Source organism: Schistocerca cancellata, chromosome 9 (genome assembly GCF_023864275.1).
Source record: "Schistocerca cancellata isolate TAMUIC-IGC-003103 chromosome 9, iqSchCanc2.1, whole genome shotgun sequence".
NCBI lineage: Eukaryota > Metazoa > Arthropoda > Insecta > Orthoptera > Acrididae > Schistocerca > Schistocerca cancellata.
The window spans coordinates 319,675,961-319,820,139 of record NC_064634.1 but is presented as its reverse complement, the minus strand read 5'-3'; positions in this window follow the sequence as shown (position 1 = coordinate 319,820,139).

Genomic DNA, 144,179 nt, shown 5'->3' with positions numbered 1-144,179 from the left:
GCGTTCTATTTAGCGACGAAGTGATATTCAACAACAGCGGTAACGTAATCCGGCATAATATCCACTATTGGGCAACGGAAAATACACGATGGCTGCGACAAGTGGAACATCAGCAATCTTGGCGGGTTAATGTATGGTGCGGCATTATGGGAGGAAGGATAATTGGCCAAGCCGGCCGGAGTGGCCGTGCGATTCTAGGCGCTACAGTCTGGAGCCGAGCGATCGCTCCGGTCGCAGGTTCGAATCCTGCCTCGGGCATGGATGTGTGTGATGTCCTTAGGTTAGTTAGGTTTAATTAATTCTAAGTCCTCGGCGACTGATGACCCCGGAAGTTAAGTCGCATAGTACTCAGAGCCATTTGAACCATTTTTTTGATAATTGGCCCCCATTTTTAGCATTTATTGCATTAATGTGGTATTTACAGGTAATCACGCTGTAACAGCATGCGTTCTCAGAAATGATAAGTTCACAAAGGTACATGTATCACATTGGAACAACCGAAATACAATGTTCAAACGTACCTACGTTCTGTATTTTAATTTAAAAAAACCTACTTGTTACCAACTGTTCGTCTAAAATTGTGAGCCATATGTTTGTGACTATTACAGCGCCATCTATCACAAAGCGAAAAAAGTGGTCCAACTAAAACATTCATATTTCTTTACGTACTACACGAATATGTAATAAAAAATGGGGGTTCCTATTTTAAAAAAACGCAGTTGATATCCGTTTGACCTATGGCAGCGTCATCTAGCGGGCGAACCATAGCGCCATCTGGTTTCCCCCTTCAAGCTAGAGAAGTTTCGTTCTTTGCAGTTTTTTTGTTTGACGCTTATTTCGTGAGATATTTGGCCCGGTCACGATCAATTGACCACCCTGTGTATATACGGTCTTTACTTTTATCCATTGAGCCAGGTGGCACAGTGATTAAGACGCTGAACTTCTACTTAAATTATCACTTAACTAATGTCCGGTGCGTTGCTATCCGGTAATACAAATAATTTCATTTTTTTAGATTTTCTGATATAAATGGTGCTACAGGTACTACGTTTGTATTAGACTAGTGACGTTTGGACCTCACAAGTACAACGTCTGTGCACACTCTACAGACACGACCTGCAGAAGAGACTAGCACGGTGTCGTGCCTTCCTCCAACGCCACTTGAATCTCCGAATCGAATGGTGTGATAATTTGATATTTCACGGGAATCCACAGAGAAACCAAGCCACCATCTTTGGTCGCACCATGTTTCCGTCGTCCAGATTCCCGTCTCTCCACCTACATCCAACTCGTCCCTCAGACTGACTCAGTATAGTATGTATGACTAAACCTCGACAAAAAAGTAATACGGAAAGCACATCTCCTTATCGTCCAACACAAAGCCCAAAACCGACTAAAACGACTACATCGTTCTATCATTATACTCACCTACAAACCCCTCATCCACCTCATTCTCACCTATGCGAACGTTTCCTGGACCTCCGCCTCCCCTGTATTTTACAAATCCCTTGAAATCCTGAAAAGACACGCTCTCTGCCTCGTCTTCCGCTTCCGCCTACCTTCCCCAACTCGCACCCTGCGCCAGCACCAATATATCACCTACCAAAATCACCAATCCAGATATCCTGAAGCACCACTACATCCACATTCGACCTCCCATGCACATTCGTGACTTATCCATCGTCTCTTGCTGGAATTGCAACCAACTCCCAGTACACAAGTACCCAACGATGAAATACTTCCCAAGATACACCTCTCTTGCCAAGCCTAGTCACAACGCTCCATTTCACTCCATCCTTCCATTTTCCTCCCTGCCCCTTCCTCTACCTGACTGACTTATACAGGGCTATTACAAATGATTGAAGCGATTTCATAAATTCACTGTAGCTCCATTCATTGACATATGGTCACGACACACTACAGTTACGTAGAAAAACTCATCAAGTTTTGTTCGGCTGAAGCCGCACTTCCGGTTTCTGCCGCCAGAGCGCTCGAGAGTGCAGTGAGACAAAATGGTGACAGGAGCCGAGAAAGCGCATGTCGTGCTTGAAATGCACTCACATCAGTCAGTCATAACAGTGCAACGACACTTCATGACGAAGTGCAACAAAGATCCACCAACTGCTAACTCCATTCGGCGATTGTATGCGCAGTTTAAAGCTTCTGGATGCCTCTGTAAGGGGAAATCAACGGGTCGGCCTGCAGTGAGCGAAGAAACGGTTGAACACATGTATCTGGACATGCTGGAAAATTGGCTCATGCCACAACTGGAGACCGACAGCGCCGACTTCATCTTTCAACAGGATGGTGCTCCACCGCACTTCCATCATGATGTTCCGCATTTCTTAAACAGGAGGTTGGAAAACCGATGGATCGGTCGTGGTGGAGATCATGATCAGCAATTCATGTCATGGCCTCCACGCTCTCCCGACTTAACCCCATGCGATTTCTTTCTGTGGGGTTATGTGAAAGATTCAGTGTTTAAACCTCCTCTACCAAGAAACGTGCCAGAACTGCGAGCTCGCATCAACGATGCTTTCGAACTCATTGATGGGGACATGCTGCGCCGAGTATGGGAGGAACTTGATTATCGGCTTGATGTCTGCCGAATCACTAAAGGGGCACATATCGAACATTTGTGAATGCCTAAAAAACTTTTTGAGTTTTTGTATGTGTGTGCAAAGCATTGTGAAAATATCTCAAATAATAAAGTTATTGTAGAACTGTGAAATCGCTTCAATCATTTGTAATAACGCTGTAGTTGCAACCTGCAGTTCCACAGGCCCCCATGGTCGTATCACTTAAACCGCTTATCAGCATGATAATATTTTTCAGGCACCGCTAGTATCACCATTACGCACTATATATTAACTGTAATATAGAATAATCTATTTCTAAAATCATAAATATTGTCTGACAATGCCTTTTTAAAAATTGTTATTGACATTTGTTTTTATGCATTTGTATAACATCTTTTAAATATATGTAAGACTCGGCTGAAGAGCGATTTTGTCTGCTGCCAGCTCGGCCTTTTGTGGAGAACTAAAATAAAATAAAAGACTAGTATGGTGTAATGCGCCAGCGCTGATTTTGACAAATGTCTGCAAATATGCAGATTAAAACAGCCGACATCCTATGCTGTAGAATAGTACTACAAATAAAGAGTCGCAGCTGTGGAGTTGAAGGTCAGCGAATACCAACGAAAATAAAAACATCGTGTCTAAGGGTTGTGTACAGTACTGGTTCAAACAAGTAGACCGACTCGTGAGCGACCTGCAGCCGCAGACGGTGTTCTCCCACGGCGCTGTGCGGGGAACCCCCTCGCGCAGGGTGTGCGCGGCCGGCAGTAAATCAGCACCAGAGGCTTTCCCGCCCTGCAGCGCCGACTGACTCTCGCCGCGGACAAACAACGCTGTCCGTCAGAGGGGCCGCGCTCTTGTCACCGGCTTTTGTAAAAAATAAAAAGTGTAAAGGGGCCGCTATGGTGTGGTGTGGTGGCAAGCCTGCCCGGTAGCGAGGCGTCCATCGCGAGATTGTCGCGCGCCGGCCGGCCCTAAATCTCGCCGGACCACCCCTCGCCGTGACGGAGGGTGGCTCTCAACCCCTGCTCACCCTATCCGCCACACAGAAATATGGCTCTCAAAATTCCAGCCGGCGGTGGCGCAGCAAGTCTCAAAAAAGTCCGGCTGCCACCTCCCTCTTGTTTTGTTGATCTCGTGCTTGCTACCACTCATACAACGGGGAGCTCATATCTTCCTCACCTTGTTCCAGAAGTTCACGGGAATGAGGCTGGGTAGCATCGCAAAAATAAGCCGATACTTCTACATCTACATCTACATCTTCTTCTATCCTCTGCGAGTCACATTACGGAGTGTGATGAAGGATATTTATTGTACCACTTTTACTCGCCTTACCCCCACCCCACCCCCGTTTTCTTGTTTCATTCATGAATGCTGCGCGGGAAGAACGGCTGTTAATAAACCTCCGTACTATTGCTCCGTACTATTCCCTTACTCCAAACTGGTACATTTATCCTTCTTCGTCATCCCTGAAAGTTCGTAATGCAATCACGGAATGTCCCTGCACAACAGGAAAGAAATGGTGGACGTTCCTTAAAGAGATGGCGTGACCAATTAAGGCGGAACGGGCCAAAAGGTTTAATCTTTCAATACGGCGATCAGCAGCCTGTACATTGCACTTCACTGTGGTATGCACAGCATGTGCACTGGAGAGACAAAAGTCGTGGCACACCACCTAATACCGTGTCGGATCTCCTTTTTCCCGGCGTAGTCCAGCATCTCGACGTGGAATGGACTCAAAAAGTCTTTGGAAGTTCCCTGCAGAAATCTTGATCTATGATGCCTCTATAGCCGTCCATAATTCCGAAAGTGTTGCCACCCTTTCGAAATGTCTTCACAAAAGAGGACGAAGTAAATATTCCAGAATTCGAATCGAGAATAGTTGCCAATATGAGTAACGTAGTAGTGTATATCCTCGGAGTAGTGAGGCAACTTAAATCACTTAAAAAAAGCAAGTCTTCTGGTCCAGACTGTATACCAATTAGGTTCCTTTCGGAGTATGCTGATGCATTAGCTCCATACTTAACAATCATATACAACCGTTCGCTCGACGAAAGATCGGTACCCAAAGACTGGAAAGTTGCGCAGGTCACACCAATGTCCAAGAAAGGTAGTAGGAGTAATCCACTAAATTACAGGCCCATGTCGTTAATGTCGACATGCAGCAGGATTTTGGAACATATATTGTGTTCGAACATTATGAATTACCTCGAAGAAAACTGTCTATTGACACAAAGGCAACATGGGTTTCGGAAACATCGTTCTTGTGAAACATAACCAGCTCTTTATTCACATGAAGTGTTGAGTGCTATTGATAAGAGAGTTCAGATCGATTCCGTATTTCTCGATTTTCAGACAGTGTACCAAACCGGCCGGCTTGTAGTGAAATTGCGTGCTTATCGTCTCAGTTATGTGATTTCCTGTCAGAGAGGTCACAGTACGTAGTAATTGACAGAAAGTCATCGAATAAAACAGAAGTGATTTCTGGCATTCCCCAAGGTAGTGTTATAGGCCCTTCACTATTGCTTATCTATATAAACGATTTGGGAGACAATCTGAGTAGCCGTATTCGGTTGTTTGCAGATGACGCTGTCGTTATCGACTAATAAAGTCATCAGAAGATCAAAACAAATTGAAAAACGGTTTAGAAAAGATATCTGAATGGTGCGGAAATTGGCAGTTGACCCTGAATAACGAAAAGTGTGAGGTCATCGACATGAGTGCTAAAAGGAATCCGTTAAACTTCGGTTACACGATGAATCAGTCTAATCTAAAGTCCGTAAATTCAACTAAACACCTAGGTATGACAATTACGAACAACTTAAATTGGAAGGAACACAGAGAAATGTTGTGGGGAAGGCTAACCAAAGTGGCAGGAAACTTAGAAAATGTAATAGATCTACCAAGGAGACTGCCTACACTAAGCTTATCCGTCCTCTTTTAGAATACTGCTGCGCGGGGTGGTATCCTTACCATAAAGGACTGGCGGAATACATCGAAAAAGTTCAAAGGGAAGCACATTTTGTATTATCGAAAAATATGGGAGAGAGTCACAGAAATGATACTGGATTTGGGCTGGACATCATTAAAACAAAGGCATTTTTCGTTGCGAAAGAATCCTCTCACGAACTTCCAATATCCAACTTTCTCCTCCGAATGCGAAAATATTTTGTTGACACCGACCTACATAGGGAAAAATGATTACCACGATAAAATAAGGGAAATCAGAGCTCATACGGAAAGATATAGGTGTTCGTTCTTTCCGCGTGCTATACGAGATTGTAATAATAGAGAATTGTGAAGATGGTTCGATGAACCCCCTGCCAGTCACTTAACTGTGATTTGCAGAGTATCCATGTAGATGTAGACCAGTGTAGGATTTTGCTCACGAACTGACAATTATATTCCATAAATGTTAGACGGGATCATGTTGGGCGAACTGGGTATCAAAATCATTCGCTCGAATAGTCTGGAATGTTCTTATAACCCTACGCAAATGATTATGATGACATGGCGTACAGTGGTTTGGGAGCACAAAGTTCACTAGTGGCTGCAGATGGTCTCCAAGTAGCCGTACATAAACATTTATAGACAGTTTGGCTTCAAATGGCTCTGAGCACTATGGGACTTAACATCGGAGGTCATCAGTCCCCTAGAAGTTAGAACTACTTAAACCTCACTAACCTAAGGACGTCACATACATCCATGCCCGAGGCAGGATTCGAACCTGCGACCGAAGCGCCTAGAACCACTCGGTCACCGCGGCCGTCTCCAGACAGTGATCGGTTCAGTTGGACCAGGGGACGCGGTCCATTCCATGCAAACAGAGCCCTCACCGTTATGGAGACACCACCAGCTTTCACAGTGCCTTGTTGACAACTTGAGTCCGTGGCTTAGTGGGGCCTGTGCCACACTCGAACCCTACCGTCAGCTCTTACCAACTGATATTGGGACTCATCTGAGAGGCCAAGATTTTCCATTCGTCTAGGATCCAATCCATATGGTCACGAGACCACGAGATGGACTGCGGGCGATGTCGTGCTGTTAGCAAAGGCACTCGCGTCGGTTGTCTGCTGCCATAGTCCATTAACGCCAGATTTCGCCGCACTGACTTAACGGATACGTTGGTCGTACGTCCCACATTGATTTCTGCGGTTATTTCATGCAACGTTGCTTGTCTGTAAGCACCGACAGCTGTACGCAAACTCCACTGCACTCGGTCGTTAAAAGTAGGCCGACGGCAACTGCGGTGTCCGTGGTGAGAGGAAATGCCGGTATTGACGGCACACTCTGGACATTGTGGATCTCGGGATATTGGATTCCCTGACGATTTCCGTAATGGAATATTCCATGCGTCTAGGTCCAACTATCATTCCGTCCGTTAATTCCCGTCGTGCGGCCATAATCACGTTGGAAACAGTTTCACATCAATCACTTGAGTACAAATGACAGCTCCGCTGCCCTTTTATACCTTGTGTCCACGAAACTACCGCCATCTGTATATGTTCATATCGTTATCCCATGACTTTTGTCACCTCAGTGTACTTAGACGTAGAAACAGTTGGATTCACTTCTTCCCCGGCTTTCCCACAGTCTACGGTTCAGTTGTATGCCACTTAAAGCGTCGTTACACAACGACGGAGAGGTTGCTCCCAGTGCAGGCCTGGGAGCCCAGCCCTGTTGAGACGTGTCGGTCCGCCCGCGCCGGGCTTTGACTAATTCTCCGCGGCCGCGGCCGTATTTCCATGAGAATGAAGCGGAGCGGAGCGGCGCGGGTCGCGACATTAATAAAGGCCGGGCAGCCGCCGAGTTTGCGGGCGAGTTTGGCCCCCGAGTTGCCCGAAATTAGGCGGAACATGTCGGCGCGCGGCTCCAGGGCGCCGTGGCGAATGCCGCCGGTATTTGCATAAATATGTCGTCTGGGCGGCGGCGGGAGGGCGGCCATTTGTCACGCCGCGGTCCGCGCCCCCGCTTCCGGCCGACGACTCACTCGAAGAGGGCGGCAGCAGTAGCGGGAGGGGGTGGGGGAGGTTAGAATCAGACCGCGGCGCCAGATTGTGGCCTTCCACGGCCGGCGTCCGCCGAGCGCGCGCGATCACAACAGCAAGCACCAGCGCTGGGAGGGTACCTGCTACTGGATTGGCTCTACTATCCGAGAGGGGTAATCACAAGATTTTATCATTTCGGAAACATCAACCTGCACCACGTGACATGATGCTGTTATTTCCCCTCCGGATATTCTTCGTTCAGTTCGACTCATTTTCTGGGACTGGTCTACCATGCTGATGAATATTGCTCCCCAGCCTGAATGAACAGTATTGGTATCATACGCTGAGGTCTCTTCACAAAATTTCGATTATCAGCTTTCTCCTCCGAAAGTGAAAATATTTTGTTGCAGCAACCTACTTAGGGAGAAATGATCATCGTCATAAATATAAGAGAACTCATAGCTCAAAGGAAAGACTTAAGTGTTCTTTTGCCAGGACGCTGGTCGAGAGTGGAACGGTAAAAGTATAGTCTGAATGTAATTATACAGCGCCAACTCGTCATTGCAGCTATTAGATGACTCCTCCTTTTATATTTCACTATTGGCATTTGTCCCGTGTTGTGGCGACCACATAGTGCACTCGCATTTCCCTGACTCATCAGCGAGTTGTTAACCAGTGGTTTAGGCTGAGCTTCGTAGATGCTCACTAGACAAAGAATATGTTTTGTATCCGTTTGACATCATACGAATAGTTCCCAAGTGGAAATAAATCCAGGAAACGTGTGCCCACATCACGGCTGTTAAGTTACCTCGTGTGCGCCGCCGGTAGCTGAGCGGCGCCGGCACGGTAGCTCAGCGTGTTAGGCCAGAGGGCCGCTTGTCCCCTGCAATAAATAAACTGAATAAAGGAATCAACGATCAACATGAACGAATGTCATGTGGCGCCCGCCCACACCAAACGAAAACGAGCAATACCGAACAAAAAGAAAGTGGTCAGCGAGACAAAATGTCAATCCCAAGGGTCCGGGTTCGATTCCCGGCTGGGTCGGCGATTTTCTCCGCTCAGGGACTGGGTGTTGTGTTGTTATAATCATCATCATTTCATCCCCATCGACGCGCAAGTCGCTGAAGTGGCGTCAAATCGAAAGACTTGCACCCGGCGAACGGTCTACCCGACGGGAGGCCCCAGTCACACGACATTTTTTTTCTTTTTAAGTTAGTTCGTACTTCAACAGAGGAAAATGTTTTAGCGTGTGTCTCAGGACTCGTCTATAGTCGCTGCCAAGAAGAGCCAAATTGGACATTATGCGAGTGATGTTAATCATCGTTCTCTGGATCTAGGACTACACCAAAGCTTAACCTCTTACTGCCGGGTGCCGTGGTTTCGCATTATACCAAAGCGACTCTAATGAGCGGAAGATCATCTGTTTTTTAGCGCCAGTACAAATTCTACACAAAGCTACCAGCAGTTCAAACATGTGCTGCCATTTCCTGAGTTTCGGGTATTTCTAGAGCGACTTTCTGCATGCGATTTCGTTCACGACGTACACAAGAGAAGCTATCGTCAATGTTTGGAGAACTACAGCTGGACACAAATGTAAGTTCAGTTCTGAAAATTAATTGTTTGGTCCTTAGTATCTGTGACGTGACGTAAATCAACTTTTGAGGTAATAAATTTGTATACGCAACTCGTAAATGCTGTTTGTGTAAAATACGCATCCGTAGGGGTTTGAGTATCTTTGTAGACATGTGCAACTGATGAAGTCAAATGAAATAAAAGCAAGTATTTCTGATGATTTGAAGTACCACAATACTTCAGTGGCCTATTTTGTTGCTTATTAACGTATATTAACTTTGATTTATTACAAGCATTCAATAACTCATGTAAACACCCGCTCTCAAGACTATTTTGACTGATTACAAAAAAATTGTTCAAATGGCTCTGAGCACTATGGGACCTAACTTCTGAGGTCATCAGTCCCCTAGAACTTATAACTACTTAAACCTAACTAACCTAAGGACATCACACACATCCATGCCCGAGGCAGGATTCGAACCTGCGACCGTAGTGGTCGCGCGGATCCAGACTGTAGCGCCTAGAACCGCTCGGTTCTTATGATCTGGCTACCATCGTTGAGACACTGGATCTTGGCAGTGGACAGCTTCGACGACAGGCAAGTAAAGATAATAAGGGTGAGAATGAACAGGGTCAAGGACGATCAAAAACATCGAGATCAAAAGCTGCTCTGGCAACAGAAGCTGCTGATGTACTAGACAAAATGCGTGAAGGTGCAGATTTCTCTCTCGAGAATGGTTGCCATCTTCATTGCTTGGTTCCACTCAGCAGCCGCCTGTATCAATTGCAGGGCTAATGGCATCTGCATTGGCTCCATCGGTAGACATTAGTGTTTCTGGATCTGGTGGAGAAAGCAAAGATAGTACGAGCAGTGGAGAGAAAGGTCTGGGAATACGGATTAAATCAGTAGCAGGTGGTGCAAAGATTCCATCTTCACAGCAGCAACAGCAACAGCAGCAGTCAACATCAGTCACAAGTGACGGTTCAGCTGCTGGAGGCAAGAAGGAATGTGCTCCAATGTCAGTATCAGTGCCTAACCTGAGTGCAAGTGGTGGCTCCTGCTGTCCACCGGAGCACGAAAGCCTTGCTGCCGCCGGCCTGCTAGAAACGTTTGCCGCCGTCGAGCCAGGCAGCCTGGCAGTGGGCCGCCTACCTCTGGAAATGCAGCAACTCTCTTCAGCAAGTGTCAGCGTGCGACCATTCAGCGAAACATCATCGATATGGGCTCTCGGAGCCGAAGACCTACTCGAGCACGCTTGATGACTGCACGACATAAAGCCTTACTCCTCGCCTGGGCCAATCAACACCGACATTGGGCTGCTGATAACTGGAAACATGTTGCCTGGTCGGACGAGTGTCGTTCAAATTGTATCGCGCGGATGGACGTGTACAGGCATGGAGACAACCTCATGAATCCATGCATGTCAGCAGGGGACTGTTCAAGCTGGTGGAGGCTCTGTAATGGTGTGGGGTGTGTGCAGCTGGAATGACATGGGACCCTTGGTATGTCTAGATATGACTCTGATAGGAGACACGTACGTAAGCATCCTGTCTGATCACCTGCATCCATTCATGTCCATTGTGCATTCCGACGGACTTGGGCAATTCCAGCAGGTCAATGCGACACCCCACCCGTCAAGGGGCCCTATTCTGTATCGTTCATACCGATCGGTGCAGTAGGTTAGCCTCGGTAGTGACGTCATTTTCCGTTCTTTATCCGAAGTTACTATTCTGTAAACTTCTGAGACCTGTTACTGATCGGTCCTCCTGCCAATTTTTCGACAACTGCAACGAGAGGTTTTGGCTTTCGGTATGATCCTCTCGGTCGGTTCGGCATGATTTATTTACACCTAGAATTTGTTATTTTAAACATATTAAGTGGTTTTAGCGTCGGATTTAGTGATTTTGTTACTTAAGAACCACCAGGACACGTCCAGGTGGATAATGAGTTCATAATAGACTATTTGCTTTGTTAGAAATATGGTATGTGTTGTTGTTACTGTGAATGATTGTAACATAAAAAGTCAGTGTGGGTCAATATTCTTACAAAATACCTACTATTTTTACGTAACTAAGAGTATTAAAAAATTATTAAATTTCAAAATTTCGGCTCTGCTTACGTATCAATCACAAGAGTGTTAGCTGAAATTACGAGTGACTTCCGTTCTTTTTTTCCACAAATGGCTTATTGTTTTTGAAATGCTCTTAAAATTTTTAAGTAAGAATGCAAAGGAATTTTGTGAAGCCTGATAGGGGAGACCTTCCAAAATTTCATGCATTTATGGCTTACGCCCGCATCATTCAACAACCAAGTCAGCCTGCGTCTCTCTCGAATGGAATTATGTAGATTACAGCGGTGCAGGCAAGCGAATTGTGGTAGCGCAGTGGATAAGGCAACGAACTGCGGTTTCCAAGGTCGTGACGGCACTAAGGACGATTTAGACTTTTGGAACTATTTGCAGAAACGACATTGCAAGATCCTCTGCCATCCAAAGTATCGACAATATTTTTCCAGTTGTTTGTGGAGTATGTTCCACGACCCTCCACGCAGCTGGATCACCACGGATAAGACAAGCTAAAATTACGAGATGATGATAGAACATTACACGGTACAACGTGGGATCTACCTTGGTCATTGCGAGAAGTCGTACCTGGATGATAAAGCGGAGAGTTTCGTTTCGTCGAGCCTCTGGCACTGTGTAGCAGCATTTTCCCCCTTTCCTCTTTTTGTCCCCAATGCGAAAGGTCCTTCGCAGTTTCTTTTTTTTTTTTTTTGTCTCATCCGGTGCAAGATCCGGTTAATGGATTCCACCCTTAGGTTTTATTTAATGGCTTCCTTTGCCTCACACTTTGTTCTCTTTCTTTTTGCCCTTTGCTGCAACTATCACTAATGTTTTCAGTTATGTGCGTCCCCAGTTCGACGCAACGAGTGTACTTATTAGTTTGGGTTAATTGCTGCTTAAAAAATAATTAAATAAATAAAATAACAAAAAAACAAGTAACCAAATAAAAATAAATGGAAATAAACATTCACAACAATAAAACCACTGAAAAAAAGAAGAAATTTTTTTTTCAAAAAAGAATTTGTAAGGCGACCGCACACGGTAAGCGGGATAAAAAAACAAAAAATAAAAAAGGCCGTAGTTTTGCATAATTCTGGGGACCAAAATTTTTTTTTCATCTTCGTGCTTGTAACACATTCTGAGACTTCGTTAATCGTCAAAGTTAAGTATTTTTCTGATATATTCGTTGTTATTTACAAGTAAGAGAGCACTTTCTCAGTAATGAGTGTCTTCGATTTCATGACTTCCATTTGTAAAGAAATGAAAGATGAAGTTCTTGTGCGTGAAACAACTCACAGTGATATTTATATTTTTTCTTGTCAGAAATAATTCACCATTTTTTTCTGAATACGTAGCGATTTCCCAGTGTGTGGTCAGACAGGAATCTAAGAGCATAGCTTAAATAACTGCGGATGAAACTAACAACAATCGTCTTTATACTTTAGCTTGTCACAAGGTTTTATCTCCGATCGAATCCTTAACAACAGTAGACAGATATGAAAGATTCCAAGATTCCTGCCACAATATTTTTAGACTGTAATACCATGTATGAAACCTTTTGATTCATAAGATGCATGTTATAATCTATAACGAACTTTTGTAGCTGCACTCGTGACAAGCTCTCAAAAAGGTGTTTTTCTTTTAATTTTGTTTTTATGAACCAAATCGTTGATGTATCATATAGGGAAGTAGGCTACTTCATCTTTTGGGTCTCTAGGAGCCCGTTACAACCACATTCTATGCAATTTCTTATTCTTTGACACTCTCTTAAACAATTTTTCGGGTTCGTGGAGATGTGTTCCGTCTATGCAACTAATTGAAGGCAGTTTGTTTATTGCCATACGCGTGTCGCTTCTTTTATTCGTGAAGCGTCTTGACGGATAAAAGAAGCGAAATATGTATGGCAGTAAACAAACTGCCTTCATTTCGTCGCATTGACGGATCGTACCTCCGTGAATTTTGAAGCAACTAAGAAATGATGGAAAACTGAAAAAATGACGAATTTTTCGGGTGTTTCTATTCATGCATTTGTACAATGTTGTACTACATTCCATTCCTAACTCATACACCAAAATGTAAAATCCAAAACAAGACGACGATGTGAATGAGAATTAAATGACATAATATGACATTAATGACAGTTTTCAGAACACAGTCAATATTCTATCGTTATCATGCATTCATAGAAGCAAGTGGTCAGCGGAATTTGAACAGTGTTACGTACTCTAACCACACGTTTCGGTACTGTGAAGAATAGCATGCATGTGTCGGCTGCTAGCCGCTTCGGCGTCGTGCTTCTATGGCGCTGAAGTGCGCATAAGCGAATCTGAGGCAGATTGCTTTCGATTGATTGGCGTGAGGAGAACTGACAACAGCGTTCCTCTCCGCTAGGACCGTTCAGCAGCGCTTCCGAAATGCTTACAGAATAATGTTGGAGCTTTCCGTCGAAAACATGACCGTTCGCTGCGCTCGCGTACCGAACAGATCGGCAAAATGGCGGAAAGATACAGAATAGGGCACCAGAATAGCTACAAAGTGGCTCCAGGAACACTATTCTGAGTTTAAACTCATCTGCTGGTCGCCAAATTCCCCAGACATAAACAATATTGAGCATATCTGGGATGTCTTTCAATGTGCTTTTCAGAAGAGATCTCCACCCCCTCATACTCTTACGGGTTTATTGGACAGCCCTGGAGGATTCATGGTGTCAGTTCCCTCCAGCACTACTGCAGACATTAGCATCGCGTTGGGGCACTTTAGCGTGCTCGCGGGGGCCCTACATAATATTAGGCAGGTGTACCAATTTCTTTAGCTCTCCAGTGTATATTGCCATGCATAGTCTTCCTACTGCAGTTAAGCATTATAAAATGTCTTTCAATAAAACCTTGCAAATTGTTGCTAACCAGTGTTGACATCTACTTTTTGCCCATAGCTGTTGCCTGACATTTGTCCCTGTGACAAACCACTCGGTGCTAGGGGGTTCTCTCCCTGCCACATTTACACTTTTGACGCCAAGTGCATTTGGTGATTACAATCCTAGTGATCAAAGGAGTAATCACAAAGAGAATTCCGAAAAAGAATAAAAACAATGCATATCATGAGGATGGTAAAATACTGTTTTGAAAAAGTTACAATCCACAAGGCACAATAAGATAGCTGGCTGAGAGTGGGTAGTGTATCACTGACTCCTTTTCTAATCGCTGAAGATGCGAGAGAAGAATATGAGATTTTTTTAACAACCACTTTTTGGAACTAAGCGAGAAAACTGCTTCAAGAAGGTCAAAAGAGAAACCAAAGCAAATCAGAGAACAATGAAAGAACTAAAAACTTCTCGCCCATCCCGATTCGAAAAAAGAAAATCACTAGCCACAAAGGTCTTGCCTTCATAAACTGTTTTGCATAACTAGCCCAAAGAGTAGGTTGTGTTCTGCTGCACCTTGCTGCCTCCAACCTTGCACACGGGAGTCGATTCATTGCCACCATACTGCTGTACAACACTTCAAGTAGGATCGAACCGATGTCCTTTGATCAGACGTCACTCTTGTAGTTTCAGCTGGGCTGTTACAGTCCCAGCTCCGCACCTCCAAATTCGATTAATGTTGTCTGAGAATTTCTGCGAGAGCTGTTTCGGAAGATTCGTGGAGTGACATTAGTCTGGCAACCGTCTCCTATTAATTTATTTCAACTACCCATACAGGCACAGTCGTTTAGAGTAATAAATGAGCCATGGGCTATGAATTGTCTCACGCTGACACCGACTGGCACACATTCACGTATTTAGCGAAATAAAAATGACACTCAATATGGCTCTGAGGACGTCATCACATTATCTGTGTTTTCCTGATGCGAGATATACGATGCTCATACAGTTTACTCTGCCTCCGATACATTCTCAATGAACGTCCTCAGGCGCCAGTTTCAATTAGGCTGTCACAATCCCAGCCACGCGTCTCTGAATTCGGTTAGTGTTGTCATGCGCGCTTCATGAAGTCTGCAAATGCTGGGTCTTGTATTTCATTACCTTCACAGACATACGAAATCCAAGCCTTACATTCGCCTTGCCTAATACTGATTGTGGATGATAGTCCCATTTCCTACCACTTCTTACGAGTGAATCATACACGCGACGAGGTCCAGATATTTCTCAAGTTTCGTGCTGTTGCAGTACATATTTAAGTGTAAGAAATGCACGAGCGGCTAAAATGAGTACGGTGCAAATAACGTTCAGTTGAAATCGACCGATTAAATACGGCGCGAGCGGAAATAATAGCCCACGCTAGAGGTCTGTGGCTCACCGCAACTTGTGCTTGTCATTCACATTCGTTACCTTCGCCAATTCAAACCCAAATTATCGCCTTTCAACCTAAATTAGACCTAGGGCTACGCTACGTATCAGTCTGTCACCGCAACCAAAGCCACCAATTACAGCCGAAGGCTAGCTGTACCGCACTTATTTTAGTGACTGTTTCACAAATGACGGTCCAGTATGACACGCTACTTAAGCATTTTAGAGGAACAGACGTTAGAAGTTCTGGGAGCATGTTGGATACCGTGCAAGTTCGACAGGCTGACTACAACCCTGTTCTTTCCTGTATTTCCGAGAAATACTTGTATCGCTGCAACGAATCATGTCACTTTGGAAAGTAACAACAATAATAATAATAATAATAATAATAATAATAATAATCATTGTCGTGCATTCGTGGCGAGATATTATAAGGAATCGTGATGAATGGAACACTTATTTATCTACACATCCACACGCTATACCAGTGAAGTCATACCGGGCCATATCTGCTTCGAATAATACATAATGTATTTATATTGTTTTCAGAGCACATATAGAAAGCAACTTCTAACACAGCCTGATGGCCAACCGAAATTTAAATAGAGTAAATGATCACGCAATCTACTGGTGATCTAATCTCGTTATGTTACACAGAATAGACCTAAGTGAGTTAGTTAAGAATGATTAACTTCTTCTTTGCTGAGACGTCACTCCATCTAGACATAAGTATTATATAAGATAAAATCTCATAGTACTGTTAAACTGACACTGGAATGATCATTTAGAACTGTCAGAAAACAATAAGAAATTTCGCTATTATTTTTCTACAGTATGTTAATAACATATAACATAAAAGAACTTTCGTAACTAATGAACGTCGCTGCATCTAGGTGTGAGTATAATACGAATATAATATGAGATAAAATCTCATAGCACTTGAGACGTAGGTACTTACGGAAAGGCAGATTTCAGTGTGGACGGGGCCTTACCCAGTTACCGTTGGTTGCTCAGTTTGTTTCTTTTTTTTTTTTAATCACATACACTTTATTTGGAACCAATTGTGTATAAGGTTTACAATAAGGAACAATTATCAAATTTGACTGTTAAGACAATATCTAATCAAAAATTCTGTAGAGAAATTGCATTCACGGCTGAAGGCCTTATTGACCAGAAATTCAAGTTATTTGTCGGCTGAAGGTCCCAATAGTAATAACTCAAAACAAATTTTGACAGCTGAAGGCCTATATTGCAAATTCTTACTAAAATATTATTAAAAAATACAATCATATTAATAGACACTATCTAATTAAACATTCTTAAGACAAACTGCATTCATTAGTGAAGGCCTTACTGACAAGGAATTCAAATAATTTGTTGGCTGAAGGCCCCAATAGTAATTACTCAAAACGGCTGGAGGCCTAGGTAGCAAATTCTTACTAAAATATTGTAAAAAAGGTCAATCATATTAAGAGACAATATCTAACTAAAAATTCTTAAGACAAATTTTATTCACATCTTAGGGCCTTATCGACAAGGAATTAAAATTGTATGTTGGCTGAAGGCCCCAATAGTAATTACTCAAAAACAATTTGACGGCTGGAGGCCTAGATAGCAAATTCTTATTAAAATATTATAAAAAAAGGCAATCATATTAAGAGACAATATCTAATTAAAAATTCTTAAGACAAATTGCATTCACGGCTGAAGGCCTTATTGACAATCATCACAATCTGACCAAATCAAGAAAGAAGTAGGCCTCAGACAGTGCTCCAAGGATCGACCTGGAAAAGTCGCCCTACTTCGTAAACGATGAGACAGGCAGCCAAGAGTTGTATTCACTTAACGAGATGGTAACTCAAACTAGTGACAGTTTAAACGCCGGCCAACACTCTTGCAACATCTACCTAACGTCTGACAACCAGCACAACGATGGAATAACCCAGGCAAGACGGAACCGATGGACAGCACTTCATCTTCTGAATCTGGTGTTTAGAACATCCAGAAGCAGAAGGACCCACTGCGACCAAGGTAGTCCAAAAGAAACAAAATATCGGAACCACAATCAAGGAGGCTGTCCAACTACACGCCTTGCCGCACAGCAGCGGCAAGGTTGTAGTTCTAAGGCGATATAGCTCTTCTGGTGGGAAAAAGGAAGACCTTTGATCGGAACGGACAGTATACCAATAACAGAATTTGAGTTGCTGTTGAAAAGGTTTAAGAGGCTCCGGAACGCCCTATACTTGCAATGTTAAAATAACGCTTATAAATTACATCTTTCCTCACAAAGTATTTGAGGTAGGAAGTTGAACTTTTTACAGATTATTTATTGGAATATGGGCTACAACTTAACACAGGGATTTTACAAAATTTTAGTTCAGTTATTAAAGATGATTTTTTTTCAATTGTAATGAAAATTCACAACATTTTTTTGCAATTTTTTATTTATATATTCAAAAATACACAGTTTTTTGGAAAAAGACTGTGTTAAATTATGCAGAAGGTACTGTGTAACATTTACTGAAAGTTTGAAACAAATATGTTTGGAAGATCCTTAGAAAACATGTAATTAGTATGAGAAAATAAAAGTTTTGGGATCGAGCGACAAAGATTGGATTAACTTTTTAGTGCATTCCAGGTCCATAGGATGGATTATCTTCATCCTCTGCAAACTCCTCCTCCAGCTTCCTCTTGTTCCTCCTCCTGTTTACTCTTGCTTGTATTTCTAGACTCTTTACAGCCCTGCCTGCAGCCCGAAGGCGTTCCTTGTCTAAAGCAAGCATCGCTCGTACCATGTTAGAACCTATCTTCATTCCCATATTTCTAAATACCTTGCACCTTACAATGTTGCCATCATTGAAAGTCGCAACAGCATCATACACACCAAAGTGAAGTGTTTCTATTCCAACAAATACAGTGTTGGGGATTCTCGACCATATAACACTATTTACACTTTCATTGGGGTTTTGAGTTTTTCCGTGAATACACTTTTTCAACAGTTCAGGTGCTGCTAAGTCTCTGAAAATAGGTTTTATCACCTCCATTATTGCATCTCACATCACTAAAATGTACCTGATGAACACGGACGTTAATAATAACACCATTTGACAGCAGTTTAACAGCGCCACAGTGGGTCATGCTCATGTAGGACACATTTAAAAAAAAATTTAAAAATAGTTGTAGTCTTCGGAATTGAATAAATTATATATCTATTAAAAGGTAATAGTCTGCAGATTCAGAAAACGCAAAAAAGTAAAAATTGAACTTTTCATGATTTTGAGCCTTTCCGGAGCCCCTTAAACTAAAGCGACGAAGTGTATTAGAGAGGAGGAAAACTTTTTAACTGAACGCAGCAAAAGGGGGAGGCCAGTTACTAAGTTGTAAGGCTCATATATCTGCGATGCTATGTTACACAAGACAAGTGACAAAGATGGTATCGCACTGTTGCAGGCGAAGAAGGAAAGGTACACTGCCGCGAAAATACGCTAACCTCCAGAGCAGGTAACTGGGGCGTTAGCGGCCACTAGGCAGAAAAATACCGCTGGTTGAACTTCATCAACAAACACAAGGAATTCAATGATTAATAATAAAAGGTGGAGGATAGCTAATTAATTTCGCCAACTCCAAACACTCCACTCGTTGCTCTTCGTCTCAGCAACCCTCCGAGCAGCAATGCGCGAACAAATGGCGTGATCTCAAAATAGCTGGGGGTTCACTACTGGGTTAATGTTCACTCAAGTCTAACGTCGTGGGTCCGGTGGAGAACGAGGTTGTCGCCCTCGCAACTACAGGCCCTCGATCCGGCAGTGCCTGCATGCTACCAGCAGTCCCGCCATGTCCTTGCATTGTCGGACCCCACTGCTTCTCTGTCCCAACTGAACTTGCTGACACACTCCAACCCGGAAAACACTTGACGTCCCTCCAAATATAATACCACCTTACTAAATATCGAGTCCGCAGCTCGTGGTCGTGCGGTAGCGTTCTCGCTTCCCACGCCCGGGTTCCCGGGTTCGATTCCCGGCGGGGTCAGGGATTTTCTCTGCCTCGTGATGACTGGGTGTTGTGTTCTGTCCTTAGGTTAGTTAGGTTTAAGTAGTTCTAAGTTCTAGGGGACTGATGACCATAGATGTTAAGTCCCATAGTGCTCAGAGCCATTTGAACTAAATATCGATAACCGCTGCTGCTGTCACTCGTGGACAGACAATGCTAGCAAACATAGTGGCGCCAGTAAACACAAGAAGAAAACGAGACGCCACTATCCCTATTACACGACGCCAACCTACCAACAGCACCAACAAGAGCCACTAAACACAGCTCAGTACTATTATATAGACCTAGAATAAAATGATACATAAATGTAATATCAACAGGAATACACGATAATGGCACATATGGCAAAACAAGCTAGTCGTGAACTTACGTGATCAAGAAGATATGAACAATTTGCAGCCAATTTTCTCAAAAAATGTTCAAATGTGTGTGAAATCTTATGGGACTTAACTGTTGAGGTCATCAGTCCCTCAGCTTACAGACTACTTAACCTAAATTATCCTAAGGACAAACACACACACCCATGCCCGAGGGAGGGCTCGAACCTCCGCTGGGATCAGCGGCACAGTCCATGACTGCAGCGCCTTAAACCGCTCGGCTAATCCCGCGCGGCAAAAAGAATGATTAATTTCGCATGTGAGATGCTGAGGTAAAATGATTTAAAATATATTTACTGTCCACATCAAAATTGATAATGCGATACTCATATACATTCCCAGTACATTCATCTAACCACTCAAAAGCAGAATCAATAAAAGTAAATACATACCATTCCCTGACATTAAATGTAATCCTCACAAGCATATAGTACTAATGTTGCCGAATAATAAGTGCACTTAATCACTCGAAATACAAAGACTCGCCCAGCCGATGCAACTCGTGTAATATTGTGAACAAACCCACGGAAAACACGTGTACACCAGCTGTCAGATTTGAATGCAGCTCCCTCTGCGGTTTCCGACCAGCCAGGACGAAGGACATTCATGACAGTTTCTCTGGCACGCCGAATAGCTGCGGCTTGCAGTTCTGTTCACATGACAATTTAAAATATTTGTTACGGGAGAAATCAGAATCTGCGGAATATGGCAAACGCACTGAATGAATTGGAGCACGTGGGAATACTAGTTAGAAAGTAATTGAAGGATTGTAGGGAGGGATCTCGAGCAAACATTACATTTACATGTGAGTACCGTTGCGATAATTCGAGGCAATACTGCGGATCTAAGAACGCTGCTGTGTATCATATTTATAAGCTACACAGAGACAAAACAATTCTGTTGTCACAAATAATCATTAATCGTCACTTAATAAAGAGGGAGAGTATATTAATTTTTCATTTTGTGTGCAGAATAATTTCCAGTCAGGCATAGCTTTGGATTTTTACAAGTGGTCCAACATGTTTACTTTACACAACTCTTGTAACTGAGAGCCCGATCCTGATTAGCAATCTGTTTAAAAAAGCGCCGTGGTGATTGCACCTCACCTCGCTTCAGGATTTTGAGACAGTGAGGAGCCAATGGTGAACCGTGCTGCTGTCTGATGATTCTACGGAGAAAATAACGTCTCGAGATGCGGTACATAACTGTTCCAGTAATGTCACAGGCATCATCGAGAGCTTTTCGTTATGGGACTGAGTTCCAGAGGATGCACATTTTGAAACACGCGTTACTGAGGTATTTACGGAATGAATTTGTCTATACAATGTCCTACTTCGTGGCACCCATCAGATAATTTCTGTTCATTGAGCGACACCATAGAGTTTAAGACTTATTCACATCAAACCAAGATTTAATTTTGTGCACGCGCATTCGTTCACCAGTGACCCACTACTTTGCGTCCACTGCACACGCGAAATTTGCCTTAGCCCTTCCTCAAATAAAAGCACAGCGCATGGTTTACAGTTTTCTCAGTTTGCTTCGGTGCACATCTTACTTTAAATGTTTTCACAGTGTTCTGATACACAAAATACAACCCACCGGCCATACCGCCACGTCAACAACACTCGTCTCTCTCGTCCCCAAACTCACCACCCAGTTGCTCAGATGCGGTATCCGAAATTGGCTTTCTTACAGTAGTATACAAAAAGACGCATTGAAAAGTTCCTGCTCAGAAGTATTTGTAATACGTCAATGCAGTGACGCTTATTACTATTCTGGCCACCTAGCCCGGCTTCGCAAGAGTAGCATTAAGTATTTGCGGCCATACTTGTCTGGCGTAGCGAGGTAGATAATATAAAAAAAAAAACCTCGCTCACGAAACAGTCTGTCTATTACCGAGAACCGTATCAAAATCCCTACAGTAGTTCCTGAGATTATTATTCAAGTACATACAGAAAAACGCTGCTGGAGATTCCAATTCATCACAGTGTAGCGAATTTGCACGAATATTTATAAATTGTATACACAAACCTTCCTCGTGAATCAGTCTATCAAATAGAGAAAGTCGTGTCAAAATTCCTACAGTAATATCTCAGATTAGCCGTCGCATACATGCAGAAAAAGGCCCCAAACGCCTATTAACCATGGAACAGATAACGTGTATTATTCACTCATTAGCATAATTATATATTACATACACAAAGCTTCCTCATAAATCGCTCTACCTATTAGTCCAAACCGTATCAAAATCCCTAGAAGAGATTACCCTTCACATACAGAACAAAAAATGAAGCGCGGACTTTAAAATATATAAAACAAAATAATAAAAGGAGAAAAATTATTTACATAGCTTGTTAAGAGCTACACCTTTACATGCTGTGTTCCTTATTTGTGAAATGGACTGGAGTTACCTGTTCACAGACTTCATTCCAGTATCAGACGTGATCACGTTTGCTGGTGAACAGTTCATAAACACTCAGGACGCTTGTCCTTTACTGTACACTGCAAATATATGTTTACTGTGTTACTGAAATGGAGCCTTTACCAAGACCTTGCCTCATCATACGGGTGTGTGGTGGAAGATGAGGGTAAAAAAAAATGAAGAGACTCGAACGCATTGAGTCCAGAGCTGTGGGATTCTGCCAAGATTTCTCGGAAAATCTTGAAAGCGTAGCGCCCTAGGGCAGCATTTGTTACACCTAAATGTGTACTGCAGTTGCATGGTAGATGAGCGAAATGAGTGATCTGTTGGGTGTTCGCTTCTCTTGTTAGTACTGTCCCTAAATATTTATATGATGTCGTGTGTCAAAGATGTTCACCACGAATCTCGTTATAGGACACTATCGATTTCTTTTCTCTTCCTTATAGGCATTAACTTGTACTTATCCACATTTAAAGAGAACTACCATTATTTACATCGAGTGGAAATTTTCTACAAGTGTGCAGCTTGAAACTTTTGGCTCGCATTCAGAGCTATTTTTTAAGACCTCTCGAGCCGGAACAGATACGTCTGAACTGTTTTCACAGCTCGCAGCTCGGAAAGCCGCGGTGTGAACCACAAATTCTTGCGGTGCGGACAGTTTAAAAGGAACGGTCTGCGGGCCGGCGCGGCTGCATGAAGCGGGAAGCGGCGGGGCGACACTGTAAATCAGGGCGGCGCGGTGTTTACAACCTGGCCGCGGGCGCAGACGCCCCTGAGTTGTGCGTCCTATTAGCAGATTGCGTCGCGGCGGCGGCCTGCCACCGGAGGCGGCCAGACCGAGCCATATGTGACATCTCACACGGCGATGCATCAAAAATTTAATCTGCCAAATGGAAGCGGCAGACATCGCCGCCAGAAATCAACGCTGAGGGCGAGTCTCCGCCGCCCACGTCACGGAGACGGCCTGGCCCCCGGAACAGTGGCGACCGTGCCAGGATCGCAAGCGCCGAGCGGCGGCAGCAGCCAGCTAGCGGAACCGCTCAAGCCGAATAAAAATGGTTTTAAAATATGGAGGCGCGTCTTTTATGCCACCCATCAAAGTCACTTGCCTGTAAAACACTGCATTTGTGTACGACAGATGTTTGAAGACAGCCAAATCTAAAAATACAGAAGCACAAGTCGCTGAGTAAACAATACCATCGAAATGTTACTTTCTCTCCTTGATCTCCTCTTTTTATATTGATTTGATTTGCAATGAGACGTTATTGGGTTCGGCAGAAGTCGTACATCCTGCCTGCCATTCACGTGAACTCAACAAAAATGAAAGGAAAACTTTCCCAGCGATTTCATGCCATCGAAAAATTATTGAGATCTTTGCTCGATTCATAATCATACATGCAGAATATGACAATAAATTCTTTCCAACGAATTGTCCTCAGAAGGGACATCTGTATCGCAAAGGATCGCCAGCACAATAAAAGCACATATTAAAATAAACAAATGTGACTGAACGTATTTATAAGACTTTCAGTAATGAAGGGTCACATAATCAGAGTCATAAAATTGAGCAAAACAAGTTAAATGAATTACTATTAATTAATCTAATTTATTTCGTTGATGTAGAGTATAAAACGCTATCTGAGGCCAATGATACTCATTAATTCTTGTGACAATGGTATAATAAGAAAAATCTAGCTTAACTGTCAGTGAAATAAGAAGAAGAGGCGCACAGCGATCAGTCACAATCCCATTAGTGTTTATTACCGTTGCAAATCTAGCTTTCGGCTGTGAAAAGCCGTTTCAGTGCTCAAATACAACGAAAATTACGGGATCGAAGCTAATTTACTTTACATAGACTAGTATGTAAACACCATGTTATCCAATAGCAGCGATTCATCCTGTCAACATACCGTTTGAGTTAAAATACAACAAACTCAGGTCAGTACATGTCATCATATAACCTTACTGGTGTATGGACAGAAGGAAACTGAAGCGGTTGTTTAGAGCAAGTACGACAGCATCAGTTTAAGCCACAAAGTGCAAGCAACTCCCTCTGTCTTACGAATTAACCAACATAGTTTTGTTTCAATACAGTAGTTTAAATATCTGACGAATCTCAATTTTTTATGTAACTGTATTTTATCAAGATATTTTCAACAAAATCTTTTCAATCTTTTAATTTTTATGTCTAAAGTGATGTAATAATTTTGTATAAGATAGTCCTGTGAACCCATTAACGATCTTTTGCATAGGTTTTGATGGATTGCTTCACCACCAATATACGAGCAAGCACGTTGTAAATTGGCATTTCTTGGATATTTCAAAGTGATATGCAAATAGGCTTGTTGATTTTAGGTATTATGAAAAAGAAGTTTTTTAAATTACTTTATTGAAACAAAACTCTGGTGGTTAGTTCGTAACATAGAGAACGTTACTTGTGCTACGTGCCGTAAACTAAGGCTGTTGTACTTGTCGTAAACAACAGCCTTAGATTCCTTCTGTTTGTACACCAGTAAGCTCATATGATGACATGTACTGCTGACTTTGTTGTATTTCAACTCAAATGGAATGTTGACCAGAATGGATTGCTGCTATTCGATAACATCGTGTTTACATACATATGTAAAGTAAATTAATTTTGATTCTGTAATTTTTCTCGCATTTTAGCACTGAAGATGACTATTTATAGCCGAAATCTAGATATGCAAGAGTAACAAAAATTAATGGGATTGGAGCTGATTGCCGTGTGTCCTTCTTTCCTTATAGTCTACGGTCGCTATGCACAATGGTTCCTTATTGAACCAAAGTTAGTTATCCATGAAATGCTAAAAGAGGGTTAAATTTGGATGTGTGACAACGTTAAACTGATTATTAACAAAGGTTCTTTACAAAGAATATCTATTTATCAAACCAGACTATGGATTATACCGCAGATATTTGTGAGCAATTGAAACCAGTAACAAGGAAGACAAATAGCAGACATGCAGGTGGCGTTTCGATAGGTCTGAACAGCTCACAAATGCAATTAAAGGAAACTGTTGACTACTAAATCCAGCACTGAATTAACTCAAGCACAGCACAAGTTACGATTTAGAGGACACGCTAGCTGCGAGTTGCCCAGAGGTAAAAGGACTGCGCTCCTGAGAATCTGCGACACCTACTCAAGCAGTAAGTCCATCCAAGGCTGCAGACTAGTATCTCGGCGACCGAAAATCGGACCTCACGAGCTAGAAATAGAGGTGGGCGGCTGCTGGAGTTCGCAGAATACGAAAAGTTCTCACGCTGTGCAATCACAAAATGGCGGAGTCGTGTACGTCAGTGTCCTGCAGCGGGAGCAGATGTTATGTTAGCGAGCGCTTCTGGGACTCCAAAGGAACTTCCTGACTTCAAAGAGTGCGCTCTTTTCTGTCAACAAACAACGACGGTCAGAGGCATCCTGTATGTTCTTAGACCCTTGAGAAGCTTAGGGAAAGAGCCCTGTGTTCTGAAACGACCAGCACTCCCAGGCACGATGCTGACTCGCCAGAGCTGTATAACACAATAGGACATATTGTAACTTGACTCCTGCAAGCACTACATGTGTCCCTTCTCCCAGTACAGTTAAGAAAACAGGTAGAATAAAGCTCTAATGAGGTACAATTTGGCAAGAAAGCTAAACATTTGCTTGGAGCAACATACGAGGGTTGCCCAGAAAGTAAGTTCCGATGGACGGCCGCTGTGGCAGAGCGGCTCTACGCGCTCCAGTCCGGAACCACGCTGCTGCTACGGTCGCAGGTTCGAATCCTGCCACGGGCATGGATGTGTGTGATGTCCTTAGGTTAGTTAGTCTTAAGTAGTTCTAAGTCTAGGGGACTGAGGACCTCAGATGTTAAGTCCCATAGTGCTTAGACCCATTTCAACCATTTTGAAGCATATTTACAAACGACATGATAACAGCGTTATATTGACAATTCGATCATTTATTTTTGATTGTCAGCGGACTGTACCATACTGCAGATTTCTCAGTAGAAGATACCGCTCTCTCGTCAACCTCCAGCAGTGTTCTTCAATGAAATCTGATAAATATTCCTACAAATACTTTTATGAGGGACATGACTGCGTGGCGTTACAATTGCGCTCAGATTATGAATGCCAACAACAGCTCGTCTTGACGAAATGGACATTTACTTCAGCTGCCTTTATGTTAGTGCAATAGGACTATTTCACGAACACCGAGTTTTCCACCGACCTCATACGATCGAGCAACTGCGTCTGCACTTACCAGGGGCATACATTGTGTACTTCCAGGCGGGATACGAACTTGCTGCTATCGTTCGTAGGGATTCGAAACTCATGGTACTTTTTTTTTTAATTGTGCACTGATAATGTTATCTCCGGCAAGTACCTTTAGCACGAAATTCCAGGGCATTTTGTATGGTCAAGAAAACACCAAGTGCTTTGGGTGCCTCTGCACTGTCAATCCAGCCGACATAGCCACTGTCTACTACCTCCGCACGACAAAGCACTGTAGTGGAGTACTATGGAACTCATTTCAACGGGCTGCAGAAAAACTACATGAATGATTAAACAGCGCCGAACGGAAAGAATGCTTTTAAGAGGCTACCATAGACCAGATGCCACCGAAATGGAGCTTTCCTCCATCATCTGCCTATTCTGTTATCCTGCAAATATAACTGAGCCAACATTTCAGGACGCACTTTCAGAAGATTTTCAGAGACATCACACGCCACTTGAAGCCTAAAACCTCACACTGCTAGAACTGGAAAATATCCTTACCAACAATTCAACCTTCCGAACCCTATTGTGGTTGTAGCACAATACAGAACAGGCGTTTACAAAGTAGGAATGTACGAACAGCAAGTCAGCTTAAGAAAAGCTAAACGAACAACAGAAGGCAGTACCTAAGTCGTACATTCAGTAAGAAATAAGATTCCCAATTTTTATTTCACTGAACTTCGTGTCACGCACGGACACGCACTGCTGTCAATTTCCTACCAGGGAGACGCACATCTCATTCGATTTTCAAAATACGTGTATCCATCTTGAGCACATCGGTCTCTTCGATGTATAACCCTCCGTGAAGCTGATCTCATCGTTTGGTTCCCAAATACGCGCTACGCGTTGTTTATTAAGGGACATCGTGAAAAATAATCTCCTTAATGGAGGCAAAATCATTCTGTCTGGTGGAGATGTGGAGATGAGATTTCACTTATTACAGCCCCCCCCCCCCCCACCTTTAGAAATGCCAGTACAACCGCCACTGTCGAAACTACAGTTAAACTTTCACCCTAATGGTCTCGTGTTAAAAGTCATAAGTTGGCATTTTATCAATAAATCCTTGCATTTACTTATCTCTGTATTACTATATTATCACTCGCTGACTGATCAGGGTAGAGTACGAATTGTTCGCTCTAGTCAACCAGTTTAATTAATATTATTCCAATGAACCTCTTTACCGACCGGGTAGCGCAGTGGTTAGCACACTAGATTCGCATTCGGGAGGACGATAGTTCAAACCCGCGCCCAACAATCCTATTTAGGTTTTCCGAGATTTTCCTGAAATTTGCTTAAGGCAAATGCCGGGAGGGTTCCTTCTGAAGGTCTGAGCCTCTTATTTTCTCCATCCTTCCCTAATCAAGCCTGAGCACCTAATGACCTCCTCCTCCAGCCTGGCACAGCTTTTCCTACAGTCAACTAGTCGCTCCGGACTCCTACTCCTAATTATCCTGCGGATGTTACTCTTCCCAGTGATTTACTAGTAACAGCATAATTGAAGAGCAATCGAGGTATTGGCCTAGTTGTATGCAACGTGTTACATGCGTTTACGTTCAGTATCATTTGCAAGTCCCTGTACGAAACATCGATCTTTCGAAGCGCTTCATGCATTTCGGTACAGGTCTCTAGCGTTACAACCGTCGCACTGTTAATATCATCGTCTGCGAACAACCTGGCATATCTTCCGATAGCAACGACCCTATAACGCTACCTTAGGGTACTCCTGAATATTTTTCCATATGTCGATTCGTTCTATTAAGAACGACCTGCAGAGTTCTACATGCAAAGGATAAAATCAGTGTGACTGGGTCAAACAGTGTATCATTAATACTACGTTCGAACATTACAGAAATGTTTCTCCTATCCATTCGGTCCAGCTACCACCGAGCGAGGTGGCGCAGTGGTTAGACAGTGGACTCGCATTCGGGAGGACGACGGTTCAATCCCGCGTCCGACCATCCTGGTTTAGGTTTTCCGTGATTTCCCTAAATCGCTCCAGGCAAATGCCGGGATGGTTCTTTTCAAAGGGCACGGCCGACTTCCTTCCCCGTCCTTCCTAATCCGATAAGACCGATGACCTCGCTGTCTGGTCTCCTTCCCCAAAACAACCCAACCCCAACCCGGTCCAGCTCACATTTATCCACATTTAATACAAGCTGCAATTTATCGCACCCAAAAGAAATTCTGTCCGAGGCGTAATACAAGGCGATAAGACAAAGTGTTCCCAGTCTAGTAGAAGGCATTCGATTGTCTGTATTTCGACGGCTAGCCTGCAGAATTCGAGAGTATGTCAAGCAGCTTCTCACTTGGTCTCAGGAGCCTAAGTGGAAGTCGTTCCAGATCTTTCTGAGACAGAACGATACAAGCTGGCCGTCAGGAACCGAGACCAGAATCACTGTATTAGCAGCTACCAACACTATTAGTTGTATCTCTTTACTTTCTTTCCTTAATTGTATCCTTCGCTCCACCGTAATCATTTCTCTGCCGTCCGTGTTGCTTTCCTCGGCTGGGGATTTCTTCATTATATCTTCCCTACACCTTATTTTTGTTTTCTTCCTCTCAAAAGAGCTTTCTCTCTGGACTGCTGGGGCCTCTCCACGCCGCCACTCATAATTCACAAAAGCAACCTGCTCTTAGTTAAAATTAAACAAATATGTCAATAGTTAAATAAATAAAACAATTAATTGAATAAATGATTTCTTATGTAGTTGGGATAAAAGCATCAGCTTTTCTTTATAAACATTTATTTTTAAATGAAATCAAACATGAAATTTCCTACTTTAATTCTGAGTTCAAACCAATCAGATTGGTTTCTCATGTGCTTATGATTTAAGATTCAAGGATGATCTGATGCAGCGTGTGAAGGCTTTTTCGTGAAGGTTCATTCCTACTTTTCTCGGAACTGTAGCCCCCTTTCTCGAGTCATTAACTAATTCCTACGTTTGAAAATACTATGTGTAACATATTTCCGTATGTCTTCTTGTGGTTCGCATACACTCTTCGTGTACATGTTAACTATGGAAATGACAAAATCGTTCTGGCCGTTTGCGTTTTGTTCATTGACAATTTATGATATAAATTTACCGTTAACCTCATCGATGACCTGGCTTTTCATTCCGGTGAGTAAGCTTCTAAGTTTACTACAATTTTCAGATGGAAATCGTTTTCTGCACTGCCAGTGGTAACTAGAATGATCCTCCTTTTTGCCCATTTCGGCATCTCCTTTATTTTTTGATAAACTTGAACCTGTAGTTTACTGCGTTTTGTAAATTACATACATTACACATCCTACTTTCGCATCACGCGACTGCATAAAATCTTTCTTTGTTGACCATTATATTACTGACTACCTTTTACCGCACTGTCTTGTGATATGATGTATGTATTTGCCTGCTTATTATAGAAGTATGAGAAGCGGTCTCAAGTTAAGGGGAGAATAGTTAAAAACTTTAAGGTTTGCATATGACACTGTAATGCCGTCAGAAACTACAAATAACTTGGCGTATCGGCTGAACAGAAAGGATGATGTCTTGGCAGGATGTTATGAGGTGAACACCAAAAAATGTAAAACAAGGATAATGGAGTCATATCGATATAAATCAGGTGATACTGAGGAAATTAGATCAGGAAACGTGACACTAAAAGTACTAGCGAAACAGCTGTCGATGGCAGATGCCGAGACAGTTTAAACAATCGACTAGCAATAGCAAGATTTTTTTCTGAAAAACAGTACTACGTATACGCCAAATAAAAAATGTAAGTGCTAGGCAAGTCTTTTCTGAAAGTATGTGGTGCAGTGTGTCATCATATACGTTACGCGAAGTTTTTTTACAAAACAGTGCCTATATATATCTCACTCCGTCTTCAGTCCACAAGCCCATCGGAACCATCCGACAGCCGTGTCATCCTCAGCTGAGGATTCGGATAGGAGGAGCGTGTGGTCAGCACACCGCTCTCCCGGTCGTTATGATGGTTTTCTTTGACCGGAGCCGCTACTATTCGGTCGAGTAGCTCCTCAATTGGCATCACAAGGCTGAGAAAAACAGTGCCTTAACTAAAATAAAATCTGAATATGAAGATCCATCAGATCTGAATAATTAATCAACACTGTGAAGTAAAATGTATATCAGTACTAATGACTGTCAGTAGTTAATTATCATGATTTACAATTTTATTCGGAATTGCATGGCTTATATAAGTATGAAGCCATTTGCGAGCGCATTGGGATGAGCTGCTAGTGTTTAGGTAACAAAGCCGGACAGGGAGACCAACCTCATGGGAAATATCATGAGTACGCGCCGGCAGCGGCACAGGTCGGTGCCTCTCGGATGACCCGACTTTCCTTTGAGACACCTCAGCTGGACGCCGGGTACCCCACGGGCAACACAGATACGATTTCCCGAGGCAGTGACTGTTTTTGCGACTTGAAGATTGAAAGATAAGAAATGCTGTGGTTAGCAAGGTCCAGGGAAGGCACTATTGTGACAAAAAAAGAAAACTCTGTTCTTTGGAATGCACAAGTAGCCATAGTCAACCTCTAGACTATGGATTGAGAGTCCGCAATTCGGACATCTGTGTTGGTGTGGGATGACGGCGAACGTTTGGTGTTTCTTTATGGCTTTCAATAGGATGAAGTAAAAACGTGGGTAAACTGAATTGTTTAAGAAGATCTAAAATAAGTTTTTTAACGTAAATGCTCATAAAATATTCACTCATATATTTTTACGATGCTGCATTCCTTGCTAACTCCTGCTCGTGCTTTAAATTTATCTGTGGTGTTGTACCTTTTGATGTACAGAATCCAGTACGCTGTGTGTTCTTAAAATTAATGGAGACCATTTCTAGTCAGTCAATAACCCTTCTCAACACATTAATTACTGATTCCTCTCTTGCTGTATGCCTATTTGGGTTATTATAATTCATCATCTGCAAAAATAAATAATTCTGATAGACGTGTGTGAAATGGAATATCGTTAACATATATGAGAAACAACGTATGACCCAGTATTGAATTTTGGGAACTCCGTTAATGATTACCCCCAGTCAGATAAATGTCTCTGGCCTGGGGGTCATAAATAATGATGTACAACTTCCTGCATTATTTTTGTTTAGTATGACGTGAGCTATCTGTTAGTTGCATCACAAATTCCATATAAGTTCTGTTTTTGCTAAAAATTTTGTGATTTACAGAATCAAATGCTTCGGATAAGTCACAAAAACAACTCAGTGGTGCTAGTTTGTTATCTGATCCTTGTAGAATCATGAAGGAAATGTATAGATATCATTATCAATTGGACAACCCTTCTGATATCTGTTTTGGGACGTAGATTACTGTTACCAAGATGGGTCACATTTATGAAGTTCATCACCTTTTTTCCTTATTTTATAATATGACGTCGGCACTCAAACAGGTCAGTACTTATTGAAATCACTTCTTTCACCTTTCTTGTAAAAGAGTTTAACTATTTGAAATTTTAATTTTCTTGGAAAGATACTGGAAGGTAGTAATGCATTACATATTTCAGAGAGGCACTTAGCCTATTACACGACAGCAGCTCTTTAGAATTATATGGGAAATACCATCAACTCAGTATGAGCTTTTATTTTCGAGTGTACTATGTTCTTCTTTTTTCAAAGAAAAAAGAATAACCACTTCATCATTGTCGACGATGGCATCCATGAAACAAACGCATCTGCAACGTATCTTAATATAGGGGAGATGTACACTGACCGTGGACCTCACTGTTGGCTGGTGCAGTTCACAGTCAGTTTGGATCTCGTATTTGTTGCAAAACTAGAACGTCTTCGCATGACGTTATACAATCTTTATCTTCGTGGTAAAGTGTTATGGCAGGACATTGATACTTATCAACTATCCATGCATGAACTCATTTCATTGAATCGATATATATTCTGGGTTCTCAAATACATCATGTATTTTGTATAAACAATCAAAATCAATAAAATGCTATCTGAGAAACTTTGTAATTTCTCATATAGTAAATGAAGTGTATTAATTTCTTAATTTTTGGTTCGGAAGTTGGTGAAATTACAAGATAACTAAATATTTGGAAAGTTGCTTTCTCGTGAGAGTCAACAATATCATACGAATTTGTGTGTTGTTCTGAGAATACCAGTGCAAGTGATATCTAGCATACCTCCACCACTAGGGTTACAAATCTTCCCATTTTATCAGTTTGTCTGCTATCACAGATCGGAATCGTCTGCACGAAATAGCGTTACACATCTGCAAATAAAGTGTTCAACTGTCTCTTGCATTCACAACTCATTCTCTGGCTGTGTGTCCCTAGTACAGATGTTTTACTAAAGAGTTCCACAGGGTCAGCAATATTGATAATAATTTCCTGCATCATTCGGTTAGTGTATGTCATGGTATAGTGATTTTTATTTATCAGTTTTTTTTATTTCTCCCCTGTCCTAAGAACTCTAAATGAAATATTCAGAAAATTAATGATGGTTTATGTTTTAATGATGAAGTGAATCACAGTACGTAGCTCACTGTCATCACTATGGAAATTACTAAAGCCAAGCAAAAAGACTTTTCCAGAAAAAGCGTCCACCCGTCAACTGCGTAACGGGGTAAAGCGAGGAAATGAGAAGTTCAGAGTGGCGTCCGACACAGTATTCTGATAACAACAGTAGGAAACCTAGGTACTCAGTTTGAAAAGTGTAGCTTAAGCTAATCCATATATGTTTTTATTGTGTGTGATTTTCTTTCTCGCGTAATAAAAGCTAACCTCTAATAACAGATATGGCCAGATGGAAAATGGAAAGGAGCTAAGATAAAACAAGAGGAAAGAGGATTAGACGCCAAACAAACAAAGTTATGCTGCAACGAATGCTAGACGATACACGCAGCAGAAAATTACATCGCGTTTTGAAGAACTACAGTACTCCGTACGCATAACTGCTAAATATTTGGGGTTTTCCCCGAAGCCGCAGAAATACCTGTACGCCAGTGCCATATCTGCGGCAGTTCGTCATGTGTGCCGGAAATAGTCTCCCCGTCTCGAACGCAAACAAACGGCGACCTGATTTATTTGCCTAACTTGCTGCCGCCGAAAAACAAGTGCGCGCATATTTCCGCACCTTGTTACGATCCGGATAGCGTTCCCAGTCCATAAAACTCCCGCGGCGACAAATCGCGGACGACTTTTCCCTCCCTCCTCCTCCTTCTCCTCCTCCTCCTTCTCCTGCTCTCTTTTTCTCTCAGTTATCGCCCATCCCCCGTCCCCTTTTCTCCTCCTCGCCATCCTCATTTTACCGCGCGGTCTCCGCGTTCGCTTCCGTCCCGAGTCGAGAGCGTACGGTGTTCCTTTTTATTTATACGGACCGGGAAGGTGAAATCTTTCTGAAATAGCGGAAGGAACTCAACGTGCTGCTGCGCGCAGGAATGGTAATGCGGTCGAATTCGCGAATTTAATGGCGTCTCTTACTCCGCGAACATAACGGCGAGGAAAAGACGGTGCGTAAATCGTGAATTACCGGCGACGACATCCAGAAGTCGGAGCACAGTCAAGGAGACTTCACGCAGTTGTTGATCACCGGTCTCGCAGCTAGCGTAGAAGAATCGCGCACAAAGAAGTGGTGCAGTCGGCTGCGTACATGGTGTCCGTAATTAAAGCTTCAGTTCCTAAACCATGTAGACAGAAAAACACTGCTGACTATGACGTCAAATTTTAACAGTATTGACGTAGTGGGAAACGTCATGGAACAGAAAAAAATTAACGAAAATGTTACCAATAGATGGCGCTGTAAGCACGGAATATGCACACGAACAGAAGCGCGGCCCACGGCAGTTCCTCAGTGTGAGTCCGAGACAGCCATCATGACCGTCTCCACAAAGGATCACTTGCTGCTAGTAAAGCTCTTTTACAAGAACGGTGATTGTGCACCAGTAGCCCTGCAGAAGTTCCGGACAGCGATGGGTATGAAAAAAGGCATTTGTAAAGATGATGATGATGATGTTTGGTTTGTGGGGCGCTCAACAGCGTGGTTATCAGCGCCCGTACAAGTACCCAATCTTTGCTCAGTCCAATTGCGCCACTTTCCTGGATGATGATGAAATGATGAGGACAACACAAACACCCAGTCACCTCGAGGCAGGTGAAAATCCCTGACCCCGCCGGGAATCGAACCCGGGACCCCGTGCTCGGGAAGCGAGAACGCTACCGCGAGACCACGAGCGGCGGACACGGGTGCATTTGTAAAAGACAGGTTCATTTGATGTGCAATGTAACAGAGGGAGGAAAGCAGTTGATGTGACGTTTGTAGAAGATGTAACCTCAGTATTGAAGGCGTCGAGCGGTGGTGTGCCAAACATACAGTGCAAGGGGATTGCACAAATGTTCGACATCCCTGCGAGCAAAGTGCATAAAATCCTAGGAAATATCATGCATTGCTATCCAAACAAAATCGCCCACGTTCAGGAGTTGATTCCTCGTGACTTGCCAGCAATACAATAGAATTATCAGCCGCCATTTACTACAGCCTGCCCGTCCGGATCAACCGATTTTAATCCATGTGACTTCTGGCTGTGGCGTTATCTGAAAGATGCTGCGTTCAATTTTGCAACTGCGAACGTAGCTGAATCGAAGGCACGCATTGCGAAGCGCACTCTGTACATGACCCCCGAGATACTCCGGTCTCTTATGGAGCATGTTGTTTCTCCATTTCGACTTATGACAGGAAAGGTGGACAGAACATTGAACGTGAAACTTCCTGGCAGATTGTATGCCGGACCGAGACTCGAACTCGGGATCTTTGCCTTTCACGGGCAAGTGCTCTACCATCTCAGCTACCAAAGCACGACTCACGCCCCGTCCTCACACTTCCTTTCTGCAAGGTTCGCAGGAGAGCTTCTGTGAAGTTTGGAAGGTAGGAGACGAGGTACTGGTAGAACTGAAGCTGATGTAGCCTTGTCAAGTACTAATTTTATTTTATTTTATTAGTTTTGTTTATTAATAGAAACTGTTATGAAGGCATGCTTTGCTATTTTGTGTTAAAGTTTTTCCTATCTACTCCATTTTTATTTATTTACTGTTCAATTTTTTACTTCTTCATTGCATTACCACCACACTCTCAAGGATGTTACTTACTGTATGTTTCTGCTTCAGTCTAGACGTGTTACTTCTCTTCCAATGTTGTTTGCAAACATTGTATCTTCTTTGGTGACAGTACTCAGTAAATGTCTGAAGATGACCTTGTAAGCCGAAAACCGCTTAACACAAGTAATATTGTAGAACGAAAGCAAACTTTTTTTTTTCATTAAAGGCCCTCCCTGGCGCCCAAGGGAGGGGTAAGGGCAAAGTGGGCAGGAGTCGCATGGCCACCATGTTCCGTTCCCTCGCCCACAGGAACCAAGGAAAGTTTAGGGAACGTAGAGTAGAGGTACACAGTACATCAATGATTTATTTATTTAGTGGTCATCCGAGCTGCACGGAGTACCATAGAACGCCTCCCCTCAGACCCAAATTCTCAACTTTTCCGCACACTACTGACGTAGTTCTCCGGCCCATTATCCTCACTACTCGCTGCGCTTCACCGGTTCCCATAAGAGTTGAAGCGTGGCGTGCATCTAATCTGATGTGATTATTGGCCAATCTTGCAGTAATTATATGACATGTCCGAAAGAACAGACACCACATTGTAACGTATTACTATGTTTACGACGTTTCTCATCGAGCCATATACGTTATCTCGCGTTTCTAGCTGCTTCTCTCACACAAATAATGACAAAAATTCAGAAATTCAGGGTCGCCACCAGCCCAAGCAGTTCCTAACCATTTAGAAAAAACGGAGCTGGAAAATTATTAGTTTAATTACTTTAACAATTTGATTACAAGGATGCAAATTTCTTTAAGCAGCAAGATAAATAACACTCCATGTCGTACATGAAGCAACTTGATTAATTCAGGAGTGGAAATCAGACTAAGGGGGTAAAATCGACACCAAAGGATTTATCTTTCACGTAAATTATTTATTGTAACTAAATATGTGGTTGCACATCCTAACTACACATAACTGGCGCCTGACTCGATATATTTAAGTAACAATTACGTGAGAATGAAACAGAGCGCAATTTAACTACAGCAAGAAGAAACACAGAAGACGGGGGTGGGAGACAATTATACTATCATCTCCTTTGCATTAATACCATAAAAATATCTAAGTGAGATTTGCATTACGCTTCTACGCATGCTCTATTCTGGGCAGAGGTTTAACCAATACAAAAGGCTGTGCGATAATTATTTAACATACTAACTGCGTCTGCTGCTTGCAAACGGCCGAACTAGAGCACGTGGTGCATTCTGACTCAAACTGTTGTGCTGCTTTGTAGAAAGCGCACGAAAGAACAGATATTCTTGCAGAAATTGTAGGTCATTAAACAAGCAAACTATTAAAATAAAGCATATTGCGGTGCCGTGGTGAACCAGAAGGGCCATTGATTACCAAACATGTGGCACAAAATCGACACACAAAGACAAAAGCAATTTCTACAAAATATAAGACTAAAAATCATTAAAAAAAAACTAGCTTCACACGCTTAAAGTCAGCTAAAGTTCTTTAGTATCTCACCAGTTAAACATAACGAAGTCCTAACTCAACCTGATTCCTATCACCTGAAACCCCCCTTAAGAGCTACGATCGGTACTCACCAAGCGTTCACCGAGGAGTGCCCCTTTCTCTTTCGAGATTACCTAGCTCCCCGTGCAACGGAAGCTACCAGAGGGGTAGCCCTCCGTCACCAACCTCACACACAAAAACAGCCTTCGGCTAAGATGGGTAAACCTCTCTGTTCAGGTACTGTAAACCTAAGTTGGTCATCCTGTGTTCTCCTTCAAACGAGAAGCAACATCGTCTGCTCCCAGCAGACAATGACCAACTCAGCGGTTCCACAAAACAAAACCGAAACCCACATTAAAACACACATATAATAATCAATAGGTCTTATTTGAGTGCTCAGTCTTTCTGGAATAGTTCATGACTAAAGCTAAAATCAAGTAGTAAAATGAATAGGTTGTACCGTATTCGACAAGCGTCTTATGAAATGACTTCACAGAGACGTTTCAACATACGTAATTTCAAATCTTTTCTAATCTTTTATAGCTTATAGCCCAACAAAATAACGAAAAGGAAATAGTTTATCGCTAACTGTTCGTTGTTCATACTGTAAAACTTCAGCATCAAGGATGATGTTTTAATTATTTAATATTTCTTTATTACTAGCTCTATTCGCCTCCTGTTTTGCAGAGAGCATCCACGCATACTACTGAAGATACCTACAAATTTATATCTTTGTACAATATAGAGTTTAGGGAAAAAAATTAGTTTTCAGTCTATGGATGAATGATCAGAAACTAATAAAACCAGCATAATTAGAGTTCAATCATAAAGATTTTACGTAAAGTCAAATATTCAACACATTTGTAATCAGACGTCTGAAGTTGCGATTCGTATTTTTTAAATAATCGGTAGGGGGTAGGCGGTCGTCATTGGAAAGTGCCTTACCTACCAAGTGAGACGTGTACTTGTACGTCCCGGCTTACCGTTCTGCTGAACGCTCCCAACCTCTCCTGCAGTTGCTGGAGAAGCTGCCGCCCCCGGTCCATTCGCTAATACGGTCCGCCGGCGATGACTTAGCTTTATTGGCAGAGGGCGCGGATCTGGCGCCAGAATGCGCAGAAGCGCCGACGACGCCGGGTATTACCGTAAATCTGGCCTCTGCGGGGCGACCATATTGGTCCGCGTTCACGATCACCGACTCCTGCGCGTCAGCTGCTCGTCCGACGTTGCTCATCGGCGGGTAGCGAGCCTCTCAGGCGTACCAACGTCCGCTGCAGACGTTGAAACTGACTTTAAAGCACGTACGGAAATAGGTGACGTAGCATCTCTGACAAAAATAGAATTCTGATTCAGAACGAAAAGAAACAGAAATTAATTACTCTTCTTACAAAGCATAAAGGAATCAATTCCCCAGTATCTGACTGCTAGGTATAAAATATTCTCTAACAACTCCTAAGAACTGTTCCGCAATGCTCCTGTACGCAACAGATAACTTACATCCTCTTATTTATTGGAGACTCCATGGAGTGTTCTGTGCACCACGACCAAATAGTGGAGAGAACGGGAAGGGAAATCAGCATTGGCCGTATTTTGTTGTTTTATTGTCAGCAAAATCGGTTTTCCTCAGAGCTATAATATACAATTAAAATTGGTAGGCACTGGTATCAAGCTATAACCACAAAATACGGCCAATGCTGATTTTCCTTCCAATTTTACCTCGTCTTGCCGCTGCAACTGCGTGATCAGCAACATGCTAAAAATATTTCAAAAGCAATACTGCGATCCATGCAGAGTACAGTGCATGGTCATAATAATTGCAACAACTACGGCTATATATATATATATATATATATATATATATATATATATATATATATATATATATATATATAAAGAGACAGACAGAGAGAGAGAAACTGCATGATCAGGAGTGATTTGGTCAACTAGCCTTAAACGGTGTAAAAAAATTAAAAAACCAATAAAGACTTTAATTTACTATATTTGTAAAGTAGATTTTAACTTTACACGGATCTTAGTTATTCCACAATGTCTATACTCAATAAACAACAAAGATACGAAAATTACTCTCAATTTATGCATACAAAAATCTGACAAAATCACTCCAGGCAACAACTACGTGTAACAAAAAGGCAAATTACCAAAAATCCTCAGTTAATATCAAAGTTTTCGGCGGTATTAGCACGATCACGGCAGGCTCCGACCTCTGATGTATCGCAGCTTCTCTCCATCGCATGCTGCGTCCGACCATTTCTGACTCCTCTCAATAATTGTTCGCTCCATACCACTCGCGATAATAACATCTCAGAGTCAGCGTATGCACACCACAGCAGGATCATTGGTCAACTTTGCAAAGAAGTATTAAAGTCCAACTTTCAACGTCACCGGTTAGTTTCTCACTAGTAACGTGGAATCGTACGTAGCTACGTCGATTTCATCTGTAACATGTGCATAACATATTTGGTAGCTTTTTGATTTTCCCTTCCCCTAAAAAATATGTGAAGACAAAAGGACAGAGATAAAACACAAAAATATACGAAGTCTATACTAGCGACCAATCACAGGTCATCAAAGTTCGTAGGTACGTAAACCAATGGTTATTCTTTGTTCACAATAAAATTTATTTCATTTATATAATGATACGAAAATTACTCCACAGTTTTTATTTTGTTGCCAACTGCACAGGAAAAAGTACGATTTGAACCCACGAACACTGAAGTTTCTGTGAACACAAAACAAATATCATGCTACTACTGCTCGCCGATTCTTTGCCTTTGCGGCCTGGCTTCTTATGGTATACTTGGAAATGAAGTACCTTCGACACTAACTTCTACTTTTCATTTATAGATATGAAGTTCTAGTGCCAGGTACTGGCGAGAGAATCAATTAACATAAACGTCTAGTCTCTTGAAAGCAAAATGTTGCCTCTACATGCACCGATATCCTCCTCTTCTAAGACAAACTAAAATTTTCATTGAACTTGACTACCAAAAATTAATAGGTTTTTTTCAGAACTGAGAAAAAATATTACCAGTGCAGGGTAAATGCGTTTTCTTTTCCTCGAGTGGATTATCCGCCTCGAAGAGGAGAAACTGCACCTTATAGACAAGTGGTCTTTCTGCTTGGCATCGTAAGGACTTAATCTCGATGTAAGATAGTGAGACAGCGAAAAGAAACACAGAACGGCTACTTCACGAATAACAACACGAAGCAAAACTATCTGACCCTACCCTATGACAACACTAAGGTTCCTTCAATAATTTGTCTACCTTAAGGCGAAAGTGTGCTTTTGGTCTCAACGTAAATTTTCCTTACCTCCAACAGTAGCACTTCGCATCATTGTGGAACGTGGCACTTGCGAAGAAAAAAAGAGATTGCTTAAGTAAAATGAGGCACTCTTGGGCAGTGCCCCGGTAACCAATGGCTGATTTGTATAAATAAAATTTCCTCACTTTTCATGTGTTCTTACGATTAAACCAGCTCCGCAACGGATCCTGCGTCCAGTCGTTTTGCGTTGGTGCTTTTTCCTTTTTTTCTTTTTAAAAGAACGGATGCATAGCGACTAAAATTCTGTCACGGGAGAGTGAGTTTCGCATGGTCCATGACTAGTTTGCCGAAGCTTGTCAAGAGCTGTTCGCTGGTCTGACCTGTCCTTGTAAGTCAATTGCGAAACCGTTCGTAGATACGAGAGTGATTACACTTCCAAATTCGTAAATTGTGTGAAGCACAAGACGGTAGATTTCCTTTTTCTTCCACAGGCTTGATGGAAATGCCTCGAACGATGAATAAGGCGTGCCATTTATTCGGCCCCTCATGTCTGAAACTGCCGTAGCATGTGATACAGAGACGAAATACAGTGGAGAAATCAACGACAACTGAATCAGTAAAATGTATTTTATTACATTGTAATGTCTTTCTCTTGAAGTTAGTGACTCAGGGGCGCCATACACAGCACCAGGAACTGAAAGCTGCTCTGCATCTCCTATCGTTCAAACACATTCTGTGAAAGTGGAGCAAATCCCCATTACTAGAAAAATTGTGACATTACACTGTAAGTAATGAAATTTTAAAATCACATAACATCCCATAAAATCAATGTAGCCTGTAGACTGTATTATATTGTAAGTTGGACTAGAGACTCGGCATCTGCTGGAAGTGACTTTAACCAGCCCTCAATCAGAACGATTGTGGACTGTAAACCGAGCTACACTGAAAAATGCTGAATAATTCAATTGTGACTGGAGGGAATGGCTTGCAGTTATGACTGAACCTATAGTCCTTCTTACAGTGGGACACAGTCTACAATCCACAAAAATTCAGAATCGGGTCTGATGAAGACCACTTGTAACAGTAGTTATTACTTAGAGAGAATATATGAATATATCGAAGTCTTAATTGTTGTGCTTTTTGCAGCTTCTTCACTGTCTGACACTGATATTTAACCTAATTTCGGTCACAATTACACGATGTCTACGAATGTTCTCACATGTCTTTCCACGAAGCTGAAGGACTTGCAAATGCTTGTCGGCAAACCTTTGGGTTGGCAGCATCGTCATTCATCAAATTTTGCAACTGGATGTTGCTGTATTTTGGTGTGGCCCTCATAATAATGTAGACCTCTAAGTGCGGAGTCTCATGGAGTACTGGCTTTAAAAATTTGTTTTTCTTCCCAATACGTTGCTGAAGATATTTATATTTTTGTAGCACTTCGCAGACAAGTAATTTACAATAGGATGGGTATTTGGAAATGTGTATCTTGAAATATTTTCGCCTATCTTCTCTCTTCAACATCAGTTTTGGGATTCTTCGTCTTCTGTTCTTCCAAGCATCTTTCTTCAGACTTGAATCATGTCTCTTCTCTGAGCACGATAAAGGAAATTATTGGCCACTCGTTGCTTTGAAGTTAGTGTTTCAGTCGTTGTTTAGGACATGTAGTACAGGCATAGATATTTTCCTTTAGCTCTGGAGTTCAATATAATATCGTAGTCTGGTGACGACAGTGCGATTCTACACGTAATTTTTTGCCAAATTGTGCCTCAGCCAAGCCAGGATTTCGGCGAGGCATTTTGTTTTTACTCCGCGCTGACTGCTGCTTCGTTTTTCTTGTGTCCCGTCGTTCCCTGCTGTCCTTCCGACTTGGGTATCGGTCGAAAGTGAATTTTTGCAAGGCCTGGACCCAACGTCGATCTTCTGCTGCTCACACCACCCTCCTTCTACTTTGTTTATCACGGCAAGGTTGCTACTACAGTTAGGTACAAGAGTTGTCTTGGTTACAAATCGCCATCATTCTCGTGCACTTGCCGGCACCTCCGCATCGTAGAAAATCGTTGATCTCGTCCATCCACGTCCCATATACATTTTCGGTTGTCTTCCGCCGTATTGTCGTGGACAGTTGACGACTGTTTCTTGCAGGAGGTCGAGTACAAAAATCTTCTTATAATCTACCTTATGCCTAAAGCCTGATTTAAGCCTCTTAAGAAATTCTTTACATGGTTCGGCGACCTATCTCTGTGTTACAGTTCTATTTTCTCTACCAGGTTCCAATTTGTCCGTGATATCTTAAGCTAATGAGACTCCTTATGTTCGTTATGCGTGGTGTTGTGGTTTGGTATGTTACTACTGTATGCCATGCTATTAGATCATCACCTTTGAAAACTCTACATATCATGTAGATATAAAAATTTAAGGTACTTCTCAGTTCTCTGTCCCTTCTTTTCCTCAGATTCCTGGTCACGTCCTGTCTGAAACATACTTTATGGCTTCTTTGATATTATTTACGGATGCCTGTAAGTGATCATTCATCAGGAGAGCTTCTGTAAAGTTTGGAAGGTAGGAGACGAGATACTGGCAGAAGTAAAGCTGTGAGCACCGGGCGTGAGTCGTGCTTCGGTAGCTCAGTTGGTGCCGGCACGGTAGCTCAGCGTGTACGGTCAGAGGGCTGCGTGCTCTCTGTAATAAAAAAAACTGAGTCAAATAATGAACGATGAACTTGAACGGATGTCTTGTGACGTCCGCCCAGACCAAACGCAACGAACAATATCGAACAAAATGAATTTAAAAAAAAAAAAAAAAAAAAAAAAAAAAGTTGGTAGAGCACTTGCCCGCGAAAGGCAAAGGTCCCGAGTTCGAGTCTCGGTCGGGCACACAGTTTTAATCTGCCAGGAAGTTTCATATCAGCGCACACTCTGCTGCAGAGTGAAAATCTCATTCTGGATTCATCATATCTGTTAATATGGCGTGTATGATGAAGTCCTAAAATTTTACCTATTTCATTACATGATCAGTTCCTTCTGTCTATAGGTCTGGAAGGCTCTTGCTCTTCTACCTACGTTTGACGCTGTTCAGCCCTGGCTCCAAGAGAAGTGTAGTGCTCCCAAATGTCACGCTACCCCTTCCCAAGTCTATCATAGTTCGTCTTTCATTCAGAAAATGTCCACCGTTAATCTCGTTATGATAACGAAATTGGCTTCGATCTTTTGATCTTGGCACGAGAGATTTTACCTTGTTTGTCTATTGACATCCGCAGCATGATTTTTGGTGGGACCCTTTACTTTAATCTTCTTCGTTTTCAAAACAAATTTTTCATTAGCATTGTATTGGTTAAATAAGTTCTCCAAAATTGCTATTAGCTGTCTATGACTAAATTAATTGGAACTTTCGCTAGCAAAGCCTTCACAACTGGTTGAATCTCGACCGGTTTGCTCTGTTCTTCCTCATCTCCCTGCGTTTAACCATCCTCTATTGAACCATATGTGAGTCGTTTCGTATGCCTCGCCCACTATCTCTCTCTCATCTACAACTTGTTCTTCATATTTAACTTGGTCTTCCCTCAGCTCGACTACATCTGCCTTTTCTTTCTTCGCCGAAACTCCCAAATAATCGCATCTAAATGCCCTTATTATATCTCTATAACTTCCATTATTGGAACCTGTGCCCAATTGCAATTTATTTTCAACTTCCGTTGACTGCACATTATACTCTATGAGTTCGCTTTCCCTGACCTCAAATAATTCTGCAATTCTAATTACTTCGTCCATATTCTCTTCTCCCACTACCCTCCAAATTAATCTCTCCCCAGTATGATGTTGCTGTCTTCTTGTCTTTGCTTGACCCCTGTGGTCCTATTTCCTCATTTATTACCTGTCGTGACAAAATGTTTATTTCTCTCGACAGTACGTTATCCTCTTGGAATCGGCTTTACCTAGTTTCAGTATTAAATAACTCTGAATTGCTAATTACTTTACCTCTTATCTCGACATCCGTTATGCTTGCTTCATATTGTTCCGGCAGTCCGTTTTTTGCGAAATCCTCCCAACTAATTCCAGTTCAACCTGATGTTTACGGTATCTCAACTTCTTTCAATCCCTGCGGGTCTGTTCCTTCATCTTTCGCCTCTCGTGATAAGTATATATTTCTTCAGTTACGTTGCTGCTGCTTGCTTGGGTAGGTGCATGCGCTGTTCTCCTTGACTTGGGAGCTCTCTCGTCAATTCGAGCGTTTATTGGGGTTTGGTGGCCTTATATACACGTCTTATTTCGGGCCTTCCTGTCTTTGTTCGACTTGGTGACACAGGTTTTGTCACTGGTAATTTGTCGGCCTGTTTGTCCCTAATACCCATTGCGATTACCGTTATTCCCCATGTAATAATTTTTGCTATTCCTGGGTGGATAACCGTTGGCATTTCTTGTTCTGTACCCATAACATGTCCTTTGTTGGAATCTATTCTCTCCCTTCTGCGTCAAGTTATCACGAGCTTCGTAATGATTGACATACCTTCATGTGGTCTTTGGCGTAGTCTTTCATTCACGTTTTGATGCGGGTCTTGCTTTTTTCTTGCCTCATCTTCGAAGAATATGGATTCTAATTCTCTCCAAATTCCTTGGAAGGCTTCTACGTCATTGCCTCCACGCCCTAACAATGACTGTTGGTATTTTAGTGGCAACTTCTTGGTACACAATTTAATCTATTCCCCCTCGCTGTATGGTATATTCAAACATTGGGTTTTCTTTTCCACTGCTTAGAAAATTTTTTCAGGGTTCTTCTCTCCGGAATTGTCGAAGTATGGATTTTGTAGTAGTTCATACTTCACCCTATTTTGTGCATCACTGGACCAGTAGCGTGAGAGAATCTCAGAAATCTTCATACGATCGACATGTTTTGCATAGTTTCTGCTACTGTTCCAGACATATGGGCACATATAAAGTCTAGTTTGTGTGCTAATGTCCAATGTTCTGGTAGTCCTACTCTGAATTGATCAATGAAGGCTCGTGGATGCAGTGAGTTTCCTTCACGGAAATGCTGAAACTTCCTTACAGTGAGGAAATGACCGTTGTCATACCTCGTCATGGTACAGCACGAAATTCAAGAATCCTCGCCGCTTCTGTTCCCGATCATTTCATGTGTCAGTCTTTCAGGTTGTGGTAAATCCTCTGGATATTTCCCACTGTAACTTCCGCTTAGTCTTGCATGGTATCGTGGTAATGGAACGCAATGATTCTCTTCCATCGGCTTTGCGCGAATGTCGGTATGCTTTACGCTACAATCTTCACGCCCTTGCATTTCCCTGTCACGTATTGGCTCGGTGTCTTGCATAGCTAATTTTGCGACTTCATCATGTGGTTCGAACTGTTCCGGAAAGTATGCTTGTGGTATCCGATGTCTTCGTGGTGGTGTCTGCTCTTCGTAAGTTTCGAAACGTGCCTGTGGCATCGCAGGTGGTCGGCTATCGCGTAATTTCTTCTCCGCCTGTGATTGGAGTTTTATTGCGTGAAATCTTTTTTCATTCCTTGTGAAACGTCTTGCCTTTCTGGTAGCGTTATTGACTTGGAAGTTGTTACGGATTCAGAGTTTGGTGATCTTGATCATTTCACTCTTGTATAGTTTTCAACAGTTCTTCTCTGAGTTTTTCGATGCCTGATGTTTCGTTTTCGCCTCTGTTCTCATGATGCAGGTGTCGCACCTCTTGAGCACCGCTTTCGTGATGCGTTTTTGCAGCACACTATCTTCAACTATTTGTTGTGCTGCGCCCGCTGTTTGGCATGTAGTTGCATTAACCTGTTTGGTTATCTTTGCAATTTCACCGTGAGTATCATCACGTAATTTTTTTATATCGGTCTGTGTGTCGGCCGCGCAATGTTTTTATTTCAGTCTGGGTGTCATCCCGAAATCTCTGCAAGTCCACTTGGACCTTGTCAGTATCTGTCCTTAATTGCATGTTACCTACTATTAAATTATCGATCACATCTCGGGATTCTTTTTCCTCTTACTCAATGTGACGTAATTGTTCTTTGACCTCTGTATTTTGTTTCTAATTTCATGCAGTTGTTGTTTCTGCATTCTGCTCACGTATCTGTTGTTTGCAGTTGTTTCGCTTTTGCCTCATTCTGCACACACTGCTCACATATATGTTGCTTTATCTCTATGTTTTGTATGGTTATGGTGCGCGTTAACTGCTGGAGAATTTCCAAAAAATTAATGGGTCCTACTACCTCTTCTTCCAACGCGGTTCGTTCTTCATTAACATTCTCGTGTCTATCCGCAACTGACTGCAGTTAACCATGTGGTGACACATTTCGATTTACATTGCCTGTGCTCGGTTATGAGGGAGGTCTTATTACATGTATTATGGGTTCTACGTATTCAAAACGTTCCCTATCTTCCCGGACTTCTGCATTATGTTAGTCGCCGCTTACGGCTCCTTGTTGCTCGGTATTTACTTCCTGCTGCACCCCCTGATCTTTTTCTCGCGGCATTCTTTCGTTTGTTGTTCTGTCCTGAGGTTCGCGTACGTTATCTTGCTGGGCGTCAGTCTCAATTCGGTCAAGGTCGCAATCTGCCATTGCTAATCCTTCTGATTCTCGTCTTTGCAGTTTCAACTGACACACCCTACTTCGCGTAATCATGCGATCATACGACCTTACTCGTTTCATAAACTTACTATCTTTGACACAATAAAAAGATCATACGACCATCACTTACCAGTTGCGACAGAACCAACTTGTCAACGATGTGTCAGCCACCTGTGCGGTTGCAAAAAAAACCTAAAGCTAACAATGACGTTACAACTATACCATGGGGATACTGTGTATGTCTCTCAGTGCTTTGCACATCTCTGTCTCCCCATTGACTCGTCAGTAGCCACTAATATTTACAATTGGTTGATGCAACACAAAAATTTATTACAAAAAATTTTAAGAGGATTTTTTTTCTTTTGTCCTAGTAATTACATACGGTTGATCACCTTACGATGGTATTTCACCATCCTGCCAGGGTCGCCACTATTTAACATCTGTGAGACTAATTCTGATCTGTCTCCCTACCACAGTTGTGCAAGGATGCTCTGTGAGTATTTTAGGAATTTGGTATTGAACCTACGGCCTGCAAGGCAGGAAGATACCACCTCACGCACGCAGATCTCAGAAGAGTGCAGCAGTACGGACAGTGATGTAATCAGACAATGATCTCAATGTCGGTTCCACTACATTCCTTGTAAAGGAAATTTTATCGGCAGCAGAAATTAGCGCACAGGTTCTAACTACTATACGGTTCTTTAATGGTAAGATGGTTGATGACCATGTCTGGTCGTCATTAAAAGCGGAGACAACGGGCGGCTTTCGGTGACGACCTACGCAGTGGCTGCGGCGTCTCATTGTGTACGCTAGGTGTCCCACTGTGGGTTTCAGCCTCGTGCAGGACGTGGCGTGCCGTCGTAAATTCTCCTTCTTTCAGAACTGCGTCTCGTACCTCGGGTCGGGGAAAATACTTGCATGCAATTACTAGTGTTAGTGGTTTATATTCACGAAACGCTGGCTTATTTATTAAATCTGCATATTAATAATTTCGTACCTTTTCACGCAACTATGCTGTGTGCCATATCGATTTAACCGGAATTGTTTCAAGATTTCAAAGTAAGGTGTGTTATTTGTTTGACACCTTAGACTGTTAACCACTTGTAACTTTCGGAGAGGCGCCTTGTGTGGAGAACTTTGAATAAAACCAACATTTCTCTTGTTGTTGTATTAAATTTCCTTTTTTTGCCAAAAGACTGCGTAGCTTACACAATGTCACCTCACTAACATATGGTGCAAACACTCTTGTGTCAAAATCTTGAAACAGTGCTTTATTGAGTGTATTATGTGAGCAACTGAGGGGAATTAAGGTCAGCAGCTTACAAAAGAAGCACCTCCTCGGTGCAGAAATAAATGAATAATTTCTTTACTAATATTGTCCCAGAATCCACAGCAATTTTCGTTTCACCAGCGATCGATGACCCTTAAAAATTATATAATTTCACCGAAAAGTTTGTAGAATACTATGGCAGACAATAAAGTTTCTCATGTTAACGATATGGTAAAATGCTTCACTGTTTGTTCTATCATTTCCCAAAAACCCATTTCGTTATCTCAAACTGTTTACGAGATATGAGGAATGATATGGCCAGCTTGCGTGTGATCGCAAACGAGTGCTCCCATAAAATTAATTTTTTCGAGATTGGTGACAGATAGAGACCTCCATCCAAGTCTGCAGAGAAATTCAATATGTTAACTAAAAAAAATTCCATGTGCAGCAAGTAGCATATGGTGTAATGTGCACCAAACGCAAAATCATAGCGACCCCTATTTTTCATTGCTAATTTTTCAAATTTCGCGCAGTGTCTTATTTCGATGCAAATGTAACTGTGACCATTACGAAATGACAGGTGCTTCATCATTAAGCTATAAATAAAGCAAAAGTGAAACTTTTTACGGAATAACTTCTGTAAGATCGTTTGAGGAAGCTTTCAGGGCACGCGTCTCCATTCCATCAGCGCGTCGACAACTGGCCGAAGAAACGAATGAACTCACCCAGGCCGGCCGCTGTGGCCAAGCGGTTCTAGGCGCTTCAGTCCGGAACCGCGCTGCTGCTACGGCCGCAGGTTCGAAGCCTGCCTCGGGCATGGATGTGTGTGATGTCCTTAGCTTAGTTAGGCTTAAGTAGTTCTAAGTTCTAGGGGACTGATGACCTCAGATGTTTAGTCCCATAGTGCTTAGAGCCATTTGAACTCGCCCAGAGCTTCGGATGAAAATTCATTGCTGCACCCCAGCCACGGTGCCCCATGTGGACTTGGTCACTGGACTATTCTACAGCCATCTGCCTCCTTAACAACCTCTCTTCAAATTGTTTAGTGATATCACAGATAAGTGACGTTTGCTGCCACTATAGAAACAAAGTAGACAGCACATGGGGGAGAACATTCACCAGTATTTAGCACCTAACCGAGCTCAAGAAGACCGCTCCAAAGTCGGTCGAAAGGTCGGTAGTGCTGTTGCTTTAGTTCTCCACAATGACGCAGCCTAATACTCAGAATTACTTTTTTCCATTAAACTGACTTTACGGTAACGCTCACACCAGTCAGCCGCAGTCTTATTCAGTATTATTAGGAGTACGTGAAGTATATTAATTGTCAGACGTTGCCATCACGAACATCAGTATCGTGTCAGCGCTAGCTCAGAGCTGTCCCGGCCAGGGCCTGCGACGCGATGAGACGCGTCAAGATGACGGAAACTCGTCTCGCAGACTGCCGTGTGACGTGGCAGGCAGCCAGAGCGGTGAAGATAAATCGGCGCCGTCACGGCAGGTAGCTCGTATTTTCAGCCGCAACTCGTTACCCCCACACACTGCCGCCTCATGCTGAGAAGCAGATAAGGGAATAACTGGGCCACTTAACTGTGCCTATCATTCTTGTAGGAATACCTGCCGCCTGCGAAATACTGCCCCTCTGCCTCACCCCTGTTAAAGCCTCACACCGCGACAATATTTTAACAGGGGCGTGCATCATCGGCCTTAATTTCTTTTGCTGTCCATTCAGTGACTGCCTTCACCTACCCTTAATGCATAAACTTATGAACGAGTAATGAGTATAATGGGCGGGGGCACTACGAATGTAGTGCGGGACAATACGTTGAGAACGTGGGTTTCGCGGGATGCGTGCCAGAGATAAGTCCCTGCAGTCGCACTATCATCTGTGTCCTCGGTAGCTCAGATGGATAGAGCGTCTGCCATGTAAGCCGGAGATCCCGGGTTCGAGTCCCGGTTGAGGCACACATTTTCATATGTCCCCGTTGACGCCTATAAGCAGCTAAGGGTTTTCATTTCATTGTAATTTCATTCTAACGAGCTGCTTGGTCACCGATAGTATCTTAGTATATATACACTTCTTGTAAAGATACCCCATTATCCCACGCGTCCAGCAGAGCTGTATGTGAGCCGGCTTCTGATTCAGAGAGATGATACTTGGTCACATTGTAGCCGTCTCCATAGAGAGGCAACTAGTTAGAGACAAAGACCTGACGGCTCCATCTCAGTCGTCAGCTGTCAGAATTTCCCAGCCGTGAGACCTTGTGAAACTCACATGTATCCTATTGTGCTGTGCATAAATAGAATTTTTACGTAGTAAGCTTCGACTGGAAGAAGAAACTTGGCATTTACGGTATTGTGATTACCTTGATGTGACAAGTAATGGGATACCAATATGCACATATACAGATGGCGGTAGTAGCACGTAAACAAGGTATAAAGGGGCGGTGTATTGACAGAAGTGTCATTGAAGCTAGATGCATGGGACATTCCATTCGGAGATCGTTGGGGAGTACAATATTCCGAGATCCACAATGTCAAGAGCGTGCCGAGAATACCAAGTTTCTCACACGCAGTGGCCGACGACCTTCACTTAAAGACCGAGATCAGCGGAGTTTGCGCAGAGTTGTCAGTACTAACAATGCTGTCTGAAATAAGCACAGAATTCGATGTGGGACGTACGACGGACGTATCTGTTAGACAGTGTGGCGGAATTTGACGTCATAGGCCTATGACAGCACGACATCGCCTGCAGCGCGTCCCTCGTGACCAGATCAGTTGGGCCCTAGAAACCTGGAAGCCCGTGGCCTGGTCACATGTGTCCCCATTTCAGTAGTTAATAGCTCATGGTAATGTTCCAGTGTGACGCAAATTCCACGAAGCCATGGATCCAAGTTGTCAACAAAGCGCTGTGCAAGCTGGTGGTGGCTCCATAATGGTGTACACAGTGTTTACATGAAATGGATCGGGTTCTTTGGTCCAACTGAAACGATCATTGACTGACAATGGTTATGTTCGCCAACTCGGAGACCGTGTGAGACCTTAATTTTTCCCGGTGAACTGAATGTTCAAATAACTTACGGGTTTGCTCCCGGGTGACGTCGTCGACCACCGCCGATATTTCGACAGGAGCAAACCGTGCCATTCTCAAGGCCGACGTCACCTGGCAGCAAACCCGTAAGTTATCTGAACAACTCGGAGACCATTTGTAGCCATTCAATGACTTCATGTTCCCAAACAACGATGGAAATTTTATGGATGACAATGCGACATGTCACTTGGCCACAGTTGTTCGCGACTGGTTTGAAGAACTGCTGGACAATTCGAGGGAATTGTCCCGACGTGAATCTCATAGAACATTTGTGGGATATAATCGAGAGGTCGGTTCGTGCAGCAAATCCTGCACCAGAAACACTTTCGCAATTATGAACGGCTATAGAGGGAGCGTGGCTCAATATTTCTGCAGAGGACTTCCAACGTTTAGGAGAGTCCAGAATACATCGCTGCACTAGGACGTGCAGAAAGACTTGTCACCTCAGTGTAATTTTCCAATGTTTGATATGTTCTGCAAAATGTAAATTTAAATTTTTGTATTCCGGATGTCAATACGTTTCTGTGTTGAAATAGTTACTATGAAGACAGATGTGTCCCCGATGTCTTGGACTATCTTGGACATCATCTCCATTCCAGTTGTAGTGGGTCAGCTTGCCTCGGGAGGGGATGCAATGGTTTTTCGTCACCTTTCCCAACCTAATCTGTGTGTGTAGGGCATACAGCGTGCAACGCATACTGATAAGTGGAGTGAAAGTGCCAAGTTCTTTGTAAATTTGACACAATTTTATGATCTCTGAAATGGTATTATAGACCCCCTCCAATTAGCTGGCTAACCCCGCCCTTCGGAGTCTCCTAGACGATCATGCCATATGACTTTACGTTCTATAGGAATGTTTCCTTGACCAAGACGAATCTAACTGATCCGACATACCTTGTTATTGTTACGTTTTCCTGTGTAATAGTCGAGTTCTATTTACAACTGGTGGAACGGGTCCGAATGTCGAAACTTTCCAGAATACATTTCAAATGACGGCATTCACAGACACCGTCAATGGAAGGAACGAGACGTCAAAGTGAAACTTTCTTGGAAAGGAAGTTTTGACGATGACGTTGGTGGGAGCGACCGTTGCGTCGTCTGCCAATACAGGAAGTTAATATTTTCTCGTCTTGTCACTTACGTTGCCTTAGCGGATTTCGTGCTGTTGTAATTACTTATTCTTTATTTTGTACTTTCGCCGGCCGCGGTGGTCTAGCGGTTGAGGCGCTCAGTCCGGAACCGCGCGACTACTACGGTCGCAGGTTCGAATCCTGCCTCGGGCATGGATGTGTGTGATGTCCTTAGGTTAGTTAGGTTTAAGTAGTTCTAAGTTCTAGGGGACTGATGACCACAGATGTTAAGTCCCATAGTGCTCAGAGCCATTTGAACCATATTTTGTACTTTCCTTTGTTTTCGTGACACTTTGTGGAGGTTACAAGAGGAGTTGGAAATTTGCCCCCCCCCCCCCCCCCCCTCAGTGTTCTTCCAATAAAGAACCCAGATGATTAGGATTTTCCAAAACCTGACAAAGAAAAACCTTGTGAGGTGCATCAGGTAGAACAGAAGTTCATGAAACAGTATTCATTAAATAACATTCTTTATACAGTTACCTACAACTGTCTTATTTAGCTTCTTTCCCTGTTTTTAATTAATATGATTTCTGTATCACCAAGGTCTTTAAGGTAACATCTGTGTGAATGTCATATTCTTTACTTATCCCATTTACGTACTTATAATTAATCTATGGATTTAATTTCAAAAGTAATATGCTGTAATAGAATTAAGATGCTAAAACTTTACTTGTAATACTGTATCATGCAAAGGGAAAGTAGGTTTGTAATCATGTAAAACTTGGATGGGAAGTCCCTTCACAACGGAACTGGTTAGGCGGGAATAGAAAAGGTGGATCTAGCTGTCGAACTGCAAATCTCCTTTGCGGCATGAGTCAGTCGGTGGCCATCTGGCAAATGGTAGGCATCTAGTGAAGTGAGAGAGGCGAGAAGAGCTGCAAGATTACGTAATATAGCCTCAGGTGCGGAAGTAATGCATCTTATTATTCATGGCATACTTTGGTTAGCTCTTAACTACGAAAATCCGACCCTAAGAAGAAAATTTGCTCAGCTTGTTACCCAGGAAGAGCCTTTCTTGAATAGCACAGGAGATCGACACTGCCACATCTCCACATCAAATTATCAGTTGAGTACTGCATAATTGCATGGACGTGGTCCCTTTTTCAATAATAAGTCTGTTTTATGTAAACTTTGTTTATCTAGACAGCGTCCTATCCCAAGTGCTATGACAATTCGGAGTCACCTATTTTACCAAACTGAAAAACAATTACCGTCCTTAACAAACTTAATAAACTTTGAGGAAATATAAAGTACATAATTAATTAGAGAGCATAAGTTTTGAAATAACCCGTGCAAACTTCACAACAGGATAGTTAAAGTATCGTCAAAGTATAATTACTAAACGAAGATCCAAACTATTCAGTGTATAGATTTTTATTATTGAAATAACATTGTTTTTTTATTTTATGTATTATATAGTTAGTATTGTTTCTAATATTATGCTGTGACTAAAATGTTCAGCCTAGATCAGAGCCTAACGATAGACCAGTTTCCGGGTCCCCATGCTAATAGCTGAGCCAGATTTAAATTTTATATTACAACAGTATTCAAGAAGCACAAAATTTATTCTTGCAACTTGTGTGTGCTATAGTAAGCAAATACACTCCTGGAAATTGAAATAAGAACACCGTGAACTCATTGTCCCAGGAAGGGGAAACTTTATTGACACATTCCTGGGGTCAGATACATCACATGATCACACTGACAGAACCACAGGCACATAGACACAGGCAACAGAGCATGCACAATGTCGGCACTAGTACAGTGTATATCCACCTTTCGCAGCAATGCAGGCTGCTATTCTCCCATGGAGACGATCGTAGAGATACTGGATGTAGTCCTGTGGAACGGCTTGCCATGCCGTTTCCACCTGGCGCCTCAGTTGGACCAGCGTTCGTGCTGGACGTGCAGACCGCGTCAGACGACGCTTCATCCAGTCCCAAACATGCTCAATGGGGGACAGATCCGGAGATCTTGCTGGCCAGGGTAGTTGACTTACACCTTCTAGAGCACGTTGGGTGGCACTGGATACATGCGGACGTGCATTGTCCTGTTGGAACAGCAAGTTCCCTTGCCGGTCTAGGAATGGTAGAACGATGAGTTCGATGACGGTTTGGATGTACCGTGCACTATTCAGTGTCCCCTCGACGATCACCAGTGGTGTACGGCCAGTGTAGGAGATCGCTCCCCACACCATGATGCCGGGTGTTGGCCCTGTGTGCCTCGGTCGTATGCAGTCCTGATTGTGGCGCTCACCTGCACGGCGCCAAACACGCATACGACCATCATTGGCACCAAGGCAGAAGCGACTCTCATCGCTGAAGACGACACGTCTCCATTCGTCCCTCCATTCACGCCTGTCGCGACACCACTGGAGGCGGGCTGCACGATGTTGGGGCGTGAGCGGATGACGGCCTAACGGTGTGCGGGACCGTAGCCCAGCTTCATGGAGACGGTTGCGAATGGTCCTCGCCGATACCCCAGGAGCAACAGTGTCCCTAATTTGCTGGGAAGTGGCGGTGCGGTCCCCTACGGCACTGCGTAGGATCCTACGGTCTTGGCGTGCATCCGTGCGTCGCTGCGGTCCGGTCCCAGGTCGACGGGCACGTGCACCTTCCACCGACCACTGGCGACAACATCGATGTACTGTGGAGACCTCACGCCCCTCGTGTTGAGCAATTCGGCGGTACGTCCACCCGGCCTCCCGCATGGCCACTATACGCCCTCACTCAAAGTCCGTCAACTGCACATATGGTTCACGTCCACGCTGTCGCGGCATGCTACCAGTGTTAAAGACTGCGATGGAGCTTCGTATGCCACGGCAAACTGGCTGACACTGACGGCGGCGGTGCACAAATGCTGCGCAGCTAGCGCCATTCGACGGCCAACACCGCGGTTCCTGGTGTGTCCGCTGTGCCGTGCATGTGATCATTGCTTGTACAGCCCTCTCGCAGTGTCCGGAGCAAGTATGGTGGGTCTGACACACCGGTGTCAATGTGTTCTTTTTTCCATTTCCAGGAGTGTAGCTACAACTAAACAAACCATATTAGATTCGGGTATCACATGTCCCATCTGAACTAAATAGTATAAGGAAGTGAATTTTCCCTGAGAATACTAATAATAATCAGTACAAAAGATACAATTACTTGGTAACTGTTTCAATGGTACGAATTTCCAATAAACTGGCAATAGAATCCTTGTCCAACTTAGTAGTGCTCCACCATTAGTAATCATTTACCTATAATCATTACCTTCCTACTGTAGTGTACGAATAGTGTTATTGAGAGCCAGTTATTGTCTAAACGTATTAATACCCCTCGTGTGTAGATCATGTCAAAACATTACTTGCTAAACTCTTTTAGCTTATCAACAAAACAGAATTTCAGTGTCAAGTAAAGTCAGTTCCAACAGTTAACTTTTTGCATGAAACGTTCTAGTACTTGGAAAACTTGCCTAATTAGGCTAACGATCATTTCCGTTTACGTAATTACAGACTGCTTCATTACTAATAGAGCCTTGCTTCGATTCCCGTAAGTCCTGCTATTACCTCCTTTCTATAGAAATCTTTAGAGAAACAAAACGATACATTTTCATTATGTATAATCACGATCAATATGTGTTCTTTCATATCAGTGATATTATCGGTGAATTGCTAATTTAGTAATAACCGGTAGTGTTATAAACTCTATTGAAGGAGAAAAATAAAGTTGTTTGCTGACCTTATTTCGGACGTGGAAATGAAAAGAAATATTTTATGGAGGTAGTGTTGTACAGCTTTAATGAATGTTAAGAACCGCGTTATTGAGTACACTGTAGTAACGCTGTGTTTCATTACAGGCGATAGATTTCGGACTAGGATCAGACCATCAACGGGTCCAAAACCCATCTCAGTTGTGCATTTGCATAATTAGAATAACTGTCATCAAACGTTCATTTTACATCATTGATATTAGCTGTAAACAGGTAACATTATGATTATTTAGCCGCATAGACGTATTTGTGTGGTACAGTCATGCACAGAACAGAGTAGGTTCTATTCTGTTCAGTGCATGAGTATACCACACACATACGTCAGTGAGGTTAAACACACATAATGTTACGTAGAGATAATATCAATGATGTACAATGTATGTTTTATGACAGTTATTCTGTATAACAGATGGTTTTTGGACTCGTTGATGGTCTGATCCTAGTCCGAAATCGATCGTCCCGAATAAAATATACCGTTCCTACTGTGTACTAAAAATGCAGTTTTTACCAAAGAAAAAGCTAAAAAGGCTATGTATTAGTTTCTAAATAGTGTTTGTTATGTTTGATTGTATATACTTTCTTGAGCAAATAAATGCCTATGTTACAGAATGTCTGGTTGCCACTTTTCGCGTTGTTTTACTTCTGAGCAGCCCAGCTTACAAAATCAGTTATGAACAGTCCATAAAATTATTCAGTGTACATGGCCGCATTTCCAATGCGTAAAATTCTCCGACGTTTCGGCCACTATTGTAAATGACCTTCCTCAATGCTCTCATATATCCTGAAGAATTTGATTGCAACCAATCAACGACCGCGGAAGTCTACGCTTTCAAAAAATGGCTCTAAGCACTATGGTACTTAACATCTGAGGTCATCAGTCCCCTCGACTTGAACTACGTAAAACTAACTAACCTAAGGACATCACACACATCCATGCCCGAGGAAGTATTCGAACCTGTGACCGTAGCAGCCGCGTGGTTCCGGACTGAAGCGCCTAGAACCGCTCGGCCACAGCGGCCGGCTCTACGCTGTCACTATGAAGTTTGCTTTAGGGATTTATAACCTTTTCAATCGCCAATTCCCTCAATTTTAAACTGTATCCTGAGTTTCTGTATAACGTATGATATGTTATAACCTCTTTTTCGCATTCCGGTTTTCTGGTAAGAAAAGATACGTTGTTTTCACGTTCCGACTAGCTCGAACGCATCAACATTTCAAGGTGACGTCGTCTGCCATTTCGTTCGTTACCTTCCGTTGACGTCTAGTGCGAATTTACCTTTAATTCTCGGATGTTAGAGGTTCTACGAATGCTGCAGTCTGTTCTCCGCTAGTAACTGATGTAGCGGATTTTGTGTTAGCAGAAGAGCCAACACCGTGTTACGAGTGGAGGCCGAAATGCACGCGTTTTAGCTCAAGCAGGCTAGCGTGAGGAGGGAAGAACTATACTGATGTGAGGTCTGGAACATGACAAGGAATGAGAATTCAGAAAGCGGACGTAATTAGTTTGATACTTAACTTTAATCCATTAATGATGAACGTCGCTCTTGACGGTACATGATTCACAATATTATCTGTTCAGAATACTTTCATAGTTACTGAATATGGCGCCTTGCCAGGTCGTAGCAAATGACGTAGCTGAAGGCTATGCTAAACTGTCGTCTCGGCAAATGAGAGCGTATGTAGACAGTGAATCATCGCTAGGAAAGTCGGCTGTACAACTGGTGCGAGTGCTTGGTAGTCTCTCTAGACTAGACCTGCCGTGTGGCGGCGCTCGGTCTGCAATCATTGATAGTGGCGACACGCGGGTCCGACGTATACTAACGGACCGCAGCCGATTTAAAGGCTACCACCCAGCAAGTGTGGTGTCTGGCGGTGACACCACAGCCGCCTATGGCTACCTACCTGCACCGCACGAGCAGGTCTGCAGGTATTAGGAGTGAAGCACCGCTGTGGCAAGTGCGCGACAAGGCATACGCCGAGCCGGCCGGCTGCTTGGCCGCGTGCGCACGCACCTCGCTAATGATTCGGCGTCTCGTGGCGTCTGCGCGTGTTAATCACTTTTTACTCCCGTGCCGGCGCGCGGGGGTGGAGCCCTGCGCGGAGCGAGAGGAATCGCGGTTTGAGGAGGGGGGAGGGGGAAGGGCAGCGGGGGACCGGTGTCCGGAATGTGTGTACCGCGCGCGGCAGCCAGTGGAGGGGGGTGAGCAGGCAGGAAGCTGCGGACAACCAAATAAAAAATGGAGCGCCGCATTGATTGTCATTTTTGCTGAGCGCCGCACACAGAGGCAGGCCAGCAATATTTGCATCGGCGGCGCTGGCGGCAGTAACTCACGGCGTCAGCGCCGATACGACGCGACGCGCCACGCGTCGCTGCATTTTTGTGCACGTCTGCGAAACGCTGTGGGGGGCAGCAGTGGGAGGGGGTGTGGCAGCCCTGCGCGGGGAAGCCCTGCCTGCCGCCGCCATCACCGCCGTCAACACGCCGCGCCGCGCCTCGCCAGCCATTCCGATAGAGCGGCCGCGACCGGGCCCGCGCGCGGTCGCCTGTTTGCGAGTTTTGCGCGATTTAATCGGAAATCCATCGACAGGAAAAAATTAATCGCCGCGCCGCGGTGTGTGCGGGCGCGAGCCGCAGGCACACGCCGATGGCTGCCGGCAGCGGGAGCCGCCCACTGTTTGACAGCCGCGAGTGTGTGGTGTGTGGGCGGACGCGCCCGCTGCTCGCTGTCCGGCGCACGGCCGAGCCGATGCCGCCTCTGCCTGCCCTGTGCATTACAGGGTCTGTTAGGCTGGCGGCAATACAGCACCGTAATCACCAGGCTAGTCATTCATTACTACTTATTATAGACTTCAGCGGTCTTCGTCGCAATTTTAGATAATAGCAGGTGGATGATAACCGGTTTCAGTTCATTAGCAAACCTCCCCAGATAATGCTACACTGTGACTGGTACCGAAGTGTAGTGTTAACGACGACAACATCGTTACTAAGCGTGTCAATATACAAAGCGATATGTCTGCGTAAGCAGAAGAAACTAACGATCAAAGTCCGAAAACAATTTATTGGACTGTTCAGTTAACCAAAACAAATTCTCCAAGTATAACACCAACACAAAACAGTGCTCCGTCTTCGAATCACAACTACATACAAGAATAAGATAGAAAACAACTGAAATAATTTCCTACTAGTCTCCGCCAGAGACTTCCCCGATATACCAAGCCTAATCCAGAGATCAGCGAGAAGATCCGAGCCGGCAGTTATCCAAGTCTGTTGGCGGTCGATGAACTGCCGATGTGCGTTTTTTTTTTCCTTTATTGTAATTTTCATCACCTGATACAGGCGGGCTGGCAGCAGCATAGTACGCTGCTCTTCAGCCTTAAGTGGAACAATAACAAGACATATAGGTGATACAGACACTACAGTAAAAACGGCGGGCAAAAAAAGGAGATATAAAAAACAATAAACATGAAGCCGTTCACGCTGGACTCGAAAAAAACAGTAAACACTTGGTGACACAGCGCACAGAACACGGATGACGGCGACGGCACACGTGAACAGTTGATGCCTGACGGTGACAGAACACTAAACACAAATCGAGGCACACACACGACACACAGATGGCGATGATCTCCGGCGCGCGAAAGTCCACTGAGCGTGTACGAGTCCGGGGACCTGCCAAGAGTGGAGGAGGAGGAAGAGGATGAGGAGGGGAATAGGAGAGGGGAGGGAAGAGAGGCCATGGGCAGAGGAGAGAGGGGGAGGGAGGAAGGGGGAGGGGAAGCACGGGGGAAGAGGAGAGAGGGGGTGGGAGGAAGGGGGAGGGGACGCCCGGGGGAAGAGGGGAGGAGGAAGGGGGGGAGAGGAAAGAGAAGGGAAGGGAAGGGAGGGAGGGAGGGTGCCTAAAGGAAAGGACACAGGAGGGGTAGATGGAGGGGAGGAGGACATCATCAGGAAGGGGGAGCTGGCGGAAGCCACCTTGGGAAAGGGTAAGGAGGCTGGAGAGATGGAGACCGGGTGGGACGTGGGAATACAGGCGTGGCAGCGGGCGGGGGTAGGAGAGGATCGGGGATACGAGCGGGTGAGGAGGATCAAGTTTGCGGGAGGTGTACAGGATCCGTATCCTTTCAAGGAAAAGGAGGAGATGGGGGAAGGGGATGAGATCATACAGGATCCGCGTGGGGGAGGGGAGACGGATGCGATAGGCTAGGCGGAGAGCATGGCGTTCAAGGATTTGGAGGGATTTATGAAAGGTAGGGGGCGGGCGGAGATCCAGGCTGGATGGGGGTAACAAAGGATAGGGTGGATGAGGGATTTATAGGTGTGGAAGATTGTGGAGGGGTCCAGACCCCACGTACGGCCGGAAAGGAGCTTGAGGAGACGGAGTCGGGAACGTGCCTTGGCTTGGATAGTCTGGAGATGGGGAGTCCAGGACAGGCGACGGTCGAGGGTGACGCCAAGGTACTTAAGGGTGGGAGTGAGGGTGATAGGACGGCCATAGACGGTGCGATAGAAATCAAGGAGGCGGAAGGAAGGGGTGGTTTTGCCTACAATGATCGCCTGGGTTTTGGAGGGATTGACCTTGAGCAACCACTGATGGCACCAAGCGGTGAACCGGTCAAGATGGGATTGGAGAATGTGTTGGGAGCGTTGCAGGGTGCGGGCAAGGGCAAGGAAGGCGGTGTCATCGGCAAACTGGAGAAGGTGGACGGGGGGTGACGGCGGCGGCATGTCCGCCGTGTACAAAAGGTACAGAAGGGGTGAGAGGACGGAGCCTTGGGGCACACCGGCGGAGGGGAAAAAGGTGTAGGAATCTGTGTTATGGATGGTGACATGCCGATGTGCGGCCGAGCGCCGGCCTTTATAGCGCTTCGGCGGATGAGTACCTGGGAACTATTTTCCATCACGTGGTTTGACGTGCGAAAATAGTTCCGGGATCTGCAGCGACCTCTTCCTTATGTTTATGTGGGCCGGTAGTGGCCACTGGTGTCGTTGCTGTGGTGTTGTTGTTGTGATTGTTGCCGTGGCCGTTCATCAATATTGCTTGTCCGTTGTGTAGTGCTTCGGTGTGCCCGCGACGCGGGCAACCCGCTGCTGCAGGCTGTCAATTTGGTTGCTGATACTCTAGGCGCCGTGATGTCTGGTGGAGAAGGCCACAGCACACAGTATGACTGCAAGCGTATGAAACCATTAGGAGAGTTGCTTCTGAGGTCTACACACAAGAAAAGAACTGTATTCCTGTGAAGAACACCATACTTCAAAGTGATAATATAATGACTGTAATACCCTGGGAACGGCACGGTTTCATTCTCGGAAGGTCAGCCGCCCAAGCAGTGGGACATCTGGTCTAATTCGTAAGCGAAGGCCTATCCAGACCTAAAGGCTATACATATGCAGTCTCTGTGGACTACAGACAAATTTTAGATGAGGTAAACGGGAGTAGAGTATTGGAAAAACTACATCCAATACTAGACGCAGAGTCAGATCCCCAAGTTCATATGAAACATCATTCGAGGGAATACTATCAGAATTCATGATGGATTAACACAGTGCCAAGGAATACAGCAAACGAATTGAGTACTACAGGGAGACGCTATAGTGTATTCAGCGTACTTACCAATGACGTGATCCAAAGGATAAAATCAGAAGAAGTGCGAATGTGTCTGCATGTAGATGATTTCATCGTACTATCTGAAAGATACGAGTCCCTGCAAGAAGCCGTTAACAAAACTGGAAGAAAGGTCCCAAAAAGAAACGACCTGGTAAATAAGGAAAGGACAAAAGCAATGAAATTCAGGAAAGGAGGATGACAATTTTACATACGGGAAACAAGATCTGAAAAGAGTCACAGTGAAGGTAAGTAATGGCAATGAAGGCAACGTCAGAGATGTAGAAACTGATACTATCTGTAACGACAGCCCAGAGACTATTCAACATAAAGATTGCCCCGACTGTGTAATATGGCATTCGTCTTCTATGGGGACTCCTAACATCTACACATCTCAAACGAATAGACGGAGTCAAGTAAGCATACTTGAAAAGAATCCCTCGCTTCTAAGCTGATGCTGTTATTACTCAGCTTAGCCGCGAGTCCGTAGAGGGTGGTATATGTGACGTACAGTATAACTGGTCAGCATTTCCACCCGGAATTTGCGAGTGTTAGTCGGACCTTCCTTGATCCACCTTGGTGGGTCGTGTCGTCGGATTTCCTCCTACCTGTGCGCGTTGCAGCTCTCGTAAATGTCGTCCCGTCCTGAGTCTTCATTGGGTGTCTCTGTCGGTGGAAGCTAATTATCTTAAATTGCTGTCGATCAACTTTGGGGTATCTATTTACTCGCATTAACATTCAGAATGCCGTAATATCACTTGTATTCCTGTTAGATCAATAATGAAACACTCATGTCACAAACTACTTGTAACCGAGAGCATGGCTACCATCGAACAAGACAGGAAGAGAACGCCGACTGCCGACTTTGGCGCGCAATCCGTATCTCTTACTAGTTTCGTCAAATTATGATAAATAGTTTTAAACATCCAGAGGCTCCTCCTAGTACTGATGTAGTCATAAATGACTTTAGTTATAAAATATAAACAAACAAAATCGGTGACTTTGGCGCCATGGCGCTACTTCCCGTCATGTATATTTCCCAGGCTGACGCTTGTTGCTACGGTCCTGCGCCGGGCCGCACCCCACTACGCGCGAAATATGGTCGGTTCGTCACCTAGCCACCCAGCATGGGAAATGCTATCCGACTCATGGCCGGGTACGGACTACAGCACTTCCTATCGTGAATACATCAATAAGAGACAATAATTTATTAAAACTGGTAAAATGTCTTCCTCACGTAAGAGGCACCTTACATGGTCTGTGTCTCAAAATAGACTGGCACACATAACCTTCTTCATTGCATACCTGATGGCAGCTAATATCCTGACATCAATGTACCAGACTCGTTGGACAGATGGCAAATAGGAGGAAATACAGACCACGGAGTCCCAGACACACCAGCGATGACAGACAACGAATGGAAGGAAGCCAACATCCAACAGCGTCACCTGTACACCAGGGTGGCAGCCCATGGACTGCACCACCCAGTAGGCTCAATAGAGGGATGTCACAACAACCGCACCGACACATGCCAGAGCACTACATGCGGCTCCGCGCCACTGCAATACATATCACATCATCACGCACAAACAAATAATTTTATCACTACGTCATGATGCAAATGATGATAAGTTGACTAATCGATGTCTCGTACACGTTGTTTTCAATAAAATGTGAGTAAGTCCCATCGTTACAAATTGCGCTCTCCCACTGTAACTGCCGGCCGGGGTGGCCGAGCGGTTCTAGGCGCTACAGTCTGGAACCGCGCGACCGCTACGGTCGCAGGTTCGAATCCTGCCTCGGGCATGGATGTGTGTGATGTCCTTAGGTTAGTTAGGTTTAAGTAGTTCTAAGTTCTTGGGGACTGATGATCTAAGAAGATAAGTCCCATAGTGCTCAGAGCCATTTGAACCACTGTAACTACGAACTCTCTCACTTCTGCACAATGTCTTTACACACAAATCGCGAGGATGAGAAGTCCGCATAAAGTTTTGATTCACAGCCTCTAAAAAACACGAATGGGTAATTTATTATTCGTAGGTACAAGTCTGCAGTCCCACTAACCACTGAAATCTCCATGTTTATAGAACCGTAACACGCCGCTGGAGGAGAAAAAAATCACGCCGTCCATTCGTAATTATGGAGTCCGTGCAATAATTCGTTTTCTGCATTTCAAGGTGAAAAACGCTGGTATAATCCACGCTGAGCTTGTGGAAGTGTAAGAAAACAGTGCACCATCCGCTGATACATTGTCGCGAAATAAGTTTCACTTGAAAGGTATGAGCTAAGGTCTGACCAGGGCAGATCCAGAAAATAAAGTCGGTAGTCGCCAACCGCAAGGTGGAATGAGTATAATATCTTCGAGTAGGGGGATCTTTGATGGGTAAGAGAGCCGGGCGGGCGCAGTAAAGAAACTCGGGAGTCGCAGCTGGGTGCCCGGAGGAAGCGGACGTGTGGTGGCAGCTTTAAGGTAGGACTCGCGCTGCACTGAGCAAAGTTTAGCTCGCTAATGGGAGAAGCTATGTAATGATTTCAAAAATGGTTTTTGTTAGATGATGTTCAGAGTTAGGATTTGTATGTCCAAGGTTTGACGCAGTACGCGTTTTGTAAATTTTTTTGTAAGAGTGATTCCTGCTACAAAAATGTTGGAAATGGTAGGTATTGTGTATGACTTAAAAATTTAACAATATATGTTGAGATCAACATTGCGTTTAAATCTAACAGCCTGAATCCTAATCCACATCCTTTGCTTGCATTGAGCATAAAAATGAGTAGTAAAGTAAAGTTACACACCAATGAAAGAACGTAAAGAAAATGAGTCCTCTATGCAAACTATATGTGCAGTTCATGGTTTGAAATCGATTTTGCTATAACTAAAGTTATCAGAGCAAAATTATTTCAAATAACTAATTTTATGCCATTGCACAACTGGCATTATTCAAGGCAAAATATAATTTCATTAATTAAACATCAGGGCCACAAGTAAAATTTTCAGTACCATGTTAATGTCATTGCACATGATTGCTGAGTCAAATACATGTTTCATTACTGTCAAAATGGAGGAGGGCAAGAAACAAGTTCGCAGACGCAGTCAGATGCACGTTTGTTGAATAATTAATTTGGAACAATTTTATCAATGAGGAACGAAATGACGGACCATCTCTCTGTCAAGAACCGGGAACCGCGAGAGAAGCGGAGACGCTGGTGGTCGAAGATCGTCGAGACGGTGGGGGGAACGGGGCAGTTAGTAATGCATCAGTGTTCAACACCTTGCACAACATTTTTAAAATCACAAAAATAATCGCCAATTTACACTGATCAGCCTAACATTATGACCACTGCCCCTGGGAGGTTGTATGCTGCCTGCTGGAAGCTGAGGGCACGTGACGCGGTAAGTGAACTATATAGGTGGAGCGGAGACAAATGGGGAATCATTCTAGTAGCGATAAGTGGCGCAAATTCGGAAATCCGCCGTCTTAAGCGTCTTTGATAAAAGCCAGATTGTTATGGCCACGTGTTGGGTTGAGAACATCTCGGAAATAGTGAAGCTGGTCGTTGGCGTCTATGGAAGCCGGTTGAAGAACGCTGAAACCTCGAGTAGGCGACAAGAAGTTGTACGTCCATACCTTATCACAGAACATAGGCATCGGACGATTGCCCGCTCTCTAAAGCAGCGTAGGCGGTGGTCTGTGGCAGATCTGACGACAGACTGCATTGTTGGCGCAGGCTCACGCGGTTTGGAGCTCACCATTCGCCGCACAGTGCTGAACATGATGTTCCACAGTAGGTGATCCCTACGTGCTCCGATGTTGACACAACAGTATCGTCAGTTATCAGAATGAGATTTTCACTCTGCAGCGGAGTGTGCGCTGATATGAAACTTCCTGGCAGATTAAAACTGTGTGCCCGACCGAGACTCGAACTCGGGACCTTTGCCTTTCGCGGGCAAGTGCTCTACCAACTGAGCTACCGAAGCAGGTTCGCAGGAGAGCTTCTGTAAAGTTTGGAAGGTAGGAGACGAGGTACTGGCAGAAGTAAAGCTGTGAGTACCGGCCGTGAGTCGTGCTTCGGTAGCTCAGTTGGTAGAGCACTTGCCCGCGAAAGGCAAAGGTCCCGAGTTCGAGTCTCGGTCGGGCACACAGTTTTAATCTGCCAGGAAGCTTCATCGTCAGTTATGATTACAGTGGGCACGGGACCATCGAGACTGGGCCGCGGATCAGTGGACTCGTGTCGCCTGGTCTGAGGAATCATGTGTATTGTTAGACCAGGGCGGTGGTGTGTCCACATCGAGGCGAACGGCTGCTCGAAACACGCAGCGCGCCTGGGGGACATACACCTGGTATTCCGTGGGACCTGCGTCGGTATCGAAGCTGTGGACTACGTGAACATTATTAGGGACCACTTGTAACCCTTTATGCTTCCTCGACAACGACGGCCAGCACTGTCCGTGTCACAAGGCCAGAATCGCACTGCAGTGGTTTGAGGTGCGTGGTAGTGAACTCACGTCGATATCTTTGCCATCAAACTCTGCTTATCTGAATAAGATGAAACCTATGTGGGACATTATCGGGCGCCAACTCCACGCCTACGAACAAACCGTTCATAAATTACGAGAAGTGTGTGACCTGTGTGTAGGCATCTGTTGCCACAAACCTCTGGAAACCTATCAAGTACTTATCGAATCCATGCTGAATTGTGTTCCGGAGGCGTAGCAATAAGCTTCTAAGTAGGTGGTCATAATGTTTTGGCTCATTAGTGTATTACGTGATAGCTCGCACCGATTCGAAAAGACCGCCGAAACACAGACAACGTTGCAGCTGTGTCAGGAAATTCAGATAACGTCCTTATCTCCCTTGCTTGGCGTATCACTGTGGCGCAGACTCAAAGGAGAAAAGTAAGCAGTGAAAAAGATGTGGGCTGAAGAGGCCGAAAAAGACGAAGACATCTCCAAGGGAGCAGTTTTGCTCCATGACAACGCCCCCGTTCAGTCTCCACTATGAAACGTCCCCTTTGAAAAATTGTACAGGACTGAGCTTAAAGTAACACACAATATTTTTAGCGCAACGCAATCTGACTTTCAAAAATCCCTACAAAAGAATGGCCCTGACTAACATTAACCTATACCTTTCACAAATCACTTACCTCACAAAAATCTTCATTACTCGAACTACTGCAATACAACGAGAGCCACTACTGCCAGCTAAATAAAAGATTCAAACTACAGAAGGCACTAACTACTGATACGCATAGTTAGCAAATGAAAGATTTTAATAGAGAACAAACAATGTATTTACCTTAATAATCATAATATATATAGCAGTTCATGCCATCCAGTATTACAAATTTCAAAACTCCGCCATCTCTCTCCCCACATCCACCACTGCTGGCGGCTCACCTCCAACTGCGCAACGCTACGCGCTGTTAACATCCAGCTGCCCAACACACTACAATGGCAGACAACAATGCAAACTAGCCACAGACTGCACACAGCACAGCCAGTGATTTTCATACAGAGAGCGCTACGTGGCGGCGGCGTTACCAATATAAGAACCTAAACAGCCTACTTACATAAGAACCTAAACAGCCTACTTACATAGCCCCCATGCTCCCCACAAAAAATTTTACAAATTGTTTTGGGCACTGGGCAATACATATTTGTTAAAATTTTTCATAATCGTAATTACAACAACAAAGAAATCAAATGCACACACTTATTAATACAATGTTGGTCAAAAGCTAAAATTTTCTCACAGTCCATAAAGACAGTTCTGATCTTTCATCACAGTAAAACTGCCGTTTCTTTTCTCAAAGTCTGAACAATAAAAGAAAATGCACACGGAAGTAGTAGATTTCCATGAAGTCTTAAAGAAGTAGTGTTGTCCTTCCAACAGAAAGACAGTGCTGACTCTCGACATGCAGACAGGTAATGGGCCACAACAGAGTAAACCCACAGCAGAGTCATTCGAAGTTTTGAAGAATACTAGTAGGTAGGTCATCACAGAGCAGACCCACTGTAGTCCTGGTAGAGATTGTGGTATTGGTGAGTCAGCAAAGGTGTAGACCCACTGTAGTCCTTGTAGAAATAATGGTATTGGTGGGTCATCAAAGATGCAGACCCACTGTAGTCCTTGTAGAGATGGCCATCAGCCATCTGTTGTGACTGTGCAGGTGCACAAACACCATTGACGAGTCTTGCGGATAATATAGCAAGTCCATAACCACCAACTGTGCACTCACAATTTTTTTTTTTTTGAAATGTCCTTTGAACCAGCAATGTTGTTATCCAGTCCCTTGCTGAATTATTAACACACGTGCAAACACTATCAGTCCCTACTTCTCACATATTGTCCATATACTATGACCAACAGAAATGTGTGCAGTGAAATGTAACATACAAGTTAATAATATGATGAACTGGTGTCAATTACAATTTTATAACATAAGAATACAATTACAAAGGTACAAAATACATCATTAAAAACATAACAATACAGATAACATTTGTAGTAATACAGGCTTTACAAAAGAATAGAATTAAACATATACATCAGTGTTACAAGAATTATGACATAAGTGCATACATAAAGATCAGAATAACTTTTGAAACCCAATGACAAAAAATTTAAATAGGCAAAGCAATTGCAATATTACAACTAATATAAGGCAATGTGCAGCAAACAACAAAAATAAATCAGTAGTAAACTGGCTTAGAAGAGTAACACAAATTAAAATTCAGTAACATTATGCCTCGCAAACAGCAGCAGTAAATGCAATAACTTATATCTAAACATGACAAAGCTCAAGCAGAAAAAATATTACAGTAAAAATGGCCATTTTTAATACCTATATCACATCTTAACACTAGAGTGATGCATCACAAAAACTTACACTAGCAGATAAGTTACCAAATCGTAAAAAAATTATTTATGCAATTCCTGTGAAGGGAAATGTCTTTTGTGCTCCCTCATTTTTTTTTTTTTTTGATACATCCATTATGAAGTTATTTTTTACTGGATCTGTAGGCATAAAACATTTATCTTAGTACATCTATTAAATTTTATTTTAACCAATGCTGCTGCAACTAGAAACTTGATATTAAACAAAATTAGTAAATAAATACATAAAGCAAGCCATATGGCATTTCTCTCAACTAGAAAGACAGTCGTCATAATCAGGTGTATAGACATAAAAATATTTCTCGTCATTTCATTAGGCATTGCAGTAAATATCATAAATTAAGAGCTCAACAGTGTTATCATGTTTTCAAGTTTGAGGGTGTCGTATTTGCGATGGTTTCTACAAAGGAATGTCAACAGCGAGGATAATGGCCTCCCTTTTTTTTCTACCTGTGCGTCTGAAAAGGCACACACTAATGGCTTTTTCTCCAGGCATCTGACACAGCTGGGTGCCCACGACGCATTACGTGCAGGTGGTCACTTAACTTTCTTACGGAAATATTTACGACAGCAGTTTTCGCTACAGTGACAGTCTCATATAAAAATATTTCACAGATCAAGAATTTGTGTTACAAATCTGTAGAAACAAAATCCTATAAATATAACAGTGTCCAAAAAATTTTCGCCAGCATTGTGATACATTCACGCATTTACACCCATTTCATAACTCTTAAAGTACGATTCTTGGTTTCCAACATCCTTTTCCACAAATCAGAGTCCCTAACCACTACTCATTATTCATATACATATTCGTTGGCACTTCTTCAATATTTCATCATAATAAATACGTAGCATAATCAAATTCCTCATATATGGTAGCATTATCTTATTGATCATAAACATACCTCAACAGCATAGTACACATCGTCGTCGGAAAAATAACATCATAACTCCTCAGTCTCAAAAACGTCATAGCTTTCTGCAATAATTTCAAAACCTAAAAAAAATTCTCTGCTCATTTCAATAGCGTCATCTACCTCAAACGTACTTTAAAAATCATTATCTCATGCCAAATACATCATTCAAAGCCCTCATCGTATCACAATGGTTCTGAAAAAATATGAAGAGTTCACAAAGTACAGACAAAATACAGTTTCATAAGTGTGAAGTTATCCAACTCTGTAATTGCGTAAACATGTGACACTGATGTAGTAAAAAAAAATGTTTATCCCTCAGTTAAATGATCAGATAGCTGTGTAATTTGTGTGGTAGAGTTGTATAAGCAAATACCATATTAGCTAGGGCTCCTTGTGCTTGCCAAACACATGGTACACAAAGTAAGCGTGTACCCCCCTGAGGATAAATGTAATTATACCCTCAGGTGTTACAGATTACAACAATGGAATGAAATGTATTACGGAAAACCTTTGTATCACTGTACTTCAAATATCTTTAAAAATAAATGATTTAAGTACAAAATTAATCACTCAAATACGTGTCCTGTAGCACTAAATGTGCGTCTTGCTGTAAGATAATCTCTGTGGAAGTGTCGTAGTCATTGTCCTCCGAAAGCTAAGTTCTGCAGAAGTCAATGTACTTACCTCATGATAAACAAAAGTGAAATGCTTTGCGTATAGATATCTTAGTTATTACGCTTATTGTTGTGATGAAGAGAGTACTGTGCTGTAACATATTGTTGTGCTACGAAAGAGGCTGTCTCATTGTAGCTATACCACAAAAGTTACTACTAAAACATGTTTTACTTTCCAGAATAATTCAGAAAAACTGTGCAGATATAAAACAGAAACACCGCAAAAGCAACATTGTAAATTGTCACTCATTAGTAGTGTCGTGATAAAATCGTGTAACTGTCACATAAACTAACCACTGTGTCATCTGGTATCTCACAGAAAGTACTTTAAATCCAGAATGTTTCTTCAAGTAAACCAAAATGTTGCATTAAAATCTCATTAGCAGTACCAGTATATGTTCTAAGTATGTGAGCCTTATAGTCGTTACGTAATCGTGCAAGTAACAAGCAAGAATGTACACACACAATAACACTGTGACGTCTGTTCATTATAACAATGCATTTGTAATTTCTATATAAAATGTTCCCTAGGTTCTAGACTGGATATTTAACTTCAAACATTGTTGCATATTAACAGATTCTAAGTCTGACAAAGCATACTGGTAATGTAAAATGAAAAGTTATATGGCAGAGACAAAGTTAAAAAACAGATTATCGTTCAATAAACGGTTTTACATGTGAAATGTGGTGTAAGCCTTTACTCTTCCTAGAATGCAGAGTTTCACCTTTAACGCAATTATCATGTGGTATACATCGGTAAAGAATACTGGAATGTTTCTCAAGGTTAGCGTCTATGTTATTTTTCCCTGAGCCAGCGGGCGCACGTGGCTGCCTGCGGTGCGAGTCATTGTCTGTTTCTTTGTTGGCGCGCGTCGTTACTGGGATTAGGAGACCTATCTTCTACAAATTCACCTTGACGAGAAGGCTCTGCCCTGTTTGAAGCTCACCAGTTCTGATGGATTTCAGGTCTGTCGTTTTGTCGGTAGTTTACATAGTTTCTTGTTTGTCGGCCATGTGGTGGAGAATTTCTCCCGGAATCGTAACTGCGTGGTGGACCGTTGCGTCTGAAGTTATTCTGTCTCCCTTGATAATAATAGTTCTGGTTGCCAAATTGTCTGTTTCTATGATTGTCTCTGTCATATTCATTACTACGGAAATGCGATCTTTCTCTGTAACTATTACTCTGCCAGTGGTTGTCATACGGGTGGTGTCTGTTTTGGTCACGATTTACGTTGTAAGAATAGCCTTGTCGCATCCAGTTATTATTTCTGTCATTGTGGAATTGTGCCGGATGGGACCTGTAATTGTTGTGCTCCTGTTTTCGCGTTCCGCGATTGTCAGTGTCAATTTCCAGTTCTAGTAAGAGCCCCTGAAAAGCTTCAATGTCGTCTTTGCAACGTCCTGCTAAAATAATATGTCGTAAATGTTCAGGTAATTTGATTAAGCAAATGCGTATGAGTTCTGAGGGGCTGTATGGGTTTGAAAGGTACTGATTCTTGTGCAACATGTCTTCAAAATATTTCACAAGACTGGAAAATTCAGATTGTTCGAAGCATTTCATCATTATGATGCTATGTTTTACTCGGTCTTGTGTAGCTTGAGACCAATACGCTGAGAGGAAGGCATGGTAAAATTCTCCTTCACTGTGGCAATCGTGAATGACACATCTCATTCTTACAGCTGGTTCATTCTCTAAGTAGCCACACATAAATTCTAATATGTGTTCTAATGACCAGTTGGGAGGAAAACAATGAGAGAATTGATGGAGCCACGCTTGTGGATGAATGTCGTTGGCAGAATTCTTAAACGTTTTGAATTTACGTGTAGTAATGAACAGCTTATAGTTAAAATCATTGTGTCGGCGAGTAGCATATCAGTCATTGTTACTTCTTGTCGACGGTTCCATCTCAAAATTCGGTGCACTTTGCCAATTTCTTCCATAATTTCCGAAATGCCCTGTGTTATTATTTTGTGGCTTTTCCGTATTTCTAAGTTCCTCTTCCCGTGTTGGAGCGCGAGTGTCCTCTGAAATATGAAATTTTTGTATTACTTGTGCCAACTGATCTTGTACTTCCCGGATTTCTCTTTTGTATTGCGTATTAATTTGAGTCTGATTTTGTTTGAATTTATTAATTTGTTCATACTCTTCCGTATCAGTGATGGCTACAGATCTTGTGTCATTCAGATCATCATCTACCTTTGCAGATAAGTTAGTGAACTGATCCGAAAGTTCGGCTACTTTCTCCGATAGTGTACTTATTTCCTCAGTGTGTTTTTCTGAACCAAGTTTCAGAGTGTCCATTTGTGTTGAAATAGTATCTACTGTGTCCTTTACGTTTCCTTGAGTTTTTGCAAGTTGCGTAACCGAATCGATAGATGCAACTGAGTCAATTTTAGCTTGTAAGGTGTCGTGATTTTCATGAACAATAGTTTGCAGTTCTTTTATGGCTGCTTCGTGATTCTGTAATGCATTTTCATGACAGGAAAAAATAGGTTGGAAATGCTCACAAATTTGTGTTTTTACGTCATTACAGACTTTTTGACATTTCGATTCGATGTTATGTAACTCAGTAGTTAAATCTTCACATGTTTGTACAAGCGTGGTGTCTAACTTTTGAAGATTTTGTTCCATTGTGTCTAACTTTTTAAGATTTTGTTCCACTGTGTCTATCTTTTGAAGATATTGTTCCATTGTGTCTAACTTTTGCATTAATTGTAATAACAATGCACTGGTGTCTGAAACATGTTCCTCAGTGCTATTCGGCAATGCATTTGAACCGGCAATATTCGCAGTTTGAAAAGCAGAAAATGTGTCTTGACTTATTTGAGAAAAGGGTGAGAACGCAAAACCTGAATCTACAGTATTTGCATTGTCATTTCGGATTCCTGAGGCAAGCTGTTGCCGACCGATCGATCGATAATGCTTCCCTGTTCACTAATTGTTTCACTGTCTACACCATTGTTTGCAGCCCGCTCCATTTCCCTATGTACAATTACCAAATTACTACTTTGAATATTTGTTAATTCATTACATGGTGGCGTTAACACACTGCTTTCGTCTTCACTGTTATTTCTCAGTTTACTTTGGAGCCTAGTATTACGTTTTTCACACGCCATTATTGTCACAATATTTCACACGATAACACAGAAAAACACAATTTGAAGAGCAAAAATAGGGGAACACATTAACATTGCACTGAATATAATATCTAGTTAATTGCAAGCGCAGCTGCGAAATACTTGGTGCAAATCTACATGCACAACTGTTTTACTGTACAAGAATGAAAAACTACAACTACAAAGGAAATTCTCTCTACAACAACGCGCTAGCAATAAACAATAGCTACACTAATTACACAAACTACAAGAAAAAAAATCAGAAGATTCCAGTGAGGTATCCTCGGCTAAGGGTCGACATATGAAACGTCCCCTTTGAAAAATTGTACAGGACTGAGCTTAAACTAACACACAATATTTTTAGCGCAACGCAATCTGACTTTCAAAAATCCCTACAAAAGAATGGCTTTGACTAACATTAACCTATACCTTTCACAAATCACTTACCTCACAAAAATCTTCATTACTCGAACTACTGCAATACAGCGAGCGCCACTACTGCCAGAATAAAAGATTCAAACTACGGAAGGCACTAACTACTGATAGGCATAGTTAGTAAATGAAAGATTTTAATAGAGAACAAACAATGTATTTATCTTAATAATCATAATATATATAGCAGTTCATGCCATCCAGTATTACAAATTTCAAAACTCCGCCATCTCTCTCCCCACATCCACCACTGCTGGCGGCTCACCTCCAACTGCACAACGCTACGCGCTGTTAACATCCAGCTGCCCAACACACTACAATGGCAGACAACAATGCAAACTAGCCACAGACTGCACACAGCACAGCCAGTGATTTTCATACAGAGAGCGCTACGTGGCGGCGGCGTTACCAATATAAGAACCTAAACAGCCTACTTACATAAGAACCTAAACAGCCTACTTACAGCTAGATACAGCCAAAATGCTGCTTCTTTGGTATAGCCAATGTTGCTCTGTTCCCTGCATTTTCTTGTGTCCCTCACTTTCTCTCACACTGCCATTGTCTCCTTCGCTCTCTCTATAGCAACCACTGTCTACTGTACATATAGTAAATGAAATATATTCGCAGTTGCGAAAATGGACAGTCATCAGCTGTATAATGGAATGGCGACAATGAAAATTTCTGCCGGACCGACACTCGAACCCGGATTTTCTGCTAATCAGGACCGGAGCCTTACCTTCAGGCTATCCGAGCACGACTCACGGCCGCACCCAAACTTCCAGATGTCGCCAACCATATTTCTACAACCTGCACTCTTAAATGCAATTGTATACTACCGTACAGGGGACATATTTTAATTGAAAGTCGCTTACTCCGTGTCGGCGGTTAAATACGATATTGCAGTGCCTGTGTTATTCCGAATTACGACCAACGCTCCCTCGGACACTCAATATCTTCCACTATTTATTACTTTTCCGTCTCTTTGCCACTGCCGCTGTCTTCTTCTTTCTCAGCATAAAAAAGCGCGAATATGTTCCCATGCCAGAATTTTTGGGAAAAATTTTAAAGGTGCTAAGGAAGGTAGAATGGACAGCTGGTATCCTCTTTACAGTCAGAGTTTTTTGAATAAACGCGAACATATTCACATTCTTTGTGCCCCGATAGGAGCATTTTTCCACTTATTCTCTACTGTTCCGTGCTGCGGCAGTGCGTGTAACTCATATGAAAATAAATGTACCGGTCAGTAAAATTTAGACAGTTTACTTATGTGAAGCTGAAATAACGCAAGACTAATTTTACACCTTCCGGATTTTACGTGCAAGAGAATTCTACATATGCCTCAGTACTACAGCATGGCTTCCCAGATAATAACCGAGGCATTTTAGAGTGTATTTCTTCGTGCTACGTCATTTTACAAACTACATTCTCACCTCATACCAGATTTTACGTTCGTGTTTTACGCGCAAGTAGGGTAACTTTGAATCTCTATATCTCAAACACGACTAAGGATGTGAAGAAAATTTTCGAGGCCTTTGGAGATCTGTATCTTACGAATACGTCGTAAAAATTACAGCCACTTACTGCTCGTAGTCGTTTCGGAATCCGCGGCAGGATTTTGGTACCCAAAAACAAGTTTTGAGGTGTTTCTTGATAATGGATAAAGACTTTTGAAAACGGGGAGATGGACTTTCTAGATAAACGTCGAGAGAACATATCGTTAAGGGTTGAGAAATTTTCTGCAGTTATTATTTAGATTCCGCCTCATACCTGATTTTACATGTAGAATTTGATCCGTTTGCTGTGCGTAGCCATCTCGGAATCCTCTATTGGGCTTTGGCCCACTGTAGACGGTGAAAATAGTGTAAAAGAGAACCCTTTTGTGGGATTTTCTAATGGTGCTTCCATAAGTCTCATCAAATCCACCGTAGACCACATCAAAAGCAACAGGAAGCGACCGATTTGTCCATTAGCCTAAGCGGGGGGAAGTGTGTAATATTCAAGCTCTCACCCTGCACTATAGGACAGTGACACTAATACAGTCCTCCTGTTAGGTATATAAATGAGACCTAGCCCAAGAGCTATCGAAAACATCTGACGCTAAATTTTTATTGGTGGTAGCACCCGAGATATGGGTACCGGATAACGCCGTTTTTATGTGCGGCATTCTGGAACGTACTAGGTACGCATGCTGTCATAAGAAGTATAAACCTGGTTAAAAACAGTTCAGATGTATGAAACTTGTGGTTTGTCTATAAATGTGATTTTAAAAAACATGAACTTTGTTTTCGTGCGTTGGACCTTTTCGTTCTCGGTGCCTTATTCTTTCTTTCGCTATTGAAGATAGTATCGTGTCGTTCTGTGAATTCTTATAGAAAACGCGCACGCCATTTGAGAAAACTTTCGAACTTTCCTATTTGTTTCCAAAATGGTAGAGCACAGCAATCAGTCGTTCTTTCCTTACAGGTTTTATTAAGCAGATGTTCAAATGTTCAAATGTGTGTGAAAACTTATGGGACTTAACTGCTAAGGTCATCAGTCCCTAAGCTTGCACACTACTTAACCTATCCTAAGGACAAACACACACGCCCATGCCCGAGGGAGGACTCGAACCTCCGCCGGAACCAGCTGCACAGTCCATGACTGCAGCGCCTGAGACCGCTCGGCTAAGCCCGCACGGCTATTAAGTAGATCTTGATTTCGGCTGGTACCTAGCCATTATCGATGCAGTTTCATAGTATCAATGCATGTCCTAGTACGTCAGTCGCCTGTTCTTCGGGCTTCTGTCACAGTTCGTTCAAGATTTAGTCTTGAATTTCCTTGATAAAATCCGACAGGGAAGGACCACTGATTGCTGTGCTCCATCATTTTGAAAGTCATATGACACTCGTTGAGTGCATCCACATTCCTGATGGAAGATAACTTGATGGTTCCAACTTGTTCGATAACTTTAGGGTCTGCCGATGCTTAACTGCAGGTGCCTTTGTAATTGGCGAGACCTGGTAGGAACATTGTACCCACGAGTGCCATGTGTAGCGCCGACTGTGGCGGAGGCATATCGGAAACGCGAAAGCGGTGCACGCGGGAATCGCACGGTCGGAGGGGGGAGGCCGGAACTTGTCGAGGTGGCGGCAGGCGCACAAGTGGGGAATTCCCCAGGGCGGCGCGGCGCGGCGCGGCGCTGCAGAGATAATTCGGCGCAGGCGAGCGGCGGCGTATCGGTTATAGGAAACAGATACTGCGCGCGGGATGGCAGAGCAGGGCAGAGAGGGGCAGGCAGGCATCCCGATAGCGGCGCCACGGCGCCCCAGCAGCGGCAGCCGGCATCAGATAAGGCGCAGCCAGTAAGAGCGCGCGGCCGCGCCTCGCTATCTCGGCCGCACATCTCCGCGCCGCCGCGAGCTGATGGACTGCGCCCGAGGCCAGCCCGAACGGCTCGACCCGAGGAGTCTTGCTAGCGTCGCCCCGATACCAGATGCAATACGATGTGTGGTGTCCACACCAACGAGCGTCCTCAGAAATTTTTCCAAGACGGGGAGAGATTGAAATAGTGTCATTTTTTATTTAACTGATTCGGTGAGTGTGGAAACGGGTCGTGTCCAAAGAACTAAATCCGATAAGAAGTACAAAAAAGCTATTATTTCTCAACAGGTTGATTGGTCTCTGCTTAGAATATGTAATGTGAATGACTTCGGTTCCTCAACGAATAGTACACTACTGGCCATGAAAATTACTGCACCAAGAAGAAATGCAAACGACAAACGGGTATTCATTGGACATGTGATTACATTCTCGCGCAATTTGGGTGCATAGATCCTGAGAAATCAGTACCCAGAACAACCACCTCTGGCAGTAACGGCCTTGATACGCCTGGGCAATGAGTCAAACAGAGCTTGGATGGCGTGTACAGGTACAGCTGCCCATGCAAACATGATACCACAGTTCATCAAAAGTAGTGACTGGCGTATTGTGACGAGCCAGTTGCTCGTCCACCATTGACCAGACGTTTTCAGTTGGTGAGACATCTGGAGAATGTGCTAGCCACGGCAGCAGTCGAACATATTCTGTATCCCGTACAGAACCTGCAACATGCGGTGGTGCATTATCCTGCTGAAATATAGGTTTTCGCAGGGATCGAATGAAGGGTAGATCCACGGGTCGTAACACATCTGAAATGTAACGTCCACTGTTCAAAGTGCCGTCAGTGCGAACAAGAGGTGACCGAAACGTGTAACCAATGGCACCCCATACCATAACGCCGGGTGATACGCCAGTATGGCGATGACGAATACACGCTTCCAATGTGCATTCAACGTGATGTCGCCAAACACGGAAGCGACCATCATGATGTTGTAAACAGAACCTGGATTCATCCGAAAAAAATGACGTCTTGCCATTCGTGCACCCAGGTTCGCCGTTGAGTACACCATCGCAGGCGCTCCCATCTGTGATGCAGCGTCAAGGGTAACCGCGGCCATGGTCTCCGAGCTGATAGTCCATGCTGCTGCAAACGTCGTCGAACTGTTCGTGCAGATGGTTGTTGTCTGGCAAGCGTCCCCATCTGTTGACTCAGGGATCGAGACGTGGCTGCACGATCCGGTACAGCCATGCGGATAAGATGCCTGTCATCTCGACTGCTAGTGATACGAGGCCGTTGGGATCCAGCACGGCGTTCCGTATTACCCTCCTGAACCCACCGATTCCATATTCTGCTAAGAGTCATTGGACCTCGACCAACGCGAGCAGCAATGTCGCGATACGATAAACCATAATCGCGATGGGCTACAAACCGACCTTTATCAAAGTCGGAAACGTGATGGTAGGCATTTCTCCTCCTTACACGAGGCATCACAACAACGTTTCACCAGGCAACGCCGGTGAACTGCTGTTGGTGTATGAGAAATTGGTTGCAAACTTTCCTCATGACAGCATGTTGTAGGTGGCGCCACAGGCGCCAACCTTGTGTGAATGCTCTGGAAAGCTAATCATTTGCATATCACAGCATCTTCTTCGTGTCGGTTAAATTTCGCGTCTGTAGCACGTCAAAGAGGGCCTTGTCAAAGAGGGCGGAAGAGCGGATAGAGGTTCAGGGCACTCTCTTGTCCTAGGGGTGGGAAATTGCCCATAAGGCGGAAGAATCAGCAATGATCAACGACATGAGGATGCAGAAGGCAATGGAAACCACTGCATTAAAGACACGTAACGTGTATCCACAGGACATGTGGCCTGTAATTGAAGATGTGTCATGATGATCTCTCCATTGGCAAAAGATTCCGGAATAGTCCCCCATTCGGATCTCCGGGAGGGGACTGCCAAGGGGGAGGTTACCATGAGAAAAAGATTGAATAATCAACGAAAGGATACCGTTCTACGACGCGGGGCGTGGAATGTCAGAAGCTTGAACGTGGTAGGGAAACAAGAAAATCTGAAAAGGGAAATGCAAAGGCTGAATCTAGATATAGTAGGGGTCAGTGAAGTGAAGTGGAAGGAAGACAAGGATTTCTGGTCAGATGAGTATCGGATAATATCAACAGCAGCAGAAAATGGTATAACAGGTGTAGGATTCGTTATGAATAGGAAGGTAGGGCAGAGGGTGTGTTACTGTGAACAGTTCAGTGACCGGGTTGTTCTAATCAGAATCGACAGCAGACCAACACCGACAACGATAGTTCAGGTCTACATGCCGACGTCCCAAGCTGAATATGAACAGATAGAGAAAGTGTATGAGGATATTGAAAGCATAATGCAGTATGTAAAGCGGGACGAAAATCTAGTAGTCATGGGCGACTGGAATGCAGTTGTAGGGGAAGGAGTAGAAGAAAAGGTTACAGGAAAATATGGGCTTGGGACAAGGAATGAAAGAGGAGAAAGACTAATTGAGTTCTGTAACAAGTTTCGGCTAGTAATAGCGAATACCCTGTTCAAGAATCACAAGAGGAGGAGGTATACTTGGAAAAGGCCGGGAGATACGGGAAGATTTCAGTTAGATTACATCATGGTCAGACAGAGATTCCGAAATCAGATACTGGACTGTAAGGCGTACCCAGGAGCAGATATAGACTCAGATCACAATATAGTAGTGATGAAGAGTAGACTGAAGTTCAAGACATTAGTCAGGAAGAATCAATACGCAAAGAAGTGGGATACGGAAGTACTAAGGAATGACGAGATACGTTTCAAGTTCTCTAACGCTATAGATACAGCAATAAGGAATAGCGCAGTAGGCAGTACAGTTGAATTGACTTCTCTAAAAAGGGCAATCACAGAAGTTGGGAAGGAAATCATAGGTACAAAGAAGGTAGATGCGTAGAAACCATGGGTAACAGAAGAAATATTTCAGTTGATTGATGAAAGGAGGAAGTACAAACATGTTCCGGGAAGATCAGGAATACAGAAATACAACTCGCTGAGGAATGAAATAAATAGGAAGTGCAGGGAAGCTAAGACGAAATGGCTGCAGGAAAAATGTGAAGACATCGAAAAAGATATGATTGTCGGAAGGACAGACTCAGCATACAGGAAAGTCAAAACAACCTTTGGTGACATTAAAAGCAACGGTGGTAACATTAAGAGTGCAACGGTAATTCCACTGTTAAATGCAGAGGAGAGAGCAGATAGGTGGAAAGAATACATTGAAAGCCTCTATGAGGGTGAAGATTTGTCTGATGTGATAGAAGAAGAAACAGGAGTCGATTTAGAAGAGATAGGGGATCCAGTATTAGAATCGGAATTTAAAAGAGCTTTGGAGGACTTAAGCTCAAATAAGGCATAAGGGATATATAACATTCCATCAGAATTTCTAAAATCATTGGGGGAAGTGGCAACAAAACGACTCTTCACGTTGGTGTGTAGAATATATGGCGATATACCATCTGACTTTCGGAAAAGCATCATCCACACAATTCCGAAGACGGCAAGAGCTGACAAGTGCGAGAATTATCGCACAATCAGCTTAACAGCTCATGCATCGAAGCTGCTTACAAGGATAATATACAGAAGAATGGAAAAGAAAATTGAGAATGCGCTAGGTGACGATCAGTTTGGCTTTAGGAAAAGTAAAGGGACGAAGAGGCAATTCTGACGTTACGGCTAATAATGGAAGCAAGGCTAAAGAAAAATCAAGACACTTTCATAGGATTTGTCGACCTGGAAAGAACGTTCGACAATATAAAATGGTGCAAGCTGTTCGAGATTCTGAAAAAAGTAGGGGTAAGCTATAGGGAGAGACGAGTCATATACAATATGTACAACAACCAAGAGGGAATAATAAGAGTGGACGATCAAGAACGAAGTGCTCGTATTAAGAAGGGTGTAAGACAAGGCTGTAGTCTTTCGCCCCTACTCTTCAATCTGTACATCGAGGAAGCAATGATGGAAATAGAAGAAAGGTTCAGGAGTGGAATTAAAACACAAGGTGAAAGGATATCAATGATACGATTCGCTGATGACATTGCTATCCTGAGTGAAAGTGAAGAAGAATTAAATGATCTGCTGAACGGATTGAACAGTCTAATGGTTTGAGAGTAAATCGGAGAAAGACGAAGGTAATGAGAAGTAGTAGAAAAGAGAACAGCGAGAAGCTTAACATCAGGATTGATGGTCACGAAGTCAATGAAGTTAAGGCAGTAAAATAACCAATGACGGACGGAACAAGGAGGACATCAAAAGCAGACTAGCTATGGCAAAAAAGGCATTTCTGGCCAAGAGAAGTCTACTAATATCAAATACCGGCCTTAATTTGGGGAAGAAATTTCTGAGGATGTTCGTCTGGAGTACAACATTGTATGGTAGTGAAATATGGACTGTGGGAAAACCGGAACAGAAGAGAATCGAAGCATTTGAGATGCGGTGCTATAGACGAATATTGAAAATTAGGTGGACTGATAAGGTAAGGAATGAGGAGGTACTACGCAGAATCGGAGAGGAAAGGAATATGTGGAAAACACTGATACGGAGAAGGGACAGGGTGATGGGACATCTGCTAAGACATGACGGAATGACTTCCATGGTACTAGAGGGAGCTGTAGAGGGCAAAAACTGTAGAGGAAGACAGAGATTGGAATACGTCAAGCAAATAATTGAGGACGTAGGTTGCAAGTGCTACTCTGAGATGAAGAGGTTAGCACAGGAAAGGTATTCGTGGCGGGCCGCATTAAACCAGTCAGTAGACTGATGACCAAAAAAAAAAAAAAGCATGTCATCTTCGTGGTGTAGCAATTTCAATTTTAGTGGCCATAAGTGTATATAACAATATTACACACAATCTTTTTATGTTATTAACACACGCATCAAAAAAAGTTTTGCACCAAATCGTTTCCGAGAGTTCCGTAACCTGTACAGAACATTGGAAGAGAGATCAACATAAACAGCATTTCTGCCCTTTTTATTGCTCATGAAAAACACACACAGCATGTTGTACTACCATGCAGCAAGACCTTCAGAGGTAGTGGTCTAGACTGCTGTACACATGGGTACCTCTAATACCCAGTAGCACGTCCTCTAGCATTGATGCATCCCTGTATTCGTCGTGGCATACTATCCACAAGTTCATCAAGGCACTGCTGGTCCCACTCCTCAACGGTGATTCGGCGTAGATCCCTCAGAGTGTTTGGTGGGTCACGGCGTCCATAAAGAGCCCTTTTCAATCTATCTTGGCCATGTTCGATAATGTCTGCCGGGTGATTGGTGAGTCACGTCGTCCATAAACAGCCCTTTTCAATCTATCCCGGGCATCTTCGGTAGGGTTTATGTCTGGCCACTCTAGTCGAGCGATGTCGTTATCCTGAAGGAAGTCGTTCACAAGATGTGCACGATGGGGGTGCGAATTGTCATCCATGAAGACGAATGCCACCCCAATATGCTGTCGATATGGTTGCACTATCGGTCGGAGGATGGCATTCACGTATCGTATAGCCGTTACGGCGCCTTCCATGACCACCAGTGGCGTACGTCGGCCCCACATAATGCCACCCCAAAACAGCAGGGAACCTCCACTTGGCTGCACTCGCTGGACGGTGTATCTAAGGCGTTCAGCCTGACCGGGTTGCCTACAAACACGTCTCAGACTATTGTCTGGTTGAAGGTATATGCGACAATCATCGGTGATCGTGATGCCAATTCTGAGCAGTCCATTCGGCATGTTGTTGGGCCCATCTGTACCGCGCTGCATGGTGTCGCGGTTGCAAAGATGGACCTCGCCATGGACGTCGGGTGTGAAGTTGTGCATCATGCAGCCTGTCGCGCACAGTATGAGTCGTAACACGACGTCCTGTGGCTGCACGAAAAGTGTTATTCAAGATGGTGGCGTAGCTGTCAGGGTTCCTCCGAACCATAATCTGTAGGTAGCTGTCATCCACTACAGTAGTAGCCTTTGGGCGGCCTGAGCGAGGCATGTCATCGACAGTTCCTGTCTCTCTGTATCTCCTCCATGTGCGAACAACATCGCTTTGTTTCAGTCCCAGACTCCTGGACACTTCCCTCGTTGAGAGCGCTTCATGGCACAAAGCAACAATGCGGACGCGATCCTACCGCGGTTTTGATCGTCTAGGCATGGTTTAACTACAGACAACACGATCCGTGTTCCTCCTTCGTGGTGGAACGACTGGAACTGATCGGCTGTCGGACCCCCTCCGTCTAATAGGTGCTGCTCATGCTCGGTTGTTTACATCTTTGCGTGGGTTTAGTGACATCTCTGAACAGTCAAAGGGACTGTGTTTGTGATACAATATCCACATTTAACGTCTATTTTCAGGAGTTCTGGGAAGCGGGTTGATGCAAAACTTTTTTTGATGTTTTGAGGGATGAAGTAATGAAGGCAGCAGAGGATCAAGTAGGTAAAAAGACGAGGGCTAGTAGAAATCCTTGGGTAACAGAAGAAATATTGAATTTAATTGATGAAAGGAGAAAATACAGGGTGATTCAAAAAGAATACCACAACTTTAGGAATTTAAAACTCTGCAACGACAAAAGGCAGAGCTAAGCACTATCTGTCGGCGAATTAAGGGAGCTATAAAGTTTCATTTAGTTGTACATTTGTTCGCTTGAGGCGCTGTTGACTAGGCGGCAGCGTCAGTTGATGCTAAGATGGCGACCGCTCAACAGAAAGCTTTTTGTGTTATTGAGTACGGCAGAAGTGAATCGACGACAGTTGTTCAGCGTGCATTTCGAACGAAGTATGGTGTTAAACCTCCTGATAGGTGGTGTATTAAACGTTGGTATAAACAGTTTACAGAGAATGGGTGTTTGTGCAAAGGGAAAAGTTCTGGACGGCCGAGAACGAGTGATGAAAATGTAGCATGCATCCAGCAAGCATTTGTTCGCAGCCCAGGAAAATCGACTCGCAGAGCTAGCAGAGAGCTGCAAATTCCACAATCAACTGTATGGAGAGTCCTACGAAAAAGTTTAGTTATGAAACCTTATCGTCTGAAATTGGTTCAAGCACTGTCCGCAGCTGATAAGATTAAAAGAATCGATTTCTGTGATTTTATCCTTGCTCAAATGGAAACAGATGAATCTTTCGTTTCAAAGATTGTGTTTAGTGATGAAGCAACTTTCCACACTAACGGGAAAGTCAACCGTCACAATGTCTGTATATGGGGCACTGAGAATCCGCGGGAAACAACTCAGTATGAACGTGACTCGCCTAAGGTGAACTTTTTCTGTGCCATTTCAGCCAATAAAGTTTTTGGTCCCTTTTTCTTCGAAGGTGCTACTGTAACTGGACTACAGTATCAGGAGATGTTAGAGAATTGGCTGTTCCCTCAGCTCGAACAAGAAGCACAACAATTCATATTTCAGCAGGATGGAGCGCCACCACATTGGCACTTATCTGTCCGTAACTACCTGAACGTCAACTACCCGAGGCGATGGATCGGCCGCCAGGCAGCCCGTGACAGAGCACTTCATCACTGGCCTCCAAGAAGCCCTGATCTTACCCCCTGCGACTTTTTCTTGTGGGGGTATGTTAAGGATATGGTGTTTCGGCCACCTCTCCCAGACACCATTGATGATTTGAAACGAGAAATAACAGCAGCTATCCAAACTGTTACGCCTGATATGCTACAGAGAGTGTGGAACGAGTTGGAGTATCGGGTTGATATTGCTCGAGTGTCTGGAGGGGGCCATATTGAACATCTCTGAACTTGTTTGTGAATGAAAAAAAACCTGTTTAAATACTCTTTGTAATGATGTATAACAGAAGGTTATATTATGTTTCTTTCATTAAATACACATTTTTAAAGTTGTGGTATTCTTTTTGAATCACCCTGTATAAAAATGCCGTAAATGAAGCAGGCAAAAAGGAATACAAACGTCTCAAAAATGAGATCGACAGGAAGTGCAAAATGGCTAAGCAGGGATGGCTGGAGGACTAATGCAAGGATGTAGAGGCTTATCTCACTAGGGGTAAGATAGATACTGCCTACAGGAAAATTAAAGAGACCTTTGGAGATAAGAGAACCACTTGTATGAACATCAAGAGCTCAGATGGAAACCCAGTTCTAAGCAAAGAAGGGAAAGCAGAAAGGTGGAAGGAGTATATAGAGGGTCTATACAAGGGTGATGTACTTGAGGACAATATTATGGAAATGGAAGAGGATGTAGATGAAGATGAAATGGGAGATACGATACTGCGTGAAGAGTTTGACAGAGTACTGAAAGACCTGAGTCGAAACAAGGCCCCCGGAGTAGACAACATTCCATTGGAACTACTGACGGCCTTGGAGAGCCAGTCCTGACAAAACTCTACCATCTGGTGAGCAAGATGTATGAAACAGGCGAAATACCCTCAGACTTCAAGAAGAATATAATAATTCCAATCCCAAAGAAAGCAGGTGTTGACAGATGTGAAAATTACCGAACAATCAGTTTAATAAGCCACAGCTGCAAAATACTAACACGAATTCTTTACAGACGAATGGAAAAACTAGTAGAAGCTGACCTCGGGGATGATCAGTTTGGATTCCGTAGAAATGTTGGAACACGTGAGGCAATACTGACCTTAAGGAAAGGCAAACCTACGTTTCTAGCATTTGTAGACTCAGAGAAAGCTTTTGACAATGTTGACTGGAATACTCTCTTTCAAATTCTAAAGGTGGCAGGGGTAAAATACAGGGAGCGAAAGGCTATTTACAATTTGTACAGAAAGCAGATGGCAGTTATAAGAGTCGAGGGACATGAAAGGGAAGCAGTGGTTGGGAAGGGAGTAAGACAGGGTTGTAGCCTCTCCCCGATGTTATTCAATCTGTATATTGAGCAAGCAGTAAAGGAAAAAAAAGAAAAATTTGGAGTAGATATTAAAATCCATGGAGAAGAAATAAAAACTTTGAGGTTCGCCGATGACATTGTAATTCTATCAGAGACAGCAAAGGACTTGGAAGAGCAGTTGAACGGAATGGATGGTGTCTTTAAGGGAGGATATAAGATGAACATCAACAAAAGCAAAACGAGGATAATGGAATGTAGTCGAATTAAGTCGGGTGATGTTGAGGGTATTAGATTAGGAAATGAGACACTTAAAGTAGTAAAGGAGTTTTGCTCTTTGGGGAGCAAAATAACTGATGATGGTCGAAGTAGAGAGGATATAAAATGTAGACTGGCAATGGCAAGGAAAGCGTTTCTGAAGAAGAGAAATTTGCTAACATCGAGTATAGATTTAAGTGTCAGGAAGTCGTTTCTGAAAGTATTTGTATGGAGTGTAGCCATGTACGGAAGTGAAACATGGACGGTAAATAGTTTGGACAAGAAAAGAATAGAAGCTTTCGAAATGTGGTGCTACAGAAGAATGCTGAAGATTAGATGGGTAGACCACATAACTAATGAGGAAGTATTGAATAGGATTGGGGAGAAGAGAAGTTTGTGGCACAACTTGACTAGAAGAAGGGATCGGTTGGTAGGACATGTTCTGAGGCATCAAGGGATCACCAATTTAGTATTGGAGGGCAGCGTGGAGGGTAAAAATCGTAGGGGGAGACCAAGAGATGAATACACTAAGCAGATTCAGAAGGATGTAGGTTGCAGTAGGTACTGGGAGATGAAGAATCTTGCACAGGATAGAATTGCATGGAGAGCTGCATCAAACCAGTCTCAGGACTGAAGACCACAACAACAACAATGAACATGGAGGGTACGTTTTGGTTCAACGATCTGAAATTACATCTTCATGTGATAGTCTCCAGGTCTCAACCAGTTGCGAAACGAAAGTAAAAATTTCCCAGAATTAATGTATTCATACTTCCATAACGCTAAGCGGAAACCGAAATTTAAAAATCTGAAACAGAGAACAAAATCGGAATGATTGAGAAAATCGTGCTAGATACGAACAAAAATTTCACATTAATACACCTATAAGTGGGAAAGTGAGGAATAAGCATTTCAAAGGATTTATCCAACGTTGATGTCGTCTATAACATCATTACGAATAAAATTACACACTCGTTCACGTTCACAGATTTATAGCATTAGTTTCGTGAATTCTATTTTTCAATGTCAACTGGAATAAATGAAGATTAACGAAATAGAAAATTTGAAATTTATGGTAAGGTTCTATGGGACCAAACTGCTGAGGTCATCGGTCCCTAAGCTTACACACAAATTAATGTAACAAACTTACGCTAAGAACAACACGCACACCCATGCCCGAGTGAGGACTCGAACCTCGAACCTCTGGGAGGGGGGGGGGGGGGGGGGAGGGAGCCGCGCGAACCGTGACAAGGCTCCTTCGACTGCACGGCTACCCTGCGCGGCTGGAGATTAAAACATGTGTTTTCCAAGGTGCAATTTTTGGGATGCCTTGGTAAAGTGTAGCCTAATGCTTGTTTACGTCTGGATGGTTGTGGTAAAGCTCCAAAAACCATCTCAAAATTTGCCAATAGAGTCGACATTAGCTATCTAGGACAGCACCAAGGCAGTCCTTGTCTCTCCAGTATGTCACACAATAATGGAACGAGTCAACTGCAACGCAGAATTCGTAGCGCTGTGACTGAATTTGGTGCTGTGTTGCAGCCATAGACTTTGAGAAGGTCGCTATCCGGGATATCACATTTATCGACCTGGAAATTTCATATTTTTCCGCCTCTCTTCCGGTGCAGAAAGCGGTCTTTTTTACTGGTGTGTTTAGGGTTGATTATAGACCAATAAACCTACAATATAGCGTGGACGTCTTATTCTACAATAGGTCTGATGTCTAAACCTGAATGTAGAATCAGCAAGACATCATGGTACACTATTGACGTAATCCCATTGTGCATCAATGTAACAAGGGGCGGGAGCATCGTTATGAGAATCGGGAACGAATGGTTGGCACGTATACTGTTAACATGTTTATGTGTTGGGAGTCGGCGACGATGTCATTTTGTCATAATGAGAGATCGAATCCTTTCTGCAATGCTATAAAGGACTGAAAGAGGAAGACATAGAAAAAGATTGAAGACACTGTTTCAGCACTGTTCTGTTGGCATCCAACCTGACATCAGATCAGCTCCGAAACCGCAACTGCTAAAGTTTGAGAGAACGAAGTTTGTCTTGTAATGTTGTTTCCACATTTTTCCGGTTTGTGTAAAGCTTATCCAGGGCACAATAGCGTAGGTGAGTGCCGATAATCACCTGAAAACCACAGTGGGGCTGCCTAGCAGTAGGACACGGAACGACCAATGGTCCAACCAGGACAGGACTCACTTCACCTTTCGACAGTCTTGACACGTTGTTGTACAGCCACAGCTGTGGGTTAAACATTTTCTTATTGGAGGAAGGACACAAAAAACGAAGGGTGGCATTGAGCTACTTCCTTGTCCAAGCAGTGAATGAAGCTAATAATAGGCCACTTTGATGGGCAGTGAAGTGTATTATGAAATATCCTGGCTGATGAAAACTGTGTGATGGACCGAGAATCTAACCTAGAACCATGGTCTTCCTCAGGCAAGAGCTCTGCCGATCGAGCTGTCCTAGCACGTCTTACGACCCACCCTCATAGCTTCACTTCTCTGTCGGCAACCCTTGTTCACAGTACGAGCAGCCCTTAGCGGCTCACCATCTCACAACTATTCTTGACGTCGCCTCTCCGGCTTAATATGTGACTTGTAAGTACTGTATCTTTTCCAGTCAGTACAAACTTTAATTTTATTAATGTATTATATACCTAATATGTTTTAGAACAGTTAATCTAATTCTGAAGACGACGCTCATAGTAGCGTCGAAACCTGGTCAATTTGGACTTAATATTTGTGACCTAGGGCTTATTTGTTCTAATATGATATTGTTTTACTTCCATAATATGTGCAGATGACGTCTAATAAAATTTTATTTAAACTAATCAGTAACAAATGCTAAGCACTCTAGTTTCTAAACAATTATCTAGACAACATAATAAAATTCTTGACAGATAAAAACTGTGTGTCGAATTCTCCGGCAACTTTTTCCCTTAGCATTGTAGAGCTTCTGTTGTGAAGAGATGAAAGTTGATGAAGTGAATTATCCGTTATTTCTGATACTGCTCCTCTACTATCAGATAAAAGGAACCTTTCAGAATGAGTATTCACTTTGTTGCGTAGTGTGTGATGGTCTGAAACTTCCTGGCAGATTAAAACTGTGTGGCGGTTCGGGACTCAATCTTGCGACTTTTGCCTTTCGCGGGCAACTACTCTACGCACTGTGCTATCCAGGCACCATTCACGACACGTTCTCACAGCTTTACTTCCGCCAGTACTTCACCTCCTACTTTCTAAACTACACAGAAGTTCCCCTGCATTACTTGCGGGACTAGTACTGGAAGAAGCAAAAACACCTCGGGTTCGGGTCCCAGCAGGGGTCACTGTTTTGATCTACCAGGAAGTTTAGAATCAGCACACACTCTGCTGCAGAGTGAAAAATTCATTCTTCTTCCAGGTGTGCTAGTCTCACAAGGTATGGGGGAGAACTTGTGTGAAACATGGAAGATAAAAGATGAGGTGGTGGCGGAAATAAAGCTGTGAAGGGGGGTCGAGAATCGTGCTTGGATAGCTCTATCTGCAGAGCAATAGCCCGCGAAAGGCAAGGTTCCAGATCCGAGGCCCGGCCCAACACGTAGTTTCAATTTGCCAGTAAGTTTTAAAATAAATCCACCTGCAAATCTTCTGTCCCTTGAGCGTACAGATATCGGCCTCCTATCTTAAGGTAAGTACTTCAGTTGCCAGAATAAATTATTTAATAAAGGACAGGGGGAAAGCTACAGACAATTAACAGACAAGCAGTAATTTCAAGCAATCAATGTATATTGATATCAAGAACAGATTAAATGCGAGATAGCCTTGTTACAACATGGGTCAATAACAATCCTCAATTAAGGATAACCCATTGGCAGATAGATGTTCTGTAGGAAACGTAAATAACACAAGAAACATAATAAGTCAAGGAATAAGTGATCGTCCAGTTCCTACTTTTCAAAATGATATCAACTATCAGAAGTAACTGGGAAGAGTGACCGTGGTTGAGCGTGAAAAATACAGGATATGGGTACAAAGGCAGCAAACGTGGCAGTTCTTCCCACATTTGTATCGGTGAGAGCGTGCTACAAGCAGCTCACAGTGCAAGCTGCGTGCTCATGTGATAATGGTGGTCGTCGGGCGCTAAAGACTACACTGTTGAGCGCCCATAACACCATATCCATCCATCCAATGGTGGTCGACGAAGATGCGTGCACAATCTCCCGTAAGCGACCTAGCTCCTACTCGTGAGTGGTTATAAAAGACTGGTTACAAAGTACTGGAAGCCAGTTTGTATCAGATAAAGATGGTGACAACTTCTGAACTATCTATTCAGCAACTCCGTCGTAAACGTACCGTACGAACCAACACCACCTAAGATTTGCAACGAAGTGGTCGCGGAAAAAACATAGTGGTGTGCCAACTCCGAGACAAAGTAGTTTCCCTAACCGACCTTAGCAGGGGGCAGCAGTGACCGTTAGGCCGGCGGAGTGGGAAGACCACTTGGTGGTTAGGTTGGACAACCTGTGTTGACGACCCGAGTGCGACCCACGCGAGAAAACCAACTGCTTCAGCTCATGTGTGTGTACGACCCGGACTTGAACGCAACGGTTCTGAACCTTACAAAGTTATGCCATCTATTAAGCAATTGATAATTTAATTCAGCGGCCTTATTCTAAAGCTGTTCCGCTTCACCGTGCGATGGTCCTTTATCTAGGCAACACACTGGTAGATCCCCGTGGTTGAGGGAAAGTGGTAATAGTATATAAATTTGCCGATAGGAATATACAACCTGAACGAAAAAATTAAACGAAAATAGGAGAAAATGGAAAATGTAGACCATATGGGTGGAGAAAGACTCGCAGTAGACGCTCTCAGCTATAAATGCGCTGGAAGAACAAATGTAGAAGATCATACAAAAGATGGAATTCCATAACAGCCAGTTTGCCTGATACATGGAGTGAAGGAGAAGAAGAAAAAGAAATTTGTCGATTAAGTTTACAAACTTGTTAATCAATTCTGTAATTGGACCCTGACTGCTATCACTGGACTCAGAATTTAATCTACTGTATTAACCATTGGTTGGAAACATTATCAAGTAATTAAACACTCTTTCTTTGTAAGGGACTGGAATCCACAGCTAATGAAGCCCCTGCACGCGAATGTGAGACGTCATGGAAACCTCTCAGGTTCACACCTTTTCCCTTTAGACCATCCTGTCTCTCTCCAAAATATGCCATCTACAGCTAGCTTCTCACGGTATAGCTTCCAGTGTCTGGTCCTCTTTTTTTCTTGATTTTAATTCTTGACATTTTTCTTGCTTAAAATGGATGAGTCCCTTTTCGGGATTATGATATTCTTTCCGGTCCAGTAAAGAACATTAACACTGCAAGGACGTCATCGGTCCTCGTTGAACTCCAATGAGCATTCCTCGTCAACGCAAATCACGTGAGCTAATTAAAGACGTTTGGATCTGCTCAACGTATTTTATGCCGCGTCTTTGTTGTATGACAGATTTTTACTGCTACAGATACGATCGAAAATCCATTTTCTCCTAAGCGACTTTAGCTGTCGAATATTGAGTGGAATGAGCCACATACCAAATATATGATTCGGGTTTGGTTGCTGGAAACATGTACCATAGCGACTGGACCACAACTGTGGTGGGAAGGCAAATTCTGATAATTAAAACCAGGTTCTTCCTCGTACCCGATCACATTACATTTTGATCAGAACAAATGAATCTCTGTGCTGGAGGGTCCTGTAACTAATTGGTTCTGTTGTTTTCTAGTGGAGGTTGGTGCGTCAGGGAGAGTCCAAAACAGCTCGTCGTCAACGGGAACCTATATTTACCAGTACTTCCCAACAGAGTGAATTGGTGGCTCGTGACCACGTCAGGCAGCCGCGCGATTCGAGGCGGCCGCTCCCGCCGGAGGTTCGAGTCCTCCTTCGGGCATGGGTGTGTGTGTTGTTCTTAGCATAAGCTATTTTAAGTAGTGTGTAAGTCTAGGGACCGATGACCTCAGCAGTTTGGTCCCTTAAGAATTCACACACACACACACGTCAGGCACACTGGGCAACGGGGCGTCGTGCTCATAAAACCTCGATGAAGAAGGCATAGAATGACACAGTTGACTATTGCTTAGTCTATCTCACCTTGTGATGTATTCGTACTCACAGGTTGTCACTTCTGGCTCAGCTGCAGTACGAAATGGTACACCTGGGTTGCGCCGTAGGCGAGGCTAGCTGGTGGAAGATGATGCTGGTGGATGCCCGGCAGCTTGGTGGCTGATTGATCCTCAGGTAGACCCTACATCTGTAGATGCTGCAGCAGGACCCCAGGCGGATTGGTCAGTCAGGCCCACATTTGAGAGATGTCGGCCTCATGACGGATGTCCACACTGCAGTGGACTCCAACTCCGTGACTCACAAATTCGACGCCTAGCCTGGATGGACAGCCAGTGTTTATGTGCACCAAAGCAGGTTTGTTATGCTGTGGCCACCACTAATGTCAGGTGTACCACGTGCCGAGCGTCCTTGGTTTTGCTAACCCGCTGGTCACTGATCGACAGGTGGGCTGCAGCACCGCTTATGTTGGTCCAGCATATTACTTCAAGTGGCTTCCTTATGCAACGAGCCATTTTGTATTAGGCTCACGCCGTTACAGATACTTTCTGTACTGCAAAAGAGTCTGGTATTACACCGGAGTTGGGACCTTCGCATACACTACATGCAACCAAGTGAATTTGACATCTCATGAACATTTCGCTAAACTACGCTTCAGACTGTCGGTGGGTAACACCTGCAAAGCGGATGTACCAGTGAGTACTGAAATGCTTATGGGTATAGAACAGCTATGGAATAATGATGGGATTCCTCTCTCATCACTTGCCCTAATGAAATACCACTGCAATTAATGCAGTGGGGGGTCTCTTCGACTCATAAGTATTTACGGAGATATGTCGGTTGGCCGAGAGGCGCTGAACATGGTTTCAGTCATAGAACAACTAGAAACTGAAGATATTTCTGGCGTAAATGTTGTTGGAATGCACTACAGGAAAGCCTAAACCCGAACCCGTCTTTTGAAACGGTTGTGGCGGTCATGAGAAAGGGTAACTTGAAGTGTTAGACGACCATATTGCCCAAGCAGCAGTTGCCAGGATTTGTTTCGATGAGTTGATTGGAATGGGATAAACTGATGTGAAGTGGTGGAATGTAGGTAAATGTATGTGATGATAAAATGGCCATTTTCAGTCTGTCAAAATGCCTTAATCAGTGTTCTCCTAATACTTTCCGAGAGAATTTCATTTCAATCATTTCGTTGTTCTAACATATCCCTGGGATCGTCTGAGGTGTATAACCCCAGCTGATTGTGGAACCTGACGTCTGGGAGCCAACGCAATTGGTGCATGGCTTGTTCTTGTCTGATTTCTGCCTATGACATCGCTATCCTCTATTCCTGAATGAATGAGCTATCCAAAAGCGACTCACGACCTGCCCTCAGCTTTCTCCTGCATACCTCATGGGACTAGCACAACTGGATGGAATGATATAGGCGAGACATGGCTCAGTTATAGCCTGGACGATTGTTTCTTGAATGTATTTTTAATCTGCAGAGGAACGTGAGTTGATTTGTAACATACTCGGAGTCGAGCCACGGACCTCGATCATTTCTCCTCAATATCCTTTCGTTCATGAGTGCTAGTACTGCAAGAAGAGCAGGACACCTATGAAGTTTGGAAAAAAGGAAAGAACATTGTGTTTAACGTCCCATCGATATTGCAGTTATTAGAGAAGCAGCACGTAAGAAGGGGGAAGGAAAATGGGTCGTGCCCTTTTCAAAGGCAACATCCCGGCATTTGCCTGGAGTGACTCAAGGAAACCACAGAAAACATAAATGTGGGTGGCCGGATGGGGATTTGAACCATCGTCTTCCCGAATGCGAATCCACTGTGCTAATCACCACGCCTTATCGCTAAACTCTGAAAACCAAGAGATCTGTTGGTGGAAGTGAAGCTATGAGGGTGGGTCGTGAGACGTGCTTGGACAGCTCAAACGGCAGAGCACTTACCTGCGGAAGACCAAGGTTCCAGGTTCGATTCTCGGTTCAGCACACAGTTTTAATCTGCCAGGATGTTTCATAACACGACTGCCCATCAACGTGGACTATTATTAGCTTCATTCACTGCTTGGAAAGGGGGTAGCTGAATGACACCCTGTGTCTTTTGTATCCTTTCTCCAACAAGAAAACGTTTAACCTACAGCTCTGGCTGAATCTCCGATGCTTGTATTCCTTGTTCACTTCTTTTTGCTACGGCCACGACTCATTTCAACATGTCATGGCTGATACTGAAACCATTTTGTGGAACGTAAGTGGAGTTTCCTTGCTTAGTTTAGTTCTGAGGATCCTATAGATTCTTCCGTTAATACAATTACATCTTTCAATGTTCACTTGTATGTAAATTTCTGTCATAAACGAGATCTTATTTCCTACGAAGTTGAACGAGTTTCCATCTTCTGATCATTTAGGCCTATTATTGTTTTGCTGAGAACTGTTTCCTGGCAAGTGAAAGCAATAAACTTCAGTTTTCTTTGAATATACTAACAGATTATATAACTTAGCTCTTGTGGAGAAAATATGAGCAGTTGTTTGGAGTGTGTCCTTGCTTTTAGCAATCACAGTTTGATCATCAACAAAGAGTAATGTCCTTATTTAAAGTCGTAAGTATGAAAACATAATTTAGTCACCCATTGTTTCAGCAGAAATATTTGAAAAGGTCGGAGACTAACTGCATCCTCATCGTGCTCTCAGACTTGCCCTGGTCTTAGATTTATTTCTCATAGCTTTTCTCTCTTTGTTTCACCGAAAGTTTTCACATCGCCTATGAATAGTTAATGTGTCCCTCTATTGAATTCTCTGTGTTCTCGATAATTTGTCTAACATAGCGAACGTATATTCAGTACACGAGTTACCTTTCCTAAAGTCCGTTTCCTTTTCAAGCACAGCGTTTTGAACAGTTACAGCTAGTCTCTGCGTTAATATTTTAAAATAAATTTTAGTACAGCGACGCCCCTTCTGCAGTTACTTCTGTCTCCTTAGATATTAATGTAGCTAACTTCCAGTCCATTGGAATTTTCTTATTTGTACAAAATATGTTAACGATAAATCTGGCCTTCAGTATGATAGATGCATATTTAATCATTTCTGTGTTAATTCGATCAAAACCAGGTTCTCAAACTTGGCTTTGCAATCAGTTCTCTGTGTCGTTTGTACGACGTGTGCCACAAAATATATACGTTCTATTGAGCACTGTTGTAATATGTTTTTGTAAAACATCGGTTAATCGAAACTCTACGACAGATCTACACATAATTTCATATTCTATTAAACACTGTGTAAGCGTATTGTCATATCGCTGGCTTAGTTGCGGAGTATCTTAGCGGGCAGCCGCGTCTGTAGAGAGTCGAGCGCGGGACACGGAACTGTTATGTTGTGTAGTGTGTAGTTCTGCATGTGAGAGGCATTGTTATTACGGAAGTTAAAGTATTGCTACAAGTGCTATTACTGTAAAGTGATAAAATATGCAAATGCTTCAGAGGAAAGTGCGTCAAGAAGTAATTTAAAAATGAGCAGTACTGCTGATAAAGTATATGTGTATCCTCTCGTTGCGTGTCGTACCGTACAGTATCAGTCATCCGCGCCGTGTTCGGTCTCCCAGAATGAATTGATGTGAATCAATAGAAATTAGTTACCATAAAAGAGTGCAATTAAGTGCCAGTGATTTGTAGCGAGCGTGAGAACGTGCGTTCGGTCATCGCGTTTCCGCATTATCAACAATCAGCCGCCCCGCGACGGTTACGCGCACGCTCGTACAAGTGAGAACTGAGAACTGAAAAATTAACTTTACGAACAGTGCTATATCATTACCAGTGTCAAGGAGGACTGTTACCAGATATCTGTATGGGTGACGAGCGTAAGAACTTTCGTTCGATCATTCGGCTTCCGCATCATCAACAATCACCCGCGTCGTGTAGGTTACGCGTACGCTCGTCTGAATGATATTGTGGACAGATAGTCATCAAGATTGTTAATTGGGATAAATATTTACGACTTACAGTGTAAACAGTGCAACCTGTGATTTCTTATCGTGTCGGAATAATGCTGTTCATACCAGACGTAGGACAGTGTTGTTTTTTAACATTGAGTGGCTCCCCAAAATCCGCTTGCATTTTTCGATAGATAATTTCAGCCAACAGCAGTGTGGAGCAGAACAGTACGACCGCCGCGGGATTATCAAAATGGTTCAAATGGCTCTGAGCACTATGGGACTAAACATCTGAGGTCGTCAGTCCCCTAGAACTTAGAACTACTTAAACCTAACTAACCTAAGGACATCACACACATCCATGCCCGAGGCAGGATTTTAACCTGCGACCGTAGCGGTCGCGCGGTTCCAGACTGAAGCGCCGTTAACCGCGTGACCACACTGGCCGGCGCGGGATTATCAGGTACGCGGTGTGGACAGGGCACACGGTCGAAACGACAACCAGTTTAAAGGTACCACCCCACCCTTTTGTACTCCTGGGCGTGTTACAACTGGTACAATACATGTTTGTAAAAGATCGGTTAATAGATACTCTAGAAAACGACCTAGTCATAACTGCTAGGGATGACTACACAGGAAGTAGTTGAAGGCTTGGTTTTACATACATATCTGTTTCAACGAGAAATTTGTGAAACGTTCAAACGGTAGAGCACAGCAAACAGTCGTCCTTTTCTTTCAGGTTTTATTAGGCGAACCTAGATTTCTGCTAGTGCCTAGCCATTATCAGTCCACTGTTTCATAGTATCAATGCATTTCCTAGCTCGACAGTTCCCTGTTGTTAGAGCTCCTGTCACAGATCGTCATGTCACAGTCGTTGAATGCAACCACATTCCTAGTGAAAGGTAACTTGATGAATTTGTGAAACGTTTATCCAAGTCTGTTTCCCCGTATCATTACGCCCCATTTTTCCCCACTTTATTTTGAGATAGTATAGGAATGTAGGCTACGTCCCGTACCACATCGACCGTGCGGTCAGATGCAGCGCATCTCGGCGCTTACAGACCGCACGCCGACAGTTGAGAGCGCGTCATCACTTATCTGTCGTGATGACGAGGGCACGGCTGTCATCGCTCACCTCGCGCCACGTCACGGCACGGCGAAGATGGCGATCGGCGGTGACGGACGAGCGCGCTCATGGGCGCCCCTATCGGTCTTGCGGCGACACATCCAACCTCAATGGCGGCCACTCCGTCACAAAGAGATATGTCCCACACCTGTGACGCTTCATTACCACCCATTCTCCAGCGCGGCTCAGCGAACTGGGCGTCCGTCTACGCACACCATTACACAGCGTCCGTCGACACGGTACTCACTGGAGCGCTGCGCTCTAGCAAGGGAGCACACATCCGGCAGGTGTCACAAACTGAAGAAAACCATATCTTGGAATCAGCCAACAGAGCTGTAAATAAAACTCACCGGGCCAAATATACCCTAAGACACAAAAAAACGACGCAACGACACCAAGAAGGAATTAGCGGAACGGAATGGAAACTGGTAGATGTCAGGTACAGTCGTGGACAAAACGAGCGAGACCCCTCGCCTTTTCGTTATGCCGATCCGCACAGCTTTAAAGTCTGCTACACAGCATAACAGGCATGGAGACGAAGTGCTACCAACATACTATGCACAGGCGTGAAATTGAAAAACCATCCGAACTATGTCAGACTGTTTTCAATCTTGTGTAGGACTATATTAATGCTGATTAGTGTGTTAAACACAATACGTAAATATAAGATATAAATGAAACAAGAAACGCTAATTAGTATGAACTGTACTAATAAAAATGAATTTCAGCTTATCGAGATAACATATCTGTTTTAGTAATACAAAGTACCCCAGATCGTTACGAATTAGCAAAATAATATGCACATTCGGCCGCGAAACGGTCTGTGTCAACGTTCAGACCAGTCATACTGGATTACCATTGTTGACCTATCATGAAAGTGTGCAAATTTACGAAATTCAGTTAAAAATCATTCAGTGCCGCACTCAAGTCAATTCATATTGCCATCCACAGGGCGTCGGTACAGAATAAAGTTAGCAATAAAACGTATTGGGGGCGAGATAATTTCTTAAAATTGCTTTACTGATAGTCTATCTGTCTCCATCGAGATTAGAACCGAAAGCAAACCAGGCCTCCCTTGCAGTAGCGTACACCTTTCACTACGCTAGCAGACAACCCAGGCAAACAGCCCTCTATTATTACCCCAGACATGAACAAGTTGGCAATTTCGCAATGAAAATGGCAAAATGATCTGCAGTTTCTGTTGCATAAAGCTTTCTGGACTCAAAAACATGAATTTTCTACCTTTATGTCGCCACTTACGTGACAATCATTCGGGATGTTTATCGAAATAACAAAATACTTTTATTAGCGAGTAAATTTAGTAAGATAATTCTGCACCACCCCAGGAAATAAACAGCTACAAAGCTGCCAAAAGTGTTATACAAGGTTTCGAGTTCTCCATTAGACTCGTCACAGCTAGAAGTGTTTCTTAAGCTAGCTAGCAATGGGAATGCTCGCACTTCTAAAACGCGGTGGCATTAATATTGGAATCTGAATTACCACGTGTATAGGCAAATGGATTTTATTTGCATTCCTGTAAACGTGATTTGAATCGAAAGCATAGCTACGAGTAATATGCTGACGTATCAACTGCAACTAGAACATTTCGAATAAAGAGTAGGGGTAATTATTTACGCGGCTCTCATCATCATTTCGTCACCTAAATTGGTAAAAATGGAGCCCTACTAGTCTCACTTTCTTGACTAACTATCTGTCTAGCCAACCCTTAAAACCTGTTTACCTCGAGTACGGGTAGACATAATAAGCGGTATATGGTCCCTTGGTGATGTAAAAAAGTGAGCTTCTATGTCAACGCAATCTAAAGATACGGCCGTTTATGTAAAGAAAATTTACGCGAAAGGACAAAAAATGGCTCTAAGAACTATGCGACCAAACTGCTTAGGTTATCAGTTCACTAGACCTACAACTACTTAAACCCGCCTAACCTAAGGACATCACACATATCCATGTTCGTGGTAGGATTCCAACCTGCGACTGAAGCAGCCGCGCGGTTCGTCACTGAAGCGTCTAGAACGCCGGTACGGTAGCTCAGCGTGTCCGGTCAGAGCTGGTTGGCCTCTGTAATAAAAAAAACTGAGTGGAAGAATCAACAAACGAACTTTAACGAATGTCTTGTGACGTCCGCGACGACCAAACACAACGAACAAGATGAAAAAAAAAAAGAAAAAAAAACGAAGAACACCACGGCCACCGCACCCGGCTAAACCCTTTTCACCTCATGTATAATGATAATATATACTGTCTACTGAGGACAAACTGTATTCGCCAGCAACTCAGATCGTTTGATCACGGGACTTTTGCGAAGCTACATTCAAATTTTGTTCGAACTCTTCTGCAATAGCCACTTATAAACACCCTAGGAACGTCATATGCGATATCCACTTCTGAAGACGCTGGTAGATACTGCAGTAATATATCAAGTAGTTAAGAATTTATTGTTATGACACTTTATTTATCAATTTAACGCACCTAGGTGTTTATGGCTGAAAATAATGAAGAAAAATAAATAAACAGCAAACAACTTCGCTGTTTAAATCAAATGTAACTCACATGTCGCAATTACAACATAATTTCGTTTTTACATCTACATGCTTACGTCTACAGGATTTCCTTGCAATCCAGACTTACGTGCCTGGCAGAGGGTTCATCGAACCAACTTCGGACTATTTCTCTACAGTCCCACTCTTAGACTATCAGTAAAGCAATTTTAAGGAATTCTCGCGCCCCCAATATGTTTTATTGCTACCTTTGTTCTGTACCGGCGCCCTGTGAATGTCAATACGAAACTCTCGTAGAATTTCATACTAGTTACCGTCTACTTTTTCCTCTTCTGTCAATAATTGAATTGACATAAGTGTAGCAATGAATGATTTTTAACTGAATTTCGTTATGAATCTTCACGCATTGCTAAAGTTGCACACATTCATGGTAGGTCAACAACAGTAATCCAGTATGACTGGTCTGAACGTTGACACAGACCGTTCCGCGGCCGAATGTGCATATTATTTTGCTAATTCGTAACTATTTGGGGTACTTTGTATTACTAAAACAGTTATATTATCTCGATAAGTTCAAATTCATTTTTATTAGTACAGTTCATACTAATTAGCGTTTCTTCTTTCATTTATATCTTATATTTACATATTGTGTTTAACACACTAATCAGCATTAATATTGTCCTACACAAGATTGAAAACAGTCTGACATAGTTCGGATGGTTTTTCAATTTCACGCCTGTGCATAGTATGTTGGTAGCACTTCGTCTCCTTGCCTGTTATGCTGTGTAGCAGACTTTAAAGCTGTGCGGATCAGCATAACGAAAAGGCGAGGGCTCTCGCTCGTTTTGTCCACGACTGTAGATGTACACTACTGGCAATTAAAATTGCTACACCACGAAGATGATGTGCTACAGACGCGAAATTTAACTGACAGGAAGAAGATGCCGTAATATGCGAATGATTAGCTTTACAGAGCATTCACACAGCGTTGGCTTAGGTGGCGACACCTACAACGTGCTGACATGAGGAAAGTTTCCAACCGATTTCTCAAGCACAAACAGCAGTTGACCGGCGTTGTCTGCTGAAACGTTATTGTGATGCCTCGTGTAAGGAGGAGAAATGCGTACCATCACGTTTCCGACTTTGATAAAGGTCGGATTGTAGCCTTTAGCGATTGCGGTTTATCGTATCGGGAGATTGCTGATCGCGTTGGCCGAGATCCAATGACTGTTAGCAGAATATGGAGTCGGTGGGTTCAGGAGGGTAATACGGAACGCCGTGCTGGATTCCAACGGCCTCGTATCACCAGCAGTCGAGATGACAGGCATCTTATCCGCATGGCTGTAACGGATCGTGCAGCTACGTCTCGATCCCTGAGTCAACAGATGGGGAAGTTTGCAAGACAACAACCATCTGCACGAACAGTTCGACGACGTTTGCAGCAGCATGGACTATCAGTTCGGAGACCATGGCTGCGGTTATCCTTGACTCTGTATCACGGACAGGAGCGCCTGCGATGGTGTACTCAACGACGAACCTGGGTGCACGAATGGCGAAACGTCATTTTTTCGGATGAATCCAGCTTCTCTTTACAGCATCATGATTGCCGCATCCGTGTTTGGCGACATCGCGGTGAACGCACATTGGAAGCGTGTATTCGTCATCGCCATACTGGCGTATCACCCTGCGTGTGGGTATGGGATGCCATTGGTTACACGCCTCGGTCACCTCTTGTTCGCATTGATGGCACTTTGAACAATGAACATTTCAGATGTGTTACGACACGTGGCGCTACCCTTCATTCGATCCCTACGAAACCCTACATTTCAGCAGGATACGCACGACCGCATGTCCTGTACGAGCCTTTCTGGATACAGAAAATGTTCGACTGCTGCCCTGGCCAGCACATTCTCTAGATCTCTCACATATTGAAAACGTCTGGTCAACGGTGGCCCAGAAACTGGCTCGTCACAATACGCCAGCCACTACTCTTGATGAGCTGTGGTATCGTGTTGAAGCTGCATGGAAGCAGTACCTGTACACGCCATCCAAGCTCTGTTGACTGAATGCCCAGGCGTATCAAGGCCGTTATTACGGCCAGAGGTGGTTGTTCTGGTTACTGATTTGTCAGGATCTATGTACCCAAATGCATGAAAATTTAATCACATGTCAGTTCTAGTATAATTTATTTGTCCAATGAATAGCCGTCTATCATATGCATTTCTTCTTGGTGTAGCAATTTTAATGGCCAGTAGTGTACATGTGAAGTAATGATTAAAGTCTCAGAAAAATTGGATGATTTATTCAAGACAAAGAGGTTCATAAAGTGAGCAAGTCAATAACGCTTTGATCCGCCTCTCCCCTTTTCAATCAGTTATTCGGCTTGTCACTGATTGACAAAGTTGCTTGATGTCCTCCTGAGGGAGTATCGTGCCAAATTCCATCCATCTGGCGCGTCCGGTCGCCAAAATCCCAACATGGTTGGAGAGCCCCGGCCTGTGATGTGACACCAACCTGACTGTCGCCCGCCGCATTGTTCGATACAGGCAGGGGTGACGGTGTGGGGTGCCACTTCTTTTCATAGCACGACCCCTTTGTTTGTCATCTGGCGCACCCTTACGGCACAGCAGTACGCCGACGATGTTCTACGGACCGTTTCCTTGCCCTCTATGGCAGGCTATCTTGGCCTTACATTTCAGAAAGATAATGCCCGCCCTCACACGGCGAGAGCTTCTACTGCTTGTTTTCGTGCTGACGAAACCCCTACCGAGCGAGGTGGCGCAGTGGTTAGACACTGGACTCGCATTCGGGAGGACGACGGTTCAATCCCGCGTCCGGCCATCCTGATTTAGGTTTTCCGTGATTTCCCTAAATCGCTCCAGGCAAATGCCGGGATGGTTCCTTTCAAAGGGCACGGCCGACTTCCTTCCCCGTCCTTCCCTAATCTGATGAGACCGATGACCTCGCTGTCTGGTCTCCTTCCCCGAACCAACCAACCAACCAACCAACGAAACCCTACCTTGCCAGAAGGGTCCCCGTATCCCGCCCCAATGGAGAAGGTCTGGAGCAGTATGGGCAGAGCCCTTCAACCAGCTGAGGATATTGGCGATCTAACGCACCAGTGGGACAGAATTTGGCAGTACATCTCTCAGGAAGACATAAACACCGGTGTCAATCTCTGCCAAGCCGAATAACTGCCTGCATAAGGGCCAGATGTGGACCAACTTGCCGCCAGCCTAGTCACGTTCTCAGTCTTTGAATGGAATACCGGTCAAGCTTTATAGTAAGGCCTACGTTTATTTGCGATTCGTTAGACGTTGTGGTAGTGGCCATTTTCTAGTTTAACTATTTCCAGCTCTCGCACTGCTCTTTGCGCACAATACTGTGTGGAAGAGAAACAACGATCTGACATTGTGGACATACAGATTTAGAGTCAACCTGATTTTATGTAGTGGGGGGGGGGGGTTGTTTGTATTCTTCCATTTTATATGCCACTTTGCGCCAGGATGTTTTTAGTCGATTGAATCCCTTATAATGTATTTCTTTAATTTAGCATATAAGAGCCTCGTGATAGGTTGATTTGGTGCTTCCTGCAAATACCTGTGTTCTAGTATCGCCGAACATAATCCTGTTCCAAATATATCTGGCCGATGTTAACTGGGGTTGGGTCGGTCAGTGGTTCTAAATTCGCAAATAAACGTTTTGGTATGGTGTTATTGCTGTTCTCAGGTGTTTTACGAGTTTTCCTGAGAAATAGAGTCGTTGTTTGTAGCGGGTCGTTCTTGATCTGTAATCCCTTTTCGGCTCGGTTTAAGGTGGTCGTGTTAAACGGAGTTTTAAGAATGTTACTACGTCAGACGTACCAACACGATAAGCTTCGGATTTTCTTAGCAGTTGTAGTTCGGGTAAAACAGCTGCTACATGATTTACTTTGCCACATACATTTATAAGTGAGAATAATAATATCATGTCTATTCCATAGTGTTACATTTGATGATGGCCTTGTAAAATGAAAGACAGTTAAGAGTGCTTTCCATTTATAAACATGTGTAATTACCGAAGTTCACAAATGGTTCAAATGGCTCTGAGCACTATGGGACTTAACTGCTGTGGTCCTGTGGTCATCAGTCCCTAGAACTTAGAACTACTTAAACCTAACTAACCTACGCACACACATCTTTGCCCGAGGCAGGATTCGAACCTGCGACCGTGGCGGTCGCGCGGTTCCAGACTGTAGCGCCTACCGAAGTTTATTACCAGTATTAACAACACGAAAGCAGTACCAAAGCCTATCTTGTTGATACGTCTGAGGCAGTAATATTTAACCCGAAGTTGTTTTGCCGAGAAGGACGGAAGAATCGGCTTAAGTTATATATGTACTTAAAAATTCCTCCGTTTGAAATCTGTCTGCTGTTCTTGCGTTATGTCGAAGTATGTGCAGTCTAGGTCACCAGGTACCGGTGCTCATGTCTTTGGCTCTACCGTTATTTTCAGTCCCAGTCGGGTTCGGTCCGCCGTTTTACCCTATCAGTTCTGCTAGAAATCGTTAGTTATTCAGCATAATTACAGTGATTGAGATTTCAGAAAATTAATCTTTGTCTCTACGGTATCGCAATAACAGTTGGTAACTCGTTTGGTGTCTGCATCTCCGGCTGCCTGGGGCATGGATATGTGTGATGTCCTTCGGTTAGTTAGGTTTAAGTAGCTCTGAGTCTACGGGACTGATGATCTCACATGTTAAGTCCCATAGTGCTTTGAGCCATTACAACCATCTGCATCTCCTCAGTGTGGTTCGATATGAAACTAATGTCGTCTGCATACGCTTGGCACATTGTCATAGTGTCGAAATTTGGAAGCCTTTTTAGTCTTAGATGTGACGTCCTAAGTAGCGGCTCCACACATACTACGTATCATGTTGCTGACATACATAACCGAACGTCAGCCCACACAGACAAATTTATTTGACAGAGCTGCAGCAAGTCGGTTAACGAAACTGACGAAACTGACGGGAAACAAACTAACGAAACACGGAAATGGCAAAGATAGGAACGATTCATCACAGGATCTGAGATCCAGACACGATCTAAGCGACACTGAAGACCTGCCGTACGAACTGATGCACCGTAGAGAGCCACCCCAACATAGCCCATTCGAAAAATCCGCTGGATTTCGAAGAGGCAAGATGACCTCAGCGTTGCACGCAACAAGCCCGAAACCGAAAACGGTAGTAACAAGTCACAAAAGAAATAACAGGCAAGAAACACACGACCATTCAAACAGTTCAACGGTAGCAATACAAATTAGGCAGACACCCACGACCAGACAACAAGCACTGAATACACAGACCGCTAAGCCTAAGAAAAATAAGAGGAAACAAAAGGAACAAAGATCGCATCGTCTAGGGAGCAATGGCAGGTAGTATATCTAATTCGCAACCCATTAATCAGTAATAAAACCGCCATTTGTTACAACTTTTCTTTATGGATGCCTGTTTATCGTAATCCTTCCTTGTTCACCTACTAGACGTTTGATTAACTTTTCTTTTCGTCGTTTTTGGCCTTCTATTACATAAAATACACTCCTGGAAATTGAAATAAGAACACCGTGAATTCATTGTCCCAGGAAGGGGAAACTTTATTGACACATTCCTGGGGTCAGATGCATCACATGATCACACTGACAGAACCACAGGCACATAGACACAGGCAACAGAGCATGCACAATGTCGGCACTAGTACAGTGTATATCCACCTTTCGCAGCAATGCAGGCTGCTATTCTCCCATGGAGACGATCGTAGAGATGCTGGATGTAGTCCTGTGGAACGGCTTGCCATGCCATTTCCACCTGGCGCCTCAGTTGGACCAGCGTTCGTGCTGGACGTGCAGACCGCGTGAGACGACGCTTCATCCAGTCCCAAACATTCTCAATGGGGGACAGATCCGGAGATCTTGCTGGCCAGGGTAGTTGACTTACACCTTCTAGAGCACGTTGGGTGGCACGGGATACACGCGGACGTGCCTTGTCCTGTTGGAACAGCAAGTTCCCTTGCCGGTCTAGGAATGGTAGAACGATGGGTTCGATGACGGTTTGGATGTACCGTGCACTATTCAGTGTCCCCTCGACGATCACCAGTGGTGTACGGCCAGTGTAGGAGATCGCTCCCCACACCATGATGCCGGGTGTTGGCCCTGTGTGCCTCGGTCGTATGCACTCCTGATTGTGGCGCTCACCTGCCCGCCGCCAAACACGCATACGACCATCACTGGCACCAAGGCAGAAGCGACTCTCATCGCTGAAGACGACACGTCTCCATTCGTCCCTCCATTCACGCCTGTCGCGACACCACTGGAGGCGGGCTGCACGATGTTGGGGCGTGAGCGGAAGACGGCCTAACGGTGTGCGGGACCGTAGCCCAGCTTCATGGAGACGGTTGCGAATGGTCCTCGCCGATACCCCAGGAGCAACAGTGTCCCTAATTTGCTGGGAAGTGGCGGTGCGGTCCCCTACGGCACTGCGTAGGATCCTACGGTCTTGGCGTCCATTCGTGCGTCGCTGCGGTCCAGTCCCAGGTCGACGTGCACGTGCACCTTCCGCCGACCACTGGCGACAACATCGATGTACTGTGGAGACCTCACGCCCCACGTGTTGAGCAATTCGGCGGTACGTCCACCCGGCCTCCCGCATGCCCACTATACGCCCTCGCTCAAAGTCCGTCAACTACACATACGGTTCACGTCCACGCTGTCGCGGCATGCTACCAGTGTTAAAGACTGCGATGGAGCTCCGTATGCCACGGCAAACTGGCTGACACTGACGGCGGCGGTGCACAAATGCTGCGCAGCTAGCGCCATTCGACGGCCAAGAGCGCGGTTCCTGGTGTGTCCGCTGTGCCGTGCGTGTGATCATTGCTTGTACAGCCCTCTCGCAGTGTCCGGAGCAAGTATGGTAGGTCTGACACACCGGTGTCAATGTGTTCTTTTTTCCATTTCCAGGAGTGTAGAATGTTCAAACGTACCTACGTTCTTCATTTTAATTTAAAAAACCTACCTGTTGCCAACTGTTCGTCTAAAATTGTGAGCCATATGTTTGTGACTATTACAGTGCCATCTATCACAAAGCGAAGAAAGTGGCCCAGCTAAAACATTCATATTTCTTTACGTACTACACGAATATGCAATAAAAAATGGGGGTTCCTATTCAAAAATACGCAGGTGATACCCTTTTGACCTATGGCATTGTCATCTAGCGGGCCAACCATAGCGCCATCTGGTTTCCCCCTTCAAGCTACACAAGTTTCGTTCTTAGTAGTTTTAACGTTTGGCACTTATTTCGTGAGATATTTGGCCTGGTCACGATCAATGGACCACCCTTTTTATAGCGATAAGTTATTATCATCATGTATCATATGATTTTATACATTCCGTAAATGATATAAAACAGAACTACGGATTATGATGATACACTCGTTTCATTCCTTGTCTAAGTCAAAGGCATTTCCATTAACAGGAATGGCGCAGGTGCGGAATGCAGCATTACCATACTGAGCAAGGATACACTGTTGCCTACTGCCGTTTATCATCGTGTCAGGTGAGTATCCGTATCGTTGTATAAGAGCATTTGTACAGTGCAGTTCGTAGTTGATATGGATGAAGAACAGGGAGAGTGAAAAGCGGTTCTGCGACACTGCCTTCTCCTCTCGAACAGCACAAGCGGTACCGCCTGTTTTGAAAGTCACCATCTAACGGATGGTTCAAAGTCAACAGTGTCACATTCTGGAACTCTATGAGACGCTGTAAAAGGGTGGAGGGGGAGGGGGGCAGATCTTTGAACGCCATCACGTTTTTTCCCCTTGCTGGACAGATGTTGCCGACGAGAATTTCTTCCACAACCAGGATCTGAATCGCATGTGTTAGAATCAAGCACCACTACACAGGCTTCCGTTAGCGATGACTTACGACCTGTTGTGGATAAAGCATACGACACCCTTGTGTTTAGATTTGCCCGTTGTAAAAATGATGTAATTTTCCTAATAACAGACAACTTACAGCGTGTTTCAAAAATGACCGGTATATTTGAAACGGCAATAAAAACTAAACGAGCAGCGATAGAAATACACCGTTTGTTGCAATATGCTTGGGACAACAGTACATTTTCAGGCAGACAAACTTTCGAAATTACAGTAGTTGCGATTTTCAACAACAGGTGGCGCTGCGGTCTGGGAAACTCTATAGTACGATATTTTCCACATATCCACCATGCGTAGCAATAATATGGCGTAGTCTCTGAATGAAATTACCCGAAACCTTTGACAACGTGTCTGGCGGAATGGCTTCACATGCAGATGAGATGTACTGCTTCAGCTGTTCAATTGTTTCTGGATTCTGGCGGTACACCTGGTCTTTCAAGTGTCCCCACAGAAAGAAGTCACAGGGGATCATGTCTGGCGAATAGGGAGGCCAATCCACGCCCCCTCCTGTATGTTTCGGATAGCCCAAAGCAATCAAACGATCATCGAAATATTCATTCAGGAAATTAAAGACGTCGGCCGTGCGATGTGGCCGGGCACCATTTTGCATAAACCACGAGGTGTTCACAGTGTCGTCTAAGGCAGTTTGTACCGCCACAAATTCACGAAGAATAGCGTGATGCAGTAATCGTTTCGGATCTGAAAAATGGGCCAATGATTCCTTTGGAAGAAATGGCGGCCCAGACCAGTACTTTTTGAGGATGCAGGGACGATGGGACTGCAACATGGGGCTTTTCGGTTCCCCATATGCGCCAGTTCTGTTTATTGACGAAGCCGTCCAGGTAAAAATAAGCTTCGTCAGTAAACCAAATGCTGCCCACATGCATATCGCCGTCATCAATCCTGTGCACTATATCGTTAGCGAATGTCTCTCGTGCAGCAATGGTAGCGGCGCTGAGGGGTTGCCGCGTTTGAATTTTGTATGGATAGAGGTGTAAACTCTGGCGCATGAGACGATACGTGGACGTTGGCGTCATTTGGACCGCAGCTGCAACACGGCGAACGGAAACCCGAGGCCGCTGTTGGATCACCTGCTGCACTAGCTGCGCGTTGCCCTCTGTGGTTGCCGTACGCGGTCGCCCTACCTTTCCAGCACGTTCATCCGTCACGTTCCCAGTCCGTTGAAATTTTCAAACAGATCTTTTATTGTATCGCTTTTCGGTCCTTAGGTTACATTAAACTTCCGTTGAAAACTTCGTCTTGTTGCAACATCACTGTGTTCTAGGCGGTGGAATTCCAACACCAGAAAAATCCTCTGTTCTAAGGAATAAACCATGTTGTCTACAGCACACTTGCACGTTGTGAACAGCACACGCTTACAGCAGAAAGACGATGTACAGAATGGCGCACCCACAGACTGCGTTGTCTTCTATATCTTTCACATCACTTTCAGCGCCATCCGTTGTTGAAAATTGTAACTACTGTAATTTCGAAAGTTTGTCCGCCTGAAAATGTACTGTTGTCCCAAGCATATTGCAACAAACGGTGTATTTCTATCGCTGCTCGTTTAGTTTTTATTGCCGTTTCAAATATACCGGTCATTTTTGAAACACCCTGTATATAACTTAAGCCGATTCTTCCGTCCTTCTCGGCAAAACAACTTCGGGTTAAAGGGAGCCTTAAAAATTGTTAATACTGGTAATAAATTTCGGTAGGCGCTACAGTCTGGAACCGCGCGACCGCCACGGTCGCAGGTTCGAATCCTGCCTCGGGCATGGATGTGTGTGCTTAGGTTAGTTAGGCTTACGTAGTTCTAAGTTCTAGGGACTGATGACCACACGACCACAGCAGCTAGGTCCCATAGTGCTCAGAGATATTTGAACCATTTGTGAACTTCGGTAATTACACATACACTCCTGGAAATTGAAATAAGAACACCGTGAATTCATTGTCCCAGGAAGGGGAAACTTTATTGACACATTCCTGGGGTCAGATACATCACATGATCACACTGACAGAACCACAGGCACATAGACACAGGCAACAGAGCATGCACAATGTCGGCACTAGTACAGTGTATATCCACCTTTCGCAGCAATGCAGGCTGCTATTCTCCCATGGAGACGATCGTAGAGATGCTGGATGTAGTCCTGTGGAACGGCTTGCCATGCCATTTCCACCTGGCGCCTCAGTTGGACCAGCGTTCGTGCTGGACGTGCAGACCGCGTGAGACGACGCTTCATCCAGTCCCAAACATTCTCAATGGGGGACAGATCCGGAGATCTTGCTGGCCAGGGTAGTTGACTTACACCTTCTAGAGCACGTTGGGTGGCACGGGATACACGCGGACGTGCCTTGTCCTGTTGGAACAGCAAGTTCCCTTGCCGGTCTAGGAATGGTAGAACGATGGATTCGATGACGGTTTGGATGTACCGTGCACTATTCAGTGTCCCCTCGACGATCACCAGTGGTGTACGGCCAGTGTAGGAGATCGCTCCCCACACCATGATGCCGGGTGTTGGCCCTGTGTGCCTCGGTCGTATGCAGTCCTGATTGTGGCGCTCACCTGCACGGCGCCAAACACGCATACGACCATCATTGGCACCAAGGCAGAAGCGACTCTCATCGCTGAAGACGACACGTCTCCATTCGTCCCTCCATTCACGCATGTCGCGACACCACTGGAGGCGGGCTGCACGATGTTGGGGCGTGAGCGGAAGACGGCCTAACGGTGTGCGGGACCGTAGCCCAGCTTCATGGAGACGGTTGCGAATGGTCCTCGCCGATACTCCAGGAGCAACAGTGTCCCTAATTTGCTGGGAAGTGGCGGTGCGGTCCCCTACGGCACTGCGTAGGATCCTACGGTCTTGGCGTGCGTCCGTGCGTCGCTGCGGTCCGGACACAGGTCGACGGGCACGTGCACCTTCCGCCGACCACTGGCGACAACATCGATGTACTGTGGAGACCTCACGCCCCACGTGTTGAGCAATTCGGCGGTACGTCCACCCGGCCTCCCGCATGCCCACTATACGCCCTCGCTCAAAGTCCGTCAACTGCACATACGGTTCACGTCCACGCTGTCGCGGCATGCTACCAGTGTCAAAGACTGCGATGGAGCTCCGTATGCCACGGCAAACTGGCTGACACTGACGGCGGCGGTGCGCAAATGCTGCGCAGCTAGCGCCATTCGACGGCCAACAGCGCGGTTCCTGGTGTGTACGCTGTGCCGTGCGTGTGATCATTGCTTGTACAGCCCTCTCGCAGTGTCCGGAGCAAGTATGGTGGGTCTGACACACCGGTGTCAATGTGTTCTTTTTTCCATTTCCAGGAGTGTATTTATAAATGGAAAGAACAATGTGTATGTACTACGGTTTTAATTTATTTTCTTAACTGTCTTTCAGCTTACAAGACCATCATCAAATGTAACACTATGGAATAGACATGATATTATTATTCTCACTTATAAATGTATGTGGCAAAGTAAATCATGTAGCAGCTGTTTTACCCGAACTACAACTGCTAAGAAAATCCGAAGCTTATCGTGTTGGTACGGCTGACGTAGTAACATTCTTAAAACTCCGTTTAACACGACCACATTAAACCGAGCCGAAAAGGGATTACAGATCAAGAACGACCCGCTACAAACAACGACTCTATTTCTCATGAAAACTCGTAAAACACCTGAAAACAGCAATAACACCATACCAAAACGTTTATTGGCGAATTTAGAACCACTGACCGACCTAACCCCAGTTAACGTCGGCCCAATATATTTGGAACAGGATTATGTTCGGCGATACTAGAACACAGGTATTTGCAGGAAGCACCAAATCAACCTATCACGAGGCTCTTATATGCTGAATTAAAGAAACGCATTATAAGGGATTCAATCGACTAAAAACATCCTGGCGCAAAGTGGCATATAAAGTGGAAGAATACAAACAACCCCACTACATAAAATCAGTAAAATCAGGGCGACTCTAAATCTGTATGTCCACAATGTCAGATGGTTGTTTCTCTTCCACACAGTATTGTGCGCAGAGAGCAGTGCGAGAGCTGGAAATAGTTAAACCAGAAAATGGCCATTACCAAAACGTCTACCGAATCGCAAATACACATAGGCCTTACTGTGGTGTCACCGCCAGACACCACACTTGCTAGGTGGTAGCCTTTAAATCGGCCGCGGTCCGTTAGTATACGTCGGACCCGCGTGTCGCCACTATCAGTGATTGCAGACCGAGCGCCGCCACACGGCAGGTCTGGAGACACTTCCTAGCACTCGCCCCAGTGGTACAACCGACTTTGCTAGCGATGGTTCACTGACAAAACACGCTTTCATTTGCCGAGACGATAGTTAGCATAGCCTTCAGCTACGTCATTTGCTACGACCTAGCAAGGCGCCATTACCAGTTACTATTGATGCTGTAAAACATGTACCGTCAAGAGCGATGTTCACCATTTATGGATTAAAGTATTCCACAGCTACGTCATTTTTTTTGCTAGTCTAATTTCCTTGACCTGTTCCAGACCTCACACCAGCCTGCGTGAGCTAAAACGCGTGCCTTTCGGCTCCCTCTCAAAACCGGGTTGGCTATCCTGCCAACCCACAACAAAAACGTATAAAGATTAGAACATTTTAAACATATTTTCACGGATTTTCATTATTGTAGGTATACATAAACGGAACAATTAGCACAATGTAGGAATGAATTGAGTAGATAAAACTTAATTTCCGATAACATTGTAACACCCCCAGAGACAACATAGAGCTTGGAACATCAGTTGAAGGGAATGGACACTGCCATAGAAAAAGTTATAAGGTGAACGGTAATAAAAACAAAACAAGGATAATGGAGTGTCATCGGATTGAATCAGGTGATGTTGTGGGAAATATTTAGGGAGATCAAAAAGTTGCCGTCTGTGACCGTTGCTGCAGCGTATATGGAATGTAACACAACTCTGAGGCAGGTATGTAAGCATCGACTTGCAGGCAAGGCATTAGTGGGGCATTCGTGTCTTTCCGACTTGCATGCGGTAAATGCGGAAACGTGAACTATGGTGACGTTATTACCAATCGCGTCCAAAGTGTTACATTTTTCTTGGCTGCGGAAGGACAAACATCGGAAAATGAAGAATGTGTATGGAACAGCATGTCTGTCAAAAACCACTGCTGTGGAATGGTGCGCGAAGTTCCGTGCAGGTCGCTGCTGCTTCAAGCTAACGCACGTCCCATATCGTAAATATCCTAACACAGAAGTTACGTCTACTCAGATAGGAAGGACTCGAGCACCCACCCTATGGTCCTGATCTCTTCCCATGCAATTATCTGGCCTTCGTTCCCTTCGAGAAGGGATTGTAGAGTCGACGATTCCTCTCGGAAGGGGATGGGCAGCAGGCAGCTACGAACTTCTTCCCGTAACAGGACACAATGTTTTGCCAAACGGGTATCTTTAACCTGATGCGTCTGTGGGATAAATGTCTCTGGGCTCCTGGCATGATGATTCTGGACTGTACGGACTTCGAACGGAAACCTTTTGATTGCCCCTTACAGAGTAGGAAAATATACGTTGAAACTAGTAGACAGTTTTGCTATTTGGGCAGCAAAGTAACTAATGATGACCGAAATAGAGATTATTTAAAATTCAGACTGGTAATAGCAAGACAAGCTCTCCCGAAGAAGATAAATAGGTGAAAATAGAATCTAAATTTAAATGTTATGGGCTCTTTTCTTAAAGCATTTGTTTATTGTGTAACCTCTATGGAAGAGAAACTGGACGATAACAAAAGAAGAGAATGCAAGCTTTTGAAATGTGGTGTTACATGAGAATACAACACCACATGCTATGGGTAGATAGCAAATGTAGAGTCACTGAATTTAATCAGAGAAAGATTTGACGGCTCAACTTCAGTTAATAGTACGCGTCCTTAGGCCTCAAGGGTTAGTTACGTCAGCTAATGAGGGGCTCAAAGTTGTAGACAGAGATCAAGTCTTTAATACAAGTAAGCAGGTTCAATTGCATGAAGATTCCAGTAGTTATGCAGAGATGAAGAAGCTCGGAAACGATAGACTATCAGGGAGAGCCGCATCAGATATGTCTCTGAACAGCGGACTGAAGCAATAAGATGAGATGCACGGCTGCAGCAAGTCAAAACCAGTCTGAATAGTTGCACGATAGTTTGAATACGACAAACCTCGCCTGCCTTTGCGTTTCGCGAGTTGTCACCCCCATCCTAAAATCCCACGGAACTGAGGCAAATGCACAAATGTTTAAGATGCATCAGGCCTGTCCGGGTGACTTCTTTAACCATCTAATCACCATGGACGAGTACTGGATTCACCGCTGCCGAAAGCGGCGAAGCCCTATCATTACTGCGCAAGCTGAAAAGTGTTTTTAGCACCGCCGTGGTGTGACGCCAGCAGATTATGGTCGTAACGGATAAGCCGTCACGGGAGCGTACTATCTACATCTCGGCGATAAAGCCAGCACTTGTCCATTGTGATTTGACAGCTAGAGACGTCATCCTGATTGGCCCGACACAGCTGAATCATTTGCTTTGCTGCCTCGGTTTGCTGGGCTTTTTGAATGGCTGTGAGCAGTCGCGGAACCAAGAAAGCGGCGAAGTTTATTATGGACAAAATACAGTGAGAGATGCCGATGAATAATCCACGACTGATGTTCATTTCTCCAGCAGCGCCTCGATTGTGATACATCAGGCTTCGAATACCAGGGTCTGTACTTCTCTTGCGATTCACGGCTCTTCACAGAGAGACCAGCTTCTACTTTGTACCAACGTCATTCCCCTTCAAACACAGAAAACGATTTAGCATACGATACTCTCAACATTACGAAAGGGCTGCGACATTTTGTTGGTATCCTCTAGTGGCGTTCTACGGTACTGAGCCTCGTGGATTCAATGTGTACGAGGACTGCAGGTGCGTACCTGCTAAAATACAAAATTACATATATGCAGAGTGAAGCGACGAATGAAAATTTGTATCAAGGCCAGGATTCGAACGGGTCTCCTGCTCAGTAGGCGGATGCGCTAACCACTACACCACCTTGGCACAGTGATTTTTGCATAACTGTACGGACTATCCTCGCACGCCCCCATCCTTACTGCAAATTCTCATTCACTCTTCAGTCCACTTTGATATTCCCTCTAAACTTGAAGAGCATTGCTGATGCTCTACAACTGTACTAGAATAGTACCTCAGCATCGAAAGAAACGAGGGGCAGTCCCTGAAAACCTAAGTAGGTGCTTTGTTCTAATTAAACTATACCATTCCAGTGCCCTTTTCACGTCAAGATGTTGGAGACTTGAAAAGGTCTCTGGAACCACATAGTATCATTTGAAACACAACTTTAGTTACTTAACTTTATTTTTTCATGATGGTAATACACTACTGGCCACTAAAATTGCTACACCAAGAAGAAATGCAGATGATAAACGGGTATTCATCGGACAAATATATTATACTAGAACTGACATGTGATTACATTTTCACGCAATTTGAGTGCATAGATCCTGAGAAATCAGTAACCGGAACAACCACCTCTGGCCGTAATACCGGCGTTGATACGCCTGGCCATTGAGTCAAACAAAGCTTGGATTGCGTGTACAGATACATGTACCCATGCAGCTTCAACACGATACCACACTTCATCAAGAGTAGTGACTGGCGTATTGTGACGAGCCAGTTGCTCGGCCATCAGTGACCAGACGTTTTCAATTGCTGAGAAATCATGGGGAATGTGCTGACCAGGGCAGCCCAACATTTTCTGTATCCAAAATGGCCCGTACAAGACTTTCGGTCGTGCATTTTCCTGCTGAAATGTAGGGTTCCGCAGGGATCGAATGAAGGGCAGAACAACGGGTCGTAACACATCTGAAATGTAACGTCCACTGTTCAAAGTGCTGTCAGTGCGAACAAGAGGTGACCAAGACGTGTAACCAATGGCACCCCATACCATCACGCCGGATGATACGCTAGTATGGCGATGACGAATACACGCTTCCAATGTGCGTTCACCGCGATGTCGCCAAACACGGATGCGACCACCAAGATGCTGTAAAGAGAACCTGGATTCATCCGAAAAAATGACGTTTTGCCATTCGTGCACCCAGGTTCGTCGTTGAGTACACCATCGCAGGCGCTCCTGTCTGTGATGCAGCGTCAAGGGTAACCTCAGCCATGGTCTCCGAGCTGATAGTGCATGCTGCTGCAAACGACGTCGAACTGTTGGTGCACATTGTTGTCTTGCAAACGTCCCCATCTGTTGACTCAGGGATCGAGACGTGGCTGCACGATCCGTTACATCCATGAGGATAAGATGCCTGTCATCTCGGCTGCTAGTGATACGAGGCCGTTGGGATTCAGCACGGCGTTCCGTATTACCCTCCTGAACCAACCGATTCCATATTCTGCTAACAGTCATTGGATTTCGACCAACGCGAGCAGTAATATCGCGATACGATAAACCGCAATCGCGATAGGCTACAATCCGACCTTTATCAAACTCGGAAACATGATGGTACGCATTTCTCCTCCTTACACGAGGCATCACAACAACGTTTCACCAGGCAACGCCGGTCAACTGCTGTTTGTGTATGAGAAATGGGTGGAAATTTTCCTCATGTCAGCACGTTGTAGGTGTCGCCACCGGCGCCAACCTTGTGTGAATGCTCTGAAAAGCTAATCATTTGCATATCACAGCATCTTCTTCCTGACGGTTAAATTTCGCGTGTGTAGCACGTCATCTTCGTGGTGTAGCAATTTTAATGGCCAGTAGTGTACAATTTTATGATAACTTCCAGTTACTTGAGCTTAAGATTGGCGTACATTGCTGCGATTCATTTCATGTGTGAACAAAGCCGCGAGCCCGAGCGCCTGCTGGCGAGAGAGGGGTCAGGCTTTCACGGAATGAGTCGGCCGGCCCGTACAGACGGGGATGGCGAGTATAATTAGCCGAGTGGCAGCCAGCGATCGCGATGCATCATAGGAGGGAAGAAGGCGCCAGATTCCGCCGGCGCGGCGTCCTCTTGTCTCGCCATTATTTCCGTATTAGCGCGCGCCGCCGGCGGGGTTAGTGTTTTATGAAGGGAACCAGCGATAAGAGAGCAGCGCGCGCGCGAGGCGCACTCTTAAATCATGCGCTCAATGATGCATACACGACGCGAGTGCGGAATGGTGGGTGGGGGGGAGGAGTGGGGGGGGGGGGGGGGCGGGGACCGTCTCTCGGGCGACTCGGCGCCGCACCAGACCCGCCCGCGGCTCAGGACACAGGGCAGTACCTGCCTGTCGCCGTCAACGAACAGCAAAATGTTCACGAAAGTATTGCAACTCCACCTAGCCCTAGACGCCATCAGCGTCTATCACGATGCTACACTTGTCTCCATTTCGAATATGGTGCGTGTATACAGGCTCACAGGCCACGACTAGCGAGCAAGCCCTATGCAGCGTTCAGAATATTCAGGATCGAGGGCTCATAATGTTAGAAATATCTACATCTACACCTACATCTATACTCCGCAAGCCACGTGACGGTGTGTGGCGGAGGGTGCCTTGAGTACCTCTATCGCTTCTCCCTTCTATTCCAGTCTCGTATTGTTCGTGGAAAGAAGGATTGTCGGTATGCCTCTGTGTCGGCTCTAATCTCTGATTTTATCCTCATGGTCTCTTCGCGAGATATATGTAGGAGGGAGAAATATACTGCTTGACTCCTCGGTGAAGCTATGTTCTCGAAACTTCAACAAAAGCCCGTACCGAGCTACTGAGAGTCTCTCCTGCAGAGTCTTCCACTGGAGTTTATCTATCATCTCCGTAACGCTTTCGCGATTACTAAATGATCATGTAACGAAGCGCGCTGCTCTCCGTTGGATCTTCTCTATCTCTTCTATCAACCCTATCTGGTACGGATCCCACACTGCTGAGCAGTATTCAAGCAGTGGGGGAACAAGTGTACTGTAACCTACTCCCTTTGTTTTCGGATTGCATTTCCTTAGGATTCTTCCAATGAATATCAGTCTGGCTTTACCGACGATCAACTTTAAATCATCATTCCATTTTAAATCACTCCTAATGCGTACTCTCAGATAATTTATGGAATTAAGTGCTTGCAGCCGTTGACAATTGCTGAATAGCCATTGGTTCATGTGGACGTGCTGAAATATGTCTCCCCAACGTCAGCCACACGTGCTGTGTGGGCTTTAAGTGTGGGGGAACGGGCTACCCACTCCATTCGCCGAATATCCTCTCATTCCAGGAGTTCCTCCACCAAATCGATCAACAATGGTGGACATACCCTAATATGGGTAGGGGTAGTAACACATAATGTACACAGAAACATTGTACAACATGATCGTCTTTGTGGACCAAGTGTTGTGGTGTAAGAAGGCATAAATTTGCGAGGGCATACTGTCTTACACATGTCTGAAACGGAACGGCCCCCGCTCAACATTATTGCGGCATCGTACTCTTTCCCAACAAGCGTCTTTTCAGGTGTCCATTCGGCCCTGACTTCACTGTTATGGATGACAATGCGTGACAGCATCGAACGGCGCAGGTGGAGGAGTTCTTGGACAGAGAAGATATTTGCCGAATGGGCTGCCCTGCCCGTTCCCCCTACTTAAATCCTTTGTGAGGGAGGGAGATACTGCACCACGTTCACATACACCAAAAACCATCCGGCACTTGCCGACCGCGCTGGTGAAGGAATGGGACGCCCTATAACAATAACTCCTTACCAGCCTTTTATCCAGCATGGGAGCACGTCGCAGAGGATGCATTGTCGTCCGTGATGATCATACACCTTACTAAGAACCATGTCTCGCCTTTTTTAATGTCCAAGGGACAACGATAAATCGCGGTGACTTCAGTGTAATTATTGCCTCAGAATGAAAATGTCAGTTTTGTTCGTCTCACTGCGTATTTTCTTCTCTTACCTTCTGCACCACGAGAATACTGTGGCGCTCTTTCTATGCTTAGCCCAACTTTCATCGAGCTATGATGCTTCGCAGTGAAACATCAAGTGAAAGTTACTGTCGTCCTTAAGTTCTGCTTACTAGTGCAGGATACTCCTGTGGAGGCCTCAAATATGGCAGTATCTTTTTCTTCATTCTTTTTCTCTCCAGTTACAAGTTTTTAACTCGTGTTACAGAAGTAAATGTCGATTATTATTACTATTGTTAACATATGTAGTCCTGAGTAACCTACGAGGTAACCTAAAGGAAAAGGTCGATATGTTACTTAACAAGTAGTTGAGGTAAAATGAAATTTTGTTAATAATCAGTGCTATAATATTCATTAGGGAATTAATACAGGAACTCTTTATCTGCATATTCGTATTGAAAAGTTATAGACTAATACTGATAAGCGCCGGTCGCGGTGGCCGATCGGTTCTAGGTGCTTCAGTTCGCAACCGCGCTGCTGCTACGGTCGCAGGTTCGAATCCTGCCTCGGGCATGGATGTGTGTGATGTCCTTAGGTTAGTTAGGTTTAAGTAGTTGTAAGTTCTAGGGGGCTGATGACCTCAGATGTTAAGTCCCATGGTGCTCAGAGCCATTTGAACCAATACTGATAATATACGCTCTGTAATCACGGTTTGCTTAAGTTTCTCGGCCTTGGTCCCGTACGTAAAGAAGCAATAAATAAAATAAAATAAATTTCACCTCCTGTGCCATTAGACAAGATGTTACAAACCGGGACAGAAGGTCTTTGGCGATACACCAATCGACACTGAGGTAATAAAAAAATCATGGGACAGCGAAACGCGAGATGGTGGTAGTATTGCGTACCCAAGGTGTAAATGGGCAGTGTATTGGTGGAGCTGTCATTTCTACTCAGTGATTCATGTGGAGAGGTTACCGACATGATTATGTCCGCATGGCGGGAATTAACACACTCTGCACGCAGAAAGGTGGCTGGAGTTAGACGTATGGGACATTCATTTCGGAAATCGTTTGAGAATTCAATATTCCGAGAGCCACATTGTCAAGAGCGTACCGAAAATACCAAATTTCGGGCATTACCTCTCCTCACGGATAACACTCTGTCCGACGGCCTTCACATAACTACAGAGAGTCGCGGCGTTTGCGTAGAGTTGTCACTGTTGACAGACAAGCAACCGCAGAAATCAGTGTGGGACGTACGAACAACGTATCCGTTTGGCCAGTGCGACGAAATTTGGCGTTAATGGGCTACGGCAGCAGACGACCGTCGCGAACGCCTTTATAACACCAAGACATCAACTGCAGCGTGTCTCCTTTGCTCGTTACTATATTGGCTGGATCCTAGACGAATGGGAAACTGTTGCCTGGTCAGATGAGTAACGATTTCAGTTCGTAAGAGCTGATGGTGGGGTTCGTGTGTGGGGTTGACCTCAGAGCGCTATGGATCCAAGTTGTCAGCAAGGCAGTGTGCAAGCCTGTGCTGGTTCTATAACGATTCGGGTTGTGTTTACATAGAACGGACTGGGTCTGGTCTAAATGAACCGATCATTGACTGTAAATGGTTACGCTCGAAGACCATTTGCAGCCAAAAACAATGGAATTTTTATGGATGACAATGCGCCAGGTCGTCGGGCCGCAATTGTTCGCGACTGGTTTGGTCACTCAGATCGTTCAACATGAATCCCATCGGATATTTATGGGACATAATTGAGAAGTCAGTTCGTGCACAAAAACATCTACCGGCGTCACCTTCGCGACTGTGGACAGATATAGAGGCAGCATGGCTTATTATTTCTACAGGGGACTTCCAACGACTTGTTAAGCCCATTCACGCGCAACTGGGTCCAGAAAACCGGAAAAAACTGTTAAAAATAGTTTTACTCCTGATTCAAAGTTTGGTATTGTAGTGCAGTGTTGTGTAATGTACTGGGTAATCAAAAAGTCAGTATAAATTTGAAAACTTTATAAACCACGGAATAATGTAGATAGAGAGGTAAAAATTGAAACACATGCTTGGAATGACATGGAGTTTTATTAGAACCAAAAAAAAAAAATATTTCTAGACGCGGGGAAGATCTCTTGCGCGCGTCGTTTGGTGATGATCGTGTGCTCAGCCGCCACTTTCGCCATGCTTGGCCTCCCAGGTCCCCAGACCTCAGTCCGTGCGATTATTGGCTTTGGGGTTACCTGAAGTCGCAAGTGTATCGTGATCGACCGACTTCTCTAGGGATGCTGAAAGACAACATCCGACGCCAGTGCCTCACCATAACTCCAGACATGCTTTACAGTGCTGTTCACAACATCGACTACAGCTATTGTTGAGGAATGATGGTGGACATATTGAGCATTTCCTGTAAAGAACATCATCTTTGCTTTGTCTTACTTTTTTATGCTAATTATTGCTATTCTGATCAGATGAAGCGCCATCCGTCGGACATTTTTTTAACGTTTGTATTTTTTTGGTTCTAATAAAACCCCATGTCATTCCAAGCATGTGTATCAATTTGTACTTCCCTATCTACACTATTCCGTGATTTATTCAGTTTTCAAATTTATACTGACTTTTTGATCATCCGGTACTATTGTGTAGTCCACTGGGGTACGGTGCAAAATTATAAATTACAAATTCTGTAATTTAGAAATGATAAAAGTACCGTATCGCAGTAGCATGTGCCTTCTGGATTCCAGATGAGTATACTGGTGCCCCCGGAAGAACGGCCAACATTCGAGAATATGACAAGAATGATCATGCGAAGCAAAACGGTCTCGTGAATATGGGCTCTAAAATGCATACCTTGAGCATTGTGAAACAAACATCTTCTACAGCAAATTCTTTGCTTTTCACATTTTTGAAGGAGGGAGTATGAACCAAAACAAGAAAAATCTTGTCCAACAGACATGGGCGGTAAAATGCGTACCTTGCGAGCTTTGAGCAGTTCTTCAGTAGAAGCGACGTGTATCAAAGTAACGAAGATTAAAAAATGTTCACAGATCTTAAGGTTTGCATTTTAGAGCTATTGATTACTGGATTTTTTTGCTTCGAATTATTTTGACCATTCCTGCTGGGACAACCTGTATACCTGAGTGACACAGGGCCAGAGGGTAGTACTTAGCGTTATTTTTTAGAATGTAATTTCTTATGTCCACCTCTCTCTCTATCTCTCTCTATTCCTCTTCTCTTCTGGTTATTTTACTTGCGTATAATTCTCAGATACAGATTTTGCGTTAACGTTCAGGATGAACAGAAATCCCCAAGCGAAATCTTAGAGATTGTTCGGCGATGTTTTCAGAGTGTTGTGGCACAAGGGACTCGTGGTTTCGGGTGGCTCGTTGCAGAGTACTAAAGTAATTGTGATTTATTCGTTTCGTTACCCTATTTACCTTTTCCTGTGAAAACAAATTCACAACAGTGAGAAAACAATATGCAGTCGACAAAACGTACTACATAAATCATAAAGTAACGTAACAACCATCAGACGAAACAGATACACTTTTATCATAGTGAGTTATAAAATGTGTTGTAACTGGGTTGAGGACATAGCGTGTTACCTAGGATGCAGAGTCATCGGCAGAAGGAGAAGTAACTTCGGATGTCCACCGAAAGTGTTTCGCTATCTTTGTTGTTAATGTTGAATATTAATGACCTGATTGACAGTCAATAACCTATTAATAGCAAGCTTAGGTTTTGCGCAGATGAGGTAGTCATCTAAAAAGAAGTGCAGTTCGGAAAAACTGCAGAAATATTCAGATACTAATAAGAGTTCAAAGACAAGACTGACAACATCATAAATAGACACATTAAAGTATTCGTTCTTCTCGCGTTCCATACGCGTCTGGAACGGGAAGAAACATCTGGTGTCGCCCTAAGTACCCTCTGCCATTCACTTCGCCTTGCCCTGCGGAGTAAATATATAGATGTACAGATACACTTTCCTGCTTCGCGCCAAGTTTTCATAACATAGGTAGAAGCCCAAAAACTACAAAAACTATAGAAACTTCCCGTGAATTGACACTTGCTGCGACTTTTTTTTTTTTTTTTTTTTTTTTTTTTTTTTTTTTTTTTTTTTTTTGAGTCGTGTGCTGACTGGTTTGATGCGGCCCGCCACGAATTTCTCTCCTGTGCCTACCTCTTCTCTCAGAGTAATACTTGCAACCTACGTCCTCAACTATTTGCTGGATGTGTTCCAATCTCTGTCTTCCTCTACAACTCCCTCTAGTACCCTGAAAATTATGCCCTGACGTCTTGACACATGTCCTATCATCCTGCTCTTTCTCCTTGTCAGTGTTTTTCACATATTTCTTCCCTTGCCGATTATCCGGTCAACCTTCTCATTCCTTACCTTAACAGTACACCTAATTTTCAACATTCATCTGTAGAACCACATTTCAAAAGCTTCGATTCTCTTCTGCCTTGGTTTCCATGTTTCACTACCATATAATGCTGTGCTCCAAAAGTACATTCTCGTATCTTTTTCCTCGCATTTAGTAGACTTATCCTGACCAGTAATGGCATTTTTTCCAGTGCTAGTCTGCTTCTGATGCCCACCTTGATCCCTTCGTCATGGGTTATTTTGTTGCCTAGGTCGCAGAACTCCTTAACTTCATCTACTTCGTGATCATCAATCCTGATGTTAAATTTCTCGCTGTTCTCGTTTCTGCTACTTCTCATTACTTTCGTCTTTCTTCGGTTTAACCTCAGTCCATATGTTGTATTCAGTAGACTGTTCATTCCATTCAGCCCCTCCAGTAATCCTTTTTCATTTTCACTGATGATAGCAACGTCATCAGCGAATCTTATCATTGATATCCTTTAACCTTGAAATTTTTTTCCACTCTTGAACCTTTCTTTTATTTCCCTCATTGCTTCTTCGATGTACTTACTAAACAGCAGGGGCGAAAGATTACATCCCTGTCCCACACCCTTTTAATCCGAGTGCTTCGTTCTTAGTCGTCCACTTTTAGTATTCCCTCTTGGCTCTTGTACATGTTGTATATTACCCGCCTCTCCCTATAGCTTACCTCCGTTTTTCTCAGAATTTCAAACATCTTGGACCAATTGACATTGTCGAACGCTTTTTCTAGGTCGAAAGATCCTATGAACGTGTCTTTATTTTTCTTTGGTCTTACTTCCAGCATCAACCGCAACGTCAGAATTGCCTCCCTGGTGCCTTTACCTTTCCTAAAACCAAACTGATCGTCATCTAACACATTCTAAATTTTTTCCGTTCTTTTGTATATTATTTTTGCCAGCAAGTTGGATGCATGATCTGATAAGCTGATTGTGCGGTAATTCTCTCATCTGTCAGCTCCTGCAGTCTTCGGAATTGTGTGGATGATATTTTTCTGAAAATCGGATGGTATATCCCCAGAATCATACATTATACACATTAACATACATAGTCGTTTTGTTGTCACTTCCCTAAAGAGTTTAGAAATTCTGGTGGAATGTTATCTATGCCTCCTGCCTTATTTGATCTTAAGGGGAGTTAGAACGGAAAAAAATTCACATTTTCGGATTTTTTTCTCATTATAAAATTTGTAATTTTACGAATAAAACGATGTATGTACCACTTATAAACTCACACGCGAAGTATTCTATTTTATTTTTTAAAATATAATCTACACCGGTTGAAAATGTTAAAACTTTTACGTGCCTTACTTCAACATCTAATAAAGTCGGAAATTTTTAAATAGAATGCTGTGGATTGCTGTGTTATAAAGGTCATGTCCAGAAGAGGATTGGCACCAGGGTGAGAAAGTTGAAACAAAGTTTGAGAGACAAGAAACTTTCTGATGGTAAAAACATAAGAGGCAGGCTGACAGACAAAATGATTGACGAACTACAGCAGCATTACGGGATAGCCATTAGAAATAATACTGAGGATTTGTTTAAAATGAAGCAGGCAGTATGGGCTACCTTCTTCCGCAAACTGTCAACTGATGAAAAACCAGTATACCACCTTTGCCCTCCTGGACCTAATTCATGGTGCAATTACTGCAATGCCCAGTACTCAAACAGTTCATACAGACATAAACATTTCATCCCAGCAGCGGTCATGGATATCATTAAACCTATTTACAGAGACCTGGCAATTCCTGAATTAATGAAGAAGTGATTGCATGGTGAGACTCAAAGTCCCAATGAGTCGTTCAATAATCTTATATGGACTCGCTTACCTAAAAATGTTTTTGTTGAAATGAAGATACTGAAGTTGGGGGTCAGTAATGCTGTTATTGTTTTAATTATGGCAACATTGGTAGAGTGAAAGTGCTACAGCATATGGGAAATAATCCTGGAGCAAACTGCATCAGAGAACTTGAACTGATGGACAAGGTTCGCAATGATAAAGCAGAGTATGCAGCACAGTCCGCCACTAAGGAGTCCAGGAAGAAGAAAAGGAGAAAAAACTTGGAAAAAGATCAAGAGGATGATATACAGTATGGTGCAGGGCGCTTCTGAGTGACTAAAACTAAAAATAATAAGCATATATTAAGTCAGTTACAGTCTTTTGAAACTTTAGAAGCCATTCCTGAAAATTTACATTTTCTGTTGCATTTTTTCCTAAATCTCAGAAACCACTTCGACTAATTCAAATTTTCGGGGAGTAATAACATACATATCCTGAGTCTACTGAACTAAAAGAAGAACATAATGTTATGTATAATTAAAATTATTTAGTATAACGTACAAAAAAATTACACAAAATTTTAACCGTGTAATTAAAAAATTGTATTTCCGAAATAAGTGACTGAAATGCAATTATTGTAGTTCAGTAGACTCAGACCATACAGTTCAATGTCATGTAAAGTTTCATGTCAATGGCTACAGTGGCTCCTGAAATACAAGGAAGCCAAATCACTAAACCCAACATCGTCGTGATAGGGCGTTCCAACCCCCCTAAGTCTTCCAAAGCTCGACAGGTAAATTACATCACATAACCGCGAAGAATCAAGTATCCACAGACCAAAATGTTGCAAAATCAGCCGTTATTTCACAGCAAAAAAGTGTGCACAGAACGCAAAGCTCATTCGACAGTTTTGATGCAAGTACATATTTCCAATGTATTGAGTCACAGCGAAGAAATGCGTGTCAAGATCACCCAGGAGCGGATCATTCGGCCTGTGATTTATCTTTGCATATTTTGGAGATTTTTGAAAAAATTAAAATAAAAGGCGAAAACTGAGGAGTTTTGATAACTGGAACTAATATTTTCGTTTAGTAGGATACCCAGTACAAATCCAAGATGTACGGACATCGATGATGAAAAAATTCGCGAGTAATTAAATAGCGATGGCTATGAAACGTGATTTGAGCAACTAGGTGAAGGAGGTGTGATGGACAAAGTGTTGTTGGTGGAGGCAGAGAGGGAAGATTATAGCCCTTCTCCGGTGAAAGAGGCCCGGTAACAGAAAAAATGAAAATTGAAAACTGAACAAAAAAAGCTAAACGTTTCTTTCCCGAAAGCGAACTGAAATCACTGAAATCAATTGATTCCAAGCACAGTGTGTTTGAAGCGTAACTGGGTAAATAAGTTGTCCGTTTCCGCCCTGTGACACCTAAGTAATGTAGTGGGTTTTTAAATGTGACATGTGGCATATCTTGTAAATACAGTATACCTCATATCTTAATAAAATCGTTGGTATTTTGAATTACTCGTATTGTCCGTTATCCTTGCAGTTTCAAGTTCACACTAATGTGGATAATCGTGAGACTGCTGTAGCTACATTTTCCTTCTTCGCTCCAAGTGTCCGGACGGTCAACGTGAAAGAACTATAGAAACTTTGTGATATCTTTCGCTGTGGTAATTTACGACAAGCAAACCACATTATATGAGCAAAAGTACGCAGGTACGTAATCCGAGATTGAGCACTAGATGTCAGGAGTGGAGGATCCCCCAGTATAAAAGGAGGTGGGGAGTACTGTGTTGTGTGTAGAAAACCAGATTTGAAGAGCTCAGTGTTTTCTCAGTGGACTAATCATTAGATGTTACCTGAGCAATAAGTACAACCTTTCTAAAGGTGTCAGAGTCGATTGTTGGTGTCACCACTGTGAAGTGGAAATACGATGGAACAACCACAACTAAAGCAAGACCCGGCAGACCTCATGAACTGATGAACAGGTAACGCCGAGCATTGCGAATGGTCGTCGTTAAAAATCGCAAGAAATCAGTGGACGAAATCAGTCGTGATTTCCAAAGTACTACCACCAGTCGACCCAGCACAACGACTGTGCGTAGGTACTTAAAATGCAGTGCTGTTTTTCTGGGGGAACGCTAGGGGATGCGTACCCCTCAACTTTTTCGTCAACAGAGTAATTTTTTTACGATACAGAGAACTTAGAAGAGTGTCAAAGATTTATTTCACGGATGTAAATTTTTTATTTCAATTTTTCATGTTGGTAATTTCAATACAAACGATAGTAGAGCAGTTATTGGTGGGAAAAGCGATGTCATTGACATGCTGTTAATGTAAGTTACAGTGTAATTTTATAGTTAAATAAATTTTCAGCCGTATTAAAAATTGGGTAAGTTGAAGCACAGGATATCAGCCATCATCTATGCCATTTCGGGAGCCAAACAAGGTTACAAAAGATTTTTGTAGTGTAGTTTCTATCGTTGTTGATGATAGGTGTGAATGGTTTTTGCTGTATTGTGTCTTTTAGTGGTGTTTTATAGGTTAAAATACCTGTTCGGTGCCAGCGGCGGTGGTCTCGCGGTTCTAGGCGCTCAGTCGGGAACCGCGTGACTGCTACGGTCGCAGGTTCGAATCCTGCCTCGGGCATGGATGTGTGTGATGTCCTTAGGTTAGTTAGGTTTAAGTAGTTCTAAGTTCTAGGGGACTGATGACCCCAGATGTTAAGTCCCATAGTGCTCAGAGCCATTTGAACCATTTTGAACCTGTTCGGTAATATTTCCGTGTATTGATTTGTATGTCAGAGGGTTGATTGGACTCAACTGTTTCATTTGAGGTGTATTATACGTCAATTGAACTGTACGATAGCATTTTCTTTTATTGCTCAGGGGTTGGTGGGAATCGCATGCTTCATGTGAGGTGATATAGACTGAAATGTTCGATACCACATTCTCTTGTCTGTTTGGCTGTTTCTCGGTATCGCCTGCTTCCTTTGAGCTGAAAGTCAACTGAAGAGTTCGATACGACTTTTTTTTCAGTTCGACATGTTGATTATGTCATGGCTAAAAGCAGACGGGTGGTATCCCGTGCTTGAGTTATAAGTAATTTTCGCCGCATTATATCCAATGTCGGAGTACTCTCAAACTTTTTTGTAGAAAAAAGCACTGTTTAAATGAATGGAGTAAAATGGTCAAACAGCTCCTCATGTTATCCATTTCTATAGTCAACGATAAGGAAAGCTTGAGATGGTGCAAAGAGCGGCGTTACTGGACAGTGGATGAGTGGAAAGGAGAGAACTGAAGTGATGAACTACGCTGTACCTTACAGGAAATCCGCTGGAAGAGTCTGGGCTTGGCGAAAGCCTGGAGGATGTTACCTGCCATCATGTGTAGCCCCAACAGTGAAGTATGGAAGAGGTGGTGTTACAGTATGTGGGTGTTTTTCGTGCACTGGATAAATGGGGAAGAGTATGAACACCTGCTACAGTACTGCGTATTGCTTATAGCAGAGGAGCTATCAGCGCGACGATGCAAGCTGTCACAAAGCAGCTTCTGTGACGCAACGGTTTGTGGACGATAACATTCCCGAAAGGGGCTACCGTGCCCACAGTCTCGAACACATGGAACACCAGTGGGACGAGTTAGAATTTAGACTTAGACTCACCCCTGCGTCAAAATCACTACGATCTCTGGTTTCGGCCCTTGAGGAAGACTGGGCTTCCTTTTCTCCACAGACATTCAGACACCTCACCCGAACTGGCCCCATCAGTGTTCAAGCCATATTAATGCCTAACAAGATGTGTCCCGATACCTTCGATCACATAATGTGTATCACATAGCCGCACAGAAACATGTAACCGACGGACCAAATGTTACAATACCAGCTGTTGATTTGAAGTAGAAACAAAGCCATACCTATTCAATGGCTTCCACACAAGCGTGGCCTGTATTTTACGTGTATCGCATCACAAAAGAAAACAAATATCAAGAGATGTACAAGCAGCTCCCTCCCTCCCTCCCCCCCCTCCACTCCTCGCACATACACACACACGCACAGACGCACACGCAGTGACGAGAGAATTAGAGAAACAGAGGGAGGGATGGAGAAACACAAAGAGGTGATGTAGAGGTGGATAAAAAGAGTGAGATGGTGAGATGGGGAGCGGGAGCGAACGAGAGAGAAGTGGTGTCCAGTGATGCGGATCGGATCTAAATGTTGTCCGCGCTCGGTCGGCGCGCTGCTATTGGCTGCGGCCCCGCGTTTGAATTGCCCTGACGCAGGCGTCCACACGGCTTCTCTTATTTCCAATATGAGCCGGCGGCCACTGCTGATGGGGGACCAACATTGTTTCACTCATAATTCAGTTATTCAGGCCATTTACAAACATTTAATAAGCGCGTGATGAAGAGCGCGGGAGCTGCATTGACATTATGATTCGATTACGGCCGTGCCGCGCCGGCCGAGCGCACACCATCACGCGGCCGCGAGCGCCGCCTCGCAGAACTCTTGCCTACTCCGCACTGCGGCCCCGCCACAAAAACGCTGAGCATGTTGCGCGGACTTCGCTACCGACTGTAAAACTCATTTCTAACGTCATAAATATTGGCTTTATGTGTGTCGGAGGCTACATCAGTTATTTATTACCTTTGTGCGATGCATTTGTTACCTGGACGCCGTTGTTGCTTTTATTAATGACCGACTTCGGCAGTGAGCAACTACACTCCTGGAAATTGAAATAAGAATACCGTGAATTCATTGTCCCAGGAAGGGGAAACTTTTTTGACACATTCCTGGGGTCAGATACATCACATGATCACACTGACAGAACCACAGGCACATAGACACAGGCAACAGAGCATGCACAATGTCGGCACTAGTACAGTGTACATCCACCTTTCGCAGCAATGCAGGCTGCTATTCTCCCATGGAGACGATCGTAGAGATGCTGGATGTAGTCCTGTGGAACGGCTTGCCATGCCATTTCCACCTGGCGCCTCAGTTGGATCAGCGTTCGTGCTGGACGTGCAGACCGCGTGAGACGACGCTTCGTCCAGTCCCAAACATGCTCAATGGGGGACAGATCCGGAGATCTTGCTGGCCAGGGTAGTTGACTTACACCTTCTAGAGCACGTTGGGTGGCACGGGATACAAGCGGACGTGCATTGTCCTGTTGGAACAGCAAGTTCCCTTGCCGGTCTAGGAATGGTAGAACGATGGGTTCGATGACAGTTTGGATGTACCGTGCACTATTCAGTGTCCCCTCGACGATCACCAGTGGTGTACGGCCAGTGTAGCAGATCGCTCCCCACACCATGATGCCGGGTGTTGGCCCTGTGTGCCTCGGTCGTATGCAGTCCTGATTGTGGCGCTCACCTGCACGGCGCCAAACACGCATACGACCATCATTGGCACCAAGGCAGAAGCGACTCTCATCGCTGAAGACGACACGTCTCCATTCGTCCCTCCATTCACGCCTGTCGCGACACCACTGGAGGCGGGCTGCACGATGTTGGGGCGTGAGCGGAAGACGGCCTAAAGGTGTGCGGGACCGTAGCCCAGCTTCATGGAGACGGTTGCGAATGGTCCTCGCCGATACCCCAGGAGCAACAGTGTCCCTAATTTGCTGGGAAGTGGCGGTGCGGTCCCCTACGGCACTGCGTAGGATCCTACGGTCTTGGCGCGCATCCGTGCGTCGCTGCGGTCCGGTCCCAGGTCGACGGGCACGTGCACCTTCCGCCGACCACTGGCGACAACATCGATTTACTGTGGAGACCTCACACCCCACGTGTTGAGCAATTCAGCGGTACGTCCACCCGGCCTCCCGCATGCCCACTATACGCCCTCGCTCAAAGTCCGTCAACTGCACATACGGTTCACGTCCACGCTGTCGCGGCATGCTACCAGTGTTAAAGACTGCGATGGAGCTCCGTATGCCACGGCAAACTGGCTGACACTGACGGCGGCGGTGCACAAATGCTGCGTAGCTAGCGCCATTCGACGGCCAACACCGCGGTTCCTGGTGTGTCCGCTGTGCCGTGCGTGTGATCATTGCTTGTACAGCCCTCTCGCAGTGTCCGGAGCAAGTATGGTGGGTCTGACACACCGGTGTCAATGTGTTCTTTTTTCCATTTCCAGGAGTGTATGTTCACACTGGTTACATGAGTAGCACTCACTGTCTGCAGACAAGATATAATTCGTCAACTCTAAGAAAATGAGTTCAAAGAGTCGGTTGATACAACTGTTAACAAAGAGGACGGCAAGACGCAACATTTTGTCAAACTGAAATTACAATGAAATCCAGACCATTATCTGCTTACAGTCGTTGATAAATATCAACGAGGACAGTTGAAAACGTGTACCCTGACCGGGACTCGAAACCGGGATCTCCTGCTTACATGGCAGACGCTCAACCGACTGAGCCATCGACGACACAGAGGATAGTGCGACTACAGGGTCTTTCAAATAACTTCCGGGAATTCAGCCAGGTAACACATTCAGCGACCAAGACCAACAGCCTCCTGAAGAAAAGTGGTTTGTCGCAGGACACTAACACCTATAGTGCTGTTCCCCATAGGTTATATGGCCTTCCGAAGGTTCAAGAAAAGTGGTTTGTCGCAGGACACTAACACCTATAGTGCTGTTCCCCATAGGTTATATGGCCTTCCGAAGGTTCACAAGAAAGGGGTTCCTTTCCGTCCTATAGCAAGTAACATCGGCGCTCCGACATATCGTGTAGCCAAGCTTCTTGCTTCTCTGTTGAGTCCACAAGTAGGTCGGTGTGAACATCATATCAGGAACTCAGCTGATTTTTTACGTCGTTTGGAGGGACTGCGGTTGAATGACACTGATATGTTAGTGAGTTTCGATGTGGTCTCTCTCTCCACTCGTGTTCCTCTGTCTGATTCGTTGCGGTTAATTGAGGCCAGGTTTGGTGCTGAATTAACTAATCTCTTTCGGCATGTGTTGACATCCACTTACTTTTTATTCAATGATCAGTATTACGAGCAGACAGATGGAGTTGCGATGGGTAGTCCGTTGTCTCCGGTGATCGCAAATTTGTTTATGGAAGACTTCGAGGAACGTGCATTGGTGTCGGTACCTTTGAAACCCGCCTGTTTCTTTAGATATGTTGACGATACTTTTGTTGTTTGGCCTCACGGTAGGGAGAATTTGAATGCCCCAACTCGATCCACCCAAACATTCGCTTTACGATGGAGGTGGAAGAGGGTGGTGGCCTTCCCTTTCTTGACGTGTTGGTTAGGAGGAAGGATGGTGGATCACTGGGACATGCAGTCTACAGGAAACGTAATCTCACCGACTTGTACTTACAGGCTGTCACAATCCGGCTCAGCGTGAAGGAGTACTTCGTACCTTGGTACACAGGGCACATGTCGTTTCTGACGCTGAGACTTTGCCAGCTGGGCTGTCCCATCTTGAAGTTACATTTCGTCAAAATGGTTATAGTGATCGACAGATTGAACGTGCGTTGCGCTATCGACCAACTGTACATCGGATGATTGACGATAATTGTGAGTCAACACATAAGTCTACTGCCTTTTTGCCTTACGTAGGAAACACTTCCAACAAGATCGGTCGTATTTTACGGAAATACGATGTGAAATGTGTTTTCCGACCTCCATCTAAAATTAGAGCGTTTTTGAGTTCTGTTAAGAATGATCTTGGTCTGCGTAAGGCAAGTGTATATAGTAGTCCTTGTAGCTGCGGCATGGCGTATATTGGTCAAATTATCAGGACCGTGGAGGACCGATGTACTGAGCATAAACGAGACACACGATTACAGCAGTCAAGTAGATCTACTATTGCCGAACATTGCTTGGATACTGGTAACCCCATGTTATATAATAACACTGAAATATTAGCGTGCACGTCCAGCTATTGGGACAGTGTTATTAAGGAGGCACTTGAGATTAAATTAGCGAGCAACCTCGTTAACAGGGATGGAGGTTTTTGTTTAAATTCTGTTTGGAATCCAGCTCTCTCCCTTGTCAAAAAACAGAGAGACAGAGTCAATGCTACCTCACCTGCGAATTCGTAGTCTCACTATCGAGAGCTCTGACTTTGGTCATCTCTGGTGGCATTAGTGTTCAGTGTGCGTGTTATCTTTCCTGCTTCAGTCCGACAACCGAGGTTTTAAAGTTGCATGCATGCCGCCTGTCCGTTGTAGTTTGCCTTGAAAATGGCGGGGTGTTCTCCCGTCGAAATATCGGCGGTCGCTGAAAGTGTTACCTGGCTGAATACCAGGAAGTTATTTCGAAGTTGTATACGCCACGAGAAACTCAGGTCTTACATTGCAGGGACTTATCTCTGGCATGCTCCCCGTGAGACCCACATTTCCAACTTACTGTTCACACACTACGTTTGTAGTGCCCCGTCCACTATACCCATTACTCGTGCCAGTCAATCTACCTTTTCCCGTGAGAGTTTGAGCAATGTGAGTGCATCCACAATGAAAAAGATCATTTTCCGGTAAGCCGTATCTATATGATGATACCTGTTCTTTATTGCAGCTCTCGAAGAACTGCTCAAAAATGGTTCAAATGGCTCTGAGCACTATGGGACATCTATAGTCATTAGTCCCCTGTCCCAGTTGATATTTATTAACGCCTGTAAGCAGCTAATGGTCTGGATTTCATTGTAATATCATTCCTAGAGAGCTGCAAGATCACCAATGGTATCTGTTCATCTGGACATGTCCGAAAGAACAGACACCATCTTCATACATTTTGTCAAACTGTATGGTGGCTTCTGTCTCGGATTCTTCGACCGACTTTTGTCTGATGCCTTTTCTGAAGTTTCGCCAGCACGAGTGTCGGGCATTGCCAAAGCCTCACCCTCCATTGCTGGAACAGACGTCACGTCCGCAGATTATATTTACCTGGCGCGCCGTCGTCCAACGTCTTCTCCACGGTCATTTCCTGTGTGGTTCTCCTTTTGCTACCGGCAACGGTCGTTCGCAGCAGCACGGGAATCCAGGACCTGTTTAAAAATGGTTCAAATGGCTCTGAGCACTATGGGACTCAACTGCCGTGGTCATCAGTCCCCTAGAACTCAGAAATACTTAAACCGAACTAACCTATAGACATCACATACACCCATGCCCGAGGCAGGATTCGAACCTGCGACCGTAGCAACAGCGCGGCTCCGGACTGGAGCGCCTAGAACCGCACGGCCACCACGGCCGGCAGGACCTGTTTACCTTGAGGGTCTCTTCTTTCTTGTTGATGCTGTTCTCGAGTTTGTGGTATTTTTGTAGCTTCTCTGAACAAGTGGGAGTAATAGCTCTACTATACAGCAGAACTTCCGTGTCGACGAAATTTACTGTGTGGTCGGCTTCACACAGCGCGTGCTCTGCCACGGCCGATTTCTTCACCTGCCCCAACCTGCAATGTCGCTTATGTTCTGAGATCCTGGTGTTGATTCATCGTCCAGTCATTCCAACATAAACTTTTCAGCATGTGCATGGTATGTACTATATTCCCGACACTGCGAGTGGGCCCCTTTTCTCCTTTACCGATCCAAGACACTCTTTGATCTTCTTTGGCGGTTTATAAATTGTCTTTACGCCGTCGTTGAGCAATATACGGCCGATTCTGTCCGTCACTCCTGGCATGTATGGCAGAAAGGGCGTACCCGACATATATTTTTTTCGATGTGTCACTTCGCCGAGTGTTTGACTCTGTTGTACTTCTAATGTAACTGGTGGAGTACCCAATGCTCCTCAGAACACTTTCCAGCTGTTTCATTTCGAGTCTGAGGTGCTGCGGCTTACACATTCGTCTTGCTCGCCGCGAGCGTATTAATCATGCCTCTTTTACGGCTAGGGTAGTGATTTGACAGTTTGTGCAGCTATCGGTCCCTGTGTGTCGGTCTTCGGTACACACTGCGTCCCCGGGTTTCACCATCCCTTGTGACCAGCACATCTGGAAATGGTTGTTGTTTGTCCTTTTCTACTTCCATGGTAAATTTTATTTTGGCGTGGAGCTGTTCGGGTGTATTAGGAAGTCACCGAGCTGTTCCTCACCCTGACTCCACAGCATGACGGAACCATTGAAGTACCTGTACCACACCTTAGCTTTACAAAGTGCCAAGTCCAGTGCCTGCACTTCTAAATATTCAAGTTGGCCACCACTGGACTAACAGACCAAGGCGACACCTTCCAGCTCTTCGTGGAAATTACCATTCCAAGCGAAATAGCCCGTGACGAGATATGCATGAAAGAGCTTGGTGATGTCTTGCGGGAAAATGAAACCGATGTGCTCCAGAGAGTCACTGAGTGGCACTTTTGTAAACAAAGCTTAACAATTTTGTGCGACATTTTGTTTTTCGCGAGGATTTGTCTAGTATTAGTGAAGGCGGACTACGTAATACAGTGTGAGCGGAACAGTTAAACTCAGAACGGTTCCTAATGCTGATTGCCAACGAATTGCGAAATTCGAAATTGTACCAAGGATTCTTTGCTCTTAGTTCAGTAAATGATATTTCTACTGTTATCATAAGTACGTGGAGTAAAGCACTGGTGTTCTTTGTACTGGGCAACCTACCATTTGTGGTCTTATAGCTATGCTGACACTACAGTTGGAATCCAGTGCATTGGGGATTGTGGCCAACCTCTAAGTACGAAACAAGAGAAATGTATCGATAGCTAATAAATTACTCGTAATAATGCAATATTCGTCGTCGTTTTATTTTGTCATAAATAACCTTTCTCACTCTCGCAAATAAGGCTTTGTGTGAATAAAAGCTATAGTTAACTAGAGCAGAGGAGGAATAACCAATTTCTAGAAGGTTATTGAGCCGTGCTGCGGCTCGCGTTGGTGCTGTTTGTAGGTTTCCGCCTTCTGCTGGAAGCCAGACGGTAGCGTTTAGTTGGCATGGTTGCGGTTGTTTGTCTTCGCGTGTTGACTGGCGCCACTGGGTTTCGCAAGCGTTGCCTGTCCGCTAGTGGCAGCAGCGGCGGTTATCGATATGTAGTAACTGTTGCCCTATCGTCGGGGCGACGTCGCTGTTTTTCGGGTCGTGTGCGTGGGCCAGTTGGGTTGAGGACTCAGGAGAAGTGAGGTCCGCACAGTGCGGGAACACGCAGGGACTGCCTGATGGAAGGGCTGTGGTCACGAGGGTGCACGACTTCGTCGTAAACCGGATCCAGCAATCTTTAAGGTGAGTACATTTCAATCCCAGTAGAGAGACCCCCAACATTGTGATATCTCGCGATTCTCCAGTGACCTGGGTTCGTGTTGCTGCTTGTAGTGTCGCCGAGGCGAAGAGCAGCGAGTGGAGTGCTTGGAGAAGGCGGATCTGATTAGCTTTTCTTGACTTCTTATTACTATTGTAAGAGGTATGCTCTATATGCGCTGCCTGCAACAGGCAAGATATAGGAGAGTCTCTGACCAGAGAGCAGTATGTAGTTAGTTGTTGCTCGTCGCTGGTCGGCAGTAGTATACAGTAGTCTGCGTGAGTATGCAGTAGTCTGCAGTAGTCTGCGCGTGTGTGCGCGTGTCTGCACTTGTCTGCAGTCTGCTCTGGTCGCGACTCTGGAGGATGAGTATTATTGTTTAAGGTAAAGAAGCAGCCTTGCGCATATCTAGTAATGTATGAGAATTGTCATCCAATTTCTTTTAAAAAATGCCCCAATAATAATTTTTATAATATAAAGTAAATTTTTTTAAAAAAAAGCATTCATTTCAATTTAAAGATTTTATCCAATGAATAATTGTTCCTTTCACGAATCACAAAGCATAGGCCAGCATTGCACGGAACTGTGCCGAAAAAAATTTTAGGTAAGAGCAGATATATTCGCAGTTTTTATTGAGGTAAGAATTTTTGTCTTTTCTTTTATTCAGGGTACAGGGCCGTGGCGCAGCGCTGCTGTCGTCATAAAATTTAGCAGGTTACTGAATTTTTTTAATTATTTTTGGTTTTAGGAATTTTTCTGTTTCGAACATAACATTAAATGAGAAAAGAATTTTGTGGGTACATTGAATGTGAATGCATTTCTGCACAGATATTATGAATGGGAACCAATTTTTTTCAGAGGTTACAATATTTAAAATTCATTTAAATTCTTATTTCCGTTGGGAGGTTACACTTGGTACATTTTAAGTATTTCCTTGGGGAGATTACACTATTTACTGCGTTCAACTTGTTACAATTTGTTAAGTTCAACCAGCGGTATTTATTTTTTTTTTCTTGGTGGCCTGGGTGTTAGTGTATGTAACGGCAGTGTACGTTTCCTCGCCTTGCCGCCGCTGTCCGGTAAGGCGTGTAGTTTTAACAGCTTTCTTGATTGTAGGCCGGTTGGTGATTCTTCTACTCTGGTGGTGGTGATTTCTTTCTCGTTATGGGAGCTCTAAGCACAGTATTCTGGGGACTTAGTGCAGACCACAGGTACCGGCATTGGCGTATTGTTCCATCGTCGTATTTGGTTTATTGGACTTCAGGTGGCTTCAGCAAGATTTTCGTTAGTCATTCATTAGACTGCAACTAGTCTGAGTTACCATCTTGTGAAGTGAATGCAACTCTTGGCTGCCTATCTCATCGCTCGCGAAAGTGTTTGTTCCCAGACCTTCTCAGAGGTCGATTCCTGGAGCACCGTCTGGATCAGTTGCTTGTTTTTTTAATTACCTTTTGCTATTGTATTTGCTGCTTTACAGCAGGTTTCTAAATCTTTTTATATTATTGTCGTTCCTGGCGTGTAAGGCCTTCAGTCGTGATTGTGGTCATTTGCCTTAAAATTCTAATTTGGTATTTGTGTTTTATCAGTAAACCTTAAAATCTTACGCAGTGGTTAGCACACTGGACTCATTCGGGAGGACGACGGTTCAATCCCGTCTCCGGCCATCCTGATTTAGGTTTTCCGTGATTTCCCTAAATCGCTTCAGGCAAATGCCGGGATGGTTCCTTTGAAAGGGCACGGCGATTTCCTTCCCCATTGTGGTGTCACCGCTAGTATACGACGGACCCGTGGGTCGCCACTGTCAGTAATTGCAGACCGAGCGCCGCCACACGGCAGGTCTAGAGAGACTTTCTAGCACTCGCCCCAGTTGGACAGCCGACTTTGCTAGCGATGCTACATTGACAAATACGCTCTCATTTGCCGAGACGATAGTTAGCATAGCCTTCAGCTACGTTATTTGCTACGACCTAGCAAGGCGCCATAGCATTTGATAATTAATATTGTGAAGCCTGTACAGTAACAAGAGCTATGTTTTACAATTGTGGATTAAAGTTAAGTATTCTACCAGTTACTCTTGTTTGGCTAGTCTTATTTCTCTGACCTGTTCCAGACCTCACGCCAGCCTGCGTGAGCTTCAACGCGTACTGTTCGGCTACAAGTCATAGTGGATTGACTGTCGGGTCAGTCCACTACACCCATCCTTCCCTCACCCGAGCTTGCGCTCCGTCTCTAATGACCTCGCTGTCGACGGGACGTTAAACACTAATCTCCTCCTCCTCCTTAAAATCTTATTTACTGCCATTCCTGGCGTCTGATGCCGTCTGCTGTGTTTGTGACGACTTGCCTTTAATATTTCAATACCTTTAATTTGTAAGTTGCAGCGAGTTTTAAACAATTCTTAATTTATTGCGATTCCTGGCGTGTAAGGCCTTCTGCCCAGATCACAGTGCCTTGCTTCTAAAACATTATCTGTTGTATCTGTATTTAATGCTGATTTGCTAAACCGTAAGTCACTGAAAACACTATTATTTACAATGTTGTTTATTCCTTCATTAATGACGTGCGGTATTTTTTTATTTATTGTTGAGTCTGTAATTACTGGTTTAAAATAAATTGTGTTTAACTATAAAAGGCGACCAATAGTAACTGATTACGGCCCCTTCCACAATCGTAATCGAATCCTGCCTTCCCTTGACTACCACCAGGTTCCAGTTATTACTATTTCAGTAGATGTCAAATAGGAACGAGACGTTTGTTGGTTTCATCGTCGGTGGAAGGCGGAGAATGTATACACTAACAACTCGTGCGACAACGAAATGTGGTCAGCCTTGCTGAGGACAGAAGGAAATGGATGCCGTAAAAGATTTTGGCGGTACAGTAATGCGCTCTGAGGCTGAACTCGAGAAGGGAACCATTCTATTCCCACAACCTTTTTGCCGTCAGACTACTGAAGAACATACCAGATAAAAAGTATGCAAATGATAGGTCAATGAGAGTAATATCTCACGCTTGCAAGTTGCTTAACATTATAATACACTAAGGAGCAGAAAGAAAACTTGAAAAATCGTTGGCGCGCGTAAGATGGAAGAAGAAATTGGGAATCCCTTGAAGATGTTTGGTGACACACCATTGATCTATTTTTTCTACGAAGACACTAATCAAGGTAATGTTGCATATAAGCTATCTGACATCGAAGGAAGTGAAATAAGAAAATCTGCAGACGACACAGTTCTTCTAACCGAAGGTATAGCAAATGTAGATTTGTTAAATGCAAGGGATAAATAATACAGCTAGAATGAAAGTAATTAAAAGTAGCGAGGAGGAGAATAACGACAAGTTTCACATCAAACATGCAATGGGGGAAGGGGGGGAGGTGAGGTTGTACAGGGTGGCTGCAGCAAACAAGTTATCAGATGTAGAATGGCACAGGCGAAGAAAGTTTTGTTCAACATAAGTTTATTTCGGATTAACTTTTTTTTATTTGGGGAAGAAGTTCCTGGAAGTGTGCATCTATCGCACAACAAAGCACGGACCTGAACGTGAAGTATCAGAAAACTGGAAATTAGGAAGTTCTGAACACAATACCACCATAAGATCTCGAAGTATAAAATGAAGAGGCAGCAAAAAGAATAAGTGGGGAAATGATTTATAAATTTCGACATATTTCCAGCGGAATAGTCGATTACGCTTTTGAAATACAGTCTAAAAACGTCATACAGAGGAATTACCTGAATGGGACGAAAATCGGTACATGAGGCTGGGCATAGAAAATACAGAAGACATAGACATTCTACGAGGTATAAGGCAGGGTTGTATATTATCCCCACTGATTTTCAACGTCTATTCGGAACACATCTTTAAGGAAGCTCTTGATGAAGTAGAGACTGGGAGTGCTCTTAAACGGAAAATATACCAACAACATCCGATATGCTGACAAAACAGTAATATTTTTCTGATAGTGAGCATAGTTTACAGTACCTTGTCGATAGACTTGCACAAAAAAGTTCTGAATATGGTCTAGATGTCAACCCTCAAAAAATGAAAACAACGATAATCAGTAAAAACGGAGTCCCTACATGTCACATTAAGATAGACCAAAATCACACAGAACAAGTACACAAATACTCGTACTTTGGCACTACAATAAATGACCAGTGGGATGTTTCTGATTATGTGAGGACTCGAATTGGAAAAGTCAGACCTGTCTTCAATAAGATGAGTAACCTTTTCAAAAATTATGGCTTAGCAATCACAACGAAGATCAGACTTCTACGCTGCTATGTATTTTCCAGCCTGTTCTATGGTGTTGGAACATGGACTCTGGCGGAATCGTTGGGCAAGAGGCTGGAGGATTTTGAGATGTGGCTGTACAGGAGAATGTTAAGAATACCGTGGACAGCGCATGTCATAAATGTCGATGTTCTACGAAGAATGAAGGAGGAGAAAGAAGTACTGGCCACCGTGAAAGGAAGAAATATCCAGTAGCTGGGACACATCATGCAGAACAGCAACAGGTACCATCTCCTCCAGACCATCCTGCAAGGAAAAATACCAGAGAAGAGAAGCTTAAGAACATCATAACGTGGGCCTCTAAAACATCTACAGAGCTATTTAGAGTTGCAACTGACAGGAAAAACATTGTCAACATGATTGCCAGCATCCGGAACGGATAGGAACCAGAAGAAGAAGGAGTTTGTTTAGCATCTCCGTAAAGCTCTCGCGGTTATTAAACAGTCCCGAGACTAAACTTGCTTCTCTCCGTTGGAACTCCTCTATCTCTTATGCTAGTCATACTTTCTAAGGGTGACAGATTGAGGAACGATAGTGAAGAATCGGCCGAACAAGCGTTTTGTAGGACTCTTCTTTCGTGGATTAATTAATTTTCCTTCAGAGTCCTGGTCTTGGACTTCATGAATAAAACGTTTATAGTGGTGGTCAATCCCTTGTTGTGCTTAAAAATTAGGCTAAAGTACTAAATTTGAAAAATTTATCTAATTCATCAAAATTTTGAGATGTGTAACATATATGCAGGCGCTGCAGGCGATGTGCTGTCAGCAAAGGCACTCGCGTCGCTCGTCTGCCACCATAGCACATTTATAATAAATTTTGTCTCACTGTCCTAACGGATACGTTCGGCGTACGCCCCACGTTGATTTATGCGGCGTGTTAACACTGACAACTCTACGCAAACGCCGCTGCTGTCGGTGGTTAGGTGAATGCCGTGACACTGTGGATCTCGAAATATTGATTTCCCTAACGATTTCCGAAACGATTTCCCTAACGATTTCCGAAACTGAATGTCCCATGCGTCTAGCTCCAACTACCATTCCACATTTAAAGTCTGTTATTTCCCGTCAAGCGGCCATAATCACGTCAGGAAGCTTTTCACATGAACCACCTGAGTAGAAATAACAGCTCCGCCAATGCACTGCCCTTTCATATCTTGTGTACGCGATACTGCCGCCATCTGTATATGTGCATACCGCTATCCCATGACTCCTGTCACCTCAGTGTTACTCAGTTTTCAAGAAGGGTCGTCGAGCAGATGCGCAAAACTATAGGCCTATATCTCATCGATCTGTTGTAGAATTTTAGAACATGTTTTTTGCTCGAGTATCATGTCATTTCTGGAAACCCAGAATCTACTCTGTAGGAATCAACATGGATTCCGGAAACAGCGATCGTGTGAGACCCAGAAAATATTAGATACAGGCTCCCAGGTGCATGCCATTTTCCTTGACTTCCGGAAGGCGTTCGATGCAGTTCCGCACTGTCGCCTGATAAACAAAGTAAGAGCCTACGGAATATCAGACCAGCTGTGTAGCTGGATTGAAGAATTTTTAGCAAACAGAACACAGCATGTTGTTCTCAATGGAGAGACGTCTACAGACGTTAAAGTAACCTCTGGCGTCCCACAGGGGAGTGTTATGGGACCATTTCTTTTCACAATATATACAAATGAGCTAGCAGATAGTGTCGGAAGTTCCATGCGGCTTTTCGCGGATGATGCTGTAGTATACAGAGAAGTTGCAGCATTAGAAAATTGCAGTGAAATGCAGGAAGATCTGCAGCGGATAGGCACTTGGTGCAGGGAGTGGCAGCTGGCCATTAACATAGACAAATGTAATGTATTGCGAATACATAGAAAGAAGGATCCCTCATTGTGTGATTATATTATAGCGGAACAAACACTGGTAGCTGTTACTTCTGTAAAGTATCTGGGAGTATGCTTACGGAACGATTTGAAGTGGAATGATCATATAAAATTAATTGTTGGTAAGGCGGATGCAAGGTTGAGATTCATTGTTAGAGTCCTTAGAAAATGTAGTCCACCAACAAAGGAGGTGGCTTACAAAACACTCGTTCGACCTATACTTTTGCTCATCACTGTGGGGTCCGTACCAGGTCGGGTTGACAGAGGAGGTAGAGAAGATGCAAAGAAGAGCGGCGCGTTTCGTCACAGGGTTATTTGGTAACCGTGATAGCGTTACGGAGATGTTTAGCAAACTCAAGTGGCAGAGTCTGCAAGCGATGCGCTCTGCATCGCGGTGTAGCTTGCTGTCCAGGTTTCGAGAGGGTGCGTTTCTGGATGAGGTATCGAATATATTGCTTCCCCCTACTTATACCTCCCGAGCAGATCACGAATGTAAAATTAGAAAGATTCGAGCGCGCACAGAGGCTTTTTGGCAATCGTTCTTCCCGCGAACCATACGCGACTGGAACAGGAATGGCAGGTAATGACATTGGCACGTAAAGTGCCCTCCGCCACACACCGTTGGGTGGCTTGCGGAGTATAAATGTAGATGTAGATGTAGAACTGCCAGTCACTGCGTCAATCACCAGTCTTCTACAAGCCTTCCTTAACGTTCCTTGTTTTTGTTGGTACCTCGTAAAGAGCTTAACAGGGTTTTTCTGAGTGAGGTGTTCGGAGAAATACGCTAATGCGGTGCTGTTCCAGTAACTGGCACGCGATGGCCTGCTGTGGAGCTTGCCTGTGCTGCAGCCTCCAGCGACGCGGCGTGTAGATGAGTATGTAGCCTGCGAGGCGGCAGTTGGTGGGTCCAGCAGGCTCCCGACGGCCGATGAGCTAGCAGCCCTCCTTCCTCGTGGCTGGCAGACCAGCTTGCAGGGTCCCCGCTGCCGCCATATGCGGCGTCGGTTCGGGCGTCGGGCGCGGGCCGGCGTCGCGGCGCATCGGCCGTTCATCACTGGGGTTCCCCGAGGCGGGCGAGAGGCGCCTGTTTTCGAGGCCGCCATGTTTTATTCATGGCCGCCGCCAGCGGCCATCAACAACGCCTCCGTCCGCCGCACAGACGGTCGGCGACGTCCACTAGCGGCCGTTAGGCCCGCCTGGGCCCCGCAAAGTCCAGGCTTCTGCCCTTTTGTTTTCCCCGCCGTTTCTCCTTCCATTGGCCGTTGCGGCAAAGTTTCACGGTCGGAGGACGCCGTCCTTTCTCGCTGCAGACGTCACCACAGCTCCCTGATCACATCGCACTTACGACGGCTCTGGTTTCAAAACAGAAGAGCAAGAATTCTGAATCACAACATTCTGCCGTAGTGTCTCTCGTAATTTACTACAAGAAGAAGCCACAATCTTAACAATCACCTAGAACAATTAGAATCACGTAATCACCTTTTTTGTGAGTTTGCAGGTACATGTCTGCTAACATGGTACACACTGAAATCTAGGGCCACAGTATAATATCACGTAGAGTAGGTAAAGATATCTAAATGTCCTTTGCTCCACGTCTGTGGTCACAAATTTTTGTTTCGGTCTATAATGACCATCTTAAATCTGTTGTTATAAAAACTTATCCTAATATAGTGGCATCTACAAATGTGGCTAAGG